The following is a 127278-nucleotide window of genomic DNA, read 5'->3' as shown; positions in this document are numbered from 1 at the left end:
TTTTTTTAAGGCTCTGGAGTGTTGTGTATGGTTTCTCTTCACATCCCAGCCTCCCCAAGGGCACTTCCAAGAAGAGAGGGGATTTGTCGGAAAAGGAGAGAGAAATCCCCTGGAACAGGGGAGGGCAGTGCCTGCCAGCTGTTGTGGACCTTCCCGAGAAATAAATATCCTCTAAATTTTCAAACCATCCCGTCTAGCGTTGGTTGATTAGGCTGTTTCCATGGAAACCACCGAGTCTCTCCCGACACTCAAGCATTCTGGGTAACACAGACTGGGCCTCACCTATTGGCCTGTGGCCTTCGTCCTCCAGGATCTGACATTGAACAAAGCGTCATCCACCCTTCCCATTTGCTTTCCACAGCCAAAGCTCTGGCCTGGGTGATAGGGAGGTGAGATGATGTCCACCCCATCCAGCCTCCCTGGAGTGCTTTCTAGGAGGAGGGAAATTGGGAGAGATTTCCTTAGTTTGGAGAACATAAGCAGCTGGAGGCCTCGATGACAGCAGTCATGCCCAGGTATGGCCACAGGAGGGCAGCAGAGTCCTTATTCAGCACTTTCTTAGGGTTCAGCTCCAAAGACTAGCATCTGTTGGCGTTAGCTTGGCCTTTCGATTCTGTCCAGCCAGAGCAGAGATCACCTGCCTTGAGCATAGAGGCCCTCAGTGTCTGCTCCGTGACTGTATTTCCCACCCCTGACAGTTAAGGGCACCCACAGAAGGCACTGGATTCCCAGCAGGAACCCTGTGGGAGCTCACTTGGCCCACCTGAGTCTCCCTACTGCGAGGAGATGCCCCCAGTTCGTGAAAGCAGGAGGGCTGTAGGGAAAGCACCTACCCCAGAGCCCTGGCCCATAATTAGCGCACCTGTGTGGCCAATTCCCATCTTTCTGGGCCTCAGTTTCTACATCTGTAATATGGATGGATGCAGTAGCTGCTAATTTCAAAGGGCTCTGACATTCTATGGTTCTGTAGGCCTGAGAAGTCAAGTTACAGATGTATCCGTGACCTTGGGCTTTAGGGGACTTTAGGAGTCAGGGACTGTGCCCTTAACTGGATCAGAGAGGGTGCTGCGCTGGCGCTGGCAGGAGGGCAGCATTGATGGTTCATCTTCACCCTCTATAACCGGGTAGGAGTTTCACCAGGTGACCTTACAGGGCCTTCCAACAATGTCACTCCTGGGCCCTGCACCCCCCATTTCTTCCAACCACATGCACACCTCCCTTGGGGGCCATGGGCTCTGGGCCAGGAGCCCACATTCCTGGGCCCCAGGTGGGGGTGGCTGCTCCAGGCTGCAGACATTTCCCACATTCCTCCCCAAGGTCAGGTGCCTTCCCTGCATTGGTTCTTAAATGTCACTGCCAGCCACAGTCCACACTGAAAGGGAGGAGGGAAGAGGGAGGCTGGGGCGTGACATTCTCAGCTGATCCTGAGGTTGCAAAGTAAACAGCCCTAGGAGAGGGGAACATCAGCCCCGCCCCCACCCCCACCCCCGGCTACAGAGCCCTCTTCTGCAAAAAAGGACGGAACAGGCAGACCCTATATTTGCCTCTTTGTGACAAGGGGCTTCTCGCTAAGCCCAGGCCCCGACTAGGAGTCGGGTTTCATTCCTCTGACAGTCACTGCCCTTCCTTGTTCATGTCTGAGCCTCTCTCCACTCTGTAAAAGGGGGACAAATTGCTCCAATCTGGACCTGCCTGCCTCTCCCGCCAGGGGTCACAGGGTGAGACATTGAGTCAGGGTGGCCTCTGCAGGGGACCACGCTCCTTTAGACTGCAGGACCAACAGGCAGGCTTTCTCCCCGGGGGTCCGTCCTGCAGGTCCCAGCCCCACACCTGGGGTTCGCAGGGCCCAGCCAGGCCAGCACCCTCCCGCAGCCTCAGTGGCCCAGGCTGGGGGCAGCTGAGAACCCACCTCTGCTTGGACTTGGTGCGGTAGTGCTCCAGCAGCACTTGGCGGGCAGCTGGCTGGCCTGGAGCCGGCATATTTGCTGTGCCATGTTTGCTGTGCCCGTGCAGAGCTGGTGCTCCCTGCCAGCTTCGTGGAAACGGTGGCGCTGCAGCAGGTGCAGCCTGGGCCCGCACCAAAGCCTTCAGACGGCACGGGGCAGAGGGCAGTGACCTGACCCCCGCCGCTCCAGGAGACTCAAGGGTGATTCTGGGGGGAAGGGGAGGGAAAGGAGGAAAGACCTGGGGCCACAGGGTGGGAGAGGAGGGGAGCTTTAGCCGGGACGCCTGGATGGATCCACGTGGCAGGCCCCCCGTCTGTGACGGCGCCCTTAAGTGAGGTCAAGTTTCCAATGTAAGAGCCTGGGCTTTGGAGCCTGCAGCTCTGGGCTCCAGTCCCAGCGCTGCCACCCACCTCAGACAAGGTTCCAGTCTCAGATTAGCCTCCTCCTCTGCCCATAGGAAAGCAAATGGCATCTGGCTCACAGGTTTGGGGTGCAGGAGAGAGGACATTCTGCGTGTCACACCTCAGCCTGGCGCCTAGAACCTAATAAGGGACTAACCAAGGCAAGTTATGACTCCTCCCCCTTCCTGAAGCCAAGGGGATGTTCAAGTGCAGAACTGCTCAGAGACGTCTAAGGCAGACCCTAAAGAAACGAGCAAGGCTGAGGGTGACTGAGGAGGTCTTGGCCTCCAACTCCTGAAGGCTCAGTAGAGGCCCTCACAGCTCCCCTTCCCTGCGAGCTGAGGGCCTGCTTATTCCAGACACCTCCAGGACTTGCAGACAAAACCCGCCCAGTCCCAGGGAGTCGGGCCCCAGCTTGAGACAGGACTGGATGAGGCCTGCCTGGCCCAGGCTGGCTGCCTCCACCCGGGTCCTGTGAGTATATCAGTGCTCAGGGCCCAGGTGTGTGCTCAGGAATCGGCATCAGGAGGCCCAGGTTTGGGTGGAGGCTCAGCCACTCAGCGCTGGCTGTGGGGTTGCAGGCTCGCGTCTCCTCGTCGAAATAAGGATGCCTGGGCTGCCCAAGTGGCAGGGCATTCGTGAGGCTCAGAGGAGATGTCAGGTATGGGTGCCTGCACTTCAGGTCCCCAGATCTCTCTCCCTAAGGGAGACAACTGTCGGGCTGCTGCTGGGCCATCTGGCGTCCCCACAGAGGGCTCTGACCTGCTCGGGGCCAAGCCTGGGGCAGGGCTTGAGAGAGTGGCTGGCAGTGGCCCCTCAGGCTGAAGGGTTGTAGCCAACCCCCCAGTGGAGCTGGAAGGAGGAGGCTCGGCCTCCACCAGACGTGCTGGGACAGAGGTGGAGAGGGAGGGAAGGCTGGGACTTGCCCCAGCACATCCAGACCTGCCAGCAGGACCTGAGTCACCCAGCTAGCTAGAAGGACAGTCTAGGTTGGTGACGGCGGCACTGCTTCCCACACTCGGGTCCTCCCAGAAGAGCCCTCCCTCCCCGGTAGCCGATCCAAAGTCTAACTCAAGATGAGGGGCCCAGGGGTGCTCGATAGACCACCTTGGCCATGCCCCTGCCCCCAGGCAGCCACCCACCAAGTTGGCTCTGCTTCCAAAAGCACCCGGAGGAGATTCCACAAGCTCTGGGTGCCTGGACCCTGCTGCCCGCCCACCTCCCAGCCTAAAGGTCCTTTGATTGCCTTACTCTGGCTTTTCTTGTAGCGATTTCAGCTCACTGAAGAGAAGACTAAAGTAAACCCTTTAGAAAGATCTGGGTCTCCAGCTGGTTTGGGCGCTCTGATCTCTGGGCTCCTGCAGGAAGGCTGAGTTCTCTCTGTACCACTCTCTTGGGTCCCTTTGTTCTTTTTCTACTTGAGCCCAGCCCCAAGCACCCAGAGTTGAGGTGGAGGTGAGGAGGAGAAGATTTCCCACGAAACTGGGCATTAAATAAACTCATGCAAGAGACAAGTCCCCAGCACAGACCTGTTATATGTCTCTGGCTGGTCCCTTCTCCATCTTCTCAGTCAGGCAGGGCCACGCCAGGCCAAGGATGGGAAGACCTGAGTGATAGCAGCGTGGATGCTGAGGAAGAAGGGGCTGACCAGGGGTCCCGTTCCTTCCTGTCCATTTCCTTCTCTGCTGGTCTTGGAGCTCTCATCAAAGGTGGGCAGCCTGTGGTCCAGGTAGCCTGTGGCCCAAACCACTAGGCTTAGGTTCAATGAAATTCAAGAAATGCAGTTTTGAACACCTGCTCTGTGCCAGGCATGTAGACACAAAGAAAAGTAAGACATGGTCCGTGCCCTCATGGAGCTCACAGCCTAGCGGGGACACACACACACACACACACACACACACACACACACACACACAGCTCTCTAACAGAGACAGGAAGAGATAAGTGCTGCAGCAGGGGACGGGGTGGGAAGTCCAGGGAGGGAGAGCTCCACTCTGATAGGGACCTTTGGGGAGGCTTCTCAGAGCACTGAAGGACAGGCAAGAGGCAAGAACGGAGAGTGTCCCAAGCAGATGGTTTTGGTCAGGTTCTGGGCGCGCAGGTGAGACAGAGGCATCGTTACATGGTTTGAAGGGATATGTGGTGTTTCAGGCATCAGTACTGCACAGCCTACACCCCAGAGGGCGGGATACCTGGGGAAGGGGCTTCTAAGGCCACTCCAGTGAGAAGGAGAGGGAAGAGGGGAAGGGAACCCCCACTCCAGAACTTATGGGACTGGGGGGTTTCAGAGGGGTTGTTTGTGCTTGAAAGAGAAAGGGAAGGTGAGGGGAGTTTGGGGAGAGAAGGGAAAGGGTGAGCATTCTCCTCAGGAAGATCTGGGACCATCCGGAAGTCTAGGGACTTGGGGGCTAACACTCAACTATGCTGTGTGATACTGAGAAGGTCATGCAACCTCTCTGGGCCTCAGGGTCCCCACCTTCACACAAATGGAGAATTTAAGATGGAGAGATTGACGAGGCTAGTGAGTTTCTGGGAAATCCAGAAAGTATCTCTGAGAAGCCGACTCAAGTGCGGGCTCCCAGTGTGGTGGAGAGGCGGCTTGGTTTGGTGAGGTCTGTGAGCAGGAATGCACGCAGACAAAGGAGTCGGGACCGGTGTTCTAACCGTGGGGAGTCCTCACTGCTGGATGCCCAGGTTGCGAGGAGGGCATCTGGAGGTGAGTAGGAGAGCAAGGTTGGCTCCAAAGGCTCTCCTGGCCTCCCTCTCACCTTCCCCCGGAAGCAGGGCAAAAGATGAGAGAATGCCAGGGTTCTCTTCTCCACTTGGCAGCTGTGAGATTAAAAGGGAGGTGGCTTCCACGCACAGCTGTCATCTGCTCAGGTATGATTTTGAGGGTATGGGGAGACCCCTCCTCCCTGGCCCAAAGTCATGGCAATATCAATCCCTTTTCCTATCCAAGACCTCACAGCTAACAATGCTTTTTGTGTACATGGATTCATTTTATCTCCACCATCACCCTAGTGGGTAGCTAGAGAGGTGACATAAGACTCCACTTCCAGATAGCAAACCGAGTCTCAGAAAGATGAGGGGAACTTACTCGTGGACACAGCTGGTGAATGGCTGCCCCAGGACAAACCCAGGCTTGCTGACAATGCCGCCGCAGCTGTGGCTGAAGCCTGACACCCACAGGTAGGCTAAGTGTTGCTTGTTACATGTACAAATGCAGGTGACCTACGGAGGGGTAAACCTTGAGCCATTCACACCTTAGTATGAATTTGTTTTTCCCGTTGAACACTTTCTTTACTCTGCCAGAGAAAGAGAAGGTTAGGGTTTGAGAGGTTGAAGAAAAAACATTTTCAAGGAGGCAGAAAGGGAAAAACAATTTTCTACAAATTCCATTGACTTTCTATTTTTTCCCAAGGCTAAGTCCTTTGAGCCACAGAGCTTAATGCCAACCCCAGAGGGAAAAGCCGAGGGAGGGTCCAAAGGAACAATTTATTCAGCTGTTCATCAACCCTACATGAACATCTGTTTTATGTAAGAGATGGAGGATACCGAGGTGAACTAGACAAACTCTTTCTCTTCGAACATCTCAAAATCTATCCAGGAAGACAGAGGTAAAAAAATGACAGTGGAGCTTGGTAACTGCTAAAACGAAGTTATGATCTAAGAAAGAGAAGCTAGCTGCTGGAGGGGAGCTGGATTAGCAAAGTTCTCTTCCCTCCATGACACATCTTTCATCACACATTTTTCGCCCGTCCCAGCACCTCATAATCCTGACAGCCAGACAGTCCTTTCTGTCACCTCACTTAAGTACCTCTTGCTCAGCAGTGCCCAGTACCCCTGGCCATGCCCAGTGATCCCAGCCTGTGACCTCAGCAGCTAGGTAAAGGGCCGTGAGGCCTTTATGGAATCTCTGGCCAAGACTCCCATTATACATATGAGGAAACTGAGGCCCAGATAGAGGCAGTGACTTTCTCGAGATTGCTACAGGGAGGCGGTGCTGAGCCTGGGCTCTCACCTGCAGGTGTGCACATCACGACAAGCACAGCTGGAGGGATTTGACCGAGGAACCCCTGCGCTCTGTACAGGGTCAGAGAAGGAAGGTAAGGTGGCTGAGGGGGAGGCAGTAGCGGAAGGTAGAGGAAGCTCTGAAGCCGGGGAGGAAAGAGAGGGCAGGGAAGAGGGCACTCATCAGGAAGGGTTCAGATGGTGACAGGGCAGCAAACTTTCTTCTAGAGGCCAGCATCAGGAGTTCCCTGGTGGCCTAGTGGTTAGGATTCCAGGCTTTCACTGCCGCAGGCTGGGGTTCAGTCAATCCCTAGTCGGGGAACTGAGATCCCGAAAGCCGCGTGGCGCGACCAAAATAAATAAATAAAGCCCAGCACCGTCATCCACAGTCTGTCTTATTGAACCCTCAAAGGCCAGGCCTACTTAAAATTAAATGTAAGTTAATTAAAATTCAATAAAATTAAAAATTCATTTCCTCGGCTGCACTAGCTACCTTTCAGGAGCTACGTGTGGCTGGTGTCTGCTGTACTGGACGGCACAGACAGAACGCGTTTCCGTCACGGCAGAAGTGCTGTTCTAGACACTTTACACGTATAATCTCATTTAAATAATATTTTCTGAGAGTGATTAATACATGTTTGTCGTAGAAAATTTGAGGGAACTTCAGTCACAGATGATGCCCTCCACCCACTATTAGCATTTTTTTTTTTTATAAATTTATTTTATTTATTTATTTATTTTGGCTGCTTTGGGTGTTCATTGCTGCGCGCGGGCTACTCTTTGTTGCGGTGCGTGGGCTTCTCATTGCTGTGGCTTCTGTTGTTACGGAGCAATGGCTCTAGGCACGCGGACTTCATTAGTTGTGGCACTTGGGCTCAGTAGTTGTGGCTCACGGGCTCAGTTGCTCCGCGAGCATGTGGGATCTTCCCGGACCAGGGCTCGAACCCGTGTCCCCTGCATTGGCAGGCAGACTCTTAACCACTGTGCCACCAGGGAAGTCCCCACTATTAGCATTTGACATTCATCTTTCTAGCCTTTATTTTTCCTTTACAAGAAAATTCAAATAATGTACAGTCGGTGTAAAAAATGCAAACAATATGGGGGCTAGAGAGTAAAAATGTTGTCCCTCCGCAGGGGAAAGCACTGTCAGCAGCTTGGCACCTGTTCCTCCTGAGTCTGAGTTTCCCTCAGCCCCACGGCCTCAGGAACACTGAGGGGCTGCTTTAACCACAGAATCTCTATTTCACTGGCTCTGCCCTCATCCACCTTCGAGAAGACTTCCGGTCCCTCCCCTTCCGCTAACCCGAACTGCCACAGGCCCGGGACCCTTGCAGTGGCCTCTGCTTTGGACCCAGAAGCCCCTCTCTCCTCTTCCCTCACCCAGCCCTGCTCCCTGCGACACCTCATCAGGGCCTGGGGAAGGGGCGCTATATCCTGTTACTTCACCCCGTCATTTCTCCCAGCCATCCTCCAAGGCCACGGCAGAATGGCAGAGTGGTCCAGAGCACGGGCCCTGGGATCAGACAGTCACAGGTTATGTCCCAGCTCTACCACTCATCAGGATTCCCGAGATCCTGCACGATGTATCTGAGCCTCAGTTTTCTCATCTGAACGTTGGAGATAATATCTGCCTCAAACTGTTTGCTGTGAGAGTTAAATGAGATAATAGATGTAACACATTCTGCATTTCTAGATAGTAATTATTGTCATTTTGCAGATGAGAAAACTGAGGCTCAGCGAGACCTAGGTACTTCTCAAGGTCCTGCTGGCAGGAGGTGGCAGCAACCAGGGTTCTAACCTATGCCTGTCTGGCTCCAAAGCCCACGTTGCTGACCCCACAGGGTCATCCCTTCCCTGACCTCGCTCCTACGCTCCAGAACACCTTCATATGGGTCCAAAAAAGCAAAGAAGCAAGGGAGGCAGCAGGAGAACTGTCAGGTGGCTCTAAACCTCAGACTTTTCCCAAGTCAGAGGCCTGCCGGGGCCAGGAGGGCAGCAGTCCCCTGCCATGCAGTCCCCCAGCTTCCCACTGCAGACTGGGTGTCCTGCTGCTTGTGTCTGCTCTCTGCAGACCTCAGTTTCCCCATGTATATAACAACCCTGACAGTCTATCATTTTGCACTTCTGTGACCCCCCAACCCCGGAAGTCATCAGGGACCCAGAATCGACTGGAGGCAGGAGGCCAGCCCTGCCCCTCAGACCAGACCAGGCCGTGGTGAGGGGCTGACCCACAGTTACCTCACTCTCCCTAGGCTCCCCTGGGGCCCTGAGATGGGGCGCGGTGCTCGACAGGCCTGCTGGGTGAGAGCAGGTTTGGAAGGAGGTTTAGGAAGGGTGTGGCAGGGAGGGCGCGCCTGGCAGGCTCAGGTGAGGTCACTAGAGAGGGGGCACGCCTGCCAGCCTCCTCGGCTGTGCCAGACAGGGCCGGGCAGCTTCCCCCTCAGACCACGTCTCTGGGCTCCTCTGTGGGACCCCCATCCTTCGTGAAGTGTGAGCGGAGGTGGACAAACTCCCCTCAACATCCATCCAAGGCCAACTCACGGGACCTGCCCTGCTGGGTGGTGGGCCAGGAGGGCCCCGAGAGCTGTGAGGACAGGAGTGGGAAACCTGTGTGCAAGCTGTGTGCAAGACAGCAGGGTCCATGGAGGAAGGGATTTGACCACAGTTGATCCAGGCAGTCAGAGAAGACTCCTTTGTGAAAGCAGGCAGAGGCCACAGGGGCCCAGATCTGGCTTGCTGTTCCCTGCCCTGCCCCTTCTCCCCTCTACAAGGCAACACCCATTCTCCCTGAGTCCCAGGGGAGGAATGGTCATTGTCTCGTCTTCCTCTTCTTCTGAGATAGAGCTTAGACGCTGTAATTTATTCCCTTCCAAAAGACCAAATATGTGGGGTAGTGGGGAGTTCCAGTCCATCCACTCCACGAAGCTCACTGTTAGAAAGTATTTCCTTTTACTAAGTTACTATCTGCCTCCCTATAGAATCCACTAGAGAGCATGTCAAGAATTTAATGTCCACTCCCAGTCTCCATCTACTCTGTAATTCTTTGCTCTGAGCCAAATACCCTCAGTTCTTTTAGTCATTCCTCCTAAGACTGGTTTCAAGACATTTTGACAGCTTGGCCTGTGTCCCCTGGAAATATTTCCATTTATCTGCATTCTTATAGTTACATGGTATCTAGAATGGGACTTGGCCTTCCAGTCAAAATCAGGCCAACACAGAGACTAGTACAGAGCAATCACCTCCTAGACTTTGGCATGATATAGATCCCATGAGCTCTATTGTCTTGCTGGCCTGCATAGAACTTGGGCTCAGCAAACACCTCCTTGGCGATTTTGGACTCATGTGGCTGTTTAGACATGTCCTTGTTGAGTGGGTACACATAGGTCACTCAGCCTGCATGACTGTTGCCTCCAACGATTCGGAGGCCCCTCGGCCTTCCTGGGTCGGGGTTCCCTGGCAGATGACCCCCAGGGATGAAGCCCAAGGCTCAGGCAGTGGCTCTCAACAGGTCTTCACTTGTCCACTCTCTTGAGGGTCTGAGGAAAAGCTCTGCATCATCTTCCCAGAAAATGTACCTTCTCATAAAACCTACAAATGCCACCAGGACTCCCTGCAGAACATCGGGACCCCAGGTTAGGAATCCCCATGTGGAAGATGATGCCTGAAAAGTAAACTCTGAGACAGCCTCCCTGTTCTAACCATGGGGGGCTCTGCACTCCCACAAAGTAACAGCCTTTCACACCAGTGCTGTGCTTTACAGCTCACAAAGTGTGTTCACACATATTGCCTCGGACAGACCCTAGAGTACAGATTATACTTGAACAAATAGGAGGTCAACGTCCACTGACTTGCCCAAGGTCACACAGCCAATCTGGGCAGAGCCAACACTCTCCTTCTCACATGGGGCCTCAGAGGAGCCAACACAGTCTGTCTGACGGTGGGGAAGGCACAACAGAGAAACGGCTGCACTTGGCTGCAGGGGAGATTGGTCCTGACGGCTCCTGACCGTGCCCAGCGGGGTCCTGCTGCAGCTCCAGAGAGACACACCCAGCCTGCCCCCGTGCTGAGCTGTGCTTCTAACAGCCGCCCTCCTGGCACAGCAGTGAGGGGCCAAGTTACCAGGCTGCAGCTTGTGAGAGAGGAGAGACAAGGGCAGAAACCAGGCCTGGATCCTGAACCCCAGGAACCCGGGGGACAGAGAAAGAGCCCCTGGACCTGCCTCTCCCTACAGAGCAGACACCTTACTTGGCAGGAGCATATCTGAGGATAAAATGGGGCTGGAGCGGGGGTGGCAGTTGGGATATGGAGCACAACTGAGTGAATGAGGTTTACATACAGGCACCAGACTTGACTGTCTGAAGTCAGTGTTTAAGTTTTCAAGGAATTCGTGCTCCTTAAAAACCCCTCTACTTGACCCAGAAAACTCAGCCTGCAACACGCAGCTCACTCCCTCCATGAAGGTTTCCCCAGTGTCCTGTGTAATGACGGTGCCCCTAGCAGGCTGGAGCTCTGGACTCGACATCCCACCCTGGTCCCTGGCAATAGGGGCTCAATCCATGTTTGTTCAGTAAGTGCTAGACACCAGAAATGAGGCTGTCTTTTGTCTCTACCTGTTCTGTCACTTCGAACTGGGTCCCAAACCTCCATGGTCAACGAAGGGCAGCCTGCCTCATACACACACTCACCCACTTTAACTGGAAGCCAATAATGGCCTTTAGAAACCCTCTCAAGAAGCATCTAACAGGTTTTCCCAGGCTGGGATGGGGTGAGGGAGAAGGTTCAAGACAGAAAACTGTCATTTTTATGTCTTTCCCCAAACTGGGTTATTTTCCTTTGCTCCAAACAGTTGGCAGAGATGTGTGGGCAGAGAAAGGGTCTAGAACTTGGAGTGTCGCTCTGCAGGCATCTGGGTGGTTCTCCACCCTCAGCTGGTTTGCAGCCTGGGCTGGGGCTGGGGGTTGCTAAAGGGAGGGGCCTGGTTTGCAGTGGGTGGGTTGCTGCTCGGGCCTTTGATCATTAACCCTTATCAAAAAGAATTCATAAATTTGTGTTGGTTTTATGCATCTGTCTCCTCCACCGGACTCTGGAGGGTGGGAACCACATTTATTCAATTCAGAATCCTCAGGGATGGGTACAATGCCAAGTATAGAGTAATGTTAAATACATGTTGAAGGCAAAAAAATAAAATAATTTTTTAAAAAAGCACCAAAACCTCCCTGCTAGTCTTATTTCTGGGGCACCCCTGTCTCTCTTAAAAGAAAGAGCTTCTTAGAGCTTCCCTATGCTGATGGGAGGAGGGACCTGTCATTGGCCTCCATTCTAGCTGGAGGTGTGGGCCCTTCTCCCCTGGGCCGCTCCTAAGACTAATTCTTTGTCTCTGTTATTTCTAGCCCCAAACGTGTGTCTTAGGTTTCCTGCCACCTGGCCTGACGGCCCAACCGCCCCAGCTATATCTCTGCACAGTCCCAACCAGACATGGAGATTCACCCCTGGCTTCCTGATAGCTCTCACCCCTATGGCAACCACAACTATTTTTAGCAGAGCTCAGGGGCAGCCGAATGACCTCACTGCCTCATGTTTTTGACATCCTTCAGAGACCTCAGTCCTCCCAACGTTGGGTTTCACTTTCCACTGCTTTTGCTAATCCTCCAGCTGCCTGGGTTTCTTGGAGTGTCTTGGGCCCAGCTCAGGGAAGACCCTTTGTCCCCGCCCCACCTCCTGGCTGTCACCCCTAGCCCTAAGCATTTAGGGCCCTCAGAACCATTCGGTTTTTCTCAAAGCTGTCAGAAATTCTCCATCCTTTCCTGGGTCAGAATCCCAACATCTGACTCAAGTTCTCAGCCTAACCTAAATCTTTCCCGCTGTCAGGGTTGCCAGATTCAGCAAATAAAAATACAGAATACCCAGTTAAATTTGAATTTCACATAAACAACAAATAATTTTTTAGTTCAGCATGTTTTAGGTAATATTACACTAAAAAATTTTTCGTTGTATATGTGAAGTTCAAATTTAACTGGGAATCCTGCATTTTATCTGGCAACCCTACCTGCTGTATTTCTTCTCAGTAGAGCAGCAGTTATTAAATGTTTTGGTCTCAGGATCCCTTTATACTCTAAAAACTTATTGAGGACACTCAAAGAGCATTTATGTGGGTGAACTGGTGTTTATCATATTAGAAATTAAAACATAAATTTAAAAATATTTATTAATTTATTTTAAAATAAGTTTTAAAAAGTGACAGTAATTACACATGTACACATATAAAACATTTTTACAAAAACTTGCTATATTTTCCAAAACAAACAAACAAAAAATAGTGAGAAGAGTGGCATTGTTCTACATGTTTTGCAAATGTTTTTAAGGTTTGGCTTAATGAAAAAGAGACAGATTCTTTTCTTTAAAATTAAAAAATTTAATTGTGGTAACAAGATACATAACACAAAATTTACCATCCGAACTGTTTTAAGTGTGTAGTTTGATTGTACTAAGTATGTTCACATTGCCGTGCAGAGTTGGATTCTTATGTCTCCTTCAGCATCCGGTCTGTTATAAGGTCACACACCGTGAAGCTTCTGGAAAATTCCACTGTGCACTCATGAGAGAATGAAAGTAAAAAGGCAAATGATGTTTTCATATTATGATGAAAACAGTTTGGACCTTGTTTTCGTCTGAAAGGACTTGGGGAACCCCCAGGGGTCCCTGACCACACTTTGAGAGCTGGTGTTCTAGAGCAACACCAGAGACTTCAGTGCTGATCAGTGTCAGCACCTTGCCCCTGACATTGATTTGGGGTGGGCATATGACACACTGCACACATAATTTAATGTGACTCCAAGCTGGTTCTTATTTCTGAGATAGGTAGTGGGGGTGGGAGGAGGCTGAGGCCGGATCTCGTCTAGTGCCTTAGCAGGGATGAAAAAAAATGGGTCTAGAAAGACTCGGACCCAAGGGCCCTAGGGGTGGCACACAAGTTATGAAGTGGACCAAGCTGACTCAGAGAGAGAGTTACAATTCTGCCTCATCTTGAGGCTCTGAGAGGCTCTAAAGGAGGTAAACTCCTCCAGGCAGCGAGAAAAGAATGGATGGGCTGCTGGGGACAGGGTCAAAGAACCAGTGTGCTCGCTGCCCCAACTGGCCCCATACATAGCTGGCAAGGAGGGAGCTAACCACCTTACGCCCCCGTCCCTCGCTGGTGTTCATCTGCTCGTTCTGACCCTCTCTCTCATTTCCTGCCACGGCTAGTGGTTGTGAGGAAGGACAGCTGGGCCCTCACATTTCAACTGAGTGGACTCAAGGGAGACCCTGCCTTGGGGCCTAGACACCTAGAGACTTTAGTTAGTGGGGGGCTTATTCATTTACTGACCAATCTAGTGACAAAAGAGTGGGGACCCAAAACAGCCAGTGGTCCATCCCTCATCCACACAAGTGGTCCCGTTACAACCAAGTCCAATAGAATATAAGCATACTACACATTTTTTGTACCAGACATACACCCTTAGCACACTCACCTCTGGGCTGTTCACGATCATCCTGTAGATGTTATTTTATAGCTTCAAATGTATTATATACAAATTCCTTGAGGGAGGGAACCATGCCTTTATTGCTTCCGTATTTTCCACAGCACCTAGAACAAAGTAAGGTCTCAATACACATTGATGGGTTTATTAGGGGATGGCTTTTCACTGATTCAACTATCAGATTCCCATTTCTAAGGGGCTGGGGCCAGGAGAGCAGGTGGAGGCCCTTTATTAAACATTTATTGAGTACCTTCTCCCACTCCTTAGTTTCTTTGGGGAGGTGTTGCTTACAAAGCACATTCATGAGTCATCCAGTTTAATCCTTGGGGCAACAGGACTGGTGTGAGGGTACTGTGAAAGGGGCTCTCTAAGTGACTGCACTGTGTTCTACCTAAAGGAGGAATGTGCTAAGCCAGGAGCTTGTCTCTGGGGCAACAAATACATGTGTGGGATGTCCTCCAGAGCTGTACTGGGGAAGCGCGTCCTGAACACGGCCACCTGGAGCGTCCTGGCTGAGAGGCTGGTACTCCACGAAGACCATTCACGGCCACAGCGTTCCCTGCGCAGCTCTTGTGCTGCCCGAGCAACCGTCCCACTGAATCTCGGCTTCCCCTCGTGTGAAATGGCCAACAGATAGCGAACGTGCTCATCGGCAAACCCGAGTGTCTGGTGGGTTTCACAGCAGTTCTATTTTTCATTATAAATCAACAAATTGGCATTCTGGCTGTGTCTGTTCATCTCCTGGAGGTTTGTGAGTCTGCCCCCTAGTCTCCTGGGCCTGTTGCAAGCAAGGTTTCTAGAGCAGCCACGTGAGGCCCAGACCCTGAATTGTGAAAGGATCTCAAGGGAGACCTGGCCACTGTGTGAGGTTCTGAGGAGGAGACAGCCAGCTCTCCCCAGGTGCCACCTGGCCAATGGCTTTTCCATTCACAGAGAACTGAGCACTGGGCTGGGAGGCAGAGCAAGCCAGGGGTCCCTTAATAGAGGGGGGCTCCATGCCAGCGGCTCGTCTGCTACCAACCAGGGGCCCACCTGCTTGATGGGCACAGCCAAGGATCAGGAAGACACTGCAGGCCATTCTGGAGGGTGATTCAGAATCCAGCCAGGGAACTTTAAAAGGTCACAGCACCCTTTCCCCGGGGTCTGGGTGAGGCATATGGTCAGCCCTGCTGGGATAGCTGAGAGCCTGTGCTGTCCAGAGCCCGGGTCAGCACCGCCTGGAGCTGCATTCTTCTAGGAGGGGAAAGCAGTGAGGAGTAGGGAGGGGGTGGTGTTGGCTGGGCCCTGGTTTCCGCCCGGAAATGGGATTTTGGCCTCTTGGGCTGGGAAAATCCTGGCCGGCACTGTCTGTTTATCAGGGAAGCTGAGTCAGTCTCCTATCTCCCAAAAATCTGCTGTTTCTAGAATTTCATTGGTCAGTACCTCTCCCAACGCCTTCCTTTTCTCTGGGGAATTCCTTTGGGGGCGGGGGACAGTGGGGAGAAATTGGCTCTTTCCTAGAGACTGAGACCTGAAATCAGAGTTTTTGCCCATTTATGGACTTAAAGCCCCCCTCCCCAACCCTAGGATGACTCATTCTCCCAACTTGACCTAAATGCCCCCAGAGGGGAAAAGGTGAAATTGAGAAGGTGGGATTAGCTGGGGGAGAGGACTGGTGCCTGGAGTGAGGAGGGAAGAGCCTGAAAAGCATGGGGAATTCTACCGAGAAACAATCAGTGATGGGAGCATTTTAGAGCCAAAAGGAGGCAGAATAAGAGTGAGAGAGGGAGAAAGAGATAGAGGTTTGTATCCCAGAGAGAAGCTGTGTGCCCAGTGGCATAAAATTCCTCTAAAGGCAGCAGCTCTGTAGAGGCAAGTTAAGGCTCTCACCTGGAGTCAGTTCTCAAACTTTGGTGTCATCAGAACCAATCAACAGGCCTGTTAAAAATGCAGATTCCCAGGCCCCTGTGGGCTGCGCTCAAGCTCCCCAGTGATCTGAAGCAGGAAGCTCTGAAACACAGGAAGAGAACTGGGAATCCAGGAGCCCGCTTCTTCTCTGGGGCCTGGGTTGTACAAGGCAACTCCCATCCCCTCTGCCAGTGTCAGAGGCAGAGCCCTGGCCCAAGGGTGACATTTCCCATGTTCTTATAAAACCTGTAAAAGCCTTAGAAGATGCACAGTCGTAAAGTTTCAGAGCGGGAGGGTCTTGAGAAGTCTTTTAGTACAGCCCTCTCGTACAGGAAGACCGTTCCCCCCCCCCCCCAACCCGCCCCCCAGCCCTCTCCCAAGGATGGGAGAAGCCCCGTTGTGTTCCTCAGGACGAGAAAGCCAGTTGCAATCAGGCAGAACTGCCTCCCCAGCTCAGCAACACCCACCTCCCCCGCTGTCAAGGCTGTCAAGCTTTCACAAACAACTGATCAGCTATACAAATAACTGCTTTCCTATTCAATAAAATCCTAGAACCTTTAGAACTCAGGGACTTCAGAGATCAACTAAGGTGATTTTCCACCCAAAGCAGAAATTCTTTCCTAGCAACAACTCCTAAATCTCTATCTCCAACTCACATCTCTTTCCCAAATTCCAGACTCCTTATACCTCTTATCGCCGCTGGAGGTCGAAGTGCTCCCTAGCTTCCCCCACCCCCCTCCACCTGCCACCTTTCCCACTCTCGAACAGTGGACGCAACATCCCTCAAGTCCTTCAGGCCACCCCCACCCCCTGGCTATTCTCAACAAGCAGCCAGAGGAATTCACAAAAAAAATCCTTAGTCAGATTACACCATTCCTTTTGCTCAAAACCTCCCACTGGCTCCCCATTTCACTCAGAAAAAAACCATAACCTGTATAATGGCTCACAAGGCCCTAGGTGTTCTACTGCTCGACCCCTGCTACCTATCTTGACCCTCTCTCTGCTACTTTCTCCTTCACTCACTCTGTTCCAGCCTCAATGGCTTTTTTTGTTTTAAAGTGCCATACAAAGGCAATTTTAATTTGCTAAAACAAACAAACAAAAAACCCAAAGAGAACGAACTTTTTCTTACTGCTATATCTACCATCTTAAAAAAGCGATACCCAGAATTTAAATAACCTATTTTCAGGTGTTACTTAAACAAAAGCATTTGAGTAAGTATTCTTGTAAGAAAAACCAGTGGCAAACAAAACCAGAGCCCAGACGCATAATTCTGGCTATGAATTTTAAATTAGGTTTTATTTTTCTGTCCTGAAAATTCTGTGTACTAAAACTTCATAGTATAATAGAAACAGACACATAAATCCATTGAGCCTCTGCATAAACGAACATTTTCAGACTTTACTCCTGATGCATTCTTCAAATTACCCGCAAAAGAACTAACTGCTTATAAAGAATGCTTTAGGCTATGCTGATGATTTAAAAACAAGCACACAACCAACATAAAAACAAAGAATCTTCCTCTTTTTCAGGAGAAACGTCTTCTGTGAAGTTATCCTCTCGAAACATGTTTGGTGTCAATTCTGGGTGAACCAGGATGGCCACTTCCGTTCTCTCTCAATGATCCTCTTACCCTGATCTTGCTCGGAGGGTGTCTCCCCCAAGTGTAGCACCATGATCTCCATGGTAGGAGCCTTGAAAGGGGCTCCCTCTTGCTTCCCTATCTGTCGTCTGATTTCCGCTGTCTCTTTACACACCTTCTCATAGCAATAGCCACAGAGGACGTGTTTCTGTTTCAGGTGACCGCATTCAGGACAAACGTCTATATTGTTCTTAACTTTAATAAGCTTATGAGGGTTTCTTCTTCCACACCTGTTAACTTCAATGCTGCGTCTGTCTTTGGGAGCTGCCATCCAAAAGATGCTCTCCAAAAAACTGGAAATCTCCTTCCTTCCATTGGTATCATTTGCTGGTTCTGTAAATATAGCTGGACCTTGGACCGCTAATGCTGGTCCCCATCGAGGACTGGGAAAGCCTGGCCGGCTCTGCCGAAGTTTCCGTTGCAGTTGCTCCCAACAGTTCCGGAGGAGTCCCTGGGCTGCGGGCCACGGCGGAACCATTAGCGTAGGCATGGCAGGTGCCATGTTGCTCGCCCGAAAACCTCAATGGCTGTTTTAGAACTAGCCTGACCTGCTCCCACTTAAGGCATTTCTATTGTCTGTTCCCTCCACCTGGAACACGGTTCCCCCAAATATCTATGTGGTTAGCACCTCCCTCCTTCAGGTCTTTGCACAAATGCCACCTTCTCGATGAGCCCTTCTCTGATCACCCCAATATAAAACGTTATTCCCTGTCCCCTTCCCATTCTCCTCATATGCTTATGACCTGTTAATATACTATATAATTCACCTATTTATTATATCTATTGCGTTGTCTATCTTCCTCCACTAGAATGGAAGCCCCGTAAGGGTAGAGATTTTTGTCCATTTTGTATACACATGTATCCCCCCAACCCCAGTCTCCTCTTAAAAATGCCCAGGCTCCTCAGCTCGCCCTTTGTCCTGGCTTCATCACAGTCCAGACATGCTCTCTGGCTGTCAGTGAGTCTCTGGATTCTGGCTTGCAGAGCTGAGCAGAAGCTCTAGTGGGATGTGGGTGCTGTGCCATGCAGGGGACTGTTGCATTGCCATTTCCCCTTCCCACCAGCCCATCAGAAGGTCCAAGGCAGCCTGACTGGGATGGGGTCTGGGGAGAAGGGAAGGGCTGCTCCTGACATGCCTGCTGTGGGGGTCTCCCCGCTCTGCGCAGAGGAGCCTCGGTACTACCCAGTGAGGGGGTTTCCACTCAGGGACAGCCTGGATGGACTTGCCCCAGGAAAGGGCTGAGGCTAAGGTGAGAATTCTGACCAAGACTTTCTTGCCTTGGTTTCTGAAGGCCCTTTCCTGTCTCCCAAAGTTGCCCCCGGTGGTTGTCTGGGTTATTCACATTCCAGAAGCACTGACGTGGCACTAAATATTCCTAGGGCTTCAGCCTTCCCCCCTGGGGCCCAGAGTCATCTCTTTGAGCCTGCTTTCTGGAATGTTTTTGGTATGAAACATCCCGGCAAGTGAGGGGAAGCATCCTGGCAAGTGAGGGGAAGGAAGCTCCGTGCAAATGGAATCCCCGAGCCTGGGTCTCTAGGGGCTGGAGTAATAGACATTCTCTTCCCACCCAGAGTCTCTTTCCCCAGCGGGCTTCCGCCACATCCATCCCCTCTCCTGCCCACCCCTCCCAGGCCCTGGCTTGGAAGAGGTTAAGCAAACAGACCTCAAAGAGGACAAAGATCTCAGGACCAGGTACCTTTGCGTCCCCTCCTCTTCCTAGAAATCCGCCCCGCCAGCAGTGTTAGTAGGATGGGCTGCAGGGGCTTGGCGTCCCTTCTCTCCTCCTGTCCTGTCTCCCCACTCTAGCTTCTCCGTGTTCTCACTCACCCTTTATTTCCCAGCTCCCTTTTGGGGCTTTGGAGGTAAGGGGAAGGCATCTGGGGCAGAAGGAATTGCCATACTCCTTGTGCCTGGACAAGAGTGTGGCATGTAATAGTGTCTCAATAAGTATTTGTAGTTCCATTCACTGATATTCTCCCAACTCTCCAAACCCAATCTAGTTTAAATGAGCGCCCCCGCCCCCCCCCCCCACCCCGTCGCCCACTCCGCTAAGATTTGGCATCCCTCAGACCTGGATTTGAGTTGAGTTTTCCCACCTGCTAACTAGGCAAGTTACTTTATGTTTTTGAGTCTCAATTTCTTCCTCTGTGACCCGAGAATGATAAAAATTGTGCCGAACTAACAAGGCTTTCCTGGGCATTACATAACATATCAAGCGTTTGATACATAAGCACTTAAAAAATGGTAGCCCTGTTACCTCCTAAGTTGCAATTCTTCTCTCTCATCATCCCAACTCCCCTTCAACATTCTCTGAACTAAAAATTTTTCTGTGGAATTTTACTTATTTTTATGCATGCTGGCTTGCTGTTCAGTCTGCAACCTCTCTGAGGTTAGGATCTTACGCGCTGCACCAGAAACAGAGCAATTACCTCTATCTTCCACGGAGCTTAGCACACAATAGGGCTTGATTCCTGAGTCAATGAATAAATGAACACAGTTAACTCCACATCTGAACTCTGTGCTTCTTGGGTAAAGACCCTCCCTTATATTTTTCCTGTGTCTACCCACAGTCTAGCCCAGAGCTCCAGCACTCAGTTGGACCTGCCTTGTTTTCAAGTGGTGGAGCCTCGGGGCTGGAAGAGCTTTGAAAAGTCTCCCTGAAAAGGCTGGAGGTGGGAACCCCATCACCAGGAGACGTGGAGCCTTTTCAAAATTATCAGACTGAAATACCCCATTTGTAGCCTAAACGGTTTCTTGTTTACTCTCCCATCCTGATCCCATAGTTGCCTGGCCTCCCCACTTCTTCCCCAGACTCAGCAACTTTGCCAGCTCCCCAGATGCAGGGGGGGGGGGCAGTGCAGATGCTCCAAACCGGCAGGCACCGAAGGCCGGTAGGAGGGCAGGTGTACGGGGAGCAGACTGTTTGGGGGCCTGCGAACACCAGAGCCGGGTGAGGTAAGGGGGAGGGAGCCTGCTTGAAGCTGGAGCCAGCCGGCTGCCTGCCTGCACTTTGTCCTTATCCTCCCTTTCATCCTAGCCCTCAGAGCCTGGGAGTTTCTCAATGGAGCGGGAGTCCGGGGAATGCTCTGCAGGGGGTGGAGAGGGACGGCCAACGAGGGGGGCATTCCAAGCATTCTTTACTTCCTCTAAGAGTCAGGCGGTTGGGGGGCGGAGTGGGGAGCAGCTGCCTGCACTGGAGGGAAAGGGATTTCTTTGGAGGGAGAGAATAAAGGCGGTGGAGGTGCCTACAAGCAGCAGGGGATGGAGCTAGATGGGGGAGGGATGGGAGAGGAGGGGGAAGGGTGGGGGCAGGGCTGTATAATCTGCCAAACCCAGTCCTTTAGTGCTAAAGGCAGGAGGAGCAAATTGGGACCCTTAGCCCAGGGCACCCTCCCCGCTGGGTGTTTACAAGGGCAGAACCGCTGATGGAGGTGTAACAGGGAGTCCTTTGGAGCTAAGAGCTCGGTTTTTGGTGTGTGTTTTGTTTTTATGAAGCAGGTTCTCTTTTTTCCATCTGTGAGAGCCCAAGGGAGTGTGTGTTAAGAGAAAACTCGAAGACCTGTGCCCCTACTTCCCCAAAGAGAACCACAGAAGCTATTTTCCAATCATCGTTCTGGTTTTTAATGGGGTGGCTCTTTCTAGCCACCACAGAAGGGAAGAGGGACCATCAGGTAGATGGAATCAGGGCGTGGAGTGAGGGAGCCAGAGACTCCTTCCAGATAGAGCGATGGGACATGTAGATTTATAAAAACGGCTTCCCCTTGATCAGTAGGGAATCATTGCAAAAATATCTCCCTGTACCCAAAACTTAGATGTCATAGTGCATTTCCCCAGAACACAGTATTCACATTATTGAAAACAGTAAGATTCACTATTTTAAAAATGCAGAGCTGAAAACATAAAAATAAATAAGAACATTCTAGGCCCTGAAAGCCCAGAGAAACAGACACATCCGTTCTCAGTAGCAGGAGCAGCCTGGAGGCTAGAGAAGTTCAGAGTCTTTGAGGTCCAAGGTGGGGTCCAGGGGCATCCAGGCCCCTTGAGATGATGTCCAATAGCAGCCCGAGCCTTTTCAAGTCTTTTAGATTCATAGCAGCGACTCCAGGAGGCTTGGGCCAGGTTTGGAGGATGCGAAAGGGGAGAGAACCTTTGAGGAAACAGAGGCTGTGTTCTCTTCTGCTCAGATAAATAAGGAAGGGCACACTCTAGAAGACCATTCCCAGGACACCCCAGGCACATTAGGGGGTTGCCACACTCCAGTTTGAGTGGTTGGTGGAGATGGGAATGTGTATGTGAACTTAAAGAGTTTCCATCCCCACCTTGGCAGGACGGCACCATGCACAAAACTTACTCTTTATAGGAGCTGGGTGCTGGGAGCGCTCTTTCTGGCTCTCTGCGGCCCTACTATGTGTACAAGAAACAGGCAACCTGGACTCAGCCTTGGGCCTTCCTCTCTACTTCTCTACTCGTTTCCCCTCTACTACCTTCTTGGTTCCATGCGGCTGAAGACATTGAACCCTCAGTACACTTCATTTGCCCACTTCCCACATCCAGCCCTCCCCAGGGCTCAATTGCAAACCATCCCAGCCTTCTGGGCTGGGATGCTGGTCCTGGGAGGCAGGGAAGAAGGCAGTTTCCCCTCAGCATGCAGCCAGCTGCATCTTAGAGCCAGCCGGGATGGGGCAACACCCCCCCCACCTTCAGCTGAGCTTTGAGCAGACCCCCAGTGCCTGTTGGGAGGCCTCTGTCACCTCCTGGCAGTCCATCAGGGAAAAGCAGCTGTCCCCCAGGGGGTCCTGCCGCCAGCACCTCAGGGCCCTGTTTCCAGGGCCCTCTGAGGGGGGCTCCTCAAGCCCCACGAGGTTGTCCACAGACACACAGCCCCGCAGTGGGGGCTCAGGGAGCCGTTCGGGCAAGTCCAGCTGGTCAAAGGACTCAGAGGACAGGATGCTGTCCTCACTCACTGCCCCCGTGGGGCGGCTGGCCCGGGCTGGAGGGTGAGGTGGAGCCAGTTCATCCAAAGAACCAAAAGCGGTGTGGGCTGTGAGCTCCAGGGCTGTGTGGGAGAACTTGCTGTTGTGTTTGAGGATGCCCTTGCGATGGAGCAGCAGCCCTGAGGTTTGCGGGGGCGTGTGCCCCATGGCATCCCCACTTACAAACACATCCCCTGCATCCAAGAGCTCCCCAGACTCACTGGGTTCAGGAGAGGAGTAGTAGCCGGATTCCCGCTGGCGAGACTTCTTGAGGATGCCCTTCTTGGGGAGCGGGGGGGCAACCTGTCCTGGGCTCACAGGGACGGGGCCAAGCTCAGGGCCCTCCCTTGCCCCTTCCGAGGAGGTCGATGCCTTCTTCTTGAGAATGCTTTTCGGCAGCTTGAGGTTGCCCTTGCCAGGGCGAGGGGAGGCGTCAGCAGCTGGGTCCCCCTGGAGAGTCTGGGCCATGTCATTCTCTCTGCGGGACTTCTTGAGCGAATGCTGGCGCTCCAGGCCAGGGGCGAGACTCCCGCCTCCCGGAGCATGCTGCTTGAAGAAGCTGCAGACCTTGGCCCCGTTCTCCAGGAGGGGGCGGGAGGACCGCCGGAGCCAGTCAGCCACGGAGGCCCGGCCAGAGTCGCTGCCGGTGCGCCTTCCCTCGTGCACAGCTTCCTGCTCCCCGACACGGGTGGCATAGCCCCAGTTTACCCACCAGTGACTGGCCACATCCTCCAGGGTGGCCCGGCGGGTAGGGTTCACCATTAATAGCCACCGGATCAGACCACAGGCATCTAAAAGAAGAAGAAGGGTTTCAGATCCATAGCCATTAGCGTGGGCACCCACAGTCCCCCTCACTGGCTTACCCCCCCCCATTTGTGCTAAGACACTGCTCACTCCTGTGTCAGATATGCCACTCCCACCTAGGGCTCCATACACGCTGCAGCCCAGGCCGGCCCCCCAGTCTCCAGCTTCCCTGGATTGACTGTCGGATTTCCTCTTCCATCCCACCACCCCTCAGGACCACAGCCATGTTTATGTGTTAGTGTGTATCCTCCTTTGCTCCACTGACATGCAACCCTCTGAGGGTAGGGACTGTTCAAGAGTAAACCAAGGTCCTCACACCTTTCTTCTTGCCTTACACATCGTACGTGAAAGGACAAAAAGACTTCTAAGGACAAGGACAAAAGCAGTAGGAAATGAGACAATTGTAGCAAAGAGGATCTAAGCTAGACCTTAGGAAGCACTTTCCAAATATGATAAAGCTTGCCCATAAAGGAAGGAAGGAGCTATCTCTTCCTTCCTCAGAGGTCACAGACATAGGAGGCAAAGAGATGACAGCAGGAGCTGAGGTGGAAGGTACACTCCATCCACAGTGGGCCGCCCTCTTCACTTTACTGTCACTGTTTAACTGCTGCCTAAGGAATGAGCAAAGGACACCCAGCACCTAGATGAGAACACCTACACCTCTCACTCACCAGAGGGTTTAGGCGGCTGCCGGTAGGCCCCATTGCTGATCTGTTTCACCAGCGTCTTATGGTCCTGCCCATCAAAGGGCATGGAGCCATGCACCAGGATGTACAGGAGAACACCGAGGGACCAGCTGTCCACCTGAGGGAGAGAGAGGATCAGCCAGGACCTCCTCATGCCACAGGCTACAGGGCTTCCAGCCTCACCTTCATTCAGTACCATGGGGAAAAGGGAGCCCATGTTGGAGAACCCAGCGCCCAGTGTATCTGAGGACCACCTCCTTCTAGTACCCAGGGGCAGAGAGGGTGACGCTGCAGAAGGGACTGAGGTTCACGGAGAGCTGCTGTCATTTGCCTCCCCTTGGGAGGAGCAGCCACAAACACAAGATCAGTGACGAGGTCATCCCTTCTGGGCCAGGAGTGGTGGTTGTGACAGATACCATCCCTCCAGGGAGGCGGGCTGGGGGCTGGGAAAGGAAATGGGAATGTGGAAGGTGAGGGGCACAGAACCAGACTGGGGGTCAGAAGACTTCAGCTCTTGTTCCAGTTTTGCCACTCCCGCTAGAGACCCGGCCACACACTACTTTGGTGGGGAAGTGAGTTTTGTGATCTGAGAAAGGGAATAACTAGAAAAGTAGCGCATCCCTCTCCCAGGATCTAAGCTGAGGCAGGCTGGCGGAGGAGTCCAGACACTTACCTCTGGGCCCGTGTAGGGCTTCCCGTTGACGATTTCGGGCGAGGCATAGAGGGGGCTCCCACAGAATGTCTGCAGGAACTTGCCTTGGTGGTAGAGGTTGGAGAGGCCAAAGTCAGCGATCTGCAGAATTGGGTCAAACACAGGCAGGGGTCACACCAAGGCCTGTGTTGTTCTATAGCTCCTGGTCTGCCCCCCGCCAGACCCCGGGGAAACCCAGGCCCTAGCAGCAGGAAAGGGTGCCCATGACCCCTACCCCATACCGGGCACCACCAACACAGCTCAGGCCCTGGAAGAAAGAGCCCTTTGGAGGTTGTGTCAATGAGGAAAGCGTAGGTAGAGGTGTCGGGGAGCTCCAGGGTCCTCATTGTTCCCCAGGCCCCTTTGCTCACGCTGTACTCTACTCCAGGGATGCTCTCTCTGCCTACACACATCCTCCTGACCCAGCAAGCCCACCTCCTCCAGGAAGCCTTCCATTGCCCTGAGATCTCCTCCTCCCATGAAGCCCTACAATTTGCAGTGGCTCACAGTAGCCCCTGCTTGTCAGTTCCGTCTCCTCATACTGCCACATCAATACGCTTCCCATGTTGACCTCCTGTCCCCACCCCTCCTGCAACTCCTAGCACAGCTGTGACCCATGGGTGGGACTAATGGCCACTTATTGACTGAAGGAAGGATCTACCAGTTGGAGGGGGACAGACAATGTCTCATGCCAATGCCATGAACCTCAGAAGCAAGCTACCCCATGACTTGGGCTTGGGCTGCCCTTCCCAGCAAAGAATGCATCTCTCTGCCCACACCCGGGCAGGAACGTGGTGGCGGGACTGGGGTCAGCCCAGTATAGCTGAGAAGCGGTACTGAAGGAAGAACAAAGATTACGGTCATGGTTATAGCCCAGTAGAAGGGATCTTCTTACAGGACTTCCTGAGCCCTCTGATATTGAGGGTTTGAGGGGCCCCAAGCCCATCTTCTCATTCCTCAGAAAGACCCTTTCACCAGCTATCCTCAGACAAAGGCTGAGGCCAATGCCCTTTTGCTCCCAACCTCTTCATCCCCAGCAGAGGGTCATGTGTGCCCAGGGTGGGGAGAAGTTGTTTATGAACTCTGGCTCCTTCATCTATGGGTTTTATTGGCCTCCTATCAAGCAGTTACCAGTTGAAGCCTATAACGAGGCAGATGACTGGTGCAGATGGGAAAGTTCGTGCCTGCCTGGGTTGTGTGCATTTATTGGCTCTGGCTTCTCCCTCCCTGGTCAGCATCAAAGAGAGCCCCACCTACTCCGGGAACTGGTAAGGAAAATGAACTCAGTGCCAGGGCGCCTCGGGGCACAGGTCAGGGGCCACTGGGGAAAGGACTATGCTCTGGGTTCGGGAAGATTCTGAGGAGGGTCCGACTGCAGGGTCAGAGCCCTTCCAGGTATCCGCAGGAGCCAGCCCTTGCCGTCTCCCCTTCCAGCCCCAAGACCCGAGTTTATCACATTGACCTGAACTTCTCAGGCCTAAATTTAACTACTTAGACACGGGAATTCAGCAGCTGCAGAAAGCAGGAAGCTGGCTCTGGAGTGCTTGCTGTGGTGAAAGGTGCTAAAGGGCTGCCTAACTGCGGCAGATTGAAGTGTGCATGCGTGCGTGCACGTGCGTGCACGCAGGTGGGGAGAACTCAGGCCATGGCCTCTCCGTGCCAGTCCCAAGGCTGTGAGCAGAAGCCAACCTTAGATCTAGACTCCTTCAGCCTTGTGACGTCAAGAGCACTGGTCAGGGAGTCAGAAGACTCTGGTTCTAGCTGAGGCTCAGCCACTTGCTAGCCATGGGACCTTACGCAAATCACTGCTTATCGTAAGGCCTCAGCTTTCAATCCATAGAATGAGGTACTGAAACGGATGATGGCTAAGGTCCTTATCAGTACCCATATAAGAGTCTGAGCTTTGCTCAACTCCTTCTGGAACCCCCTAGGGGCTTAGAGATGCTTGGCAAGGGACAGTGCAGACAGGCTGGGGAGGGGTAGGGAAGCAGCTTTAGACAAGAAGTGAGGCTCACCTTGATATTTCCATTGGCATCTAAGAGGATGTTCTCCAGCTTGAGATCCCGGTGGACAACCCTGTTCTGAAAGAGGGAGGGAGGAGGGTCAGGGGAAGGCCACCAGGGAGGGAAGGACATGAGGACCTGGTCTGGACAGTGAGGGAAACACAAAGGGGGCCGCGTGGGGGTGAGCACAGGTAGGCTGGGAGGCCCATCTTTACTGGTACATACTACAACAAATCATGGTCCTTCCAACCCCAGCCAAGAGACTTGAAGCCAGAGACACCAACATTCCCTAGGCTGAGTCCAGAATTGAGCCTTGCCTCTTTCGATCTCCCTGTGTGATCCTGGACCAGTCATGGAATCTCTCTGGTGAAACCAGCCCCCGAGCCCCAGGGACCACCCCCTCAGCACAGGGCTGAGGCAGGTGCCGCTCACCTGGTGGCAGTAGTGCACGGCGGAGACAATCTGCCGGAAGAAATGCCGGGCTTCGCGCTCGCTGAGCCGCTGCCGTTCACTGACGTAGTCGTATAGGTCACCCCGGCTGGCGTACTCCATGACGATCACGATCTTGCTGCTGTTCTCAAACACTGGGGCAGAGCAAGGCAGGAATGTCAGGCCCCTCCAGAGTGCACTGCTCCCCACCAGGGAACACGGATCACTCCCAGGCCCCCAAACCAGACAGGACCTCCCACCAGAGACATCTGCTAATGAGGCAGGACAGTGCCCTTTGATGCTCCCAACACCTTCCAGTAGCAACGGATTAAGGCCAAGGGAACGGGCTCACCCTCCCTTTCCTTGGAAGTTCAGGCTTCCGAGGATTCTTAACACCACCCTGCAAATTCTGAGACATCACTGGATGAGAATGAAAAACCAGGCTCTCTGGTTCAGTACTTTTTTGCCTCGTGACCTTGGGCAAATCTCTTCTAGATACATCAGTAAGAACGTAGGTTTGGGATTTGAATCCTGCCCCCATCATTTACTAGCTGGGTGACCACGGCAAGTTAATTCAATCAGTGTGCCTCAGTTTCCTCATTTGAAGAGGGATAATGATAGCAACGTCACAGAGCTGGGGCGAGGAATAGATAAAGGTTAGTCACAGCTCTCAGGCTGGCGGAGCAAGCTGGTGTGGGCTCTGACATACAAGCAAGGCACTCAATAGACTGGACCTACTGTTATATTTATTATCAGCATCCTCATGCATAAACTTGAAAAATAATGCCCATAATAATGCCTGACTTGAGGATCAGAAGAGGAACAAAAGTATGAAAGCGCTTTGTAAACTGTAAAGTGCCACGGAGAGCTGAGATATTGATCACCCTTAACATCTTTGACTTCCCGTCCAGAATATCCAGGCTGGGGCTTTGTACATAGAAACGATCAATGAATATTTGGTAATTAATTGACTGGCTGGGCTCCTGGCAGCCAGCCTACTCCAGCTGGCTCATCTCCATGTGAGGAAGGGGCCCTATTGCCACCTCAGGCCTTGTCTTGCCTCCTGGAAAAGTAGGGAATGGCTGGTTCACCAAACTGGCCCTTCAGCAGGGTGTGTATCAAAACATGTGTCTGTGATATTGCATCTTTGCGTCAAACGAGTCCTATGAGTTTGGCTTGCTCAGCCAGCCCCAGAGAGATTACTGTCTAGCCTGTGAGAAGGAGCTAAGAGAGGAGGCTTCTCCCAAGAAGAGTCCCAGCTCCCAGGCAGTTGGATACATGGTCAGGAGGACTGTGCTTTTTCCTAGGGGAACACAGTGGCCCAGAATGCTGGGGGGTGCCTAGCTGAGGCTCCACCTCTGTGGTTCTCCACATCTCTGCAGGATGTGTGCAAACTTTGTGCCGTAAAATTGGGGGTCAGGAGCCAGCCAGGGCACATTCTGGAGAGAAGCTATGTTAGAAGTCAGTTCCCAGGACTGCAGCCTTCCCCCGCCCCAGTCCATATCTCTTGAAGTCTGTGGATGGGGATGGATGTGGGGGAGGTCTACCAGATACACAGTAACTATGACACCCCAACATTTGCTGAATCTGAAGGTGCAGTAAGTAGCAGCTACATCCTAAGCTTCAGAGCTCAGTTCCCAGACCTAGCTGTAGATAATGGGTGCGGGGAAGAATTCACACACACACACACACACACACAATCACCAAGCTTAGCCTGGCTTAACCAATACTCTGTCATCTGCCCACTCCTCCCTGGGGGAAATAAACAGAGAAACAAGTAGCCTTCCAGCCACCTGCTAGGGCTCATGGGAAAGGCTCAGGCTTAGGGCTCAGGCCCTAAGTCTTCCTCTGAACAGAACTTAAGAGAGGAGACCCCTCTTTCTTCCTATCAGGAATATTCAGACTGAGGGCAAAGTCACAGGCTCCCTTTCCGCCTTCCTGCTGTTCCTGCCGTTCCTCACTTCCTGTCTAACTGATATTATGTAAAGGCTGGAAGCAGACAGGTGTGTGTGGGAGGCTGCTCCCCCTCTTTCCCTCATCACCCTCTCTTGCTCACTTTGTTGTCTGGGTCACAGGGAACAGGGCAGCTGGAGTGGAAAGCCAGCACCGATGTCAGAGCAAGAGGAGGCTTCAAGAGACGAGGAGAAGTAGAAGCCAGCCCCATGGCGGGAATGATTCAGAGGACAGGAGGTCTGGCTCCTGTATATGAAGACAAACAGCACCCACACACCTGAGACGCGTGCAGGTCCCCGTATGTTTCAGCCTCCCCCAGATTGCTAAGGATCTCATTGGTCTGGGGAGACAGTGTTCCAGTACGGAAAACCTAAGAACAAAAACGCCTACAATCTGTGGAGTTCCTCCCATGAGCGGAGCACTTGGTGACATTTAATTTGAATTTTTTTTTTTGGCAGTGCCACAGGGCATGCGGGATCTTAGTTCCCTGACCAGGGATCAAACCCGTGCCCTCTGAGGTGGAAGCACAGGGTCCTAACCACTGGATCGCCAAGGAATTCCCTGGTGACATTTAATTTGATCTTTGCAACAACCCTGTGATGTAGGTGGGATTATCCCATTTTACAAATGAGGAACTGAGGCCCAGAGACTAAATTAAATTAGTTGCCCAAAGTCATATAGCTGAGTTTCAAATCCAGCTTTTGCCCAAGCCTAAAGCCTGTGTCTTTTTTACCTCTGTGTCATCTGTTCCAACTGGACACACACACACACACACACACGTACACACACACACACACACACACACACACACAGCTTCAAATGCTCCGCCTCTGTACCTTCGTGGATGGCAATGACGTGGGGGTGGTTGAGCGATGACATGATCTCAGTCTCTCGCCGAATGTGCATCAGATCTTGCTCGTCTTTGATTTTGTCTTTCTGGATCAACTTGATGGCCACCTGGGAGCAGAGAATGCAGGAGAGTGAGGAGAAAGGTCTGGCAGGTAAAGGCGTCCCTGAGGACACTCTGGGAGCCCTGACCCTGGTGATCTGCCTACAGCTGCTACAGAGGCCACAGCGTGCACCCAGAGAAGCCTCTCCATCCTTCACTGGGGCGGGCGGCAGAGAGGCTGGAGGGAACCTTTTATGTTACATATGCTTTACCATACACAAACAAATCACCCAAAAAAGTTATGAAAAAAATGCTAGTCTCTTCGGTCTAGGTAAGTAATGTCTCTCCCCCAGCAACAAACAAACAACTAGACAGTTAAACAGAGACCTCTGGGCTTTGCTATCTTGTCTGTAAAGGTGAAAATGCCATTTAAGGATTAAACTCTCTGGCTGGTACATGTGGTGGGTTCAGGAAGGGTGGAGGGAGGCAAGAGGAAGTGGAGAATGAACTGCCAAGAAGCAGCTTAAGCAAAGCTCTTAGAGACTGAGGCATCTTGCCCCCTTCTCCGTTCTACCGCACTGAGCAGCGATGGTGACAGAGTACCAACAGCGCATGCAGTGTGTGGGGAAGACACCGCGTGGTGAGTCAGGGGACCTGGGCCCTCCAGGCTCTGTTGCTGTGCTCATGGGCAAGGCCCAGGCTGGACTAAGATGTCTGGGGTGCTTTCCTGCTTTGACTCTGTGAAATGACCATATAAATGCCCCGGGGCCCTCGGAGGCTACAATGCTGGCATCAGGTGCTGGGCGGGTATGGGGTGGGGTGTCACAGGGCTGGTCAGTTCCTGACAAGTCCTGTCCAAAGACACAAATGGTAAATAAAAGACTTCCCCTTCACAGGAGCCGGGCAAGTTATGAGAAATCCCGAGGCACAGGCTGAGGAAAACAGCTCCTCGTTCATTTCCCAGGAGGGTTCGCCTCCCCTCAAGGTTCAAAAGGAGGTGGAAAAAAGGGAACCCAGAGCCCAAGGGGTGGGGCCTCTAATCCCCCTTTCACAGGGCTCTGGAGGCAGACAAAGGCTTCCGGCTCCGCTGCGGACCGCGGGCCTCGGGCCTCTGTCCCCCTCAGACAAGAATGCGGAACAGCCGTAATCCTGTAAGAGGAGCAGCTCACAATGCCCTGGGCCTGGTCACCCCGGCAACAGGCCAGGGATGGCGTGCCCTCCACCCCGCTCCTCCCCTGGAGCTGCATCCATGAAAGAGGGGAGGCCCGGCTCTCTCGCCCTCCCAGAGCAGGGCAGGGAGGACAATGGCAGCAGGAGGGACGGTCACCATGGAGTCTCCTGCCCAAGCCCCTGGAGGGGCCCACGCTGCAGCTGCAGGGGCCGGGCTGCACCTCAGGCGCTCTCTTCACGCCCCCCACCCCTTCTGCTCCAAACCACCCCAATGAGCTAAGCAGAAAAATCCCTGGCTTAGAATTGCCCAGGGGGTGGGGATGGGGGGAAGGGGCTTAAATCCTCCTCCAACCAGCCTGGAGCTTGGTTCCTGAACACCTCACCTCTCCATACCCTTTTTCTCTCCCTGAAGGGGAGACTTTATGGACTAGTTCTTTTCTCTCTGAATTCTTTGTTTTAAAAATCAGGCAATACAGTGAAGCTTCAAGACAGCTCTCGTTGCTCCTAATTCCAACCCACTAGAGCCATTAAAGTCTCTCCTACATAGAAACTCCAGAGCTGCAACTGTCTTGATATATCAGATAATGTTCTAATAATTTTTCAGTTATGAATTATCACTGCAGAAAAGAATTATGGTCTTAAAACTGCAAAAAATGAACTCTAGGTACAAATGAAAGAGAGTTGTCGCTTGTACATGAGGACACACCAATCCAGTGGCAACTAAACATGTTTGCCAAGACTTTAAAGGTTATGATGATTATAAATATGAACATAAATGCCCGCACTGAAACGTAATTGCATTACTTGGTGGTGGGGCTCAGGGCAGGCTACCCCAGACTGTCACTTTGGCATGTGGATGATTTTGAGCTGAAGACAATGAAGGCCCAGCAGACTTCAAGAAGAGCTTTTTATCCCTCCCTTAACTGCATTAAAGAATTTAGATAGGAGGCTTGTACCAGAGAGAGCGCTATTAGCAGAGATAACTTTTTTCATCAGGAAGACTTATCTGCATGGCCCAGCAAACATTTATCTACCAAGCATTCGCTCTTCCCATCTTTCTGTGAATTGCCTTCCTCCCCTTTCAAATGCCAGACCCCTACCCCCTTCTCCTTAGCTCAGGATGGCAGGTAAGCCTCAGTTGCCTGACTGCTGGGGAGCCACATATTTGGGGGGGGGTTCCTGTACATGTGAAATTAAATTTGTTTTTCTCCTGTTGAAAAAAAAAAAATCAGACAATAGATAAAATGCCATGAGCTCTTCAGATAAAGGCCCATAAAACTGAATTAATAGATAGCAAAAAAAAAAAAAAAAATCACATGTAAATCACATACCTAGATAATGAAACAAATATCTGAGAGCTTAAGATACACACATATGCAAAAACTAGGCATATCTTGGATGTACAATTGTACACACACAAACATATACAATGAGATAAATCATCGTGGGCTAGGGAGCAGAGCTCTAAAGAAGACAAGGCCTAAAAGAAATAAGGTTTCAAAAACATAAAGGGCTCTGAGGGGTGCTAGAAGGAGTCCCTGCATGGGTAGAGGGTGTACAAGTTGAATCCTGAGATCTCTTTCTTTCAACTCTGGAAGTCTACTGTTTAAAATCAGAATTGTTGATCCTTAGTGGACAGTTGTCCTCCTGCAAGTTCATGCTCTGGCCTCATGGGGTGAGGTCAAGGACCCCCCAGCGCCCCCCCCCACCCCCGCATTGTCTATATTAGGTCTTAGGAGACCACAGCTTGGCTGGCACTTCCCAGGAAAGAAACAACTTAGGTCATCATGCCTCCACCAGTCCCCAAGCAGGTGACAGACAAGAAGAGCCATGTATCACTGCCATGGTGGGGCTGGGCCACTGTTCCCCCATCTATCCTAGTCCCACTGGACAGACCTCAACTGTTTACTGGTGAACACAAATCACAAATAAATATTTATTGGTTAAGTCATTGGGCTGATCCCTGACTGATGGGACCAGTGCCCAGATAAGACTTTCTGCCCTTTTTCCAAGGCATGGGTGGAGAGTCAGCCATGTTTATGAGAACTCATTTTGAGGGACCTTTGTTCTCATCTGCAATATAGTTGAGCAACCATTCGAATATAGTGACTAGAGGAAAGGAAGAGAAAAGCAATCGCTGAATGGATCACCCAGAGGTAGGAAGGCCACCTCCCTGGGGACAATCCTGGGTCATCCCGTATAATTATTAACAGTGCCCCTTTTACTCCGCAAAGTATTCGAGTTGAGATGTTATATTATGCGGCCACCCTACTCAGAGGGGGCGGGAAACAGAGGCACAACAATGACAGTATAAATGTGAACACCCGATAGGTGGAGGGGTGTCAAGAGCCCAGGTATCTAGTCTTTATTTGCCCCTTTGGAGCTACATAACTCGAGACAAGTCACTTAAATGATCCTGTTAACTGGCCTGGCTAGTTTCAATGTCCTCATCTGAAAACTAAAAGGACATTTATCCTCCAAACATTTGCTGAATGCCTACTACGTGCCTGGCGCTATGGTAGGTGCCTGGCGCTATGGTAGGTGTTGGGGATTCAGACAAAAATTGGATAGCCCCTGCGCCAAGGCCCTTGGTCCAGTCTAGTGTGATGGACATGACGGTTGAGATCCCTGGCTGCCCAGGGGCTCCAGGAGCACTGGAGAGCTTCCTTCGCCTGGAGGAGCAGGGCAAATCACCCCTGGGGGAAAACTCTGTTTTAGATCTTGAAGGAAGAGTGGGGTTTGCCAAGCCGAGGTGGGCAGGCCTTTGAGGGGGGCAGTGCAACAAGGGCATTCCAGGCAGAGAGAAAGTTTTGAGCACAGGCCAGAAAGAAAGGAAAGGAACTATACACGAATTTGCACATTAGGATCTCTAAGCTCCCTTCCAAACTCTAGCATTCTCTGCTGAGCTTCTTCAGAAATGGGTCACGTGCTACTACGCCAGGAAGGTGCTAACCAAGGATTGTTATAATAGGTTTATTCAGAGGCCCCATGCTATATCTATGTTTACCTGCCTGAGCAAAATTCCTACTGATACAGGCCTCTGTGGCCCTGCATGCTGGAAAGGCAGCAGAGCTAGCTCCTTATCCCATTTTGTAAATGGCAAACACAAAAGTCCAGAAAGGTGACTCTTCCGAGGTTCCTCAACATATCAAGGCTGTCAGGACCCAAGATGGAGGGGTGTTGCCTGGAGAAGCCACCACCTCAGAAGACAAAAGTTCCTTGCAGATGCTCTGCCCTGCCTCCAGCTCCCTGCCTCCTACCCCTGGAGAAGGGAATGCCCCACACCCTGCCATGGGCCAGGTTGTGCAGTACCACCAGCCACCCTCATCCCACTTACAGATATACAAAGACGTTGGAGAGATTGGCGCTGGGGCTCAATTGGTTAAACACTGCCTTCTCTCCTCCCAGTCCCCACAGGAACTCAGATCAAGAATAATCTGGGGCTTCCCTGGTGGCGCAGTGGTTGAGAGTCCACCTGCCAATGCAGGGGACACGGGTTCGTGTCCCGGTCCAGGAAGATCCCACATGCCGCGGAGCGGCTGGGCCCGTGAGCCATGGCTGCTGAGCCTGCGTGTCTGGAGCCTTGCTCCACAACGGGAGAGGCCACAACAGTGAGAGGCCCGCGTACGGCAAAAAAAAAAAAAAAAAGAATAATCTGGATTCAGGAGAGGATGGCAGAAAGGTCTTAGAAAAAGAAGATCTAGAGGTACTGGTTTCAGGTGCCGGGATAGAGGGTACAAGCTGGGCATCTCTGGTCATAGCTATCACCCAGAGTTGGAGCCAAGATCCTTGACTCCTTTTTGGCCTTTCACGGAGCAGCTGCCTCTGGGAGGTGGGGCAAGGAGCTGGAGGATGACCCATTTAGATAATGCAGGAGAGGTTGGGCTGGGCTGGCCAGGGCTGGCAGAGTGGGGATGGCTCACCATCCCACCCAGCCTGCCAGAGAACCAGGCTGGGAGCAGGAATGGGCTCCGAGGGGAGGCTGAGCTGCTTCCCCTAAACCCCATGCTGTGCCCACCCTTTCTTTGCCCACTCTGCCAGGCTGCCAGGCAAGGTGCTTCCCTGCCCAGCCCTCTTGTGTGGTTTGGCCAGAGCCCAAGGACAAGAGTCACCTGCAGCTGGAGTCTCCCTCCCTCCTGCTGAGCAGGCAGATGCAGGAGGAGCTGCGAGGGCAGCACCACACAGAAGAGGCCTCTGGCAGCTGGCCAGGCGGGAGCCCTTCTCTGGATCAGGGGCTAAAGGAGAGGCTGGGACTTTGAACGATGTAGAGACCAAAGGGCTTAGGGAAGCTGAGCACGAGCCATTCTCTTGCTCAGGGCAGGACAGACCCAGGGTGGGGTGGACTCTCCCTCCCCCAGGAGAGGGAGGGTAGGACCTCAACAAAGCCAGCCTTGCTGGGATAGTAACACTGTGTGTGTCAGCTACTGTGCTGAGCACTTTACATATATTATCTTATTTAATCCTATGAGGACCCCACGAGGTAGGAATTATTATAATCCCCACTTTACAGATGAGGAAACTGAGATACACAGAGGTCACACAGCTGGCAGGAAGGAGAGCCAGGATTTTGAATGCTTGCACCCTGATGCTGAGCTGAGCAGTCTTCCTGACGAAGTAGAATGTAGTGTAGCTCACCTGCTGTCAGTATGCATGGGGGTGGGGGCTGTTCCCAGTGACTCCTCCCACCCTCAGCGCGCCTGAAGCTCCGGGAAAGGCAGTCGGAGCTAGCTGTTGGAATGACAAAGCACACTGAGGCAAGCCTGGGCTCAGCCCAAAGCCAACTCCCAGTCCAGGACTCAGTATTGGTCATCTAGCACCTGGGGTGGTCAAGTCAGGAGCCTATGTTGCAGGCGTGCCACTAACCAGCCACAGGACATGTCACCTTCCCTCTCTGGGCCTCAGTGTCCCCATCTGTCAATGAAGGAATCAGACCATCTCAGTCATTTTCAAACATTTTGAAATCCCACGCAACAATCCAATATATGAGACAGAAGCACCCCTGCCCCAGATCACTGTCCCCTTGGACTCCCCTGTGCTCCTCATGGAGTAAAAATTCCATGCAGATCAACCTAAAGGCTTTGGGGGACGCCACCGTTCCAGGGACCCTAGCAGGTGTTTTTCTTTTTAGGGGAGGGGTGGTCAGGAGAGCTGTGAGAGTCAAAGGAGGAAATGCCATGTGGCTACCAGGAGTGTAGTCAGAGCTAGAAGATCCAGAGCAAATATTGGTTTTTCCTTTAGTGCCCTCCTGGAGGAGCCATTAGACCTGCTCCCCTGCCCCTCCCTCCGGACAATCCCATCTGGCCCCTGAGAATCCTATCCAGGCAGGGTGGGAATGCGAAATGTGGAGAGAAATTGAGATGGAAGTCACCCAGCGGGCTTTCCTCTGAACCCTCAGTTCACTTTGAGGGGAGGTTGTGGGCTGCTCCCACACCCCTCTCCCCCACTGAAGATCCTGAGGTACCAGGTTGGTCTCTCTTCAGGGAGAAGAGTGAAGAGACAGGAATGGGGGTGCGGTGGGGGGAGGATTCCTCTGCAGAATTTTGAGAAACCATTAGCAGCGCGTAGAGCTGCTCTCCAAGGAGGAGGGAGACCCTGAGCAAGAAGTACAGGGTGGTCTATGGATCAGGGAGCTTTAGGGCAGGTCCCACTCCTCCTGATATGGTCTCCCTGTATACAAGAGACATGAAGCCAGGGAGCACCTTCTGAATTCCCTCTGTTCTGATGTAACAAGAGCTGGAATCCCTGCCTACAGCCACTGAGGTTTGAAAACTGAAATCTGGTTTATCTCATTCCAGAATCAATGATCTCTCCTTTTCTCTCTTTCACACACACACACAGAGACACACATGCGGTGACCCAGGTCAAGAGCTTAATGGGATTTCTGAACTTCAATCTCAGTTTCCAGGCCACCCCAGTGCCCCCAATCCAGTCTGCCCCCCAAAAGAGGCACGAGCCACAAGCAGCTATTTTCCAGCTGAGCCCCTGACAAAGCCTGGGCCCAGCTGTCTCCAGCCTGGAGCCTCACCGGGCCCTCACACTTTATAGAAAGAGAAAGAAAAGGAAAGCCAGGAAGTACATGATTGCCCAATAGCTGTAACCTGGTAGCAGGCAACTGGGGACCGTGCCAGGTGTTAGCAGGAAAAACATACTCGGTCCTATTGATGAGGCCATAATCCATTCCCTTTCCCCAGCATCCACTCTCCTTCACCAATGAAATGACTTCTTGAATTTCAAACCAGCTACTGGCTGCAAAAGCAAACAGTCTGGGGAGGTAACTGCTACCATACCTGATAGGGCAGACCATGGCCACCCACGCAGGCACACACACATACATGCACATCTCGTAAACAGCACCCAACTGGATTTGGCAAAACAATCCCTAAACCACCTGCCCTAAAAGGCCTGTCAAAATACAGTGTATTTAGGGCCTTCCCTGGCGGTCCAGTGATTAAGGTTCTGCGATTCCACTGCAGGGGGCACAGGTCTGATCTGCGTCCTGATCCCACATGCCAAGCCTGCAGGGCGCAGCCGTCCCCCCAAATACAGGTTATTTGGCCCCATCCTACACCTTCAGAATAAAATCCTCTGGGTGTGGAACTAGAGAAGAAGTAGTTTAAACAAGCACTGAGGTGATCCCTATGCACATTAAACTCAAGTTTGGGGACCACTGTTAACTTTTGGCAAAACTGCTATCCCTTCGGGGCCAGCCTTTTCAAATATAAATACCAGTTCTCATGGCGGGTTCTATTGTCAGCAACAATTTAAATTCATATTTGTATCTCATTCAATCCTCATAGCAGCTGTGAGGAAGGCTCGGTTTTCTTCATTTTTGCAGAAGGGGAAACAGAGTACAGAGATAAAGTAAATTACACAAGGTCCCACAGATTACTACTACTATACACACACACACATCCCAAATTAACAGGACACATACCTGAAAAGGCCCCAAACCCAAAGGTATCTTGGGGCACAGTGGATCTTTCACCAGAGCCTAGTTTCACATTTACCAGAATTAAAAACCCATCATAATGAAACTCTGACTCAATCTTAGACCTGGAAAGGACCTAAATGTCAAACCCACCCGCGCCCCCCGGGAGGGGGTGATATCTCCACAGTATGCTGGGCTGCCAGACTATTAGAACTGAATTGAGGAACTGGACACTTCACTCACTTTTTCTTTCAACTACACACATTTACTAACCCCTTGCTAAGATCAGGTGCCTTCTACTTCCTCTCCCCATCCCACTCTATTGGATAGTCTTGTTACAAGCAAAATTCCACTTAAGTCTCATCGTCTTTAGGAAGCCTTCTCATCTCTGGACACCTTTCGTCCTCTATGCACCCCGCCTCACTTATTTGGCAATCATCACTTGCTGACCGGAGTTGGTGGGGTTCTCAGGTCCACGACCACTGTCCCTACAGCCATGGACAATTTCTACAGTGAACACTACCAGCACCCCATACACATACGCAACCTCAGCGCGGTAAAGACTGAATGCGGGCAAGTCCACCAAGCAAGGCACTAGCTCCCGGCCCACCCTCCATCACCCGCCGCCTGCGGCTAACTCCCGAGCCTGACCGGCTGGCGCCGCGAGAGGGAGCCGCACTCACCAGGCGCCCAGAGCTCTCCCGCGCCTTCTTCACCTTCCCGTAGGTCCCCTTGCCCAGGGTCTCCAGGAACTCGTAGCGGTGTCGCAGGTTGTGCTTGTGGTGGTGCCGCTTCACTGCCTGCTTCTTCATTAGGGGCTTGGGCGACTTGAGGAGCCCGTCGGCCAAAGGCCGAACGAGCTCCGCGGCCAGGGCAGCGGTGGCCGAGGGAGCCGGGCCGAGGCGCCGGGGGAAAGCCAAGGACTCCATGGCGAGCAGGTGAGCGAGGGCGGAGGAGGAATCGGCTCCGCAGAGAGAGCTAGAGCCCGGGTCGCCTGCCCACTCGCGGCGCGAGAATCCACAGCCGTACCAAAGCGCGCGACCAGGCGCCGAATTCCAAGTTGTTATAAACGCCCTGAACTAGAGGCTCTGGCCACACCCCCCGGCACCCATTGGCCTGATCGCCGGCTGCGCGTGACCAGGACCGCCAGCATTGGCTTGCCGGGTCCCTGGCTCCGCCTCCTCCCAGAGCGGCTGGGAAAGGTGTCAATGGAGCCCCGCCCACCTGGGCCCCCGAGGGTCAGGCAAGGGGGAATACCTTACGCCGGGGTCGGCTACGCGGGGCGGGGCGGAGATGTTGCGGGGGTGTTGAGGGGGGTTGGGTGAGTGGCGGCGGGGGTTGATACCACTGGGGTCCAGAAATTTTCAGGGTCTCTGGAACAGCTCTTGCCCCTGAGAGGCTCTTGGTCCTGGTTAGAGGCCCTGTTGTCTTTCCATTGTGCTGTTCTCATTTAGCAAGGGGCAACCTGACAGTACTAGAGGTCCCCAAAGTATTTCCCCATCCTGAGTAATTTGCTTCCCTCAAATCAAAATCTGTAAAGTCACTTGACCACTTCTTTAAGACTGTAAGGAGGAAGGAGGGATGGAATGGGATGGAGGCCGACTCTCAAGTTGGAGGGATAGGGGAGAGCTGTTTCAGGGTTCTGAATTCAACTGTCTTCAGTTGGATCAACCTTAATTGTATCCCAGAAATGCAGTTCTGGAAAGTTCTTACTTCTTCAGCAAATAAGGCTTCTAAATTTGAGTGGGTCCCTCAAGATGTGGTGGAATTTACAAAGCATTGGGAGGAGGTGGAGAGAAACAAAGGGAAACACTCATTCATTAAAAAATGTATTATACTCCTACTATGTAACTTGTGTCCCTAAACCTGTAAATAGCTGCCCACTCAAGTTTTCCTTTCTGTGATTTTGGAGCCAGGTAGGGCATGACATATGGGTTCATTTTTAAGGCCTGGAGCAGAATCCCCAGGTCCAGAATCCCCATACTGAGTGTCATTTAGAGTGAAATGAGAATATCCACAGGCTCTCCTGCTTCATCTAGATGTGGAGTGTAATGGGGAGAAAGGAACATTTCCCCTTGAGTCTTCATGGTAGCTCAATCCTGTGCCCAAGGCCACACAACTGGTGAGAAACTGGCAGAGCTGGGATTCAGAGGCCTCAGGAGGATGGTGCCTCCAGCTGTGTATTCAGGACATGCTGAAGATCAAGAAGGATGTGATCCCCAGTGACTGAAATTTATATTTAGTGTCTGCCCACTTTCCCACTTCCACTGATTCTTTCTATTGTGAGTTAGGGGTGGAGAATGGGGCCGTTGGCTTCCTTTATAGCTGGAGAAGATCCACTTATGCAGGAAACCAACACTGCTTCCCCAAATCTGGAGGATCACAGGAGGTGGTAGCCAGTTTGGCATTCTTCTCTCTGCCGGCCTCCCCTGGGTTATCTGTGAAAAGAGAATGAGGCCCAGGTGAAAGTTCCCCCCCCACCCCCGACTTCCTTTCCCCAATGAGATCTGCATCCATTCCTGGGGCCCAGGTAGCTGGGGCCATCTGGATAGATTAGGGCTCTCAAGAGGAAGCATGGGTAATATAAGATCAAGCACAGGGCTGAGTGTTAGGAGCCCTGAGTTCTAGTTCTGACTGACACCAATCATGTCTGTGGCCTTTTACCCCATCACTTAGTCATTCTACAAATACTGGTGCCCACTAGGTGCTGGCCTATGGATATGATGGTGCCAGGGTGGACATGGTCTCTGAGAGTTCTCAGTCTAGTGAGAAATAAGCAAATCCTAGACAGAGGAAGATGTGTACACAGTGGGGGAAGAACAGAATGCCCTTGGGGTATATAACAGGAGGGAGCCCCTAGCGCAGAGAGGAGGAGGTTGGTCTGGGTCAGTTTCCTGCAGACAGAGCTTTTTAAGCTGAGACCTGAAGGATGTGAGACAGTTAGCCAGATGAATCAATATTTTATCATAAGTATACAGATGAGCCTAAAATTCCCTTTCAAGCTTAATCAAGACTTCTATGAAATCTAGATTAGTCTAGACCTAATCTAGATTCCAGGTATCCCTAACACTTAGCCCACTGCTAGGCACAAAAAAGGCACTCAATAGATGCTTATGAACTAAAGGAATGCATGTACAGTGGAATTCAAAGGCTAAAGTGATTTCCCTCTGTTCCCAGCTGAACTGACTATTGCAGGGGTGGGGGGGTGGGGATTTGGGGTAGATCTCCCGTACCTCTTGGACCTTCCCCGCCCTCACTTCAGATTCCTTTGATCAGAATGTGAATCCCCATTTAGGGGGCAAGCCATGATAGCCAAAGTCTGCAGAGAAAAGAGATCTCAGTTCCAGTCAAGATGCAGCCTGCTGGCCTCTAAGGAACTACAAGAGAGGGCTTTAATGATGAATGGACACTGCTGCTGTCTGCCTACAGCAGACAGGCCAGGGAGGCAGACAAACAGACACAGAGCCGGAACAGCATACAACTCGGAAATGATCTTAACTGCTAAAACTCAATGCTCAGATTCCTTAAAGGGAGACCTGGTCTGTCTCAGAGTGAGAATGCCTGACAGAGAATCTGATTACGTCAGGGGACTTGGCTGCCGGCAGGTATTGGGGAATTCCTGGGTCATGTGCTCGGATGTGCCCAGGAATCTGGGCTGAGCTGAGCCATCTCAATCCTGCCTGCCCCACCAGCCAGTTGCGGGGTGTTGGGGGGAAGCCTACTATTGGTGATCACTGTGTGAGGGGCTCTGGGATTAACCATTTATTGAGCCTACTAGGTGCCTCACTGGGGAGACAGTTAGGAACAAATATCTGTGCCAGTTCTTGCACACTTCACAATCTGTGTGTGTCTGTGTGTGTCCAGACCAGCAGAAGAGGATGTTAATGTGGCTCAGAGTAAGGACTGCTGTGATGTGTGAAGTGCAGGGTGCTCGTGGGAGGGCAGGTGAGGGATACCAAGGCCACGCTTTGGGGTGTTTCTGCTGAAAAAGAAATACATCTAAGATGACTCTTGAGGGGCAACTAAGAATTAGCTCCCTGCTCTCAGGAAGTTTACAGTTTAGTAAGGGAAATAAGATAAATAAAGTACCATGTAATCCAAAGCAGGAAGTGGGAAGGCTGGGCTTCCCTGGTGGCGCAGTGGTTGGGGGTCCGCCTGCCGACGCAGGGGACACGGGTTCGTACCCCGGTCCGGGGGGATCCCACGTGCCGTGGAGCTGCTGGGCCCGTGAGCCATGGCCGCTGGGCCTGCGCGTCTGGAGACTGTGCTCCGCAACAGGGGAGGCCGCGACGGGGAGAGGCCCGCGTACACAGCACTGTAAGTCAACTATACTCCAATACAAATTTTTTAAAAGTAAAATAAAAGCTAAGCAGAAGGTTAGATAGGTGGTTTGGTCAGTAGCACAAATTTAGGGCACAAGAGACGCACTTAAATTCTTGAAGGAACTTCCCTGGTGGCGCAGTGGTTAAGAATCCTCCTGCCAATGTAAGGGACACAGGTTTGAGCCCTGGTCCGGGAAGATCCCACATGCCGCGGAGCAACTAAGCCCGTGTGCCACAACTACTGAGCCTGCACTCTAGAGCCCGTGAGCCACAACTACTGAATCCCGCACAATGAGAAACCCGCGCACCGCAACGAAGAGTAGCTACCCCCAACCCCCAGCTCGCCCCAACTAGAGAAAGTCCATGCACAGCAACGAAGACCCAATACAGCCAAAATTAAATAAATAAATAAATTTATTTTAAAAAATGCTTGAAGAAAATATGAAGGAAAAAATTTTATGAGTGTTAACCAAAAAATAAGCAACTTCTTGCAACTACCCTATGTCTGGTCTCATACCATAAATTTCACATCCCCATATCTACACTGTTAATCCAGTCTTTCCCTTGGAGAGATGAAAACAAACTATAATAAATTTAAACTATGTATGTATTAAAAAAAAAAAAAAGACAGGTACAAAATGCCACGTGGGGCTGAAAGGATGGGTCTTATTCTGGCTCAGGGGTTTGAGGGAGGGCCTCACAGGAGGCCAGTTGGACCTTGAAGGGAGGGTAAACTGTGATGAAAGACCTTCTGGGATGGGGTGGGGGTGGGGTAGGAGTGAGGGGAGATGCTGAAGGAGTAGTGGGGGCAAGAAAGTAGAGGGCCAGCTGAGCACTTTCTGGATCTGATGATCTGCAGGGGAGCTCCCAGGCCCTAGAGCATCTCCTGCCTTGGGATTTATCTCAGTATAGATGCCTGGGCCCCTGTTTCCTTTTCTCTGGAAAAAGGGCTGCTGCAGGCTAAAGGGCTCAGCTTACCACCTCTTTGCCTGAGACCTCAGCCATTATATTTCCCTTTCTCAGAGCTCTGAGCTACAGCCCTCAGTAACTGACACTCTCGGGTGGTGGACAATATGGCCTTGAAGGTGCTGACCTTTCTTCCTCAGGGGCTGGTGGAACTGCTTGGTTAGGAACCTACACGTTAGAAGTGGCCCTCCAAGATTGGGAGCCAGGCATCCGAAAACAGGATCGTGAATTCTGCAAGTCTCTGGCAAATTGAGATGCTTGACTCAATGCTGTCCTCTGCTGACCGAACTAAGCCTAGCAAGTTTTATGGGATGCCCGATGCTGTGACCACAAGTGGAGGTCAGCTTAGGCAATTTGTTCATTTAATGAGCAATTTGTTCATTTCATTCATTCATTCATTCAACAAATATGTGCTGAGCAACTACAATAATAGGTATAACGTTATCCGACATTTATTGAGCCAGTCCTGGTTCTAAGCATCTTAGATATAGTGTCATGTCCAAGACCACTCAGTCCTAGCTACGAGTAACACAGCTGGGAGGCAAACCCTGTCAGCCTTACATCACAACTCAAGTCCCTAAGAATCACATTGTCTTGTGGTGCCCACATGGGCTTCGGAAACACAAGACGGAACTGGTGAGCCGCTTACAATATAAATTTAGTAAGCCTTACCGGGAGTTTGGGGAATTTTGTGCTGCAGACGCTGAAAACAGTCCCCAAAGCTCTCAGTTACAATGGGAAATTGAATGTTATTCACGGGCCAGGCCTGAGAGGGATGTGACCAAGGAGAAGCTAGCTCTTCTCCCCAAGCCAGAGAGTTTGCACTGTCTCCCACCTGGAGCAGCAGGGAAATTACACACAGACGGACAGGAGTCACGAGTCCTGGGTTCCAGGGAATTCCCTGGTGGTCCAATGGTTAAGAGTCCTTGCTTTCACTGCCGAGGGCCCGGGTTCAGTCCCTGGTCGGGGAACCCCGCAAGTTGTGTGGTACAGCCAAAAAAAAAAAAAGGAGTCCTGGGTTCCACCTCCTCTTTCACCACTACCCACATTGTTGGTCATGGCCAAGGACTTTCTCTTTGGGGTGCAGTTTCCTCGTCTATAGAAAGGGATTTGGATAAATCAACTCTGAGTTGCATTTCAACTCTGCTGTAACTTCTCTGCAATGTTTAAGTAGGGACAAATTAGAAATCTCAGTCATGCCTGTTCTTTTGCCCACCTGGCAACTGATTCCCTCACTACAGGACACTCAGGAGCCCCATTCCTGCTCCCACCCCTGGCATGATGTTTTGGTTCAGGAGTTTGACACCCTGGGCTCCTGGCTCTGCTCTGCCACTAACTGACTATGACTATCCCTTATCTCTCGGCAACTCTCTGGATAAGAATTATTCTCTTTTGCACAGCTAACACACTTGCTGTGTGCTAGTCACCGTATGAATGAATTCAGTCCTCACCACAAGTCTATGAAATAGGTTCTAACATACGAGTATCCCCATTGCACAGATGAGGAAACTGAGACACAGAGAAATTAAATACCTGCCCATGTGGGGTTACAGAGCTGGCAAGTGGTGGAGCCAGATTGGAGCCTAGGCAATCTGGCTCCAGAAATAGCATTCTCAACCATCATACTTTGGCTTGGAGAGGATCCTTGATTTACCCAAGTCTCAAGTAGACTAAGCTCTCTAAGTCATAGTTCACTCAACATGAAGCGTGCCTCAGGACCCCTCCTGGGCTTGCTGTGGGACGAAACAAGATGTGAAGCTGTCAGACTGATGGTTTCTTCTCAGTCTGCTTGGGGTTTTGCTGGGCTCTGGTCCTCCCAAGTCTGCTCCCCCAACCCCCATTCTGGCTGAGACCGAAGTGTGTGTTTGTGTGGATGGGAGCTATGACAGCAAGGGGCTGTCCCCCTGAGCTACAGCTGATCTGATCTGGGACAAAGGACTGTTAAGATAAGTTCAGCGCTAGGAAGTGGTCATTGAAACCACCCAAGGCTGGAGCTCTGTGCTGGGGGAGGGAGGGAGCAGCCTCACTTGGGGGAGAAAAGGAAGGGCCTTTGAATTACTCTCACTGCTTGTTTTTTAATGCCAGACGAGGGTTCTTGCTGAGAGTTGGGAGGTGGGGTGGGTGGATATTTGTGTAGCTTTTAAGTCTAGGGCTTCTAGTCAGTACTTTGGAAAGGGGTCTCCTTACCTCACTGTTAACGGCAAAACAAAAAGAGCTCCTTTCTGCCCCTCACTTCTATGTTCATTCTCAGTCTCTGAGGTTGTGTAACTCCCATTGCTGTGGGGTGGGGATGTAGAGGGGCCGCCTATGCTTATGACTGGGACAAAAGCTTTCATGGGATTCCTCCACTGGGTACCCAGTCACCAAGTACTGTCCACCAGCTAACCCTGGTGTGTTGTTGCCATTAGTCATCTGAGATCCTTGATGGACTGAGATGGAGAATACGTAAATAAAAATAAACCCCTATCATTACAGTGGTCAATACTTTCATACCCACTGATCCTTCACTGACCCTGTGAAGTCAGGGCCTTGGGTTAGATTCTGGGGTACAAAGGCTGTTGATATAGGTGAAGAAGGGGGTACATGAGCCTCAGAATGGCAGTCAGATAATGGGTTTCCATACCGAGCTCTGCCCCTTGCTGGCCACATGACCTGGGGTGGGTGACTCAGTCCCTTCAGGCCTCAGTTCCTATTGGCCAAAGGAGATCCTGAATGTGGAGCCTCTTTGTAAACTGGAAAAGGCTCTCCAGCAGCTGGGGATTTATGGCTGTGCGCACTGTGGCTTAGAACTCAGTACTTTATACTCCATTTAAATGCTGCTCCCTTGAGGGGGCTGAGGTCTTCCTCCTCCTGGTCCTGCCTCCACAGCTGCCACCCTGCACTCAGGGAGGTCCAAAGAGGTCCAGGCAGGACCAGAAAGGACAGGGCATGGGAGGTATGCCCAGGAGGGACGAGGGAGGAAGGTCTGCCCAGTGCCGCCTCCCTGCCCATGCTTGGCTCCCACTGGCAACCTAAGCCCTTTGCCTCCCAAACTGATCCTGGAATGTAAACCCCTAGCCAAGCACATTCTTTAGCCAGGTCACCAGCTCCTGGCCCTTGGGAAGGGAAGCCAGCATTTCCCTTGGCCCTGAATGATGCTAGCACAATCTGGTGCGGGGGCTGCTACCACCAGCCTGGATTAATAGGCTGGCTGTCACCCAAAGTTTATGAAAAGCCCCATTCTGACCTATCACTCCTGTCAGAGCCCGGGGAGAAGGGGAGAGAGAACCCACCTCCTAAGCAGGGGGATTTGAAATACTGTTCATTTCTTGGCTCTGGTTCCTCATACCAGCCAGATGCGCTCACAGGAAGGGGGGCTTTGTAAAGGTTCCTCTCAAAGCTGGTGCTCTCTGGGCCCTTGGTTGTCTGACTTTCCTTCTGTTTGGTTGTTTGCTACGCATTTGTTCCATTCAGCCACTTATTACACATTTAGGCTCTGGTGCCCAGCGCAGTGATGCTCTAGGCATGAGGGTTAACGATCTCACCGTGTCCTGAGGAGCCCTGTGTGTATGGGGGTGAGGTGGGGGTACACAAGGAGGGGGTATTCTGCATTCTGCGGGGAGGGATGGGCTGGGGCGGGGTAGGGGGGGAGCGGCAGGGACAGGTTAGGGAACTGCCTGCTCCGGTGGTCTCCCACAAGCCACACTTGGCAGAGGTAAGGAGGGGGGGCTGGAAGGGCAGGACTTTCGTGAAGGGTCTTAGAAGTCAAGACGGAGGCTGGGAATCACCTGGAGGACCGGGGGAGCTGAGGGAGGGTGGTTCAGCTCTGTGAGGGTGTAGGCAGGTTTGCAGATGAGAACGGTTTCTGAAAGGGCAGAGGAATCCAGCCGCCATGTGGAGGGGGCCAGAGGTGTGGGACGAGGCGGTCGTTTTCCACCCACGGTTGAGCTGCCTTCCCCGAGGTGCTGGGACTTGAGTCTGAGGCAGAGTAAGACCAGTTTGGAAGGGCAGCTCCAATCCAGTCCTTTCTCCTACAGATGGGGACGCTGCATGTGGAGTGGGGAGCCTGGGAAAGGGATTTGTAAATTATTATTACCTTATAAACGTTTGTTTTTAAGAATGTGAATTGCTAAACTGAGATTAGGACCAAGGTCCATTGTCTGTTGAATGGGAGGCCGGTCGCCCCAAAGTTCTCCTTCTGGTCCTCCAGATAAGGCAGGCAAGGTGGGCCACCTTCTAGAGACAGTGAATGGGGCCTCAGGGGTCCCTCACCTCCTGGCACATCCACACCCCCCCTTCCGAGGCTGACCGAGGCTGGAGCCTGGACAGCCCGGTTAGTGCCCAAGCGGGTCAGAAGGCCACCAACCGCAAGCCCAGAGTTCCTCGCCCGCCCGGTCTCCACACTGCAGCAACGTGGAGGGTGCGGGGAGGGGGAGGCGGACCCCACGAGCCTGGGGGAGACAGAGTTCTCCCTGAACCACCTACAAAAGCCGCCACTTCTAAAGTGTCACCTCAGGCATCAAGTCTTCAGACACTTCCGGGCCTCCAGCCCCTCACCCCATTGACCTTCTGAGTCGTCTGCCAGATATTTCCTCTTCAGAGGAGGCAGGCGGCTGGGAGGTTTTGCATGAAAAAAAGAAAAGAAAAGTCTCAAGAGCCAGGAGAATTCAGTCTGGCTAAATTAGGAATGGGACTGGGGCACCAGGATCTTTTCCCCTGTCCTTTCCCTTCACCCATTCACTGTCTCAGTCCAGGTTTACCAAGTGCTGGCTGCGTGCAGGGCATGGACCAGGTGCTGAGCGCGTGAAGGTAAGCAGGGAAGCCACAAACGTTCCCCCACCCCCCACCCCGCCCCGTTTACGGAACTCGTGACAGCTTGGGGAAGCCACAGGACTCCTTTGGGTCTCGGTTTCCTCCCCTGTAAAATAGATGGATCCCGGTCTTTCCTAAGGTCCTAGGGAAATGAGGGTGCAAAGGTCCCCCTGGCTGTTGCAGCAAACTGTGCACGAGGTTCTGGAGGGGCCGGCAGTGTGGATGTCAAAGCAGTGGATGCTCCTGAGCTGGCAACTCACCGTCCACACTGAAGGGGTTCTGAGCCCGGGCACCTGCTCCCAGTGTGTGTACCAGAGTGTAAGCGTGAGGGGTATATGTGTGAGTGCGAGGCGTGCGTAAGAGCGTAAACATGTGCGTGAACGGGTGTGCACATGCGTGTGAAGTGCGTGTAAAAGTGTGGGGTGTATTTGAAGTGTGTGGGTATAAGAGTTTAAGGCACGTGTGTGAGCTATATTGTAAGGGTGTGAGGCAAGTGTGAAGCATAAGAGTGAGGTGTGTGAGTTGTGTATGTGAACATGAGTGATTATGTGAGTGTAAATCTGCGAGTGTACATGTAAGGTCTGTGTAAGAGTGAGGGGTATGTGGGTGTGTGAGGTGTGTGTGTGAACATGAAAGAGAGAGGGGAGGGGAAAGGGAGAGAGGGGAGGGGAAAGGGAGAGAGGGGAGGGGGAAGGGAGAGAGGGGAGGGGGAAGGGAGAGAGGGGAGGGGGAAGGGAGAGAGGGGAGGGGGAAGGGAGAGAGGTGAGTGTGTGTGTGTGAGCGTGTGTATGTTTGTGAGTGTGCTTATGTGCAGGGGTCAGGCTGGCTCAGAGCATGCTGGATGGAGTCGCAGGAAGTTTGTCTGGTATGAAATACCAACTGCACATAACCTGTAAAGGGGTCCATCACTCTTGGAAAGCGGGACACTTTGGCCTCTGGGCTGCGGACGGTGGTTTCTTGGTGCTCTGCTTCACGCCGTCAGGAACACGTGGGCTCTGGGGGTCCTTTGAACCAGGCACACACCTGCCTGGGGAGCTCAAATGAACTGGATATTTGGAAAAACACCCCACAGTTTAAATTATTAAAGGGTCACATCCTGAGGGAGAATGCAGACTCTACAAGAACGTAACACAGGGTACTCTAGAGACATTGTGCACTTGCAGCCAGCTGGCTCGCCGCCCTTTCCCAGAGATGGGCTCCTCCCCCCTACTCCCCACCCACTCCCCCGTCACTCCTGGCACCGCCAATGGAGAGGGGTGTGCTTGGAGAGGCGGCCACAACCATCATATCACACTGATGCTGACCTTCCTCAAACCCTTCTTCTCGAGGCATCGACCCACTATTCAGGGTCGGCACAGGCTCCAACTTGCCTTCTAATCATTTTTCACATCACTCCCCACTCCTGTGTGCATTCTGGCACCCAAGTCTCCCTTCCCTTGAGGCCCAGTTATAACAGCAGTCTCCTCCAGGAAGCCTTCCCAGATCAGCTCAGTCCTCAGAGCCAGGAAGAGGCAAGGAAGGTTCCCCCTCCCTCTTGATTTCAGACTTCTAGAATTGTGAGGCAATACATTTCTGTTGTTTTTGAAGCCACCAGTCTGCAGTATTTTGTTATGGCAGCCCTAGGAAACTAATAAAATGGAAGCTTATCTGCCCAACCTGTCTGGGTCCTTTTATGTGCCCGTCTCTTCAGCTCTTGCCTGTGTTCTGCCTCATGCCTTCACTTCTGCAGTCTAATGCCAACAGGAAGCGCCTGCCCACGCAACTCTTTGATCTCACCAAGCCTGGCCTGAGGCTTTGGTCCTGTTCTGCCGCCACCCAGGGGCGGGCATGCCATCTCTTACTGCAGAGCTCAGAATGGTGGGCGGTGGGGGTGTGCACTACCCTCCACCCCGGCAGCTGGATTAGAGTCTCCGTTCCATCACTTGTTAGCTGTGCCGCTTGGGTTAGTCATAGGGTTCCCGGTTCTGTTTCTTCTTCTACAAGATGGGGGTTGGAAAAGGCCAATGGTACCCCACCTCCTGTTCAGTGTATCTGTGGGCCAGAAAGCTCGACGCAAATGCAAGAGATCATTAGCAATTCTGGAGGAGAAGAAGCCATGGAAGGGAGGGACTTGTCCACTTTCTGTGGTTCTAAACCCTCCTGGCACTTTAATCGCCCAGCAGATGGACCTTCCTCCAGAGGAGGCCTGACAAGCTTGGCCCACGTGTTTTTCTGAGGATTCCAACCCCAACTGGGGTTCTTTCTTTCAAAAAAAAAAAAATTGTTTACTTATTTATTTATTGGCTGTGTTGGGTCTTCATTGTTGCACGCGGGCTTTCTCTAGTTGCCGTGAGCGGGGGCTACTCTTGGCTGCGGCGCGCGGGCTTCCCACTGCGGTGGCTTCCCTTGTTGCGGAGCGCAGGGTAGTTGTGGCGCACGGGCTTCAGTAGTTGTGGCGCACAGGCTTAATTGCTCCACCGCATGTGGGATCTTCTTGGATCCGGGTCCCCTGCATTGGCAGGCGGATTCTGAACCACTATGCCACCAGGGAAGTCCCTGGGGTTCTTTCTCCTCTTAGATGGTGCCTTGGTGATTTTACTTCGTTTTCCTCAGAAGAGGAACTTGGCTGATCCAATGTGTTCCAATGGCACACATCTGATCATGATGCTTCTCCACTTAAAATCCTTAATCTGCTCCCAGTTTCCCATATGGATAAAGTCCAGACTCCTTAGCAAGGCACGTGAGGCCTCCTGATCTGCCCTGCCTGTACTTCCAGCCCATCTCCCTAGATTCTCTGCAATGTGCATGTGGTCCCTCAGTGGACTTGAGAACACCTCTGTCTCTCCCTCAACAACAGAAAATAATAGCGCAGCTACTCACCTTATATATGCAAATCATTTTGTGTATAGTAGGTAGCTCTTAAACTCAGTGAGGCCTTATTTTGTTCATTTTACAAATAAGGAAACTGAGATTCGGGGGTTAACAACGTACCCAAGTTCAATCCGCACATGACAATTATGATTTGAACTCACATTTCTTGCTTCAAAGCCTGGGGTCATCCCCCTCTGCCTGGCTGCTCTCCCTCTTCTTTCAAAGTGCAGTTTGAGATTTGTTTTCTGGAAACCTCTCTGATCCCCTCAGTTCCTCTCAGCTCTCTGTAGCCAGTAAGGATGGGGCACCTCTGGGTTACACTAGCAAAGGCTGACACTTGTCTCATCAAATACTAACTGCAGATTTAGTCCCCGTCTCCCTCCCAAGACTGCAGCTACTGGAGGGCAGGAATCCCAAGTCCAGGACCATGCCAGACACGTAACTGGAGTTCAGTGTCAGACAATGCTTTGCAATAGCTGACACAGTCAAAGAGCCAGAAGGGAACTTTCCTGGGATGTAAATTTAGGACTATTCTATGCTTGTTTCACGTTAGGGAGCCCTTCCCAATCTTTCCTTGCTAATTCTCATACTCATTCCTTGGGAAACAAAAGGACTGTTTGGAGCCCTCCATCTTTCCAGGTTTGACATTCTGAACCCCTACACATTACAGAGCAGCTGATTTTCTCCCCTTTCCTATGTGCTATTCCATTTGAGGCGATGCAGTACTGTGGTCACAGGTTTTAGAATCAGATTTGGTTCAGTCACTCAGTAGCTTGTGACCTTGGACAAGTTATATGACCTCTTGGAGGCTTAGTCGTTTCGTGTGCAAAATACGAGGATACTGCCTTCTCCACAGAGTTATCTGAGGATTGAAGCGGGTGCTTTGCCAACTTGTGAGATGGCATTGTCATTGCTTTACAGATTGGGAAATGAAGACAAGAGAGGGGAGGGGCCTTCCAGAGACGGACGGGGATGAGAAGGCTTATGGCAGGGAGGGGGTTGAGGCCCGGAGCCAGGCCATTGGACCCCAGATCCTGAGCGGCCTCTGCAGCACCACGAGGTACAGCCATGAGGTATGCCGCTGGCACCCCCTATTTCCCTCGCTCCTCTGTGAGCCACACCCAAAGCTTCCCAGCATGGACCTCCAAGAGGTGAGTCCTCAGCAGATACCACCTTGAGCCCTGAGTGGCCCTCACAGGTTGCAGCAGTCAGTCCCCCATTCTCATAATGGGAAGAACCTTTAGGGCTGGCTACAGCCCTAAGGTACCCCAACTATTTAAAATGCCTCAGTCCCATCCACATGTCTGGTGCCATTCTGTGTGCTTGGAAAGCCTCCTACACACAAAGCTAGGCTTCCTCTTAGAAGGGGTGGAGGGAGCCCATTTGTAAATGCCTTTCTTGGGGAGGGGTTGGGGAGGGTGGGAGCAGGCAGTGCAGAGACAGAAGTGGAATGGAGGGCTGGGCTTCGCGATGCTTCCCCTAACCTGCTGCCCCAGCCTCTCTTTCTAACAGTCACTTCAGGGGGCTCAACGGAAATGGTCTGGGCGTGGGGGTCTGGAAGCAGTAGGGAAGGCCTCTCTGCAGTCTGCTCCGTAGGGGGCACCCGTGGCCACAGGATGCCAAGGTGGGAGGGAAAGCCTGGGTCAGCAGGTGGCAGTGTCCTTCCAGTGCCCAAGTAAAGAAAAAGATCAGGTACGAGAGAAAGGGAGGCAAAATGACTGTCCCGTAAAGACCCTGGTTCCACTTGTCTGTGAAGGTTCACTGGAGGTGTTACCTCCTCCAGGAGGCTCCGCGTGACCCCTCAGACGGGTGTTCCTGCTTCAGGAGAAATAATCATACCAGCACGTGGCTCGTGCTCCCTGACCCCCCCCACCGCCCCTCCAGGGCATGTATTTTTTTCATCTTTGTATCCCCCGTGTTAGCACAGCTTTTAAAAATAACTTGGGATCAGAAAGCGGTGCTATACCAGCTAAAAGGAGGCACGTCCTTCACGTTTTTACATTAGTGAGCAATTCCCTTTCTACTGTGGGCAAGACAGAAATGAGCTCGAGCTGAATGAACTGAGGCCAGTCACAAGACGTAACCCAACGAAGTCAGTTAACGAGCGCAGCCTTTTCCCAACGCGCCTGTGGGGCGTCAACGTGCAGGAGACGGGGAAGTGGGCTGTTTTCCTAGGAGTGAGGTGACTGGTCAGGGCAGGGTGGTTTGAAGGTGGAACCACCTCAGAAGGAACAGCCAAGAACAAGTGGTCCCTTGGGGCCCCGTTTAGCCTGAGAATGTCAGAGGGACTGTTTCATGCGGTCCCCTCCGCGCATCAAGACGCCGTCCACCCCACCCCTGCATCAGGGTGCCAGAGAAGGTAGGAATATAGAGTTTAATCATTGTGCTGCTGCTGTAAACCAGAGTGCAATTCATCCATCCTTCGTGGATTTTGATGCCACAGTGTAAATAAGAAGGTTTCACACAGAAACACTCTGGGGCTGTCGGTGACAAAGGGGAGCGGTGCCTCTGGTGGGGAGGGGTGACTGAAGGAGAAATGAAGTGAGGAGAAGAGTGTGGAGCAGACCCTGGGCTGGGCGGCTGCTCCATTCCCATCAGGACCCCGAGAGGCATGGGTCCTTCCTGGCCAGGGCTTCTGACCCGGACCAGTGCACGTGAACCCGACTCCCCTTCCAAATCAGCCGCCTCCAGCTTCAGGGCCAATTCTTGCTGAGTAGATGAGGTCCAGGGCAGGCCCACAGTTGGCCACCAAAGGGGGAAGGGATGTAGACCAATGGAGAGAATAGGGGTTGGGACCCCTGCCACCCTTCTCCATCTTCCATCCCAAGAGACCTTCAGACTAGCGCAGATCCAGGGAAAGGACAGCTACAAGTAGCTATCCTCTGGGTCAGAACTGCCCTGCGTACCCCCTATCCTGGAGATGGGAGAGGTAAACCCACAGGAAGGGAGGTAGCATATACTCCTGCTACCTACCTTTCTCTGCCTGAGCAGTAAGTGAGAACTCTCCCCAGAAGTCACCTGAGCCCCAACAGGGGAAGGGGGATGGCAGAGTCATCGAGACTTCTTACAATTTTCTCGGATTGGTAGGGTTTGGAGGTGGAGAGGTCACTTAGAGCCCAATGGCCTAACCCCACTGGCTGCTGACAGGAGCTGGCATCCGGGGAAGCAGCCCAAACTACTTTGATGAGATCATTCCTCTTGTCCAGAGTGGGGTGATCCGGTCCGGGACACGGTGGCTGGGCCCAGAGCCAGCTAGGAGTCAGAGACACACAGGGCTTCCACCGCATCGCTCAGACCCTGGTTGACGCCCCCCACGGCTAGGAGGCAGTTCTTGACAACGATGCTGGAGCAGGCACAGCGGGGTGTGGGCATGGCGGGGAGGACCTCCCACTTGTTCTTCCCCGGGTGGAACGCCTCTGCCGTCTCCAGGACAGTGGGTTGGTTCCCTGAAAGTGCCAAGGGAACCGGACCTTACAAAGGAGTCCAGTCACCAATCTGCCCCGGGAGAGTCCCCCCATCTTGCTCCCCGCCCCCCTCTGGAACCACAAGCAGAAGCCAATCAACCTCAACTTCCTTGGCTACAGAATTGCTCCTTCCCCACCCTTTTGTCAAACAGCTGCTTTGTCCTTCCTGCCTTCTCTGTCTTTTCATCTCAAGAGTAACTTTTTTTCCCCACCGCTGCTTTTACCAGAAGTTTCTAGACACTACTGCCTCTCTTCTGCCCTTTACTGAGAAAGCTGCTCACATGGTCTAGCTTACATCAAGCTGCTTTCCTGTGTGGGTAAACAGGGTGTCTGTCCACACTGAGTAAACTCTGGGTTCCTGGAAGCTCTGCTGCCCATCTGTCTCTCCCCTGTTGATGTTGGGGTCCTGCCTTCAAAATACCCTAATCTCTGGGAGGTCTTATACAGCAAATCCTGAATTCATTAGAATAACTGATTTGATCAGACTGCTTCTCTACTCCATGACAGAGCTGGGTATCCAGGGAGAAGAGAAAGAGGACCAAGGCCAATCCCTGCCACACTTTCACCTCCAGTCATTCCTGGACAGGGGCCCAGGGACCTGTGCTTGGCAAGCCTGTGTCACATGGTAATCAGTATGTCCCTTATGCACTCTGGGCCTCAGTTTCTCCTGTGTAAGGGGACCGATAGACCGCAACTGAGGCCCATCCGTGGAGACACGACATCTAGGCTGGGAGGAGGGGAGTGCTTTGAAATTCTTTGGAATAAAGCAGTAGGCAGGTGGTGTGCAAGGAGCCAGCACCCTCTGCTGCTCATGCTGATCGCCTAGAATCCACCAAGCACCAGACCACAGTGCCAGCCCGGAAGCTCTATCCTTACCAAGTCCTCCAGCCACTATGACCCGTCCACTCAGAGAGCCGGCCACAAAGTCTGCCCGCCGCTTCTTAAGGAAGAATGAGCGCTCCATCTTCAGCCATCCTCCTATAGGCCATGGGTGATGGCAGGAGATACACAGAGAGAATTAGATGCTGACCACCCGCCCCTCCAAATACACATGAGTCCCAAACTGCTCTCACCCTAGGCAGCATCTCCACTCCATCTACCCTGTGTGCTCAGCGCATACACAATGTCTCCTGCTGTTTGAAATGATACTCTACCCTCTCCCATGCTTGCTGTAATCCAAGGAACCATAATCTCTTATGACAAATCACCTTGTTCTACCTCTGTTCTCACGGGCTTTAAGCTGGAAAGGAGGCTGACTAGAGGCAGAGAGCGTCAGAGTCAGGATCCTTCTGTTTTTCCACGAGTAAAAAACAGGAAAAAGCCCTTCCTCACCTGGCCCTGGCTGGATGTTGTAAGAATGGACAATAGGTGGAAAAGGCTTTGATAAAAACAACTAACCAATCAAAGGGAACCCTGTACAGATGAAAGAACTTGATCCCAAGAGTAGCCCTGAATGGACAAGGGTGTTCAGACTCTGAAAGGCTCACCCAGCTGGGTAAGTGAGCCTGGGTGGATGGATGGGATGGGGGTAAGGTGAGGGATTCAGCCAGAAGGGAGATGCGCAGCCGGGGACTGGTGCCCAGCTTACCCTGTTCCATGTCGAACACGTCCATCGTCCGGAGGAACTTGGGCTGCTGGTAGAGCCGACCCTGCCGCAGGCCACCCAGGCTGTACAAGCGGTCGTCTAAGGTCACAAAGCTGGAGAAGGCCCGCTTGCAGGGAATGTTGGGGAACTTGGTCCAGGAGCGAGTCTCGATGTCAAAGACCTCGAAGGCGTTGACCGCGTACTTGGACTGTCGTCCCCCTGGAGGCCAGAGTAGGGCGAAGGTTGGGCAGAAGAGTAAGTCTCTGAGGACTGGGGCTGGGTTTCCCCTTCTGACTGTTATCAGATCATATAGGAAGCTCCCTGAGGGGTGGGGCAGCATGATTAACCCCCAGTGCCCCGGAGATGCTCAGCACACAGGCACTGCTTCCAACAGGAACTGACCCGGGGGAGGGAAGAAGGGCCAGACATGGGCCAGACAACCTGTCCTTACCCAGCACATAGATCTTGGAACCTCGGAAGAATGAGGTGGCAGCATATCTCGGGGTGGGCATGGGTGCTAGAGACACCCACATGTCCTTGAGCATGTCATAGTGTTGGAGGTGGTTGTGTGGACGGAGGTCCAGGCCCATCCCGCCTGCCGCGTACACTCGGTAATCTAAGGAGAAAGGCCATACAGCAGACACTATGAGACAGGCCCATCGTACTCAGCTCCTACCATGGCCAGGCTCTGTTAACCCCTGGAATACAAGCACTGAAGCCCGGCTAGGTCCCAACCACCGCTCTGCCCGAGAATGGGTTGGTGGCACCATTAAAAGTTCCTGCCACAGTCAAGCCTGGGTCTTCTTGAAGCCATGTCAGGCCTACATGCCTTAGCCTTCCTTGGTGGCTGGCCCTTGGTTAAACCCGAAATACTAAGGCTTTCACAGAGGTATACTGCAGTGGAGTCTAGGCCTGGACAACCCTTTGCAGGTCTTATCCCCTCCATTCTCCTCCTTCCTGGGCAGCCAGAGGGAGGCCAAAGAGAAGGGGTATTCCTCTGATACCCTCCAATAGTGGCCTCTTCCTCAGGAACTCCCAGATCAGAACTCTCTAGACCTAGCAGGAGCCTTTGGAAATGAGGTCAGCCCTGGTGTCATTGGCCTTGTGGGACACTGGCCTGCTGCCATCTCTTTCTTTGTCCGGATAGGTGAAGGCTATCCTCCTTCATGCACAGGAAAGCTCTGGGCTCCAGGAGGCACCCTGCACTGAATGGGCTAGGGGTGAATGAGGGAGAGGCTTTGGAGGAGAGAAAACTGGCCCCTATGAGAAGCCCTGCCCAGAGAAGTGAGTCCCCCCCCCACCGCCCTCTACTGCTCTTGGTTGCGGGTGACACAGTGAAGCAGAGGGGATGGGCAACGCCTCCATGTTTCCCTGGGCCTCACCCCAGTACCTCACGCAGCCTGTTAAGGACACAGCCCTACCCCCAGGGCCCTCTTTTTCCCAGGGACTCACCCCTGCCCAGGATTCTGTCTCCTAGTAGCCAGTCCTCACTGCTTCCGGCTCTATGAGACTTTCATTCTTCAAGGGGATTGCAGGGGTGAGTACTACTTCTTTCTACTTTCCAATCTTACTAAAGAGAGGGAAAACAAATCCCAGCCCTAGCCTGTGGCTGGGAGATGGGGCCTGCTAATGAGAAATTTACCTTACACAAACTCCGCCTCTTCTATTCCTGTTTTCACCCACACACCTCCAGCTGCGAACCCTCACATCCAGTCCACACTACCATTCCTGCACCCAATTCTTACTCATCCTTCCAGAGTCACCTGGGTGTCCCTGGATTGCAAGGCTGGGCTGAGAGCGGTGGCTCAGGACCTCCTGTGGCACCTGCACCACCCTACTTGCCACACGTTACTGAAATAACCTTTGTATGCTTCTTTCAATAGATTGTTAGGTTCTTGAGATTTGTTAATCTGTGGCCCCAGCATCTGCTAGAAAGCGTGTAAATTCTTAGTAAACTAACTGTTGAACCCATTCAATGCCATAGTTAAGAGCACAGACTCGACCATCACCTGCTGGCTGCGTAACCTTGGGCAAGTTACTTAACCTCTCTGGGCCTCACATTGCTTCTCTCTAAAATGAAGATAGTAATAGCACTTAACTCATGAGACAGGTTGTGAGGGTCAAAGGGGTTCATACCTATAAGGCACCTATGGTAAGGACTCAATAAATGTTGGTTCTTAATCTTTCAGCCCCACTTATTGAGATCTGCGGATAAAGGACTACCCTTTCCCTCTCTATTTCCCCATGGGCCTCCACGCCTTCCATCTTTCTTACTGGGAGTTCAGGAGGCCCCATTGGCTACTCTGCCCTCAGGGATTTTGAGTTAGAGTTTCTCTCTCTGACCTTCATTGGTAAGACCTGGGCTCCTAAAGGCAGGGATCAGAACTTCTGCGTCTTTCCTTCCTCCCTGGGACCTAGAACTGTGCCAGGGACGGAGCAGGTACTCAAGAAACACTGGTTTCTGATCTACAGTAGACCTGACAGGCAGCTGAAATGGTTTTGCAAGAGAAGGAGAGAAGGCTGCATCCCACTAAGCCTGTCTGATCTGAACTTGGGGTCTCCTAACTCCTGCTGGGCCATTTTCCATAAAACCCTGTGTGTTTTAGCAAAAGAGCTTTCAGAGCCCCCTCTGTGCTCTGGGCTGTACCAGGCCTGAAAAGAAAGAAATGATGGGCTTGGAAAAAGCGAAATGAGAATCAAAGCTACGTGATCAGCACATGCATGCCCTGAGAACCTAGTGAACCTGGGCAAGATGCCCCAGAAGCACGACCCTCAGGAACATTATGGTGTCCACTCATCAGTGTCTCTGAGATCAGGAGGCAGATGGTGGTGAGAAGGTCCTGGAATCAGGTCCCAAAGCCCTCCCAGTGGGGCCTAGTGATGGTACGAGGATGGCATGAACATCCCCAGGGCCCCAAATATGTGTCTGGAGGTGGTGGCACTTGCAAGGAAGATTTCAGGGGATTTGGTGCTGTGGGTGGAAGGCCCAATCATTCTGCTGAATGAAGGGATGTACAGGGACATTGCACTAACCCCCTTTGGCTCTCCCCTCTGGCCCGGCCTGCCCAGTTTGCTGGGAGGAATCTGGTGGGGTGAGTGGAGCTCTGGCATCATATTGATTTACTAGACACTTCACTTGCTGAGTCTCAATTTTCCCCTCTGTAAAATAAGGCCAGCGGGTCTCTAGTTTCAGTGTCCATTGTAAAGATCAGCTGGGGATCGGGAATGTGACAGTGGCCTCCAACTCAGTGTTGGCTTCCATCCCTTTCCCCGTGGCGCCCCACTCCCTTCTCTCTGCCCACCCTCAGCCTTGGCCCCACTCGCCTTTGGTCGTGACAGAAATGCCCATGGCGGCCTCGCGCAGCATGCTTCTCTTCTTCCACTTGCCTTCATCGATGTTGTACATCTCCACGACCTTCAGAGGCAGCTGACTGGTGCCCACACCCCCGATCACCATGATCCGCTTCCCCAGGGCGGTGACAGCCACCCCGGCCCGGGCTGTGGGCAGGGGGCGCAGGTCGGTCCACTGGTCGGCCTCGGGGGAGTAGACCTCAAAGCAGTCCACGGGGACGCCGTTGTCGTCACACCCCCCGATGGCATAGACCTGCCCCCCGGTTTCCAGCAGGGAGCAGTAGACCCGGCGGCTGGGCAGTGGCGCCAGGCGCTTCCACTGGAAGTCCTTGACGTTGGGCACCTCCATGGCACTCCCGGGGACCCCGCCCGCCGCGCCCCCGCGGATTGCCGTGGGAGGTGCGAGCCCGGGGGTCCGCCGGCTACTCCGCGCCCCCTCTCGCCGCCTCCATCTCGCTCCGGTTCGCCTGCTCCCGCCCGACCCCCAGCAAGGGCCCCGACGCCGGCCAGCGCTTCACCGTTCCTCGAGACTCAGCTGTCCGGAGGCGTCCGAGCCCGGCCCTGCGGGAGGAATGGGGCGAATCAAGGGCAGCCGGGCCCGGCGCCCTGGCCTGGCGTGGGCGGGCGAGCGGGCTCCCAGCCCCCCGCCAACTTTCAAGGGAAGACGCGGCGGCGAGGGCGCCACCCCGCGGCGGCATCAAACCCGCACCGCTTTGTCCCCCGCCGCTCCCAGCCAGCTGGTCGGAAACCCGCGGAACGCGTGGGGGGCCGGGGCGTTCCGGGGTTCGGGGTGCCAGGCTGCCTCCCGGCGAAGCAAGGAGTTACCTTTCGGCGCCGCCGCCTGCCTCCCCCGGCTCTCCCTCCCCGCCGACTCCCGTCCCTGCCCCCGCGCCACTTACACAGTGCGGCGGCGAGGCGCAGGCAGCGCATTACCCGAGAGCGGCGCGGGGAGCAGGGGAGAGGGCGCTCTGTCCTTCCTCGCTCCGCACACCGCTGTCACACACCCAGAAGAGGAGAATAAATGAGCAGCAGGAAGGAGAAGCGGAAACGCCGCCGGAGGGTGGAGTTGGGGGGAGGCCGGCGAGCCGGCTCCACGCACATCCCCACCATCAGCCACCACACCTGTGCAGGAACCCGCGTGCGCCCCGCGGCGAAGCGAGCCCTGACCTCTTTACAGAAGCCCTGGCTGCGCCCGGACTGCGGGGGAGGGAAAGGGCCCGGCGGGAGACGCTCACCTTGCCCACTGTTCAGGGAAAGCGGGGCACTAGAGCCAAGTACCCAGATGACGGGGACTAGACTCCCTCCAGTGTGGGGGTGGGCGGTTTGTGAGTGTTTGTTTTGGATGAGGAGGCAGAGAGTCCAATTACCCAGTTTATCTACAGTACACAGACCCAGTTCGTGACAGCCTGGCTCAATAGTCGACTTTGCTTTGGGGGAGGTATTATCAAATGGTTTAACCTCATAGAAACAAGTTATGTGGGTGTGACACACGCAGACCTGACACGGGTGCATCCAATGTACGCACCGACCTGCGCACATGTGCATAATTTACACATCACCTCACCCTCCACCCGGAGATGCTCATATCCACGGAGAAACTGACAGAAAATGCACAGTTATGCGGACACACAGCCACAGACAAAAGTGGAAAGGCAAACACGTGAGTGGTCCCTCCCACATCACATCTTAGGAAGGGAAAACCTGGTTATCAAATCTTGGCCCTCAGCACCAACCCACAGGTCTTGCCAGATAATTCTTTCAAGCCATTCTGTAATGGCCTTATCAGGACAGTAGTCCCCAGTAACAAAAGTGCCCATGACACCAGTGAGCCACCTGGTGTGATGAACTGCAGGCTTGTGGGGTCCTCCCACATGGTTCCCTTGAATAGAGCCAAGTGTTGAAACGCTCAGGCTTGGGAGTCTGACAGAGCTGGGTTTGAATTCTGGCTCTGAAATTATTTAACTACTCCGAGGCTCAGTTTCCTTATTTTATTTAGATTAAACTTTGTATTTTGAGATAAATTGTGGATTCACATGCAGTTGTAAGAAATAACACCTTTTACCCAATTTCTCTCAATGGTAACATCTTGCAAAACATATAGTACAATAATATCATAGCCAGGATATGGAAATTGATCAGTCAAGATTTAGAATATTTCCATCACCACAAGAACCCTTCATGTTGCCTTTTTTTTTAAATTGAAGTATAGTTGATTTACAACACTGTGTTAGTTTCAGGTGTACATATTGCCTTTTTATACCCCTACCTTCTTCCCTCTCACCCCTCTCTCTCCAACTCCTGGCAACCACCAATCTGTTCTCCATTTCCATAGTTCTGTCATTTCAAGAATGTTATATAAATGGAAACTTACAGTACGTAACCTTTGGGTATTGGCTTTCTTTTCTCCCAGCATGATTCTGTGGAGATTCATCCAAGTTGTTGCATGTATCACTAGTTCATTCCTTTTTATTTCTGAGTAGCATTCCATGGTATAGATATATCCTTGTAGATTTTTGTGAAGATTAAATGAGATGATATTTTTGGGACTTCCCTGGTGGTGCAGCAGTTAAGAATCTGCCTGCCAATGCAGGTGACACAGGTTTGAGCCCTGGTCCGGGAAGATCCCACATGCCGCGGAGCAACTAAGCCCGTGCGCCACAACTACTGAGCCTGAGCTCTAGAGCCCGTGAGCCACAACTACTGAAGCCCGCATGCCTAGAGCCCGTGCTCTGCAACAAGGGAAGCCACCGCAGTGAGAGGCCCGAGCACCACAACGAAGAGTAGCCCCTGCTCGCCGCAACTAGAGAAAGCCGTCGTGCAGCAACAAAGACCCAACGCAGCCAAAAATAAATTTATTTTTTTAAAAAATGAGATGATATTTGTAAAGTGTTCAGTTCAGCTTCTGACACACAGCAAGGGTCTGGTAAATCACTATGAATACCATTACTACTACAACTACTATCAACAAAACCAAGAAAAAGAAAAACTGAGAACAAGCACAAACATTTTGCCCCTCACTTAGAAATGACTTCCTGTGAGAAACAGAGGTCACAGTACCTCTTAACAGCTCATAGGCCCACCTTAACATCTTGAGTTCTTGGCTTAGAAATTCCACTGCTGTTTAGTTTGAATTCTCTGTACTTACATAGTAAGTACCTCTAAGAACCTTCACAGAGGACAGTTGTGTTGGGGCTCAGAGCAGGCCACCCCAAGGTATACCACAATGGCATACTGATTATTTTAAGTTAAAGTTACTTGAGGAACAGCTGTTGGGAAAAAACATTTGATATTAAAAAAACACTCTGTACCCCTTCTTTCCCCTGAAAGTGGGAAATAAATCTCCCATGTGAAAATATCCTCCCCATATCAGGAGAGAGAAAGCATCCTTACTTATCACCAGAGTTAGGGAATTCAAGGCTAAGAAAACTGTATAAACAGATTTTGTTACTTCATTAGTCTGTACCTGAAGCGCAAGCCCCTTTGGTAAGTCTTCACAAATAATTGTTTGTCTAAAAATGACATATAGGGCTTCCCTGGTGGCGCAGTGGCTGAGAGTCCGCCTGCGATGCAGGGGACACGGGTTCGTGCCCCAGTCCGGGAAGATCCCACATGCCGCACAACGTCTGGGCCCGTGAGCCGTGGCCACTGAGCCTGCGCGTCTGGAGCCTGTGCTCCGCAAAGAGAGAGGCCACAACTGTGAGAGGCCCACGTACCGCAAAAAATAAAAAATAAATAAAAATGACATATAAACAGCCTGCTATGGCACTTCGGGGGTCCCATTTCTATGGGACCTCTGTGCATGTGAATTAAATTGGCTTGTTTTCCCCTCCTGACAATCTTGTCAATTTAACTATTAGACCAGCCAAAAGAACTCAAGAGGAGTAAGGGGCGAAATTTCCCCCTCCCTGAAATTTGTGTTCTGTTTATTCAATAAGAACACGAATTCCAAAAAATGTGGTCTGAATTAATGAAGTTTCACAGGAAACATCAAACATTTCTCTTCTTCCTGGAGATCACAGTCTGCCCAGAGGAATAGGGAACAAACCCTCAACCATCAATTTAAACTGTCTTCACAAAATCACGGCAGGGTGATCAGGAGGATTGAAAGCCATAAGCATTCCACAGAGGGGCTTGTTGAGGGTCCACCTTCAGCCTCTCTTGCCCATGGAGCCTTCTCCCAAAGCAGTGAGGCAAGGTTTCTTGTGCCTCCACCCACCCCAGCTGGGACAGCTCAGTGAGCAGGTATAGAAAGTTCATACTACTTTATGTTTGCATAACTCGAGCTAAACTAAGCCCTCGCACATCCACTTTCTCGTAATCTTAAAAACCCTAGGAAAGGTTGTCAGGCAGGTATTAGCACCCTGTTTTACAGATGAGGACTCTGAGACTTAGTGACATGAAGTAACTGACTTATGACCATGTGAGCCGTTCAGGGTGGGTCTAGTTTGTGAACTCCAAATCCAGTGCTCTTTCGCTTTATCATAATTAAATCACAAATGAAAGAATTGTGCATTATTAAGGACATCAGGCTTCACTACTCTCACTTGGCTTTCTGTCCAATTACAGTGAAGGAAGGGGCCCAGACCTCAAAGGTTTCAGTGACTGTCCTCTCCCCGTTGCCATACTGTCTGTGCCAGGCAGCATAGCTGGGAAAGGACTAGAATCCAGGCCCAGAATAGGCCCCATTCTAACCTAATGTTCATGTCCTGCAAGCAACACCCTCTGTGAGGACTATGGGACTCAGACCCTTGGAAAAGTACTAAGAAGAGGATGCCTTCCAGGCCATGGCCTAATTCCTTGTTTTGGAAGTCCTGGCTTTTCCGCATTTCCCCCACTCCTTCCCCCATAGCTCTTCCTCCCAGCCAGGTGACATCCTTTAGTCTTTACACTGAAAGACGTTGAGGAAGCTTGTAACCTAGCAACCACCACTTAAGATTCCCTGAGTCACCTGCGGTTTCCATGCCTGGGCTGAGTGCACCAAGCTGGGGACTTGTGGAGTGCCAAGCAGAGGTGGGGAGTCCAGTGACCCCCTTTTATTTTTCACCAGCTCGTTCCAGTGGGTAACCACTTTCCCCATCAGGAAATTCTTCCTCATGTCAAGCCTAAATCCTTCTGCTTTAAAACCTTGTGTTGCCTCGGGTCTGGGTTTCTCTTCTCTCTAAGAAAGTGAGTTTTTGCCTTGGTTACAAGGTGGTACTGGGAAGGTAGGAAAATGGGGAGAGGAAAGTTCATGAAAGCCTCTAAAGATGAGGCCTTTGGTACTTTGGAGTCTTAATTATTGTGGTATTAATGCATCCGTCAAATCGGTTGAGGGGTGCTCAGCCCCAGAAATACTTATTATTTTTTTTTTTTTTGCGGTACGCGGGCCTCTCACTGTTGTGGCCTCTCTTGTTGCGGAGCACAGGCTCCGGATGCGCAGGCTCAGCGGCCATGGCTCATGGACCCAGCCGCTCCGCGGCATGTGGGATCTTCCCAGACCGGGGCACGAACCCGCGTCCCCTGCATCGGCAGGCGGACTCTCAACCACTGTGCCACCAGGGAAGCCCCTATTATTATTATTTTTTAAGTCTCAAATTGGTTTTATTAAAGCCTAATTTACATACATGAAAATGCACAGTCTGACTCAGCATCGATTGCCTTTATTAGCTATTCAGGGGCCGGCCTTCACGGAACTCTGTGGTAGGTTTTGGGGAAGCTGAGGGTGTAGTGAGGTGACTGTCTCTTCCCAGTAAACTAGGCAGATTCCCAGTGTGGCAGACTATGGATGTAGTATCTCTGTGTAGGGCCTCAAGGGACTGGTGGGATTCCAAGTGTAGAGCACACGGGGTGGGGGTGGGGAAAGAGGTGTTGTTTAGCTATTAAATTCTACAGTAGCTCCTTTCTCCCTCCTCAGAAATACAGTTTACCCTCCTGTCAGTAGATACCACGGAACTCCCTCTGTGGGTACCACTCTGGGGGAGGGACGCACCTGGAGCCCCCTGAGGCTGGGTCACCTCCCCTGTGTAGTTCTCTCTCTGCAGTGCCCCACAGTCACAGGGCAGTGGGAAGGTGTGTGGAATCTGGAATCAGACAGACGCTTGAATCCTGGCTCAGCCGTCCCCTGGCTGTGTGACTATGAATAAATCACTTACATCCTGAATCTCAGTTCCTCATCTGTGGAAAAGGGAAGAAGAAAATCTACTTTCCAGCATTATGGGGGGAACGAGATGCCAGGCATGGCTCCTGGGCAGGCAGTAGGTCCTCTATAAAGAGTACAGCTTTCCTCCCTCTGTGATGGCAGGTTTCCATACCTCTGACTTTCTGTGTACTCCAGGCAGTGTGTCCAATAGCACGTGCCAATCTCACGAGGCAGGCACCTTACCAGGGCCCCCACCCTCCTGTATCCAACCATTTCTGGGCCTATGTCTTGGACAGCATATTTCCTCCTAGCTAACTGGAATTCCTTCCACTGCAGCCTAAACAGCATTGTGATCTGGAGAACAGCTGGTGCCTCTCCTTTAGATAAGTACATTCTTATTCCTCACCAGAAGCTTGGGCTTGTGGTATTCAGGGGCTGGGGAGGGAAGGTGACTCATCCAATTAGGACTGAGGCTGCCAGCAGACCAAGGGAAGGGTAGATTCCTCCCCCAACATTGAAAAGCCTCATTAGAGCCCGCCCTGCCCAGTCCTGATATCAGCCCAGAGGAAGGATTTAGGGCTCAAGAGGACTTGATTGGAGCGGGTGCAACACAGGTGCCAGCAGCCACAGCCATAATCTGCGTCTGTTCATATGGCACTGCCACCCTTAGGGTGTCAGTCTGAGGTCCCACGGGATGGCCTCAGACAACGGGGCTTCCCCTCCTGACCATGCAGCCTTGATTAGAGAGCTGAGTTAGCCACGCTCCTTCCAGTACCCACCTTGCTCCCTCCTCCTACTGCAAAGTATAGCACAGAGCACACAGCACACAGCACACAGCACAGAGCACAGAGCATACAGCACAGAGCACAGAGCACAGAGCATACAGCATAGAGCCTAGAGCCTAGAGGGACTTACTGGGTATCAGTTTTAAATGCATCTGTCCACCCACGAGCAACTTCTGCCTACTTAGGTAAAATCGGGACATTTTACCTAAGTGTAAAATGGATCACAGGTAAGGGATTGGCAGGGCGGGGTGGGCGGTGGTCATCTTGATTTTCAGACTCACAAACTGCACGATTTAGAAGAAAGAATTGGGAAGCGCATACTCTTCCGTTTAATGCATAAGATGACAATGACAGCAGGAAGAGGAACCTTCTTTGAAAGACCTTGGCGACGTCCCTGTGTTTATTGAGGAAATTGTAAGAGGAAATGGGGCTTATAATAAAGCCTGAGGATCTGGGTTATAAAAAAGGAAGAATTTCCTGCCCGGGAGCATCAGAAAATTAAAACACCAGCAGGAGGTGAGGTGAGAGACCATGGTGTCACCTCCCCTGGGAGGTACTGGAAACAGGAAAGACACAGGACTGAGAGTCAGGAAACCTTTGTTCCAGCCCATTGTCTTGTCATAACCGGGCTGTGCACCTCTGGGCGAGTCATATCCATTCTGGAGTCTGTAAAATTAGAAAGCAGAGGAAGCAGACGGTAGCCTGAGGTCACTCCCAGCCCGAATGTCCTTCCACAGCGGGCGTGCAGGGTGGCAAGCCCTAGAGAAAGAATCGTTCAACCATAGTGACAAAGCAGAAGTTTCCAGAATGGACATCCTCACATTCTTCCGAGACGTGCAAACACACAGAGGTCTGGCCTCACCGACTCTCGTAGGCACTGCCCACTACCCAAGGTTCTGTCACCGGAAGGGACTTTACTGGGGGCCTTCCCCTGGCGCTGCTGTTGCCACCACCTGCATTTTCCCCCAGCTCAGCCGGGGACACAGGGACCTGTGAGAGCTGCAGCTATGGCTAATGGGCTGCCTTTTTGTAGACCTTGGGTACCCACCTGGAAGCCTAATCATGCTTCCTGCTGGGTCCTGACATTTCCGGGGTGCCTGTTGCCCTCCCACAAGCTGCAAGAACAGGAGGCAGAGGACTCAGGGCTCAAGTCATCCCAGTTCTGGCCCTTCCTCTAAAAGCAAAAAATGGGCCCGTTTGTCCCAGGTCACAAGGCCAGGGCCTGACCGGGCACTTCCGGGGGGGCTTATCCTCTACCCCTTCTAATGTAGAGGATAGCAGAGCCTTGATGGGGGTCTGGGTGGCTCTGCAGAGGAGCAAGAGGCTGTAGGCTAGGGAAGGCAGGAGCAGGGCTCTCAAACACAGCTCTTTAAATGCCCATTAGTAAGTTAATACCGCCATCTCCAGAGCCAACATCACCCTCCATTCTTCTTAATTAAAAAGAGCTCCATGTCCTGGCAGAGCTGAGAGAGGGCTCTGAATGATTTACACACCAGCCCCGCTGCTCCAGCTGGGAAATCGGCAAGGAAGATTGATTGGCAGATGGGCCAGCCCGCCTGTCATGGATGGTGCCTGCGTGTGTGCACTTAGGGGGCAAGGTCGGGGGGGGGGGTGGGCGGGGGCTGGCTCTCCTGCTGACAGGCTCTGAGTGAGCAGGGTGGTGGACACACAGCCCAGTCCACGGAGCTCTGAGGCCCAGGAATAAGGCCTTCCTCAGACAAAAGCCTCACCTGCTCACCTCCTGCACAGGCCCCCACTTCCCGGCAAAGCTGTCTCATCCGGAGGACAAAAGCTCAGGCTGCAAGGCTGCCGTCTCATCTTCGTCCTGGCAACTCCCTGGAGAGCCCCCTTTTTTCCAGGTGGGTACTGCTCACCCGGTAAATCACACTTGCTGGGTTTCTATTGATCATCACTGCTTACATTAGGAGGAGGGCTTCTCAGGGCCTGACTCTCCTTCCCTGCCTCCCTGTTAGCAGCAGATTTGGCTGAACCTGATATGCCGTGGGATGCAAGGCTCCAGGCCCTTTTACGGGGCTGGCAGGAGCAGGAGGGGGACCCGCAAGTTGGACTGGCGTGAGAAGACACTCAGCCTGGGGCCTCTAGAGAGCCAGGAGCTGAGAGCAGTTACCCTCAGAGGTCCCAGCCCTCTGCCTCTGCCTTCCTGCCGGGCCTCGGGCAGCTTCTAACAGAGTAGCCTCATTCTCCAGCCTGTGGCTCTGCTCACCTCCACCTCCAGGAGCCCACGATCCTCCAAGGGTGCCAGAGAAGCAGGTCTGGCTCATCCTCCAGCTGGAAAGAGGTGTCTGTCCACCCTGGTTGGGACATTTATAGACGTACAGGGTGGCTCTCCCTCTGGCACTGTCTCTCCTCACCTCTCCCCCTTGTCCTCTGGTGCGTCACATCTCACACACACTCACACACACACACACACACACACACACACACACACACACACCCTCCTCCCCAGAGGTTCTGGAGAAGGGACCAGGCAGAGGCACATTATTAAAGAGAAAGGGGTGGGGACTGCGGAGCTGGCGTCATCCATTCCCCTGCTTTAACCCTTCCTCCAATGGGAGACTGGCAGTCTGCCTCAGCTGCAAAGTTGCCATCTGGTGTAGTGACCTGTGTTCTCTCTGTGCTAGAGACAGAGAGAAGGGGGAGGGCTGGCTGCAAGTGGGCTCTGTGTGCGTGTGTGTGTGTGTGTGTGTGTGTGTGTGTGTGTTTAACAATAGATGTAAGAGAGCCCAGGAAAGGGGAGAAACAGGCCGAGCCTTGGGTGAATCAGAGGTCCAGCCTGTCCTCAGCAGGTGTGCCCCTGGGAGGTCTGGGGAGCCCAAGGAGCTTGCACTGCTTTCCCAGTTGAGGATACAGCCCTTGAGCACCCATCCCTAGCCTGTCACCAGGAGATGGCTGCCTGCTCAGCGCCCACGAGCCCTCAGTCCTTCCTGGACATCACTAGGCAAGAAGTAGAATGACACCTCTATTCACGCCTTGACCCAACGGCTGCCACCCCAGCAGAGACCATCACCAGGGATCCTGTGCATCCTTTAGTCCTTGGAAGTCCTGGCCCAAAGGGCTATTTTCTTCCTTGGGTGACATCCCTCCCCTGTGGTCCCAGCCTCAGGAGTTATGTTCTGAGAGGTTCCTTGGTACAGAGTCTCCCAAATCTTAGGTGAAGGCCTCTTGTAATACTTTAGGGCAGGGGTGAGCAAACATGACTCGTGGGCCAAATCCAGCCCTCCACCTGTTTTTGTATGGCATGTGATCTAAGAACGGTTTTTACATTTTTAAATCGTTGGAAAAAAATCCAAAGAAAAATATTTTGTGCTATGTGAAAATTATGTGAAATTCACATTTCATCATCTATAAATAAGGTTATATTGGAACACAGCCATGCTCATTCACTCATTCGTTTATGTGTTGTCTGTGGCTGCTTTCCCACTACAATGGTGGAGTGGAATAGTTGCAACAGAGAGCGTATGGCCCAAAAAGTGTGAAATATTTCCTACCTGGCCCTTTATAGAGAAAGTTTGTGTCCGCCCCCGCGCCCTGCCCACTTACGCTACTTTAAAGGGAGATAGAGGTATACCACCTTTTCCTTGACAGCCTGCTTACCTTGACGTATTAAGTTTGCATAGCAATATCTTATGACAATGGAAGGAAACTAACATTTGCTGGGCACCTACTGTATACCTGACACATTTTCTCTGTTTATCACGTAATCTTTACAGCAATCTTGAGAGGAACAAGCACTGACGGCTGCTTACATTATGAAAGCACGGAGGCTCAGAGGAATTCAGAAACTCGCCCAAGCTCTTACGGCTAATCGGAAGAAGATTCTGGATTCAAACCCAGTTCTGTCTGAGAATATCTTCTCCCAAAGCCAATATCTTCTCCAGGCCACCATGATGCTAAGATGACTTCCAGCAGCCCAGTGAGGACCCGCCCAAATGGCTGCTGATTTGGGCATCCCCACAAACAGTAGACTTGAGACTCAGGCTCCAGCAACTCAAACCCCACCTCAGGCTCCCTTAGCCTCAGGGCCTGGTCTATGGGTGTGGGCAGTGTGGGCTGCAGGCAGCAGGTCAACAACACAACGTCAGTACCACCTCCCACCTCCTGCTTCCTCATCTCTTGCTATCTACTTTCATCACCTATTAGCTTTCCTTCAGGAAGATTCAATTTGCATTTAAATAGAAAACCTCCAGAATGGCTCAGATATAACAGTTAAGGTGCTAATTACAAATTCATTCCTCTTTAAATATTAAAGCATTTCAGTTCATCTCAGGGGTGATGGAAGGCAGCAGGAATGCATGGTATTTATAAGTAATGAACACTGAGGTGTTTATTGCAAAGCCCTTACAACTCCCCACCAGCAGAGGGCAGAGAGGAGGTGTTCTCAAGACCCATGGAGGGGTGTGTGTCTTAGGAACCTAAAATCAATGAAAAAGAAACATCCAGGGGCTTCCCTTGTGGCGCAGTGGTTAAGAATCTGCCCGCCAATGCAGGAGAGACACGGATTCGAGCCCTGGTCCGCAAAGATCTCACATGCTGCGGAACAACTAAGCCCCTGTGCCACAACTACTGAGCCTGTGTAACAGAACTACTGAAGCCTGCGTGCCCTAGAGCCCATGCTCTGCAACAAGAGAAGCCACTGCAATGAGAAGACTGCGCACCACAATGAGGAGTAGGCTCTGCTCACCGCAACTAGAGAAAGCCTCCCCGCAACAACGAAGACCCAACGCAGCCAAAAATAAATAATTTTTTAAAAAAAGAACACTGATTTAAAAATATATAAAATAAATGTCCAATAGCAATAATCCTTGAAAGAAACTAGAAGATGGCCAGCAGGATGGAAGCTGCTAGTATGGGGCAGAGGGACGTCCTCAGGTTGCCAGTTCCCTGTATTGCTTATAAGGGTCTCAGGGCAGGGTCTATGCCTCTCTTATATACCACTCTCTCCCATCACCAAGCCTAAAGCCTGACATGCAGTGGAGACTCCAGGAATACTTGTTGAATTAATGAATGAATAAGTTAACCAATCAGTCAGTTATGGGAGAGATCATTTATTCAACTACTGTTATGAGTCAGGTGTTATGCTAGATGATTTTCATGTCTCCTTGTTAAATGATTTATTCCTCTGCATTTCCCCCAGAGCTGTGCAGATGATATACTATTTCTTCTTTATCTTGAAGAATAGTACTTTGCATTTTACATATTGATTTATACTTTCACATTGATATGCCATGGTTAATAATTATAACAAAATTGAGAGGTGTACCAAGTTTTATTATTCCCATGTCACAGGTGAGAAAACAAACCCAGAGGAGGAGAAGACATGAGCCTCAGAGCACCCAGTTCAACTGGGAGCTCAGCCAGGACCTGAACCTTGGTCTTGGAGTTCCCAGCCTGGATGTCTTTCAAGTGTCACACCTCCCTCCTTCCGGGGCTGGGCTAGTTACTCCGGTATTCACAGTGTCACACCCCAAACTTGGCCCTTGTCCTCAAGATGCTGGGGCCCAAAGTCCAGCTCAGCCTCTCGGCCAGGCTCAGTGCCTGGTCTCCAGCCAAAGTGCTCTAGAGCTGACACCCAATAGAACTCTCATTTCTTAGTGCCGCACCGTGGCTTGGTGCTCTCTGCTACATTTATGCATCCCTGCTTGTTGAAATCCTATTCCCTCTTCAGTGCTCAAACTCAATGCCACCTCCTCCAGGAGCCTTGCATGATCCTGGCAGGCAAGAGCGATCTTCTCATGTTTCCTAGAACTTTATCTGTAACTGTGTGAGCACTTACAACTGCCTCCCATGATAATAACCACCACTGATATTCAGAGAACTATTCCAAATTCTTTACATATTTTATATAATTTAAATTTCATGAGTTTAATAATTATAGTTAACAAAGATATGGTGATTATTAATGTCATGAACATATCTAAGTTATATATATATGTGTGTGTATGATTTAGCCTATAAGGTAGGCACTATTATCCCCATTTTGCAGATGAGGAAACTGAGACTTAGAGAGGTTAAGTGACCTGCTCAAGGTCACAGAGCCAGAATAGGGTGTGAAATCAAGATTGTCTGACCCCGGAGTCCACATACCATTTGTGTAGAGGTTCTATTTGTCTTACCAGGTGGTAAGCATTTTGAAGGTGGGAACCGCTGTAGTGTGTCATTCTTGCAATTCCTTTGAAGCCAAGCACAGCAATTTGTACATAGTTCATATTCAATACGGTGAGCTTAATTCAGACCAGAACTAGAAGTTCTGGATGTTGGCTGTATGTCGGTCAGTCTGTGCCCAAGACAGTGATCTTGGAAGTTAATTAGGTTAGAACCAGCTGGGAAGGAAACTTTAACTGCAAAGCCAGAGTGGCCGAGCTGAGGAAGAAAGGCACTTAGAGACCCTCACCCTACCCAATCCCATGCCAGTCTGTCTCTAACAAACACTGCTACCTGTCTCCCCAGCAGCAGGCACTGGGGAATGCCAAGGTGACACTCTGCATACATGGATTGAAATAAAACTTACCTGACCAGGGGAAAAGGACATCAAGTGATCATCTGCCAAAGACAAAGGAGGAGAGGGAGTTGGAGAGGACCCGGTAGGGGTCGGCTCGAGGTTCCTCCTAGGAGCAGGCTGGGGGCAGGGACTACAGTGTCCCCAGGATCCCAAGGGCTTTCTCCAGGATTACGAGTTCCCTGCTGCTGCCTCTGGCTGATGAACTGGGATGCAGCCAGGCCCTACGCAGGGGGCCCCATCCTGAATGCACGGAAGCTTGGGGATCTCTGAGCTCAGGAGGCGTGATCCCCCCACCAAGAGGAGCTCAGCCTGCTTGCAGAGCCCTGGCGGCTTTGCCTGCCTCTCTCTCTACCGAGCCTCAGCTGTGAGGGCCTGCTCTGTAGGGAGAAAGGCTGAGGGGGTGGACATGTTCACACACACAGACAAAAACTGCCATGGAAACTAACCAACAAAAAGATTTAGGGAGCCGGACTCCTCTGCCAGATGGGAGAGAAAGGAGGGAAGAGAGAAAGGGGCCGTCCTTAGCCTCACTGCCAGGGCTTTTATGCAAAGAACAAATGTCTACCTCAGCCCTTATCCAACCATTGCCCGTTTCCCTGTTCTGGAGTGCTGGGACTGTGAGTAAAAGGCAGAGACGTGGGTGGACCTTTTGGTATGAGAGTCCCAAATAGCCACCCCACACCTTTGTCCTTCTGTGCATAGAGTGGGCATCAGCGTTCAGAGAGGGAGAGCAGCTCCCTCGAAAAGGTCAGCCCTGCTAGCAAAGCTAGACACATTCTACCAGTTCACGCCCAACATTTTAGGGCAATTTGGATCACTTTGCTTGAGGAGATGGCTCACGGACATTTCTTAGATGAAAAACACAGGGTGTCAGGGGGTAACCAAACAAGGCTGCATTTTAAGACCCATCTCCTCTGTCCATGAGGTTAGAGCAGACTGTCCAGAGCTTAAAGAAAGCCAATGGGGGGAATGGCAGAGATGTGGTACGCGTGGCTTCTCCATTCTATGACTCTGAGTTCTGTTTTGGGGGGATTGTCTCTCTGGAGTAAAAGAAAATCTAACTAGGGGAACATTTTTTTATTCTCTGAAGTGAGAACGTCAACTGAGCACCAGAAATCCCACTCCAATTATTCAGCTGTGAGACTTTGGACAAGTTTCTTCATCTGTAAAATGGGACTAATGGGATTGTGTAGAGGATTAGGTGAGGTAATACGTGTGTAAAGTACATAGAACAGTGCCCAGCCCTTGGTGTTTACCATTCTTATTGTTACTGTTATTAATCTATCTGGTCCTCTGTTTCTGCAGCTACAAAAGTGAACCAAGGGGCTTCCCTGGTGGCACAGTGGTGGAGAGTCCGCCTGCTGATACAGGGGACCTGGGTTCATGCCCCAGTCTGGGAAGATCCCACATGCCGTGGAGCGGCTGGGCCCGTGAGCCATGGCCGCTGAGCCTGCACGTCTGGAGCCTGTGCTCCACAATGGGAGAGGCCGCAGCAGTGAGAGGCCCGCGTACCGCCAAAAAAAAAAAAAAAAAAAAGTGAGCCAATAACACCAATCCATCTCACGGGGATTAAATGTGAGGGTTATAAGATTATACTTAATGGTGTGGTGGTTATCAGGGTATACGCATTTGTCAAAACCCATCAAACTGTGGGTTTTATTGTATGTAAATGACACTGATTTTTATATGTTTATATAAACAAGTATATCAGTAATAAGTGTCTAGAACATAGGAGATATTCTTATTCCCTGACCTCTCCCCACAAAGACAGGAAAGAGAGAGTGAAAGCTAGAAGTAAAAGAGGGGGATTGCACAGGGAGGAGGTGTTCGTACACAGGCCACATTGATTCTGCAGGTAGAGGGCCACCTGTGAAGATTCAGCTATTCTCGATATTTCCTGAGGCTTGAACGTCAATCTCTCGGTTACGATGACAACACCTGGGTAACCGAGTTTCCTTTATTAACCCAGCTCCTAATTTCATAACCTGGTGTAAGAAAGTGAACTGTACTCCAGTTTGCTTTATGCATCTGCTCCAGGGGCCGTCCCACCACCGCTGCCTCTGCCCTTTGTCTCCCAAACTCCCTCCCGAGCTGAACCTGAGCCCCTGAGCAGAGTGGCATGGTGACTATTGGCTGCAGGCTGTCACACCTAATGAAGCATTGGCCCGGGGAGACAGCTGACCATTAGAGTAGCCCAAGAATGAACGGTCTGCCACATTAGAAGCGCCTGAGAGGGATTGCTGCAGCCCAATTAAAGAGGAATTGTGTGTGTATATGTATGTGTGAGCACACGGGCACATGTATAAAGGGACTGGAGGGGGTGGAAAGTAGAATATAATTAAGAATCAAGTAAAACTGGTCCCTGGGGACAGATGATAGACCGCAAGCAAAGAGCTTGCCTGAACGATAGCTGCTCGGGGGATGCTGGAGATGGAAGCCCTGCTGCCAAACGGCCCCAGACCAAAGGGGAGCTTCCTTGTTTGTTTGTCCTATGGAGTGATGCCTATAAATAAATACATCCCATAATCCATAATCTGAGAATAATTTTAAACTCAATCTGTGGCTATCCATTCTGAGCACATGTTCGGGGATACTGGCTCTTCTTCCTTCTCTGTATTGTTTGGGGATACAAGACTGAGTGAGAGACAAATGCAAAGGTGATGATATACGGTGAAGATGTTTCAAATGTGAAATCCTTTCAGGATTACTTCCCTCATCTCTCCAAAGCTGCTCACATCTAGGGACAGGGAAGAGAAGGGGATGAGTTGGGATTGTGACAACTAAGATAGCCATTAAGAAGATCTTGGCTCTAAATTGCAGTTCTGAATGTGAAATCCTAGTGACGAGAGGGTCTAATGTTCAGCCCGGAACCTTTCCAATGATGAAAATGAGCAACGGCTCTTTGGCAGTGGTCTGATGTTAGGTGATGAACTAAAGAAAGAGTGTTCCAGTTGAAATTAACAGGCTGGGGTCCAGGTTAAAGAGCAAATGAAGGAAGGTAGCCCATGGGACAGCTGGGGTTCTGGGGTACAGATAAGTCACAAAGCTGGGTTTATCTGCAGGAGTCAGGATTGATCAGCCCAAGGTCTATTTCCCAGGCTCTTCTCAACTTAGCCACCCTCCTCTTCCCAAAAAAGGAGGCCCAAACTGGAGTATAAAAAGGTGCTGGAAGAAAAAAAAAAAAAAAAAAAAAAAGGTGCTGGATCTGAAATCCTGCCTGATTTAAGCTCTGCCCACAAAGGAGGCCAGAGAGGACAGGGAGGGGTGGAAATCAAGTAAGTAAATGTCAGCTCTGCAGCTGGGAAGAAGCCATTAACCAGGCAGAACCTCCAATAAGAAGCCACTGAATTAGAGCAGTAAAACAGGGGGCCTGATATCAGAGGGCACTGCAGGGAAGGACAGTCTAAGTGGGCAGGAAGGAGCGCCAGGCGGCCGCCTACAGAGGATTACTTAAGATTTGCAAATGGCAAGAGCAGATGCCTTCCCAATGACAGGCCCCCAATCCAGACACCCTTCACAAAATACCCACACGATTCCTTTGTCCTTCCCCAAATCCTGTCTCAGGGAGCCCAGCCATCTCATGGGCTATTCTGAAAAATATTTCTCCCTTCTGCCTGAACCCAGAGACAAAATGGGCAGCTCTCAGCCGCTCTGGGATTAGTCAGAACAGACAAAGAAGGGGAGCAAATCCCTTGGCAAATAGTGCCCCGGGGATTTCATTTTTCCTCTTTTCAGTGCAAACCTACTCAGACAGATGCTGGAATACATCTGTCTGCCTGTGTACGCAAGAAAAGAGAACTTTCTTCACATGGAGACGTTTTCCTTTAACGCTGTAATTATTTTATTTTGTAACCAGTGGTTTGCCAATTCTTTTTTTTTTTTTCTTTTTCATAAACTCTCATTTCCTTGTCCAGAGAAGAAAAAGATTAACATTCCTCCCCTTTATCCTAAATTGGAAGATTTCAGTAAAGTCTCTTAAAAGCCCCATATGCCAGTGATACCCAGATTCCAGGATTTAAAAGGAGAAATCTACTCTGAAAATGAAAATAGAAAGTAGCTCTGATTTAGGACAATCGAGTCTCATTTTTTTCATTTAACAAATAGCTATGGGGCACCTTTGAGTGTAAAGCATGAGGTGGCATACCAGGTCTGGTTTGTGGGCTCAGGAAACTTCCAGGCTCCAGGGGGGATAAGGCACAGGACATACATGTCCAGAGTAGAAGGAAGCATGTAAGGGACACATGATCAGTGTGCTCTTTGCACTTTGGGAGTGGAGAGGAAGAAGAAAGCATAACTCTCTAAGGGTGCCAGAGAAGAATTCTGGAGCGAGGAGGTGTTTGAGCCAGTCCTGCAAATGGGTGGCAGATTTTGGCAAAGTAGAGAGGAGGGCATTCAAGCAGAGATGCAGTAGATCCACGTTTGCAGACTGGGGTGTGGTTGATAAACCACACATCAGGGGTGGACAGATAAGATACAGAAAGCCCAGTTAAATTGGAATATTTAGGATTACTTATTCTAGAAAATTTTTGTCATTTATCTGAAATTCTGATTTAACTGGGTATCCTGTATTTTTATTTGCTAAATCTGGTAATCTCATGACAGAAGCAAATGACCACTCTCATATGTTAAGTCCCTGCAATATTCCAGATGCTTAAATGTATTATTTGTAACCCACTGCAACTACCTCTGTAAAGTGAGTGTCAGCACTCCCATTTCAAAGGTGAGAAAACTAAGGCTTCTCGGGTTTAAGCAAGTTGGGGCTCTAGTCAAGCAGTTAACACGTGGCAGTGACAGGATTTCACTCTAGGTCTGACTAGCTCCAAAGATGCCTTGGAGTACTGAAAGGTCAGGTGAAGGGAAGACTGGTAGAGCCAGAGACAGACCTTGCGTGAATGCCAGGCTAAGGAGCTAGGCTTCTCAGAAGGCAATGGAGAGTCCTTGAAGGTTTTTGAGCCAGAGCTGAAATGATCAGAGCAGTGTTTGGAATATTAACTTGGCAGCAGACTGTAAAACTGGTTTGGTCCAGCTGAAGCGTTTAGAGATGAGGAACCCATGCAGCCTTCCTTTCCACAGAGATGTGTGGAGCCCATAACAGGTGCCAGGCACTATGCTAGGCACCGAGGGCACGACGGTGAAAAGGAAAGACACAGTCCCTGTCTTATAGCCTAATAAATTAACATGCAACTGATTTCAATAAAGGGTAATGGGTTTTATAGGAGAGGAACTTGCTCTACTTAGAAGATTATCAACACAGTCTTGGGAGGGATGAGGACTTAGGGTCATGGAAATGGGAATGTTTAGTGCTTTTTGTAAACAAGATTTAAAAATATACTCAGGACATGACCAAGTGACTTAATTCTTAATTATAAGCGTAGTTGGCGTGGGACAAATGCAGGTCATTAAAATCCAGAGCTAACTTTACCTTCCAATTACTCAGTTGTCTCATTCTTTCTACCCCCTCCTCCATGGGTTGTAGACATATTTTTGTCTATTCACACACAAAACAGTAAAGTGTAGTGGCTAAGAGTAAAAGCTTTGGACCTAAATATAAGAACTAAAACTATTCAATAAAAAACAAATTTAATAAAAGAAAAAAACTCTTAGAAGAAAGCAGAGGCACAAATCTTCTTGGCTATGGTTTCTTTCTTTTTTTTTTCAACTTTGTTGAGATATAGTTGATATATAACATACGTAAGTTTAAGGTGTACAGGTGATTTAATACATGTATGAATTGCAAAATAATTACCAGAATAAGGTTAGTTAAGACTTCCATCACGTCACGTTATCTTTCCTTTTGTGTGTGTGTGTGTGGATAACATTTAAAATCTACTCTTTTACCAACTATCAAGGGTATAATACAGTATTGTTAACTATGGTCAGACAATGGTTTCTTAGATATGAGACCAAAAGAATCAAAAAAAAAATCTTTTATATCAGAACTTCATTTCTTTTTTTTCCCCTAATAACATTCTGTTGTATGGATATGACACACATTTTTTTAAAAATTAAATTAATTAATTAATTTTTGGCTGCATTGGGTCTTCGCTGCTGTGCACGGGCTTTCTCTAGTTGTGGCGAGCGGGGGCTACTCTTAGTTGCAGTGCGTGGGCTTCTCATTGTGGTGGCTTCTCTCGTTGCGGAGCACGGGCTCTAGGCGCGTGAGCTCAGTAGTTGTGGCTCACAGGCTCTAGAGCGCAGGCTCGGTAGTTGTGGTGCACTGGAGTTGCTCCGCGGCATGTGGGATCTCCCCAGGCCAGGGATCCAACTGTGTCCCCTGCACTGGCAGGCGGATTCTTAACCACTGCGCCACCAGGGAAGCCCCCGACACACATTTTTTATCCATTCATTAATTGATAGAGTTTCTTTTTGGATTGATGAGAATGTTCTAAAATTGATTGTTGTGAGGATTACACACTCTGGTAAAAGCCATTGAACTGGTTGGATTGTATGGTATGTAAGTGGTTGGATTGTTATTGTTGGTATGCTAATCATATCTCAATAATGCTTTTTTTTTTTTAAAGTGAAGTCTTTAGCATCAGATGGATATGGGTTTGTATCCCAGTTCTCCACTTGATCTTGAATAAATCAACTTTCTGGGTCTCAATGTCTTTAGCTATAAAATCAGGATTGTTATAATAATATATATATATAGTTATAATAATATAATATATATTTATTATTATATTATTATTTCATAGGGTTGCTGAAAGAATTAAATGAGATAATGCATGTAAAATACTTAGCATAGTTCCAGGCATATAATAAGATTTTAGTTAATGTTACTTATGCCACTAAGTTTAGATGAGTACCAAATTTTGTGTGTGACTATAGACCATGCTTAATTCTAGCATCTTAATTTATACAAAAGTGTCCTCTGAAAACTTCATGGGACTGTGTATACATCTGAGGAAGTTACAACTGTGCAATTCCATATAGCGTTTCAAAATTAGGAAATATACCTCTCGATTGTTGAAACACAATCCTCAGAATTAAAAACAACAAACCCAGAAGACACCCTGAGTTAAACTAATTTTGGTTAAAGGTTTCACAGCAAACTTAGCAGGCGATATTTATACTAACTTCACATCCTTTGAGTGGAACGCTATGAAGGTATGTTTGGTGGGTATGTGATTGACTAAAAGAGGGTATAACCAGGACCAGAAAAGCAAGGAAAAGTCCAACCACAATTTCTGTAGCCTCCACGTAGGTTTATTTTTCTGTCATTTAAATGAACTGTGAAAATTAATTACCTGTCATGTCATTAAAGAATAACTGCCTATGAAAATATGAAAAGATGTTGTTAACTAGTTCGATTGGAAAATAATGTAAAAAAGTATATAGCAAAAAAGAAGTCATCTAGAATAGCAATTTTAACAATTTAAATTTCTTCTAATCTTCCTTCCCAACTTAAATGGGGAAAGGCTTGCAAGTGGAGAAAAGACAACCAAGAAAAGGGTTCTCATCTGGCTAAGGAAGCACTGCCTGTGTTAATGATAACTACTACTTTTTAAAAAATATATATCCTCTTATTGTCTCCTTTTATTTTCTTAATTCAATTTTTATTTTATATTGGAGTATAGTTGATTTACAATGTTGTGTTAGTTTCAAATGTACAGCAAAGTGATTCACATATATATACACATATACACATATATATACACATATATATATCCATTCCTTTTCAGATTCTTTTCCCATATAGGTTATTACAGAATATTGAGTAGAGTTCCCTATGCTATACAGTAAGTCCTTGTTGATTATCTATTTTATATATAGTAGTATGTATATGTTAATCTCAAACTTCTAATTTATGCTCCCCCCACCGTCTTTCCCCTTTGGTAACCATAAGTTTGTTTTCTAAGTCTGTGAGTCTAGTAACTGCTACTTTTTGAATACCTGTTATGTACAGGTATTTTCTGTGTATTATCTACCACACAAAACCCATTTTATAGGTGAGAAAATGGAAGCCCAGAGTTAGTTTCCCAAGATCTAGAGGTAGTAGGTGGCAGCACCAGAGCCCAAGCCCCGTGAGTTGTTACCATGTAGAAGTTTCTTCTACTACATCACTGGGGCCTTCACGAATCTTAAGGTCACACTCTTTCCTCTTCTCTGAGCTCAGTCATTTGAAATCTTTTAACCTTCTCTGCAGTGGTCTTCACCCAAGGCAGTTCATTTCCAACCTTGGCTGTACTGGTGCCTGTGTCCCTCCCCCAGAGATTCTGAGGTTGCTGGTCTGGGGGACAGCCTGGGCACCAGACGGCACTTAAAAGGTCCCCAGATGATTCTGATGGGCTGCCAGGTTGAGGACCACCGGATTTGGGGAATCTGTGTGGTAATGATTCTGAGAGGAGATGCTCCAATTTCCACTGAGCTATGGCCAGATGAGTTTTGCACAGAAGCTGCTGGGCCTTTAAGATAAGGAAGAAATATACCTCCTTACTAGGCCTAAAGGCAGCCCAGAAGGACTCTTGCTTTGTAGGCTCCTGTTAGACAGATAAGAAGACCAAACCCGGGCCCCCAGCCAGCAATCCCAGGGTCAGGCAGTGTTTAACCAGTTTAATTGTGTGTGAACAAAATGTACCACTGCAGCACTTTGTAGAATTTGATCTCAGAGGAGCTGTCTCTCCTCCCATCCCTGCCTGATGGCCTGAGCAGTAAAGAGAGCTGACTCAGCATCCTAGCTCTCTCATCTGGCTCCCGTCCGACTCTGCCCAGAAACAGGCCGGGAGTATCTGTGTCATTTAGGCAAACAGACAAGGAAGACATCAAAGGAGAATGACAGGAGGATGATTAGGAGCTACAGGGGACAAACACCGTGTGGCTTTTCCCTTGAGTTTTACTATTGTTTGCAAAACCCATAGTATTAAGACACTGTGCCCATCATGGGGATTGTGGAAAAGAAAAGCAGAATTTTAACATTCAGAATTTGAGTCCTCCTATTAACATTAATTGGAAGATAAAATTCACCCTCTCCTTTCCCCTTACATTGTCCACTTATGTAATAAAACCTTTTTCAATCTCAAAATCTTTTACCTAGAAGTCTCAACTATCCAGATCAAAAATGTATGGCCTTGACTTCATAGCAGAGGTTTAGGCCCTCACTTTGAGCCTCTTTACTTACATTTTATTTTCAATCCTTATTAAGAGTGTATTCCCACTTGAATTTATGAGATCCCATTTATCGGTTCTGCTGGCACTAGACTAGGTGTTAGAGACTGATGATTAAGACATCGTCCTCGAGCTCTAAGAGGTCACAGTCTAGTTGAAAGCTGCCCATCTACAACATACCACGAGACGAGTCAGACAGGCCAAGAAATTTAATAAAATAATAATAATCATAGTAACCCAGTCAATTCTAGTAAGTCTGGTTAGAGGGTTTCTCCAATCTTTAGCGGATTAGTCAGAAAATTCAAATGCAGGAAAGAATTGTTCAAGATAGTTGATAGCCCGGGGCAGAGGAAAAACAGACAATTCCAACAACTCAGAGAGCACAGCAATCTGGGACCGTGTAGTGTGGGGCAAGCTGCCTTATAGGCCTATTTAGGTGTCCCTATTTTACTAGAGAAGTAAAGTATTAGTAGTAATAACAGTGTGATTTATTGCTGGGTGCTGTACCGTGTGCTCCAGCATAGATCATTTCATGAGTCCTCACAACAATGCTGAGATAGATATCACTTCCCATTCAGCAGATGAAGGAAGGCCCAGCAAGGCCAAGCAGCTTGCAAGGACCCTCAGCTGTAAGGTGTGGGGTCAGAATGTGAACCCAGGTCTCTCTCTTTCCACTTCATCCCCAAAGTGATGCTCGTGGTTACAAAGTCAAAGACACGTAAGATTTCGCAGAGAGAGCGTCTCATTCAATGTCCTCATTTTACTGAGGAAACAAAAGAGGAAGTCATTCCAAAATATGCAAAATTATACTTATATATATTTTACCGAGGCATAATTTAACCTATATTAATTTCAGATGTACAGCACAATGATCAATATTTGTGTATATTGTGAAATGACCACCACAGTAAGCCTGTTCCTATATAGTTATAGAAAAATCTTTTTTCCTGTGACGAGTGCTTTTAAAAACTCCTCTCTTAACAACTTTCAGATATGCAACATAGTATTATTAACTATAGTCACCATGCCCGTGACATTTATTTTATAACAGGAAGTTGTACCTTTTGACCCTCTTCACCCATTTTGCCCACCATGCACCCCCCCCCCACACACACACAACTCTGGTAATGACTAATCGGTTCTCTATATTTATGAACTTGGTTTTTTTGTTTTGTTTTTAAAATTCTATATCTAAGTGAGATAATACTGTATTTGTCTTTCTCTGTCTGACTTATTTCACTTAGCATAATGCCTTCTAGGTCCATCCATGTTGCTGCAGATGGCAAGATTTCATTCTTTTTTACGGCTGAATAGTACTCCATTGTATATATATATCACATTTTCTTTATCCAGTCATCCGCCAATGGAAATGTAGGTTGTTTCCATATCTTGGTTATTGTAAATAATGCTGCAATGAACATAGGGGTGCATGTATCTTTCCAAATTAGTGTTTTTGTTTCTTCAGATAAATACCTAGAGGTGGATTGCTGGATCATATGGTAACTCTATTTTTAATTCTTTGAGGAATCTCCACAGTGTTTTCCATAGTCGCTGCACTTATTTACATTCCCAACAATAGTGCACAAGGATTCCCTTTTCTCCACATACTTGCCAGCACTTGTTACTGCTTGTCTTTTTGATAATAGCCATTTTAACAGGTGTGAAGTTATATTTCGTTGTGGTTTTGGTTTGCATTTCCCTGATGGTTAGTGATGTTGAGCATCTTTTCATGTGCTTCTTGGCCATCTGTATGTCTTCTTTGGAAAAACATCTATTCAGACCCTCTGCCTATTTTTTAGTCATATTGATTTTGTTTTTATGCTGTTGGGTTCTATTAGCTCTTTATATATTTTGGATATTAACCCCTTATCAGATATGTGATTCACAAATATTTTCTCCTGAAAAATTGTATACTCAGATTCTTTGCTTAAAAAGCAAAGAAAGGTATAACATTTCATGAAGATTCCTATAAAATATCGTCTTCATAACCCTGTCACAGATTGGGCTTCCTAGAAGCAGAGTCTGAGGCCTGTAACTTATTGCAGAAGTGCTCTTCAGAAAACCTGTAAGGGTCTGAAGCAGGATAAGGGGAAAGAGCCACATGGAACTTAAGCTCTTGTGGTCTCAGGTACAATCAAGCCCTGGCCTGATTCAAGGTGGATGGGTGGGAAGTGGAGCACTCTGGAACACAACATCACAGAGGTGTCTTCTCCCCACCTTGATGCCACAGGGCTGGCCTTTTGTTTTTCCAGATCAGTTAGTCTTTGGCTGTGGGCTACCCTGGGTGGGTCTGACTGGTCAGGAGAAGCAGCCCCCATCAGCTGAGGACAATGCTTAGGAGGAGAGTGGTACCCATGAGCCTTTGGCAGCCAACCCACAAAGCAGGCGTGGGTACACTGGGCAAGGGAAGGCGACCTGGGCAGAGCACCAAAGCAGCATCCATTCACACAGACTCCGGACAAGTTATAATCCTCTGTTTATGACTCTGCTTCTCCCACTAGATCGTCCTTATAGCCCAGCTCCTAGTACAGGGCCTGGGACATAGTAAGCCCTTCATAAATGTCAACAAAAAGACACACCATTAGGAAGGAAATTGCCACCGCTCTCGAAGAGGCAAACTGAAGTTATCTGGAAACAGTTGCAGCTGAATGAGGAATCACTGAGCATAAGGCCATGCTGGACCACAGGAGTAGACAGGCAGAAAGACTCACTGAGTACAGAGCCACAACCTTCCCATCACCAGCAGGATTTGCTGAGAATGCAGATCTGTTCATCTAAGCAATACTTCTGCTTCCCCACTTTGGGAGAGCACATCACATCAAAAAGAACCTTTTGATGGCTTCTCACAAGCGGGAGACATCTGTGCTGTCACTGAGAATTAATTGTAGAAAACCTCGCCTAAGGAAATGCCCAGATTTCTCCTTTTTTTTTGCTACCAGTTTTGGTATAAGCAAGAAATAGACTGGCAGGTGATTAGCGATGTATTCCCTACACCTCTCCAAATGGCCTACTTTTGCAAGCAATGTCCCACCTTTAAATAAAGCTGCTAGCAAACGCGGAAAACTGCCTATGTTCTTCTGCCAAGTTGCAATATCGGGCTTATAAGTGAAACACAGTACAGGCAACCTCCAGCATCTACATGGCTGTTACTACTCTGATAACATAAAATCCCTTTACCCTGAGGTCTCACGTACTGGGATGTATCGATATTTTCCACAGATGTCAAAAATCAAGAAATATGCATGATATCATCTGACTTCTGAATATGCTAATGAGAATCGACACCAGATATAGCGAGGAAGTTGATCAGTTTCAAAACAGAAATGAAGAGATGGAAGGCATCAAGTGTGATGGGAGAGTCAGGGACTATTTCACTAGGTCTCCATTAAGGAAAGTAAACCAAAAACTGATAGAGTTAGTGGAGTTTGGAGCTAGAATATGTACATAAGTGCCCCCCACATCTCTGATGGACCCTGTTAGGACCACCACAATGTTGACGCCAGCATACACGCCTGTTACCGGTGGAGTATATCCTGCCTGTTCTGGCATATTCTGGTTGGGTTTCCATGGGCACACAGTGGAAAGTCAAGGGACTTATCCAGATACGGCTTGTCTTGGCCACAATGTGTTATTGAGGGAGAAGCGGGGAATGGGATGCAAAGAAGAAAGGAAACCAGATGATACAGATGGGCTATCCACATGGAGGGAGAAAGTTAGAGGCCTGCAAGCAGAATAGAATTTGTCTGGCCCACAGTTTTGTGGGTTTAAAAACTTTTTTTAGATTAGTTGCCAATTTGAAGAATTCAGAGATTTCACCTAAGTATCCAGAATTTTCACTCTTCTTGAAAAATCTACCCACATTCCTACATGGCCAGTCTTGGCTGGGCTGGGGAGCTGCTGCCCCCTCCAGCGTGATGTGCATCTTGCAAGTCACGGGGCTCACTCATCCATTTACACAATTTGCCTGGGCCTGTGGATGTTTGAGTTTGAGAACCCCTGATATCGTGCACTAGTGCTGTGAAACATTGCCTCGTTTCTTTCTTATTCTTTTAAATTGTGGCAAAATATACATAACACAAAATGTACCACTTTAACAATTTTTAGCTGTGTGGCTCAGTGATCCTAAACACCCATACTGCTGTGCAACCATCACCACCATCCATCTCTGGAACTTCTTTTATCCTCCCAAACTGAACCTCTGTACGCATCAAACAACAACTCTCCAGTCCGCCTCCCTCCAGACACTGGCAACCATCATTCTGCTTTCGGTCTCTGTGAATCTGGTTAGTCTAGGCAACTCACAGAAGTGGAATCATGCAGCATTCGCCCTTTTGTGATTGGATTATTTTACTTAGCACACTGTCTTTAAGGTTCATCAATGTAGTTTCTAACTTAGAATTCCCGTGCTCATTTTACAGGGGAGGAAACTGAGGCCCCAGGAAAGCCGTACATGTCCACAGGTAGCTGGGGGCAGAGGTGGGATTGGAACCCGGATCCCCTGAGTTCCTGGTCAGTCACCTTCCCCTGTGTTGTCCTCCTTAGACTAGGCTTCAACTCTCCAGCACCATCAGTTAGAAAGGCGTGCTCTTCGTGGCAGCAGAGCCATCCTTACCCGGGCAGGTTGCAAACTTGCCCTTCTTTTTCGCTTGACATCAGTCTTGTGAAAAGCAAAAGAGCTGCCCTCTAATCAGAACAGTAGTGGACATTAGTAACCCACTTTCCACAAGAGGTCAAAAAACCCTAGTCGAAACAACAAGAACCAAAAGGCAAACTCATCCTGTCCCCTCAACATATTTTTAGCTAATCCCTCAACTCCAAAGAGGATTTTAACAGTGGCTCTCTAGGAACTGGAGTCGTCACAGCATTCTCCCATTGCCAGGAAATGAGGAGACACATCCTCATCCACATCGGCAGTGTACCTAGAATAGCCCCCTTCTGGCTCTCCAGAGAGTGATTCATTAGGCGGGGTTGTGTTTAGGTTACACCCACACACGAGAACATTCACGGGGGTCATCATTTTTCAGTGAACATGGTCCTGTAACGCCGGAGGGCCCGTGAAAGCAATGCTGCTTGGTGCGTAGCTACAACACCTCTGCATGTTTTTTCCTGCTCTCCACTCACCTGCTTTGCCAGCAGGAAATGGACAGGAAGCTGCCTGTGTGCACCAGGCAGGAAGAAGCCTGGACGGCAGTTGTGCTTACTTTTGTGTACTTTCTTAATGGGCGCATTTCTTCTGGAGCGAAGCTAGTTCAAAGTTAGCATGGCTTCACACAAGCTAATTGGCTTCCCTTTCATTTTCTGCCATCCAAGTTCCTTGGGGGAATCTTCCTCAGAATCAAATGCTAAGTTGGTTTGGCACTTTCTTATTTTAGTCTTGAGATTATTTCTTGATTCGGGAAAGAGTAAAGTTAATTTTACTTCAAAGATCAACCTCTTCACTTTAATCAACAAGACTTTTCTTGGCTGGGGGGTACGGGTGGGGTTTGAGGACAGAAGGAAAGGGAAAAAAAAAAAAGCAAAAAAAGACAACCTCTCAAACATCAGTAATCCTTTTTCTTGCATGTAAGAATCATTAGCAATATTCTAGATGTGAATAATGTGGTCTAGCACTTCTTTATTTATGACTGTGGCAATGAATATAACTTGGTGCTCAACCAATTATTTTTAAGAGGTGGTAGCGCACTGTTTCTTTGAATGTTGAAAACCAGAAATAGAGCCTTTAAGAATTTCTTCCATCTGCCAGCCTGAATTTTGGCTGGGTAGAGATTTCAACAGCACACGTGATAGAATAGGCCTCGTTGCCCCATATGCAGAACACATGCCCACAAAATCCAATGCCCCGCGGGACGTGCAATTAGCTGAATCCTGTTTCGCCAGCCAGCACTTCCCTTAACTGCTTGGCAATCAGAGGGAGAACATCCTCTCTGGGTGGCAGGTCTTAACCCGAGGTAAATAGTGACATTTACCCGCATGAACACTACCCATGCCCAGGAAGGACAGACTGTTAAGGGATAAACACGCATAATGAGGTTGATGGGGACGCCTTGCAGCAGCAGTTTGCTCATTTTAGGAACTTCTCGTCATAGGAATAAGTAGGAGGTGATATCTAGGTTATTGGTTTTGTGGTTTCAAATGTCTATTTGGGTTGGAAATGGCTTGAAAAGGAAGTGGGCTCATTCTGGATGGAGTTAAGACTTTGAGAAGAGATTCAGAGATGATTAAGATACAGTGCCCAACCCAAGGAGCTCCAGAATTTGTAGGGAAGGCAGACAAGTAGTTAGAACTGGAAAAATAAAACACCCTGATGGTTGGGAGTTTGCCCTTGACGAGAGAATAAATCACTATACCAATTCCCTTCCTATTGCTGAGACTAGTGGGGGAGGGAGCCCTGCCTGGGAATTTGATTTGGCCCAAAGTCAAGAAAATCTCAGGGCTTCCCTGGTGGCGCAGTGGTTAAGAATCCACCTGCCAACGCAGGGCACACGGGTTTGAGCCCTAGTCCGGGAAGATCCCACATGCCGCGGAGCAACTAAACCTGTGCGCCACAACTACTGAGCCGGCGCTCCAGAGCCTGTGCTCTAGAGCCTGTGAGCCACAACTACTGAGACCCTCTGCCACAACTCCTGAAGCCCGCGTGCCTAGAGTCCGTGCTCTACAACAAGAGAGGCCACTGCAATGAGAAGGCTGTGCACTGCAATGAAGACTAGCCCCCGCTCGCCACAACAAGAGAAAACCTGCTTGCAGCAATGAAGACCCAACGCAGCCAAAAATAAAATAACTTAATTAATTTTTTTAAAAAAAAGAAAATCTCAGTGTCATGGCTTCTGCTTCATCAGTGGGTAGCTGAAGGTGGAGTGGGGGTGGGTAGATGACTGTGTGTTGGGAAAGGCACCAAAGTAGGCCCAGTTCTTTCCTCCCCACATTTCAGTTTCCTCATTATGTCTAAAATTTCAGAAAAGCCTGTTACACACCCAGCTTCCCTGCATCAGCCCTCTGCTGAGGTCAGCTTGGTGGCAGCAGCTTCTGAGAGATGGAGGACAGTGGTCCTGGGAGGACAGTAGCCCCACTCCCCATACACACTTTCCCCAGATTACCAGGGAAAGGTGAGCCTTAAAGAAAGGGTCAAGAAATACTTGCGTCACATCATGAATATTCACAAGACATGGCAGTGCAGTTTTAGAGTTCTCTACGCAGAGGGGTTTCAACAGCTCGCCTTCACCCCCCCCACCACAACCCTATTTGCACGGGGCAGTTGCAGCTACTCCTTCCTTCCCTCTCCGGGAGTCCCATAAATGTGCTTCATGTCTGCTCACCAACACCGGGGAGCATCTCCTGACTTCCCCTCTGCTGCCTTTGCTCCTGTAGCATTGCTACATTTGCTGCCCTTGTCAAGGGCACACATGTTGAAGAGCATGTCAGAGTGTGCTCCCTCCCTCCCACGGATGCTGAGCTACCCACTCCTGTTGCTGCCAGGGCCCAACACAGAGAACTGCCCTGCGCGCCCAACGTCCCTCAGGGGGCTGGGCCACCAGCTCCTTCGGTTTGGTACCTCTTTAGAAGCCCTCTCTCCCCAGCTCTCAGGGGAAGTTGTGAAAACTGTTGTGGAAGACAAACAGGGAGGCAGGGACGGTTAGTTCTAAGGAGAGTTCCTCTTCTGCATTATCCTCAGGATTTAAGTTAGGACTCTTTAATATGGCCCCCAAGGCCTGCCATGATTTGAACCCTGCCTTCATTTCCAGCCCTATCCCTCACCACCACCTTCATTTTCCCTAGTGGTTCCAAACTCGCCTGTTCTCTTTCACATACCAATCTCTGTAAACACTGTGCCCTTGGCCTGGAGACAGTCCCTTCACCTTTAGCCTCACCCACTTTCCTCCCCCTTCTGTTGACTGAACCCTACTCATTCTGCTGGATTCAGCTATGATACCACTTGCTCTAGGAAGCCACCCATGTCCACTCCCAACATCTGAGAAAGTTGCCCTCTTTTGCTCCCAGGGCCCCCTGTCCTACCATCAAGAAGATCACTTAACACTGCAGTGTCTGTTGGCACCTCCATCTACCCTACCAGTTCTTTAAGAGCAGGGATTGTATCTTATATTGATTTTATTTGCCATTCTATTGAGGGTATACAGGAGACAAATTATTGGATGGATGAATAGTGAAACATTTACTGTTTACAAACAAACTTGTATGCCTGAGTGTCTTCCTTTAAGACACACTTTTCTCAAAGAGGGAAGCAGTCCCCAGTGTGCATAGACCCCTGATGGACCTACCCTACTGGTCCTCTGGCCTGACACTCCTAAGTGGACTCCAGGTCCTCAGGCTGGCTTAGGCTTGAGCTAGGATTCCTCCTACATAAGCATCTGATGGGCAGGGACCACAGCAGTGCTTCTCAAGCTTTTATACATATAGGAATCCTGGGATCCTGTTAAAATGTAGACTCCAGCTTGGTAGGTTGGGGTAGGGTCCGAAATGCTAATACTACCGGTTGGGGGACCCACACATTGAGTGGTAAGGCACTAACTAGAAGTCTTGTGCAGTCTCTTTAAACTGATTCCAGGATTCTGACTTAAAAGAACTAATTGGCAAAAATTCAAAGTACTGAAGAATCCTGTCTAGGAGGTTTATTTATTTTTTATAATGCTTGATCTTATTAACAACTGAACATGTGGCTGTCACTATAGGTTGCTTTCTCCCATTCTTATGCCCAATCCTCTTCTCCTTTGTCTGAAATAGAGGCTGCAAAAGCTCACGTGCCCACTCTCCCAGCCTCTCTTACTGCTCTGGATGAAATATGTAACACAGAGCTGGTGATGGGATGTGGTGAGCCCTTAAGTTCTGCCTTAAATGCTAATGCAATGGCCTGAGTTGCAGAACTAATTTCAGGAGTTCAAAGATAGCAGGCCAGGGAATTCGCTGGTGGCCCAGTGGTTGGGATTCCGTGCTTTCATTGCCGAGGGCCTAGGTTCAATCCCTGGTCAGGGAACTAGGATCTCACAAGCCTCGCGGCATGGCCAAAAACAAAAAAACAGAACAAAGATAGCAGGCCAATGTCTTTGTGATTCTCTTTGCCTTCCTCTTATGCTTTTTAACTCATGGTCACAGAATAGCTGCTGATGCTCAATGAGATCCAGCGTCTCTAAATATCACCAAATATCTAGTCAGTTTCAAATTTTCTTGAACATAATTTTTCTACAGTTCGTTTATTTGAATCAGGCTCATATTACATTTAGTTATTTTTAACTCTATTATATGCTTAAACCCCAAATTTCTTTTTATGAGATAAAAATAAATCCCTGTTTGTTTAAGCCAGTTTTCCCAGAGTTTTTACGTTCCCTGCAGCCAAACTGTAATACGGTATACAATTTGTTAAAATTAAAATTTCCTCACATTAGCAAATTAACACACCCTGCTTATAGAAATCTTTAAAAACATGGAAACATAGAAATAAGGAAAAGAAAATCAGAGTCCCATCATTGAAATACTGTTAACATCTTGACATATTTTCTTCCAGTGTTGTTTGTATGGTTGCGATAATACAGTAGTAACAAATTTCTGTCCTTTTTTGCTTACCATTAAAAAAAAGCATTTTAGGTGTGATGAAAATATCCTAAAATTGATCGTGGTGGTGGTTGTACAACCCTATGAATATTCTAAAGATCATTGAATTGTACACTTTAGGTGAATTGTATGGCATGTAAATTACATCTCAATAAAGTTGCTATAAAATTTTTTATATAAGCATTTTCTGTCATGATAAACTAATATTTTTAATTCTTGCATAGTCATCTATCAAGAGGCTATACTCCAACTTATTAAAGCATTCCCCTATTGTTGGATATTTGGGTTGGTTCTACATTTTGGCTGCCATGAAAATTGCTACAGTCAACTCCCTGGTACCTAAGACTTCTCTGTATCTAGAATTAGCTCCTCCCAGAAGCCAAACTATTATGCCAAAGTGTAACATTGCTTAAGCATTTATTGAGCATTTATTGAGGGTTTACTACCAGTCAGGTGTGGCCCAAACTAAGTACTTTATATGCATATCATTTCTTCAAATTCTTCATCACCCTAAGAGGTCTATTTTATCCCTATTTTCAGAAGTTGAACTGAAGCTCAGAGAAGAAACTAATTCACCCAAGGTCACAAAGCCAATAAACAGAGGAGCTCAGGTGCCTACTCAGCTCTACCTGCTCCCAGGGGCCATGATCATTACACTCCCTCACCAGGCCTCAATTTTTTCAAACCTTGCTAAGTTTCAACGGCAAATATGTGATCTGGTTCTAAGTGGTTTTCCTTTCATTACTGGTGATGCTGGCTAGTTCTTTGTTTTTGCCAAACCAGACAATTCCCTTTTTTGTTAATTACCTGTTGTGGCCTTTCCCATAATTGACTATACAATTTGACGAGTGAATAAAATGTGATCCACGGCTTATTGCCATGGTTAAAGAGGAAAACTCCAGGCACAGTTTCCTTTCTAGAGGTCTGCACAAACATGAAAGTACCTTTAATGGTAGCCAACCTGACTCGGGGGATTTCCTACTGTCAAGCCCTTTGACACAAGTGCCTTGTTCTCTCCCTCATTGCTTCTACCTGTCTGAGCTTGGCTACAGATCCTTGAGAGCCACACAGTGCAAGGGAAGACTACCTGGCTATGGGGCTGGGCCCGCCCCATTAAGAGTAGCCTCTCTTCTTTCCTGAAGCAAGAGGGCTTGGAGCAGTTCTCAGGCACGCGCTCATCACTCTGCTTCTAGAGCACTTAACCAAAGAGTGGCTTCCCTTCCACAGTTATGTAGACAAATATCACAGTGTTGAAGATGCCAAACACAGCAAGTTTCAAGCCTGCTGGAAACGTTTCTATGTTCCTGCTCCCAGCGCTCCTGTTCACTATGCAGCAGGCGTTCTCTCTGATGTTATTTCCATGCTTTGAATCTGACGTTTGATGCTCTCGCAGCACACCTGTGAAAACAGTAGTGGCTCTTAGGGTTGTGTACAACTGCTACTTGAGCACCCCTTAAAATCTGTGGGCCTTTGGGCCCAAGGGAGTAACCACGGTGGGGCTTTAGGGAAGAGCGCCACTCATTTAAAACCTGTGCTAATTTCAATGAGTAATGTTAACAGGGTATCACCAGGATGTGAGATCTCTAAAATCCCACAGAGCATTCATTTATCACCTACTGTGTAACGTCTTTCAATGCTGGTGCAAGGCCAGCTTAGGGACTTACAGATCCCCTGGTCCCCAGTGGGGATGGGTACAAGCTGTTGGGGGGCATCAGTTCACTGGCCCTCTTCCTTCTCTCTCCACAGGTATAAGCACTGCCTTTCAGGGTGGAGATGGGAACTATTTTTGAAATCTGCTTATTTTGCATTTAAAGGGGCAAGGGGGTACTTTCTGATCTGCTAGTCAAATCCTGGAAATCGGCCCAAGTTTATTCAGAAGTAAGGGAACTTTCCAGAAGGCTTTACTCTCTGACCCATAAAATGTCCTGTCTTGAGCGCTTATTTCAACTACTTGCTCTTTTGTTTTTTCTTCTCTTTTCCCTTTACCACAAATAGGAATAAATGTCTCTAAATGACTACAAATCAAGAAACTTGGGATGGTCTCAGCTCACCGTGATTTATGGCATCCTCCTCAGTCTCTCTGGCCTGTTTGCTTATCTCTAAACATGGGTGGTGAACTGGACAGTATGTAAGGCCCCTTCGGCTTCGAAATTGTGAGATATCACCAATCTTTCTTCTTTCTCAACACGTTCTTTACAGACTCAAACCCTTCACAGAGATCTGAATAATGAATTTTTTTCCCGAAGTTACATAAGACAATAATATCTCCTCATATGTTAAGAAAAGCATTACCTTCTTTCCTCAGAACGCTTAGAATCCAGGCAGAAGCCTTCTAGGGCTTTTGGTTTACTGATGGAAGCCTTGGGTCTCTAATGAATCAAAAAAATATATATATATATCAAGAAGAATTTATTGTTTCCAATGTCTTGTACAAAGAATCTTTTTTTTTCTAGAAAAAGTCATATACTCTGAGAACTGATAAGTTTTGGGTATATCAGGTTGTTTACTACTTCATAGCGCAGACTTTCACTTTGCCTTCTTTTATTCAGTAATTAGTAAAAACATCCAAGTTCCGCAGAGTAATATTTTAGTTCAGTGATTCACACACAATAGACATGCCAGTGACGAAGGTCACATGATGCCAGCAGCATTCTGTTCTTAAATAACTCTTTCTTTTGCTCTCTTATTTGTACTTTTTTATTGCTTGGAACTTATTTTATGAGCCTGCGCCATTCTTATATAAAGAATAAAGTTATTTTAAAAAACAAGTTGGCCAAAAAAAACAAAAAACAAGTTGGCGACGAAAGAGGACTAGAAAATAATTTAGGAAAGTGAAAATGTTCTGTACGAGGGGTAGAAGGAGAGGCAATCGTGGCTTTTTTCTTTTTTCCTTTTCCCCCAAATTTCTTTCATGATGGTATTTTTTTCAGTAAAGTGAAAAGGTATAGCTCTTTAGGCCTTTGTTTCCTCCCTGTGAAATAGAGTTGCAAAGATTAAATGATTTAATATATGCAAAGTGATGAAAACATCTCCTGGCACATAGTAAGCATTCAATAAACATTAGTCATAATGATTGTAATAATGATAATTGTTATTAATTTCATGTTGCTGTTTCTCCTCATATGTCTGGTTTTCCTTGACGGCCCATTCATGTTTAAGATTCAGACCTTATCATCCTCAAATGTCTGCAGTGTCCAGGGTGACCCCTGAGAATGTAAAGATGTGGTATCAGATGATGTTGCTGACCGCTGTTGATATATCAAGTTCCAGGTCCTGTTTCCCATGAATTCACTGAGCCTCCTAGACCACCCTGCCCCCATCTGGTAGGCACTCTCATTGCTCCATTTTGAAGATGATGTTTGAGGCACAGAAAGGTTAAGTAACTTGTCTAAGGTCATACAGTATTATCAATGGAACTCTACACTAGACTCCTCTCTACCCTTCAGTTTCTAAAAATAATTTCCCTCCTATAAGAAGTCTTCTTTATTACTCTGTCTACTCAGATCACTCATCTGGTCTGTATTTCTTTGGCACTCATGTACATGTTCTGTACCTGACTTTATTGACCTGAGGTTTTATTTATTCATTCAACAAACATTTGTACCGTGCTGCTGAGTACCAGTCCCCACGCTGGCAGTGAGGATTTCTGAAGGGACAACCACACAATCCCTGTCCTAAACAGCTGACCATTGAGCATGGGGATTTTGTTAAGTATTCTGCACTGACTTCCTTCTCCCCAATCAGACCATCTGTTGGATCTCACAGAGCTGTTTTCTATTTCTCTTTTTCCCCCTGTTTTATTGAAGTAATTGACACACGTCACTGTATAAATTTAAAGTGTACAACATGATGGTCTGATTTTCCATTTCTCTTTAATCAACCCATAATATCTACCACTGGGTGTAGATATTTGCCCCCCTCCCAGGGGCTCAGGACCCCTAAACACAACAGGAGCCTCTGACACCTGCCGTGCTGCCAGAGGCCTCACGATACTGCCAGAGGCTGAGGGCAAAGGAGACAGGCACCAAGAACTCCCAGATATACAGGAGCAGGATGGGACTTGCCTCAGACAGGGAAAGGACTGACCGACACCAGCACAGAACAAGAACCAGAAGGAAAATCAAAAGGAGACATACTTTTTTTTTTTTTAATGTAATTTAAAAATACATTTTTATTTATTTATTTTTGGCTGCGTTGGGTCTTAGTTGCAGCACGTGGGATCCTTCGTTGCAGTGCGAGGGGTTCTCTCTAGTTGTGGTGTGTGGGCTCCAGAGGGCCTGGGCTCAGTAGTTGCAGCACACGGGCTTAGTTGCCCATCAGCATGTGGGATCTTAGTTCCCTGACCAGGGATTGAACCCACATCCCCTGCATTGTAAGATGGATTCTTAACCACTGGACCACCAGGGAAGTCCCAAAAGGAGATGTTCTGACAGCAATATTGAGAAAGACTGACTAGGGTGTGATGGAGGGTAGGACAGGACAGGGGGCACATGGGCATTCACGTGAGTCACAGAGTTACCAGGAGAAAGGAGAGCCCTGGTCTTAGCAAGTGTGTCATCAGGACACCCCAAAAGAGCATGTAACTCTAATGAGTCTGGACAATCACCTCCAGGGTGTGTTGTATCAGCAGGTGTGATGGTCTCAGCCCAAGGTGGGGTAGAGAGGGCATGGCCTGCTCTACAACCGTTTACTACCGGTCACCCCTTCCCAGTCTAGGCCAGCAATGATGAGTCAGCTACTGCCTCCACCCCTTCCCCTCTACTCCCTGCCCCACCCTCTTAAAGATGTTCTCAACGGTGGTTTAGTGATACCCGGGCAGGGTCTCTGCAGATGGTGGGAGCTGTGCCAGGCACAAGAGTGCCACATCTGAGGGAGCACTGTTCCCAGCATGGACATCTCTGCACATACACTATATCAATTTCCTGGAAGAAGGAAGCAAAGACTCTTGAGGTAGAGAGACTTTGAAAATTCCCACGTGCGTGGGCTGTGGGGATCTGCTCACCAAAAGACACCTCAAATGATTTCCAAGGGTGTCGGAAAAATCCTTTATAAGCACATTCTTTTCTTTAAAGCTTGTTAATTACAGAAAGTGTCAAACATACACAAAAGTAGACAGTAGTAAAATGAACCTCCACGTACCTGTCACATGCAACTTCTTTTTAATTCTCTTAAATTTAAAAATAGATACGTTAAGTAAAGCATTAGGGTAGAAATCTGTTGCAAAATCAAATTACAGGATTTCACAGCTCTTAGGCAATCAGATACTCCCTCCATCTCTTTCCTCCTGCCATAAGGAGGTATAGGTCTTTGATTTCCTTTTCTTCTATAATTTATTGCCTTTACTAACATTCCTAGAGTTCTCCTACAGTATGTAAAAGGTAGACATTTTGATTTTCAAAAAAGGAGTAATTATGGCCTATCAACATGACTCTGCAGCCATCAATAATAATAATAATTATAGGGGCTTCCCTGGTGGCGCAGTGGTTAAGAATCCACCTGCCAATGCAGGGGACACGGGTTCGAGCCCTGGTCTGGGAAGATCCCACATGCCGCAGAGCAACTAAGCCCGTGTGCCACAACTACTGAGCCTGCGCTCTAGAGCCCGCGAGCCACAACTACTGAAGCCCGTGTGCGACAACTACTGAAGCCCATGCGCCTAGAGCCTGTGCTCTGCAACAAGAGAAGCCACCACAATGAGAAGCCTGCGCCCCGCAACAAAGTAGCCCCTGCTCACTGCAACTAGAGAAAGCCCGCGTGCAGCAGCGAAGACCCAATGCAGCCAAAAATTAAATAAATGAATGAATAAATGAATTTATATAAAAAATAATAATTATAATGACTAACAGGGAAAAGGTTATCGATTAATGTTAAACACAGTAAACAGTATAAAATTGTATGTACACAGTGATGGCAACTGTGTAAATACATACTGCATATGCACAGAAACAAAACCTAGAGAGAAAAAAATTAAATCAGAAAACATTAAATCAGTTTTTGCATCAGGTGGCATATTTGTAGCTGATTTATTTTTCATCTTTAAACAATTCCTTTAATGTTGTTGTAATATGATTTTCACTATAAACACCATTTACAATGGCACTAAAAAATATTGGTGTTCATTAAAGCAGTGGCTTAGTGAGAGTAAATGGCACCCATGGGGAAATGGAATACTTCTGTTCCTTTCTCCCCATGCTCAGAGCTAGATTCTGCAAACACAGCTGTCTTTTTTTGGTTGTTTTTGTTTTTTTGCAGTAAGCGGGCCTCTCACTGTTGTGGACTCTCCCATTGCGGAGCACAGGCTCCAGACGCGCAGGCCCAGCGGCTATGGCTCATGGGCCCAACAGCTCCACGGCACGTGGGATCCTCCCGGACCGGGGCACGAATCCGGGTCCCCTGCATTGGCCGGCGGACTCTCAACCACTGCGCCACCAGGGAAGCCCCAAACACTGCTGTTTTTGCTCAAGTCAGAAAATTATACCCATCCACCTATTACTGATCAGCTGTAGTTATAAATGTGATAGTTCTAGGTATACCAGTACAATAAACCATGAGTGTCTCACTACAATACTAGCTAACACTTAAATAGCATTTCCTGGGTGTCAGGCCCCACTCTAAAGCATTTTACATAAATAAACTCACTTAATCCTACCACCCTATGAGGAAGATATTTTTATAATGACCATCTTACAGATGAGAAAACTGAGGCATGGAGAGTTTAAGTAGTGTGCCCATGGTCACAGAGCTGATGAGCTGGTGGAGCCAGGAGTCAACTCAGGCTATGCAGCCTCGGGGTCCCTCCCCGTCATACCATGCTGTACTGCAGGATGATGGTATTGCTTTACTAGAAAGGAGTTAGAGATACCATGCCTGAATGTTTAACGTCTTGGGCATTGAACATGCCTCAATTCAGTTGATCTTTCTAACAACTCTAAGAGCTAATCATCACCATGTTATAGATGAGGAAAGAGAGACTTACGGAGCTCAATTATTTGCCCCAGATTACACAATTGGTGAAAGGAATAGCTGTAATTTAAATCCAGATATTCTGGCTTCAACGTCTATGTTTTTGGGGGTTTGTTTTGGAATCTTTCTATTGGGGAAATTTATCATTACAAATATATCAAAACATATTTGTAAAAACTGTTTTTGTTCATTGATAAATTATCTAATCGTCAATCAATTTCTTATAGAAGTAATACTTGCAGCCAGATCTCTTCTTAAATATTTGGGAAATTGGCTTTTTCATAAGATTTTTCCAGGTAGACTATTCTGTGCTAATTCTGGCCTACTTATGTATATCATATTGAATCTGAAAGTGGATTGTGTATGAACTATTATGTCATACTGTGTTACGGTTAACTACAAAACACTGGGCTGATATCTAGAGCCAGAAAGAATAATAATCATTTTGTATTCTCATTAAATCATTACTCATCCGAAAATATATTCGGTTTTTGAAAAATAATCTACCTTGACTAAAGCCGTTCATATTTGCCCATAAAGAAATACAAGTTTGTTTGCATATCCATGAGAAGTATATTTTACACTGTAGACCCAAACCTAGCCAGAAATGTCCTAGGCTGATACCTACAATTACAGGCAATCAAAGGGGTGCTGCAGGGGTTTCCCACCCTTCCTTTCTCTGATTCTTCCAGGACTTCTTACTGTTGGATTCTGGGCAGTCAGGAGCAGTGAAGCTCCGGGGGGTGGGAATGAAATTCTCTCCTAACTAAAATGTGTTACATTTTCCAATTACTTTATTTCACTACGAGACATTTTTACCGATGACTTGGCAAACTGGCAGTTGCAACCCTGATTACAGGCAGAAAACACCTTTTGATTTAGAACAGTTTAAAATTGAGTTAGCCCAAATCCCTTTATTGACTAAAATGATTTAAGTTCATAAAAGATTTTACAATAATTTCAGACCCTTACTTCACTGTTTTTACCTCAACCTTGATTTAACAAAGCTCTCATCTAAAACATTGTGTTTTTGAATTAATTTAAAGCCTTTTAAAATAATCTGCACCACATTAACAAAAGAAAGGTTAAAAACCTTGTGATCATTTTCATTTCTGATTTTGAAAAAAATTCTCTAGCAAACCAGGAATAGAACGGGAACTTCCTTAACTTGATAAAAGGTGTCTTTAACACCTATACCAAATATCATACTCATATCATACTCAAAGGGAAAATATTAAAAGCATTTTCTTTAGAATAAGAACCAAGGAAAGAATTCCTACTATTATCCCTCTGATTTAATATTGTAATAAAGAGATCTTAGCCAGCACAGTAAAACAAAAAGAAATTAAAGGTAATCAAACTGGACAAAAAAGAGTCTACAGAAAAATTATTGTAATTGCAAAGAGTTCATTTTTAGAAGATCAATATACAAAATCAACTGCATTTCTATTTATTAGCAACAAACTATTTAAAACATAATTTGAAAAAGATACTATTCCCAATAGCAACAAAAATGAAAAGGCCTACCTAACAAAGCTACCTAATAAAGCTAACAAAAGATGAACCTGACCTTCACTGAGAAAATAATAAAATCTTACTAAAGGACATTAAAGAAAATTTCAATAAACGTAAAGAACATGAACAGGAAGACTCAACAGAATGAAAATCCAGCTCTTTCCAAATTAATTTATAAAGTCAATAAAATGTCAATCACAATTCCAATCTGAATTTTTTTTTTTTTTTTTTTTTTTTGCGGTACGTGGGCCTCTCACTGTTGTGGCCTCTCACATTGCGGAGCACAGGCTCCGGACACACAGGCTCAGCGGCCATGGCTCACGGGCCCAGCCGCTCTGCGGCATGTGGGATCTTCCCGGACCGGGGCACGCACCTGTGTCCCCGGCATCGGCAGGCAGACTCTCAACCACTGCGCCACCAGGGAAGCCCTCCAATCTGAATTTTTTATGGAACTTGATAAACATTCTAAAATTTATATGGAAGAACAAAGGGACAAGTAAAATAAAGACACCATTTAAAAACAACGACAAGGTGGGGGAAGGGGTGCTATGGGAATTAAGACATCCTGCCCTCAGCACAGGCTAGATGAATTAATCAGAGTAGAGACCCCATTGTATTAATCATAGTTTTTATTTTCTGTATTTTATGCCTTGACATCTTGGGGCCTTGCTAATCCTTAAGAGACTGCCTCTCAAAGGGCTAGCTAGGGCTTCCCTGGTGGCGCAGTGGTTGAGAGTCCGCCTGCCGATGCAGGGGACGCGGGTTCGTACCCCGGTCCGGGAGGATCCCACATGCCGCGGAGCGGCTGGGCCTGTAAGCCATGGCCGCTGAGCCTGCGCGTCCGGAGCCTGTGCTCCCCAACGGGAGAGGCCACAAGAGTGAGAGGCCCGCCTACTGCAAAAAAAAAAAAGGGGCTAGCTAATTCCTAGAGATAGTAAAGCAAGCCTTTCATAGGCAAACCAAACAATCCAAAACGCATACCCCAAACACCTTCTTACCTAACTCTCACACACCAAGCCATTATTTCTCCTAGTTGGCCAGATATTGGACAACTAGGGACCACACTTATAGCTCAGAGCCCACTAAAATTATTCAAACTAGCTAATCCTAAAATGTTTGCCTTGCTTGACCCACTCCTTCCTGCAAACATCACACTAAAGGCATGAGCCCATGCTTTCTTTCACTCCTACTTCCTGCCTGACCCTGATACTTCCCCATGTGGCCCTGCATGGCATGACGTGCCTGTTCCTCTTGGGAACTGTAGGTAATAAACTCTTCTTTCAAAGGCAGTTGTCTCCATGTCTATCACCTTACCATACTTGATTAAAACAAATCCTAGGTACGTTTTAAAACACCCATGTATGTATAGAAATTTGATATATGACAAGATTTAACACTGCAGATAAGAAGAGAAATGACAGACTGCTCAAAAATGGTTTTGGGAACAAGATGGCTTAGATGTGCTTCTCCCAGTTTCTTTTGCTAAGTACAGCCAAAAACCTGGATGTTATATACAAAGCAAACATAAAAAGACTCTGAAAGATGGAGAGAAGCAGATGGGCTAGGGACCTTGGGACCCGAGGGATGACATGTGGTGAGTGCTCTGAGCTTTCTTTTTACCTCACAAATCCTGGACTGGGTGCTGGAGAAGCCGTAACCTGGAAACATCAATGGGTTCAGACAGAAAAGCCCCCCCAAAAGCCAACGGACAAAGAAAGGGAAAATGAACAGCCTAGCAAGACAGAAAACTTTTTTGACAGAAAACAGACTAGCAAGACAGTAACTGCTCTACTTCAGCCAAATGGCACACTCCACCCCCAACATAAAGGCACATGGGAAACTTGGATTTCCACTTCCATGTGTCAGAAGCCCCCTCCCCAGCTGGGTGATGTCAGGGGAGGCCACGTGGGAGCCCCTGCAGCAGCCCAGCAATAATAAGGCACACATACACACACCAGGGCATCCGTGGAGGCCCAGTGGGGGAACTGGACTTCTACCCCCACGTGAGAGCAAAGAGTTGGCACCCCTCTTCCCCACCAGTGTGGAGTATGAGGAGGTCAGCTGAAGCAAAAGATTTAAGTAAGATCTGGAGTCTCATAACTCAAGTGAGAAAAAACAATAACAGATGCCAACACCACGATGACAAAAATATTAAAATCATCTGACCAGGATTTTAGAGCAACCACCATAAAATGTTTCAAGGAACAATATGAGACGTGTTTGAAACAAATGAAAAATATTAATTCTCTGCAGATAGTACAATATATACAGAAAAAACAAATGTAAATGTTAGAATTGAAAAAAATTCAACAACCAAAATAAAAATTTTATTTAGATGGGTTTGACAGTAGAATGTAGAAAACAGAGGAAAGAATCAATGTCCTTGGAGATAGACGTATATAAATCATCCAAACCAAACAAGAGAGAGAAAATAGACTAAAAACAAAACAAAAACAGAGTCTCAGAGTCTTAAGGGATTAGAAGATCTAATGTATGTAATCAGAGTTCCTAAAGCAGACGAAGATGGTCAGGCTAAAAAAGGTATTTGGAGGGCTTCCCTGGTGGCGCAGTGGTTGAGAGTCCGCCTGCCGATGCAGGGGACACGGGTTCGTGCCCCGGTCCGGGAAGATCCCACATGCCGTGGAGTGGCTGCGCCCGTGAGCCATGGCCGCTGAGCCTGCGTGTCCGGAGCCTGTGCTCCGCAACGGGAGAGGCCACAACAGTGAGAGGCCCGTGTACCGCAAAAAAAAAACCGAACAAACAACAACAACAACAACAAAAGGTATTTGGAGAAATAATGGCTCACAACGTTCCAAATTTGGCAAAAAGCAGTAATCTACAGATTCAAGAAGCTGAATGAATTCCAAACAGGATAAACCTAAAGAAATCTATGCCAAGACTTGTCATAGACAAACTTCTGAAAACTTTTGTGATCTCAAAGGACATCATCAAGAATGGCAACATACAGAATGGGAAAAAATATATTGGTAAATCATATATCTGATAACAGTCTAGTATTCAGAATATATAAAGAACTCTTACAACTCAACAACAAAAAGACAAACTAACTTGTTAAAATATAGGCATATGGCTTGAATAGATGTTTCTGCAAAGAAGATACACAAAAGGGGAATAAGCACGTGAAAAGATGTTCAATATCATTAATCATTAAGGAAATGCAAAGTAAAACCACAATGAGATACTACTTTACACCTACCAGGCTGGCTTTTAAAAAGAAAGTTGGAGTGGAATAAGAAGTGTTGGCAAGGATATGAGAAATTAGAATCCTCATATATAGGTAGTAGGAATGTAAAATGCTGCAGCCACTGTGGAAAACAACTAGCCATTACTAAAATAGTTAAACATAGAATTACCATAAGACCTAGCAATTCCACTCCTAGATATATATCCAAAAGAACTGAAAACACGTACTCAAATATTTGTATGTGAATGCTCAAGGTAGCACTATTCTCAATATCCAAGAGGTGGAAAGAATCCACATGTCCATCAATGAATGAATGAATAGTAAATTGTGGTATATCCATACAATGAACTGTTAGTCATAAAAAGATACAGATACATGCTGCAACATGGATGAACCTTGAAAACCTTAAGCCAAGTGAAAGAAGTCAGTCATAAAACATCACATACTGAATGATTCCATTCAAATGAAAAATCCAAAAGTAAATTCATTGAAATAGAAAGTAGATTAGTAATTGCCAGAAGGGAATTGGGGAATAACTGCTTAATGGGTACTGAATTTTATTTTGGGGTGATGAAAATTTTTGAAACTAGATAGAGGTAGTAGTTTCACAGCATTATGAATGTCTTAAATGCCACTAAAGTGTTCATTTTAAAATAGTAAATTTTATGTTATGTGAATTTAATCTCAATTAAAATTTTTTCTGATTCCTGTCATTGTACTGTGAATGTCCTTATGTCTTTAGTCTAAGGAAATACATACTAAAGTTTTGGGAGGGAGTAAAAGGTCATGATGTCTACAATTTAGTTTGAGAAATAAATAATAGATAAAATTACCAAAAAAATGTGGTAAAAAGTTAAGACTTGGTAAACCTAGGTTAAGGCCACACAGGAACATTTTGTTGCAATTTTTCTGTAAGTTTGAAATCATTTTTTTAAATTATATTAAAAAAAAAAAGACACCAAGGGGGAGTTCCCTGGTTGCCTAGTGGTTAGGATTCTGGGCTCTCAGTGCAAAAAAAAAAAAAAAAGTCACCAAGAAAAGAGTGAAAAGATAAGCCCACTGGTGGGGGTTGTTAGTAATGGGAGAGACTCTGCATGTGTGGGGGGCAGGGGTTATATGGGAAATCTCTGTACCTTCCTCTCCATTTTGCTATGAACCTAAGACTACTGCAAAAAAAATCTTTTTCTCAAAAAAAAAAAAAATTCCCAAGCTACTAGAAGATATGTTCTATACTTAATGACTAACAAAGGATTAGTATCCAAAATATATAGAGCTCTTATAAATTAACAAGAAAAGGGTAAACAATAGAAAAATGGGCAAGAGAAATGAACAGGCATTTCGCAGATGAGAAAACACAAATGACCAACAAACATGTGAAAAGATGCTCAACTTATTAATAATAAGAAAAATACAAATTATAATCATAATGAACTACCATCCTCCAACCACTACATTGACAAAAATGAAATCTGGCAATACTAAATTTTGAAGAAGATTTAGAACAATGGAGCTCTTAGGAACATAAAATGCTGCAGCTTCTTTTCAGAGCAATTTAGCATGCTGTGTTAAGTTGAAGAGAGATATATCCTTTGATTCTACTACTAGTGGAGCAGTTCCACTCTTAGATCATTCATTCAATCAGAAGATTTCTTGTACATTTACACGATGGAGCATTTGTCACAATGTTTGTAGCAGCATTGCTTGTATTAGAAAAACTTGGAAATGATCCAGATGTCCAATAAATAAAGAATGGATAGGGCTTCCCTGGTGGCGCAGTGGTTGAGAGTCCGCCTGCCAATGAAGGGGACACGGGTTCGTGCCCCGGTCCGGGAAGATCCCACATGCCGCGGAGCGGCTAGGCCCGTGAGCCATGGCCGCTGAGCCTGCACGTCCGGAGCCTGTGCTCCGCAACGGGAGAGGCCACAACATTGAGAGGCCCGCATAACGCAGAAAAAAAAAAAAAAAAAAAAAAAAGAATGGATAGATATATTTTCATAATAAGTGTATAGCAGTAAAAATGAACTAGAGCTACAAATATGGGATGAAGCTCACAACATAATACTGAATGATAAAGGAAAGTTACAGAATACTTACATTACGTTATAATTTAAATAAAGTCCAAAATCATGAGAAACTAAAGTCTGTGGATACTGTAAAGAAAAGGAAAAGAATGAAAACTAGAAAATTGAGATCAGTGGTTACCTTGCGGGAAAGGAAGGAAGGGAATATGATCCGGGAGGGATACATTGGGGTCTTCAACTGAATTAGCAATGATTTTTTTAAAAATCTCTGGAGTGGGACTCTACTCATTATGTGATTCTTTATAAATTTTTGGATGAGTAAGATATGTTATAATAAAATGTCAAAAAAAGTTTTTCAGGTTTGAGATTTTTTTTTGTCCACTTGGGAGAATTCCAGGTACTCATATGCATATGTGTCAGCCCGTTTTAACTCTCATGATTTCTGTAGCACGCTTTAAGGTGTGAATGGAAGTCACCAACGAGTGCCTCGCAAGGACTTTCTTTGCAAAGCAATCATCAGAAAGAAAGCCTTTGCTTCCATGGGTGAACAGATGTTCTGGAGTCCTTCTGCGATATAAAAAAAAGGGACACTGGGGGGAGCTGTTTCACTACTCAGGTGCCTGGTTGTTTTTCCACCCCTCTGGCAGCTTGATATACTGGAAAGGGCAATAGAATGGAAACTGGGAGACTAGAATTCGATTCCAATTTTTCTTCTAACTCTCTGTGCTTTGGACAAGTCATATGCCCTCTCTGCTTGTTTCCTCATCTATAAGATGAACCATATAGCCTCCTCCAAGAAGCCTTTCGGATAGTAAATTCCATAATCAATAATTATCTATAGTAAATCATGCCTGGACTCATGAATTGCGATGAATAGTGCCTGGTGCTCACAAAGCCCTAACAAGTCCCAAGAGATTAAAATAACTCAGGGGTCCTCATGTGAGAGGTACAACAGGAAATTCCTCTCCCTAAAATGGATACATATATCTATACTCATAATGCAAATTATAAATTAGCTAAAGTCAGTAATTGTTATACTCTTAGATGAAAGGGAAAGGAAAGCTGCGTTTCCTAAACAAATTCATATTTTTCCTACAGAAAAAGACCACCACTGCTCATAATTCAGTTTTATGAAAATAAATAAGTTTACCTTTATTATCATCTTAGAATCATTGTAATCAGAATTTGGTTTCACTGTCTCTTCCTGCTGCTCTTGTATTTCAAAACTGGGTTCTACTACACAGAAAGAATCAGCATGTAATCAATAAGATAAAGGTATATTGATCATCAGGCATATTTAAGCATATCTACCAGGAGGTCAGTATTTTTACAAGAAGCATGTTAAATTACATTCCTTGTAAGGATGGCATTTAGCTCCCATTAGCACATGTCATAGGTAAGAACAAAGGGCTTATTAAGTAGTTATAGAATATGTAATTTACTCTTCACTTTGATCCAACTGTAATATATAACTACTATTGGGAATAAGGATGCTTTTCAATTAATTAAGAAACTGTTGTAGAGATGTTTAACCTGATCAGGTCTCCTAAAATCTTGACATGCGACTCAAACCACACACTTAATGGTAGTCTTAATGGTAGTATATTCCCTTGGTACACTGGGCCTTCTGATTGCAGCACTTGAGGTAGGCCCTGCACATGATAATTATAGGCCCACAAGGTATATTATCAGCAACAATAGCAACTGAGACACAGAGAGTAAAAATCCTATTAAAGTCCTGACACAAAGACAATGAAACAGACCTCAGAACTGGAAACGAAAAAGAGACATGAAGCTTTCTTTCTCTTCCTTTTCCTTCCCTGGAATGTCAGTGTGTCCTGCACTGGAAGCGTGGCAGAGGGGACAGGGACTCAGAGTGTCAGCATGCCTGGAGGACAATGAAATGGGGTAGGGAGCTATGGATATGGAGGGGACTTTGGGGTGCCTGGTGGTTGAAGAACAAGAGCAGTAGGGGAGGGGACCGCATGGAGGCTTTAGTGCGCCCTGTGTCCAAGGAGGACGGTAAGGGGAGGGCCACATAGAGGTGCTGACATGTCCAGGGGTCACGGAAGTGATGATGGGGACCATGCAGAGGAGGAGCAGGCTGCTATGATTGTGAGATTAGTTACACTGAGAAAATTAGAAAATTGAGCAAAAATGTAAACATATTGAGGCTAATGGAAGGCAGGCTTCTCACTATCAGAGAAGTGACTTACAAACACAGAAAGGGGAAAGGTTAGAAAGAACACTGCAGTGCTGGGTTGTAATTGGAGGTCAATAGGGACTCATGGTTTAAAAATACATAGAGAGAGATATATAAAAATAGTGATAGATGCATGTGTGTATGTGTACATATATACAAACATTTATTTTCTAGCTCTGTCCACTGAGAGGGCCTAGAAGCAACAACTCTCCAGCAACCAGGAGCTCACTGAAGGCCTAGATCTTGGTTTCTGAATTGATATCCTGCAGTAAAAGGAACCAGTTTTCCTGTGGCAGAAAAAGCACAAGATGGGTCTGAAACATCTTGTTGGGCCAGAAACTAAGGAAATGCTCAAGGAATGATGAGGACATGTCAAAAGGACACAGTATCCATCTTTTTTTTCTTTGCCGCATGGCATGTGGCATCTTAGTTCCCTGACCAGGGATTGAACCCACGCCCCCTTCAGTGGAAGCGTGGAGTCTTCACCACTGGACTGCCAGGGTTCCCACTAGCCAAATCTGGGACAAATTGAGCATTAGGATAAATAATCATATCAACAGATACAGCCACTGAAGTGAAGAGTCAATGAACTCATACTAGTATGAATGAATGAATGAATGAATGGACATATGGACAAACCAACCAACCAATCAACCAACAAATAAATAAATAAATGAGGGTGAAGGGAAAGTCTTCCTCACAATAGAATACCAACTAATAAATTTATAAGAAATAATAGAAATAGAAACTTCCAATGGGCCATGATGATGATGGAAGTTGAATTAGGCAGTCACTTACGGGTACTGGGCTAATGGATAAGGTTTGATGAGGTGTCATTTCAGAATATCTCCCCACAAAATACTGTTCAGTTCCAAAGGGGAAAATGATGGCTTTATGGAGGAATCTGAGAGACACCAACTTTTCCAGGTGATTAAGGCTGGCATTACCAGCAGTGAAACAGAATTAGAAGAGCACAGCATAATTTCTGAAGAATTCCTGCCTGGATACATGGCCTCTATGAATAGTCAAAAGAAAAATCAGAGAAATCACCTGCAGAATGAAAGACCTATGCTCTTTAAAACAGTCAAGGGCATTTGACAGGGAAAGACTGAGGCACTGTTGTTCCAGACTGAAGGAGGCTGAAAAGACCTGACAACTAAAGGCAACACATGTTCCTGGACTGGCCTTGGACCAGAAAGCAAAAGATATTATTGGAACAGTTGATGAAATCTGAATGGGGTCTGAATATTGGATGTTAGCATTGAATCAATGTAAATTTCATTATTTGGAGTGTTATACGGTGGTTATGTGGGAAAGTATCCTTTGGGGGTAGCAGAATACATGCTGGAAGGCGGAGGGGCTTCATGTCTACAGTTTGCTCTCAGTGGTTCAGAAAGACATAATGGTAAGGTACCTGCATGCACACACACACACACACACACTAAGGACCTACTGTATAGCACAGGGAACGATACTCAATATTTTGTAATAACCTATAAGGGAAAAGAAGCTGAAAAAGAATATATATATATATATATGTATGTATAACTGAATCACTGTGCTGTACACCTGAAACTAACACAACATTGTAAATCAACTATAGTTCAATTAAAAAAAAGTGTGGTAAAAGGTAAAAATTAGATTATCTGGGCTATGGGAATTCTATGTACTATTCTGGCAACTTTCCCTAAGTTTGAACTTATTCTGGCAACTTTCCCTAAGTTTGAACTTATCTCAAAATAAATTGTTCAAAAAAATGTTTAAAGGGGCACGGGAAGGATTTAAACCTAAGATTGAGAAGACGGAATCCTATATACTGGGAGGGCACACATGACTTTTTTTAAATGCTTGGTCTCCCTCATTCAACACACGGCTCTCACAGAGAACAATCTTTAGTTATGTCTGTATATTTAACTATATAAACATATCTGTGGGCACCTGTAAATCACATTCTATGGTACTCGGGAGTTCAATACTAAAGATTCGGTTTCCATTATATTATTTTTCACTAATTATATTGCTTTGTATTGCAGATAATTAAAGATCATGCTTTTTATATAATAATAATATTAATGATAGAATAATACTTATTGCACTTATATAACTCTTATTATATGTCATCACTACTCTATTTTACATATTTCTACTGAATCCTCACAACACCCTATGAAGTTGAGACTATTATTATCCATATTTATAGATGACGAAACTAAGACACAGAGAGGCCAAGTGTCTTGTCAAAGTTAGTGGCAGAACTGGGATTTGAACCCAGGCAGTCAGACTCTAGAGTCCATATTTTTGGTACACGTATTCTTTGTTTCCAGAGCTCTATTTAAATTTCTTCAGGACAGAAACTACGGCTCCTTTTGCTCCTATTTTCTTCCTGAAGAAGGTCTAGCACGATACCCTGTACACAATAAATAGTTGTTAACTCACAGGCTGAGATCCAGGAGTGGAAGCTCTGCTACAACCATTCCCTGGATGGTCATCAATTTGTGATGACCTAAGCATTGTCTCTCAAGAGAATACATCAAGGTATGTCCAGGAGATGCCACAGACTAGGAAGTCAGAAAGCGAGCTCTTCAACATCAGTGTAGGGTAAAGTTTCCTTTCAGTTTGGCCAACAGGGACTGAGTAACTCCCTCTCCCCCGATATGTTGAATTAAACAGAGGATTCAGACATAGGTTTTCACCCTCAAAAGTTTACAGCCTAGAGCAAAAGCTCCTGGGCAGAGGGTGGAAGTAGGGGTTGATTGAAAAGGCAGATTCCTAGAACCAGACCCACAGAATCCATTTTGAGAAACTCCTAGTGGAATGTAGTATAGGACAGGTGGCAAGATGAGAAGAAGGCATTCCAGGATGGGAGAACAGAATGAACAGAGATTCTGGCAGGAAACAGCATGCTCTGTCTGGGAGAGAATAAGGAAACACCCAGATGGGGCCAGGAGCACACACCTGCCCGGGTCAGCTGCCCTCTGGGTGCTGCCTGCATCAGTCCTCCGCAACCAGCATGCACGTCCAAACACTTCACCCTTTGGAACCACTCCCAAACCCGGGGTGACAATATGCCCTGTTTCCCCAGTTCAGTACTGTTTCACTTCTGTTATTCCAGAGTCCCTTCTGGTTAGTCTCCCCTTTCATTCTCAAAAGCATCCCCTTTGGGATGATAAATTATATGGTCACCCTACTTAAACCCCACTTTGTGCAATCTCGATGTTGTAGATTATTTTGCCTCCCTACTGCCCCCAAACCCTATTTTTTTCCTCTTTGGGGGAAGGGGACTTAGAGCCTGAGTTATACACATTGGCTTAACTCCCTCCTCCATCAGTGGAAACATAAGCTGTGTCTAGAGTCTACCTGATGAAAAAAAAAAAACAATTAAAAAAAATAATGACCTGGCTTTCTGGTGGTCTTAATCACCAAATCAAATGGGCCATATATGTGACTTGATAAAACACACAGAGTATGAAAAAGTGTCCAGAAATCGACATAATCCAAATCTCAATGTGGTTTGTATTCCACTAGAAACCTACTAAAATGAAAGGAAAATGTGTGTTCATTGGTGTTTCGAAGAAATGCAAATACTACCTTTGCAGGTACTTAGAGGACTGTTAGGTACAGACCACTGCTTTTAAGTAATTAAAGTCTATGGTGTTCGACAAGTGTCTCAATAAACACATGTTCTACCACCTTTTACATGGAAATTTAAGTGCTTATTTACATTTACTTTCAGATTTAAAGTTGAACAGATGTCCTGGGGCCCTTCTGAGAATCAAAATGGCTTATGTAAATCCTTCAGATCAAAACATTTTATGGCCATCACAAACTTTCTATTAAATTCTATTGCCAATTCAAAATATTGATGTGGTTTTATTTCGGGTTTATGTAAAGCAAAGACTGAAGGGCACTGGTCCCACCTGATGCATTTTTAAATACTCAGGCTGCTGTTTCTCCTGTAAATGTCTTTGCAGGAACTATACAAAAGGGTTTTCTGTGGAAACGAGGTTTAATGAATGGAAAGGATTCCTTTAATGAGCCATTTAGAAGATTTTAAAAAACCTTTTAGAAAATGTATAAGATATCTGAATTCCTTCATCTAATTTGAATTATGTTTAAACGGGAAGTTAAAGCTAGAGCGTACTGCAGGAGTGTTTACTTGGGGGCTCCTTTTCATTTGGTATTTAAACTCAGCAGGTAGTTTAAATACTAGATCACATTGGTAAACTTAACCTATTTGTCACTAGAGTGTTTGATGAGGTGAGCTTTGGGACCCTACTATGTGCAAGAGCCCGTGACAGCCAATGAAGGGAATAAAAGGCAACTGTAAATGGATGCACAGGAATGGCCTTTGAGACATTCCTTAAATGATCACAGTATTTTAACAGGAAGAAAAATGGGGAGGGGGTGGGAAAATGAAAGGAATTCCAGCCATAAAGAACAGTTGAGGCAAAGGCACGTGGGAAGAAAGTGTGAGAGGTGCAGAAACAAGTAATTATGGTTTGGATCCGACAATGAGGGAGATAAAGTTACCGGAGACATTGGTGTCTCCTCATGGTGCATAGTAAGTTTGCCTCTTGTTGTAAAGTCTCCAGGCAAATTAATAATGTGATTTAATCTCTGCTGATAGATTTGGACCTGAATTGGGAAAAGTTGGAGGAAGAGGCCAGTTAGGAGGATTTTGCAATTGTTTTTAAGTAGCTGAATGCAAGCTAAGATAGCAGCAGTGGGAAGAGAAAGGGGGATAATTTTTTTAAAACTCATAATTCTAATCCATGGGACTTGGCGATTGTTTATACCTAAGGAGCTGAGGGGCGTGGCATCCCAAGACAACTAGGAGGCTTTGAGCCTGGACAGTGGGAAGGCAGTAAAGCCATCAGGATAAACAGAGGTCACAAATGCAGGTTGGGGTGAGTGAAAATGAGCTTGATCCTGGATACCCGGAACGTGAGGTGCTGGAGTATAACCACAGGGGGAAGTATAAATACATATATCTAATCTTTGAAATGTTCATGATGACAAACATTTGTTGGGTGAATGCGGGAAGGAGGGAAAGCAGGAGGGGACGAGAAGGAGAAGGCAGGAGTTCTCCAGGACAGAAAGCAACTGGATATGCAGGCCTAAGCCTAGGAGGGGTGTCCTGTGTGGAGGTTCTATGTGGAGTCACGACATAGAGGCGGGAAGTGAGGAGAGAGCAAGGGAAACGATGCAGAGCGGAAGGGAAGAGGGCTGAAGACAGACCTCAGGCACAAGCTTCTTTAGGGGCCAAAAGACAAAGACTCAGCACAGAACAGGAAGAGGGTAGAACCAAGAACCAAGAGAGCACAGAGCTGCCCAAATCGAAGAAAGCAGGTGTCTCTAAATAAGGAGGGACAGTGGTCAGAAGACTGAGAAAGGGTCCCTAGAGTTGATGACCTGGAGTTCATTATGTGAGCTAATGATGTGCCAGGTCCAGGGCTAAGAGCGTTACCGGCCTTTCCCTTCCCAGCCACCCTGCAAGCGGGCGCTGCTATTAAGCGCTGCACTAGGGGAGGCTTAGATCTGTTAAGGTCGCACAACTAACAAGTGGAAGGGCAGGATCCCTAAGCCAGCTGGGCTTACCCGAACCTGTTACTCTCACACACCTGGCCTTGTGCTTCAATGACCGCAGTGTCCAGGAGAGAGAGAGAGAGAGAGAGAGAGAGAGAGAGAGAGACGGGAACAGGAACTCATAGTTATTCCATGCTCACTGTGGGTCTATACGAGACCACGGGCAGCAAAAGGAGAGAGAGGGGACAACAGCTGGAGGGGAGAGAGGGTGGCTATCTCAGGGTGAGGAGATGGCGCAGGAGGACCCTGTGACTCTGGGTCCTATGCCAGAACGTGGAGATAGTTTCAGAAAACAGAAACCTTCATTAAAATGAGCTGTTTTAAACTAGGATTTTACCATTGTAACAGAATGTAGTGACTGTTTCCCTTCTTAATACACATGAAAAGTGCTATTTTCTACATTTAATATATGTGTAAAAGTATTCATGCATTAGAATTGTACATACTTTTTTGGGTCCCTTGTTTTTTTCTGATGAGAATATGATATTTCCTTTTGAAATGATAGTGGCATTAAGCTCTGGATCATGGGAAACAAAAGGAAAATAGACCATGAGAACATATGAGCTAGCAAAGGGAATACACACCAATGGTAGGAGTGAATTCTCTCAACTGTAGGGCAAAAGATTTTTGTGAGGGGAAGAAAATTCACTTTGCCTTTCTGAGGGAAAAGAGCATTTCTGCAGTGGCCTTTGTGGAACACACAGGCCTTCCCCTGGGAGCACAGGGAGGGCTTCTACCAGGGAGGCTGTCACATTTGTACGCCTCTGAGAGAAATACATTGCAGAGCCTGAGCTGGCTGCTCATCTGGGCGCGTTTTTAGTCTAGTCATTGCCCCTTCAAAACAGCTGTAAGCCTCATGCATCCCTGATTGTCAAGACAGGGAAGGAGGATTTCTTCTGTATCCCAAGAAGCATCCAGGGGAGGGAAGGCCAAACCTGTGCAAAAAGGCTTTAAAATCAGGGGAACCGCCAGGAGCAGAAAAGGTTGTTAATCAACCCTCGGCTTCAGTCTGTGAAGAAGCATTTTGATAAACTTGGAGCAGTTGTGTGCTGTTGGACATTCAGCAGAGGTTTTAATGCAGGGGATTTTATTAATTAATTTATTTTTTGCTGCATTGGATCCTCTTTGCTGTGCATAGGCTTTCTCCGGTTGCGGCGAGCAGGGGGTCACTGTTCCTTGCGGTGCACAGGCCTCTCATTGCGGTGGCTTCTCCTGTTGCAGAGCACGGGCTCTAGGCACGTGGGCTTCAGTTATTATGGCACGCGTGCTCAGTAGTTGTGGCACGTGGGCTCTGGAGCGCAGGCTCAGCACTTGTGGCGCACGGACCTAGCTGCTCCGCAGCATGTGGGATCCTCCCGGACCAGGACTCGAACCCATGTCTCCTGCATTGGCAGGCGGATTCCCAACCACTGCGCCACCAGAGAAGCCCTAAATGCAGGGGATTTTAAATGAGTTCTCCATGTCACAGATATTTGGGAAGTTTGAAAAGAGGTGAGATCATTAACGCTATGTCCACCTAGTGAAAAAACAATGAGTGAAAATGAGAAAACTCGAATCCACCCATTGTTTGGATGACCTAATGCTCAGCCTCAGGTCTGGAACTGCCCTGCCCCTCCACCACAACCCCACTCCAGGCCTGGATGTCTCTGTGAAATGCCCAAGGCTGAATTCCACAAGATCCCATGAGTTCCATGACAACCCCTCCATTCTAATGGCACTAGGGTCTTATTGAGGGTCCTCAACTAGCAGATTCAAACATCCAATTTAGACCTGACCTTGACAAGCAGGTTTTCTGTTTGTATTAACCACCAGCCATTGACGTTGCAGAATAGCATTACAAGAGTAGGACTGAACCAGAGCTTCCCCCTCTGACCTGACTGCCCGCAGTTGGCTAGCATCAGGTAGACAGTCTAAAGCAAACCGAAGGACCAGCTTTCTCCTAGCCCTCGCATAAATGCACCTCTTTGGAGGGCTACATGCTGGGAACCAGGATGGCTTGAGACCACAACAGCTTGCTTGTGCAGGTCTGACCTGCAGTCCTGGGCAGTCGTGAGCAGTTGAGTGTACAAGCCTTCCTCTCTGGAATCTTCTAGTCTGACACTGCTTTTCATCAGAGGGCTGGTCTAGTCCCCTCAGCTCGTATCTTTGGCAGGGAACAGAGGCAGCCCCAGGTCTGGGTCAAGACTTTGAAGGCATCCCACATCCAGAAAGGGTCTGGGGTCGCCACTTGCCTTGAGGTACCCCCATGCTAACTGTTCTGCTCAGGGGCCAGTGGGATCTGTCCCCAAACTCTGCTGCCATTTCCAAATGAGGCCATGCCAGACTCTCGGGGAAAGCTCCGTGCCTGCGCCACCACCAATACCAGGCGATACAGGGGACTTTTCAGAGGGCCCCAGGCACTTACATTGTTTGTTGAGCTCTTAGTTTGAACTATATGAAACCGCCATTTTTTGTCCAGACATGGACAAAAATGTCATCTGTTCATCCTCATAATAGAAATTATGAGAAAGTGTAGAGTATGTGGTAGAAAGAGCACAACTATGACAGCCAGACCCAGGTTCAAATCTCAGTTCTGTCACAGTATATTCAATATATGCGAATTCCTGCTATGTGCCTAGTACTGTTCTAGGACCTGGACACGTGGTGGTAATGAAGACAGACGGGCCTTACTCTTCATGGCACATTCTAATGGAAGTCACCTGGCCTGTCTGAACTTCAGCTAAGTATCGTGAAGGTTAAATGAGATAATGCCTGTTAGGCCAGAAATGCACTGATGGCTTTCAATAAGTGATAGTTTCTGTTATTTTACTGTGGCTCACATAGGACTCCTAATAAATATTTATTGGATGAAAGAGCCTCAGAATGCATTGTGGGAATCTTCAAGCCCACCCCTAAGAGCCCAAACTGGACACCCCTGCAGGAGAACGGTGCACCTGGGGCAGGGGCCACTTAAAGGGAAACCCACGGATCCCAGAGTTCACCACTCCCGCCCTCCCTGGGACTTGGAAGAGACCAGCTGTGGTCAGCCCCCATTAAATCTGGAAGGCAGTAGGCACAGGAGGAGTTTGGGGAGGTGCAACCTAGTTCATATTTCATTTTTTAAAAATTTTTTTAAAAAATTTATTTATATTTTATTTTTAGCTGTGTTGGGTCTTTGTTGCTGTGTGCGAGCTTTCCCTAGTTGCGGCGAGCGGGGGCTGCTCTTCGTTGCAGTGCGCGGGCTACTCAGTGCGGTGGCTTCTCTTGTTGTGGAGCACGGGCTTTAGGCGCGCAGGCTTCAGTAGTTGTGGTACGTGGGCTCAGTAGTTGCGGCTCGCGGGCTCTAGAGCGCAGGCTCATTTGTTGTGGCGCACAGGCTTAGTTGCTCCGCGGCACGTGGGATCTTCCCGGACCAGGGCTCAAACCCGTGTCCCCTGCATTGGCAGGCGGATTCTTAACCACTGCACCACCAGGGAAGTCCCTAGTTCATATTTCTTAATGGATGTGCAATCGTTTAATCTGAAGAAAATAATTGTCAAATTTATTGATTGAGGCAAAGCAGAGGTTGAGACCTCAAAAGAGACCTGGAAATCACCTGTAGGAACTTCCGGTTTTAGAAATCAAACACAGAGTTGGCTCTGTTTAGTAAGAGAACGTGCAGAATGACCAGTCCTTCCCCTGACGGTCTACCCCACTGAGGCACCGGCATGAATGTAGACATGGAGTTAACAGATTCCTTTTGCAGCCCAAGGGCCTATTTTCCAGGCTCTGTGTGCAAAGAGCCCGTAGGGATATTTCACAGGTGACCCTGCCTACCATTTAAAGCTGCATAAATCATGCCGGACAAGGTATGAGTAAGCGCACAGCTGCTATCTACAGTACAGCTTCTGACGGTACCTTCACTGTCATCATAGTCCTGAGCTCTGTCCAGCTCTCTGGGTCCGTTCATCTCCGGTGATGCACAGGGAGTTGAGACCAACAATTGCACTAACTTCTTTTCCTTCACTTTTCTGGTGGAAGCTGAGGAGGAATGTGGAGAGCAGTTAAGTTGCTCTGTTTGTGTATGTGATCTCACTGGATTCAAAATATTTCACAGTTCAGGTCCTTATTCTTGTATCTTACATTATTGGCTAATTATGGCTTTTACAATAAGGTAGACCCCACAACTACTCAACTCACTCCTTTCCTTCCACCATCACTTAAGGTGGGGCCTCTGTGGATTGGCCACGGAGTCAGGCATCGGGTACAGCGGGGAACAAGATGGACGAAGTTGTACATCCTATGTGCGGGAAATATGGACAGTAAGTACATAACCAGTTAACACAGCGCACATACTAGAAATGCAAAAAGAGCCCAGGGTGATATAATCAAGAGTAACTGGTGTTTCACTACTGTAAAAAATCAATCCTTCCTCTTTGGCACCAAATTTACTAATGTGTGAGTAAGAGCTGGGTTTAAAATTTTTTTCCTATTTCTATTTTAATGGTTTTTATTGCATGGGTTCCTTCCACTGTAAATAATTCTCAATCTTTGGAGGTAGCTTACAGGTAATCATTGAGTACCCTCTAATACTTGCTGCATACATACATACGTAGTATTGGGCCAGGTGAAAATCCAAACTTGTCAAGTTCGTTCTATAATTCATCGTCACTCAGACACTTCACATCCACCATGGTGATAAAAGTTTGGTCTCTTTTCTGACAGTGGAATCCTTGAAATAGCAAAACATTAACTTCCTTAAGACAGACTTACAAATGAGAACTAAAACTTGACCAGTCCACAGAAGTGTTTACGACCCCAGCTCCCCAATCTTGGAGGCACACAAGCAGTAAAGCAAAAATCACCATTTCCTGCCATTTTTCTGTCATAAATCTCTTCTGGATTTAGTGGCCTCAATGAAAATCTTTGGATGGGTGTCATTTTTCCCAGCGTCTTTGGGGTTCAATTATTTCTAACTTTTCTACTCAACTAATGGAAGAAAAGTCTTCTGCACAAAATGAACAAATATTTCCATTACTGCTTAGGAACTCTATGTTAAGACCCAAGCTCTGGGAAGAAGTTAATTAAACATGAAAGAGCTGAGAGAGATTTTTCAGTGAGTTAAATAAAAGTTATTTATCCCTGCCCTCCTTTATGATGAGAGCACAGAGAGTACAGAGCATTCAGTTATTGCAAACAGTAGTCTTTTCACACTTGTAATTTAACTCTGAACATAATGAGATGGTAGTTTTTAATTAACCACCAGCAGACTTTGTAATTGCTGAATTGGCATTTGAAAAAAGTCAGCTCTTCATTCTCTGGCACACAAATTGATTTATATAGATTTAGGCAAGTCTTGATATGGCTTTCCAAATCTGCACAGCCTCAAGTTCAGTTTTATTCCGTTGATCCCTTTATCCCCTAAAAGTGACCCCTCCACCTACTTAACAAGATCCTAAAAAAGACAGACGCATTTGTCAAACCTTTTAACAAACCTTTTAATTCAGTTTATTTATTGTACCTCGTTTCTATTATGTTTCCAGTCTTTTAATACTGCAGTGAAAATGACTGCAGGACAATTACTCAGCATAGGAGGATCTGGACCAATTTTAAGTGCTGACTTGGCCTTTATTGGTGGTCAGTCAATGTCCGATTAGGAAGAACATTGTATACAAGCTGGAAAGAGCTGCGAATTGTCGTGTATAACAGGGTTGTTCAAGAACACCTAGCTTACCAGTTCTCCACCTTAAAGCTATACTTTGACCAGAGTCACATTCTGGCACACAGTAGGTTCTTAGTAAATGTAAGTTTCCTTCTTTCCTATGTGTTTAGGAAGCTGAACTGACACTTTCAGGCCACTAGTAAACAACCTAACGTTATGAAGGAAAAGGACAATGCACCTCAGACTTTTTTTTTAACTGGGAGCTAGCTTGGGCAGATCCTATGACACTTGTTCCCAAGAACAGCTGTCTGTTGTTTCACCACCTTCCCAAAAATAACCTCCAAAAGAGCCCTCATCAGTTTCAAGTGACACTAGACGATTGCTTAAAGGGAACACACATATGGAAGAAAAATATTCAAATGGAATGCAACTGAATGATTAATCCATTTACCCATTTACATGGTTGTCTAAAGTCTATGCAGTTGGGTTGGTTACTAAAACAGTGTGAGTTTCACCCAAGGGTTTCCACTAACAACCAATCCCTTTTTGCCTGTTAGGTATTATGGTAATCATAATACCGACAGTGTGACATCAGAAGCCCCATGGCAACAGACTGATGTGAAAGTCAGATGATTAATTTAACCTGAGTTCAAACAGAAGGAGGCACTGGTCGACTTCACAGGCAGACTGCCATGGTAAAATGTCAAGAGACACAGAGAAGTTATCATTATGCACAGGGAGTAAGAAGGAGCTGCTACCAAACCAAATGGTGCCAAGAAACTGGGAAGATAAAGGAGAAATCAAACAGACTCAAGTGACTAGGCCATTATCAAAAGACTTACAGTAGCAGTTGGGTAATTTGGCCATATTACTCTAGGGGACAAAAGAAAGTGGCAGAAACCCATATTAACTTGTTAAGGAACTGCTCATGTAGGAATAAGAATCAGTATAGACTATAGATAAATAATAATATGTCGCAGAATTTTGATGGCTTTGGCCTTTTCAAAGCACTCTCGTATCTTCTCATTTCATCCTCTGCACACTCCTTAAGACCTCCAGCACAGATATTATTATCCATATTGCAGAGGCTAGTTTCTGTTATTGTTGCTTTATTTTGTTTAAGGAAAATCCCTCAGACAATTAGCTTGGGTATTTCAAAAGAGACTGCTAAGACTTTAAAAACAATTATGCAAGACAATATAACTTTGTGAAAACACAATGCTTTCATTAAATACCAGAGATAGGAGGAAATCACGGGAAGGGGTTAAGGGGACAGTGGAGCCAGCCTGGCTAGAGTCAAATCCCAGCTCTGTCTCTTACCGGCTGGGTGACATTGGGTGGGGTAAGTTACTAACCTCACTGTGTCTCCTTTACTTCGTCTGTAATGGGGATGAAAACTGTACCTATCTCACAGGGCTGTTATGTGGATTCACTGAGTTATAATACACATAAAGTGCTTGGCACATAGTAAGTACTATATAGATGTTTTCCGTTGTTCTAATTTTTCATGAGCCCTACCCTCAGAAAAATTCTACATCCAGTCTGTTTCTTGGGAGGCTCCATCCCATTTACCCTTGCCCATGGGAGTCTATCATTTCAACACTTTCCAGATACTGGGAAAGGACTGACCATCTTTGCATGCACAGTCAGGGAGGCTCATTGGGTGATCCCAGGCTGTGGTTCCAAGGGCTATGGCTCTAGAGCTTCTGAATAGAGCATCAGTTTCCAAACAAACATGCAACGCGAACATTTGCCAACATCTGAACACTGGATTTACCAAACAAAGACTTTGAAAATTGCCACATTTGTTTCAATCAAAGCAAACAAATGATAGGCTTGGGTTATTAGGATGCACAAGCGTTTTATCCACATTTCCCAGAACTGCTTTCAACAAAAAAGCAGCCGGCAGGTGGGACTGCTTCCATTTAAACAGACTATTGGGATGAAACTGGCATTTCTAAAATATTTTCTTGGTCAGGGCTGTGGGGTTTAAAACCAAGCTAGGCTGACAAAGGATTCAATCAGACGATCTGATTGGGTTGAGCCCCCTATTGTTTGCAAACCATTCTATCTGAAGTTATTCTCTTGAGGATCCCACTGGCATATCCATGATTCTATTCTCAGTGTTATTCTGTTTAAGAATTCCTGTACTCTGCAGTGTCCTGAAATACTTGGTTTTGATGTTTATAGCACCCGTTTCCCTTGGTTTTATCTGTGAAGTCCTGGTCATTAGCTTGTTTTTTGTTTTATCCTCTCCACGGCTGCAAAGATGTTTTATTCCATTTCTCCAGGGAAACAAGTTTTAATTGCCAATTGACTAGGTATTCAACATGATAAGGTATCTAAACCCTGAGAGCTTCCTCCTTTCATTAAAATGTAGATCCAGTTTCTTTTCCCTTAATGCCACATGCTGTTATTAAACTGAAATAACGGAAATAGTAAAAGCCAGATGTCACTTCAGTCTCAAGTTTGACATGGGGCACAATTTCCTCTCCTCAAGTTTAATCTGCTGTTATTTACTAACCCCATCCTTTGGAAGAATGAACAATTTAAATGTAAATGCAATTTACATAGGGGAGCAGATAGTAGATTTGCAGTTTCAATTGCGAATAACCATTTGCAAATGGGGAAATCAACTAAAGCAAAGACCAGCAGCTGTCAGGCTGAAGTCTGCATCGCTTGCAGAGCCTCCTGCAACTTTCCTCCCGAATCCACCGGGACCTCTGAACCTCAGCTGGACAGGTACAAGGAAATGGAGAACTGAGGCATTTCCCCAGATATTTCAAGCTGGACTTACTATTGACTGGGGGAGAAAGAAGGAAGTTTGAGTTTCAGTGAGCTAATCCAGTTGGCATCATTGTTGAAACCATCAACTGACCAATTTATTTCAACAAATATTTATTGATCATCTCCTATGGGACAGACTTTATGCTTGGCCTAAATTAGGGGAGAAAGAAGAGAATACAAAGACACAAAAGCTACAGTCCTTCTTTTAAGGAGCTCATTTCCTTAAAGAGAAAAGAAAGCAAATAACTACAAGAAAATAAGCTGTAGTGCTCCAGGAACCCAGAATTGGAGGGTTCTAAGGGTTGAAAGTTTCATTTGGGCTTAGACTTCTAGAATGAACAGTAGTTTGCCCTGTAACAAGGGGGCTGGGGACAGTCATTCTAGGATGTGGTGATCGAGAGGGAAGTCAACCAGGTGGACAGGTCTGGCCACTTTATGAAGAGTTCTGTGGGCCAGGCTAAGGACTTAATCACCTCTAGGCACATTTGGAAGTTTGTAAGTGGCACATGGCATGACCAAATTTATGTTTGACACTAGGTAGAGGACGATGTGTTCATGCATTTGATACAATTTCAGTTTGATTCTGAGTGGAGAATGAGTTGGTAGGGCAGAGTCTGGAGGCTACTTGGGGGAGTTATTGCAATAGTCCAGAAAAGAGTTGACTCAGACCTGGACCAGGCCAGTCTGTGGGAGGACAAGAGAGGAAGACACATGATTCGTGAATGATTTAGGAGCTGGAACAGCCCAGACAGGATGTCTGATTGGAGGTTTCCTCTTTGTCTCACTCGCCCAGGCACCACCTCAGTCTAAATCTTTTGTCTCAGCCATGAGCCCACTTCACAAGGAACTACCTGGAGTTTAGTCGACATAGCACTGACACTTAAAAAATTATTCTGTGCTCATTTAGTCAGCCCTTGATTCTCCACACTACTTTAAGGCAGCAGCACTGCAGATAATCCATAGCTCTCTTCTCTTTGGCTTTGGAATTAATTACACTTTTAAGAGCAAATTTGCCTTCCTAATTAATCTTTCTTAGGCTAATATTAAAATTAACTAATATTCTCAGAGCCCGTGACAGTCGGGCAGGGGAAGAGGGGAGCAGGGGAGGGGAGGGTAGCATGGCTCAGCTCCACAGTCTCAGGCTGAGCAGCAGGAGAAAGCCACGCCACACTAAGATCCCACGTGGATCTTCCACGGGGGCCACAAGCTGGGCCTGGCTCATTGGGAGGTGGCTGTGTAACTAGAGAGTCAGATCCCTTGGGAGTTCGGTGACTGAGCACCTACTACACACCCGGCACCCTGCTAAGACTGAAGATGAGCAGTTGGATAGAGCAGAGTGTCTGCTTTCAAGGAGCCGCCTGGTTAATGGGGACAACAGAGGAGTGAACGGATTGTTTAATCAAATGCAGTGAGGGCTCTGGCAGAAGCATCTTCTCAAGAGACTAAGGCATGAAGAAGGTTAATGGAAAAAAAACAAAACCAGATTTGTGTGAAACAAAGAGAAGAAAGTCGCTTAATTGCCATTTTATAAACACAACAGCAAATATGCTTTCAATAAGATCGAGTGCACACAGTTTCTTCTTTCAGCACCCAAATTAGTAAATGCTGCTTATGTGAAGTACAATAAGACATCATCTTCCCTAGTGGTTTTCAAGCCATGATACTCCAGCCCCAAGATTTCCTCTAGCCTGCCATGGAGGGGTGGGGGGGCACAGGACAGCCCCACTCCAGGGCAGCCAGAACTACTCCACCCGTGCCAGCTTTACATATTGGGCTCCTACGAGGATTGCCTTAAAAGGCAGAATTTCACTGCTACTCAAAGTTACGAAGCTACCCATCTACCCTGTTCTCTGTGCTTCTTCTTAAAACCAAAATGGATCTATCTTCTAGTCCTGTTATGAAGACAAACCAACCCTTAGATGCTGACAAATTCTTATCTTGAGGGCTCCCTTTCTGGTATCCTATGGGTCCTGTACAGGGAGATTTATTTGCATAACCCAAGTGGGAGAAACTTTGGATAATCTGTGGACAATAGAAAGACATCTAAAATGTGGTTTTTGTTCTCAAAGGGATTACGTTCTAAATGGAGAAACAAACAAAAAACACGTAAGATAAAAGGTAAGAAGTCAAAGTTCATAATCAGATACCAACACAGTACCCATAAACGCTGTAGAAGTTCAGAAGCAGAGAAAAAAAATCACCCCTGGTTAGGGGTGGGAGGTGTTCAGGGAGAGCTTCCTGGAGGAGGTGGAACTCGGAGTGGCACATACCGAACAAGTAAAGTCTGGATACGCAGAAGTAGGAGGATGGGCATTACAGGCAAGGACAGACACATCATGAACAAAGACCTGGAGTAGTGATGGGGATGAGAGCAGTCTAGCTTCAGCAAAGGATTCGCTTTACATGAGTGGATGGACACGCTTGGCCCAGATGAGGCCTAGGATTTCCTACCAGGGTGTAGGGCCCCAGGTCCCTTATGCCTCCAGGATCCTCCCATTCTGGGGCCCTCTGATGCCAATGATGGGTTGCCCCTAGAGGCCTCTGACAGGGTGCTCAGTGATGACAGCAGGGCCATCAGAAAGACTAATCTGACAGTGCAGGGCAAGATGCACTGCAGGGGAAGAGAGGCCAGTAGGGAGCGAGACGCGGGGGTCCTTCACCCTAGTCTCCCCATGGAATGATAATAAGCAGTAGTAGAAGGAATTCAGGGAGGCTGCGGACTGCCAGAGTCTCAACGAGGAGCTCAGGACCCTCCAGAGGACCTCAGAGGCAAATGCAGAGTGGTTCAGTGCAGACTCTGGGGCCAGACTGCCTCTGTCCCTATCCTGGACCTGCCACTTACTATAAGCTCTGTTACCCTGGGCCTTGGCTTTCACATCTGTGAAATGGAAATATAATAATAGTGTACTCTTCATAGAATGACTGAGGACTGAGTTAATGCACCTCAAGTGCTTTATACGCTATTTTCAGTAGTGCCCATAGTAAGGCCTCAAAAGTGCGGGCTGTGAGTAAAACCCCATTATTCTGCCGGGGCGCCAGTGTCCTATCCCAGGGTTCTTGGTGGGGAGGGGACACAGGTGTGATAGGGCATCTCTCAACCTTATTTAGTATCATAGCCTACCTTTCCCTGTGAACTAGGGGAAGCTGAAAGTATATAGCTTGTCCTCCTATAAAGACCAGTCAGGGATCTGCTTTTCCTCTAAGGACATGTGAGAGACAGAGAATGCACTGGAGGGAATGGGCTCACACTGCAGGAAGAGAACAACCCACAAAAGAATAGTCAAATTTAATAAAAGATGACAAACCAAGATGGAGAGGGCATGGTGGGACATCCATTTCTGCCCTTAAAACCCAGGAGAAGTGAATTCCCATAGCTTAAAGGAGAGTCTGTGCCAGCAAGGGTTTGAAGACAGGCACAGAAAGATAATCAAGGTAGAAGCAGAAGAAGAAAGAACAAGCAGGAGCATAAAATGGAGCCAAGAACGAGGCTAAGAGGGATGGAAACTCCAATGGCCTAAGTGTACATTTACTGTCCTTGCAGGAGGAGCTCCAAGCTGACCCAGCTTTCCAGCAGCCACATGCACACAAATCTACAATTCTCTACTCATAAATGAAAACAAAACTACTGCTCCGGAGAATTCTAACTGTTCCTGGTGCTAAGAAGTGTGGATGGGGACTTCCTTGGCGGCCCAGTGGTTAAGACTCCGCGCTTCCACTGCAGGGGGCGCGGGTTTGATCCCTGGTCGGGGAACAAGGATCCCACATGCCGCGGGGCATGGCCAAAAAAAAAAGAAGTGTGGATGTTTCACGGGGATCCTCTCAGTGTGCAAAGCAATGGGGCAAAGCAAACCGGCAAAGCAAACCGGCAAAGGGTGAGGCTGGAAGACTCAGGGGCTGGTGAGTGAAGGGCACGAGAAGAAGGACCTCCAAGGCTTTACCCTGAGGACAGTGGAAGCCACTGAAGGTTTTATGATGTGTTTTTGCTTCCATAGTTTTCAAATTCAATTTATTTTAAACGGTTTCCAGCAGAAATAAATTACAAGCAAGTAGAGTGAAAGTATAATGAAATCCACACATACCCTTCACTCTGCTTCAACAGTTGCCAACATTTTGCCTGTCACCAAAGGCCCTGAGCCGGGGAGTGGCATGAGGACATCTGTTTGAGGAAGATGCCTCTAGATGCGATGGAGAGAATGACAGGAGTGGCGCAGGGACAGGGTACCATTAGGTTGTGGCAACCCATTCATTCATTTACTCATTCATTCCTTCAACGAATATTTCCTGAGTCCTACCATGTGCCTGGCACAGTTCTTGGTGCTGTGGATTTAAGGGTAAATAAAGCAGAAGGGGTTCCTGCCCTGCTAGAGCTTATGCCTCTTAAGGGGAAAGCACACAGACAAGCAAATGAAGTGAACAAGAGAATTTCAGAGTGTGATAATGAGACTGACATGGGACAGAGAAGGACTTGGGAGGGAGGGGTCTAATTTTTAGAATGGGTGGTCAGGGAGGGTCATCTGTACCTGGAACAGCAAGAAAGTCAGGGTGGCTCGAGCAGCATCAGTGAGAGGGTGGTAGAGATGAGACCGGAGGGCAAGGTGAGAAGGGATGACAGCTTGGACTAAGGTGGTAGCCGTGGAGATGGAAGCAAGTAGATTTGAGGGAGATTTAGGAGGGAGAGCCAACAGGATGTGGTGATGGATCGAATGTGGGGTGGAGAGTGAGGGGGGTGTCAAGATGACTCTCTGGCTTGAATTGAAGGATGATTTCTGGCTCGAATATCTAGGTGGTCAAGGGTGCTGTTCACTGAGTCAGGGAAAAGGAGTAATGGGAAGGGCCCAGACCCCCAGGTGGCCCCCTCACAGCCTTTCAAAATGAGGGCCTGGCAAAGTGAAGCCACTTCTACCACCAGCCCCAGTCAAGAAACCAACTAGCTGTGTAACTTTTGGATGAGACAGTTCCTCGGGCAATTCTGAATGACCATGACCTCCACCCCTCACCCTCCAAAGCAGGACCAACCCACCTTCCCCTCCAACACACAGACAAGTACAGAAGGACGCTTATGAGCCCAGCTTAACTTGCTTGGCCAGTAAAGGAGACGCCACAGCGATGATATAACACAGCCGCAGGGGAAGGGGGAGCACTGAGCCCACCCAGGGAAATACGGTATCCGTGGTGATGTTTTTATCACAATAGCAGGGGTCCTCTGAAGCCATGTCAGTGTCTCATGCCATTTTGAGGCTTGGCTCATTTCAATGTCCCCTGTCTCAGGACGATATTAGGGCTGAGGCTTAAAGGGAGCAGGATTTTGCTGGGAGGCAATATACAGGTCTGCCTAGAGGGAAGTCTGGAATTAGAACAGTGTTACACCCACACCCTGTGACTTTGCATGGTGCATGGATTTACTAGAAGGGACATAAAAAGTGGCCTGCGAAGACAGCTGGGTGGGGGAGGGGAAGACCCTAAAATGCAATCTGGACAGGAGACCACAGGGGCTAGGGCAGGTGTCCGTTTCTGGAAATGACTCCTCCACTCTCTTTTGCCTGATTTTTAGCTATTATCTATCCTTGCCGCACCTTGCCCTAGAAGGGCATTTTTCCCAGCTGTCTCTTGGGGGAGGGGGCCGGCAGGGACGGGCATTCGGGGTCATTGTCTGGGAACGAATCCTGGACAGCAGGAGGCCGCTGTTCTCACTCCTCATCCCGTCATCTGTCACCCAGCGAGGGCAGCCGGCCGCCAGGCTGCGGCTTGCCTGATGAAGACAGAGCGGTGGCTCCGGCTGTGTGCAGGTGCCGCTTCCCCATTAACAGAGGTGACATTCCGAAACAGTACTCATTACAGAGCAGACATTGGACAGGGCTGGGACACATACTGATGGCAGCAGAGCCAGCCAGCGTCTGTCTCAAATCCCACTGCCCCTGAGAGAGCGAGCGAGAGCCAGAAAGAAGCATCACAAGCGTCAAACCCACAGGCCCTTCACTTTGCAGAGAAAAATGAATTCTTGCCTTCCCTGACATTTAAGGCTAAGT

General features: G+C 48.2%; 3 protein-coding genes and 1 pseudogene across 4 annotated transcripts; all 4 read right to left on the bottom strand.

Annotated features, from left to right (window-relative positions):
- Positions 1–17293: 17293 nt before the first annotated feature.
- On the bottom strand, positions 17294–17916 carry LOC136137859 (large ribosomal subunit protein bL32m pseudogene; annotated as a pseudogene). The gene has a single exon (XR_010656746.1). The product of XR_010656746.1 is annotated as a large ribosomal subunit protein bL32m pseudogene (transcript).
- A 4189-nt stretch (positions 17917–22105) lies between these two features.
- NUAK2 (NUAK family kinase 2) lies at positions 22106–38887 on the bottom strand. The gene is made up of 7 exons (XM_065891391.1): positions 38615–38887; positions 29781–29901; positions 26995–27146; positions 26575–26640; positions 24542–24661; positions 23854–23986; positions 22106–23169 (listed from the first exon to the last, which is right to left on the bottom strand). The coding sequence occupies exons 1-7, from the start codon at positions 38858–38860 to the stop codon at positions 22106–22108; spliced, it is 1902 nt and encodes a 633-aa protein (XP_065747463.1). The 5' UTR covers positions 38861–38887.
- A 15211-nt stretch (positions 38888–54098) lies between these two features.
- Positions 54099–59609, bottom strand: KLHDC8A (kelch domain containing 8A). The gene is made up of 5 exons (XM_065890638.1): positions 59234–59609; positions 56361–56525; positions 55913–56128; positions 55201–55302; positions 54099–54306 (listed from the first exon to the last, which is right to left on the bottom strand). The coding sequence occupies exons 1-5, from the start codon at positions 59607–59609 to the stop codon at positions 54113–54115; spliced, it is 1053 nt and encodes a 350-aa protein (XP_065746710.1). The 3' UTR covers positions 54099–54112.
- A 32941-nt stretch (positions 59610–92550) lies between these two features.
- LEMD1 (LEM domain containing 1) lies at positions 92551–117497 on the bottom strand. The gene is given in 5 exon segments (XM_065871342.1): positions 92551–92656; positions 93645–93721; positions 113292–113362; positions 116722–116844; positions 117416–117497. Coding segments are annotated over 5 exon segments (459 nt in total).
- Between the last annotated feature and the right edge of the window lie 9781 nt (positions 117498–127278).

The sequence above is a fragment of the Phocoena phocoena genome, chromosome 1 (assembly GCF_963924675.1).
Source record: "Phocoena phocoena chromosome 1, mPhoPho1.1, whole genome shotgun sequence".
NCBI classification, from domain to species: domain Eukaryota; kingdom Metazoa; phylum Chordata; class Mammalia; order Artiodactyla; family Phocoenidae; genus Phocoena; species Phocoena phocoena.
This window is presented reverse-complemented; position numbering and strand designations above follow the sequence as displayed.

Excerpts from the sequence above, each read along its gene's own strand:
- NUAK2 (XM_065891391.1), bottom strand. The coding sequence starts at position 38,860 with ATGGAGTCCTTGGCTTTCCCCCGGCGCCTCGGCCCGGCTCCCTCGGCC. Across the intron at positions 29,902-38,614 it reads GGGAGAGCTCTGGGCGCCTG|GTGGCCATCAAGTTGATCCA; the intron begins GTGAGTGCGGCT and ends CTCTGCTCCCAG. Across the intron at positions 24,662-26,574 it reads ATGCCAATGGAAATATCAAG|ATCGCTGACTTTGGCCTCTC; the intron begins GTGAGCCTCACT and ends CCAATTCTGCAG.
- KLHDC8A (XM_065890638.1), bottom strand. The coding sequence starts at position 59,609 with ATGGAGGTGCCCAACGTCAAGGACTTCCAGTGGAAGCGCCTGGCGCCA. Across the intron at positions 55,303-55,912 it reads CGTGTTCGACATGGAACAGG|GAGGATGGCTGAAGATGGAG; the intron begins GTAAGCTGGGCA and ends CATGGCCTATAG. Across the intron at positions 54,307-55,200 it reads CATAGTGGCTGGAGGACTTG|GGAACCAACCCACTGTCCTG; the intron begins GTAAGGATAGAG and ends TGGCACTTTCAG.